General features: G+C 32.8%; 13 protein-coding genes, 1 long non-coding RNA gene and 2 pseudogenes across 16 annotated transcripts; 10 read left to right on the forward strand and 6 right to left on the reverse strand.

Moving 5' to 3' along the window:
• Nucleotides 1–2,020: 2,020 nt before the first annotated feature.
• Nucleotides 2,021–19,484, forward strand: LOC114399678 (probable UDP-N-acetylglucosamine--peptide N-acetylglucosaminyltransferase SPINDLY). Of its 3 annotated transcripts, none has more exons than XM_028361888.1 (18): nt 2,026–2,377; nt 2,479–2,900; nt 3,732–3,893; nt 3,998–4,173; nt 4,300–4,375; nt 5,064–5,192; nt 5,315–5,434; nt 5,520–5,588; nt 5,667–5,748; nt 6,523–6,617; nt 12,987–13,051; nt 13,888–14,086; nt 14,934–15,128; nt 15,772–15,866; nt 15,977–16,112; nt 16,207–16,424; nt 16,960–17,087; nt 18,459–19,484. In XM_028361888.1, the coding sequence occupies exons 1-18, from the start codon at nt 2,254–2,256 to the stop codon at nt 18,881–18,883; spliced, it is 2,916 nt and encodes a 971-aa protein (XP_028217689.1). In that variant the 5' UTR covers nt 2,026–2,253; the 3' UTR covers nt 18,884–19,484. The 3 variants fall into 3 exon arrangements, with proteins under 3 accessions (XP_028217691.1, XP_028217689.1, XP_028217690.1); XM_028361889.1 differs by having other exon boundaries at nt 2,252–2,377; nt 2,517–2,900; XM_028361890.1 differs by lacking the exons at nt 16,960–17,087; nt 18,459–19,484 and adding an exon at nt 16,789–16,951 and having other exon boundaries at nt 2,021–2,377.
• Nucleotides 19,485–20,159: 675 nt separating this feature from the next.
• On the reverse strand, nt 20,160–22,761 carry LOC114399154 (peptidyl-prolyl cis-trans isomerase CYP18-2-like). The gene is made up of 6 exons (XM_028361279.1): nt 22,627–22,761; nt 22,400–22,495; nt 22,251–22,312; nt 22,031–22,164; nt 20,919–21,003; nt 20,160–20,467 (listed from the first exon to the last, which is right to left on the reverse strand). The coding sequence occupies exons 1-6, from the start codon at nt 22,699–22,701 to the stop codon at nt 20,422–20,424; spliced, it is 498 nt and encodes a 165-aa protein (XP_028217080.1). The 5' UTR covers nt 22,702–22,761; the 3' UTR covers nt 20,160–20,421.
• A 135-nt stretch (nt 22,762–22,896) lies between these two features.
• On the forward strand, nt 22,897–26,553 carry LOC114399152 (annotated as a pseudogene).
• A 1,217-nt stretch (nt 26,554–27,770) lies between these two features.
• On the forward strand, nt 27,771–31,558 carry LOC114400605 (mRNA-decapping enzyme-like protein). The gene is made up of 8 exons (XM_028363132.1): nt 27,771–28,151; nt 28,224–28,264; nt 28,442–28,491; nt 28,914–29,055; nt 29,287–29,343; nt 29,715–29,832; nt 29,959–30,414; nt 30,898–31,558. Exons 1-8 carry the CDS (start codon nt 27,993–27,995, stop codon nt 30,952–30,954), a joined length of 1,080 nt encoding a protein of 359 aa, XP_028218933.1. The 5' UTR covers nt 27,771–27,992; the 3' UTR covers nt 30,955–31,558.
• A 5,301-nt stretch (nt 31,559–36,859) lies between these two features.
• On the reverse strand, nt 36,860–39,786 carry LOC114398868 (probable F-box protein At2g36090). The gene is made up of 2 exons (XM_028360980.1): nt 38,964–39,786; nt 36,860–36,960 (listed from the first exon to the last, which is right to left on the reverse strand). The coding sequence occupies exons 1-2, from the start codon at nt 39,784–39,786 to the stop codon at nt 36,860–36,862; spliced, it is 924 nt and encodes a 307-aa protein (XP_028216781.1).
• A 9,521-nt stretch (nt 39,787–49,307) lies between these two features.
• On the forward strand, nt 49,308–51,010 carry LOC114400584. The gene is made up of 3 exons (XM_028363099.1): nt 49,308–49,574; nt 49,819–49,981; nt 50,556–51,010. Exons 1-3 carry the CDS (start codon nt 49,437–49,439, stop codon nt 50,747–50,749), a joined length of 495 nt encoding a protein of 164 aa, XP_028218900.1. The 5' UTR covers nt 49,308–49,436; the 3' UTR covers nt 50,750–51,010.
• A 2,957-nt stretch (nt 51,011–53,967) lies between these two features.
• On the forward strand, nt 53,968–57,634 carry LOC114400587. The gene is made up of 2 exons (XR_003663979.1): nt 53,968–54,854; nt 54,945–57,634. It is a non-coding gene; the product is annotated as an uncharacterized LOC114400587 (long non-coding RNA).
• Nucleotides 57,635–58,684: 1,050 nt separating this feature from the next.
• Nucleotides 58,685–60,588, reverse strand: LOC114400583 (B3 domain-containing protein At2g36080-like). Its single transcript, XM_028363098.1, has 2 exons — nt 59,700–60,588; nt 58,685–59,163 (listed from the first exon to the last, which is right to left on the reverse strand). Exons 1-2 carry the CDS (start codon nt 60,376–60,378, stop codon nt 58,943–58,945), a joined length of 900 nt encoding a protein of 299 aa, XP_028218899.1. The 5' UTR covers nt 60,379–60,588; the 3' UTR covers nt 58,685–58,942.
• An 8,498-nt stretch (nt 60,589–69,086) lies between these two features.
• Nucleotides 69,087–76,261, reverse strand: LOC114397924 (lysosomal Pro-X carboxypeptidase-like). Its single transcript, XM_028359986.1, has 10 exons — nt 75,757–76,261; nt 75,341–75,530; nt 75,076–75,209; nt 74,842–74,954; nt 74,615–74,741; nt 73,821–73,976; nt 69,801–69,956; nt 69,614–69,693; nt 69,478–69,527; nt 69,087–69,370 (listed from the first exon to the last, which is right to left on the reverse strand). Exons 1-10 carry the CDS (start codon nt 76,141–76,143, stop codon nt 69,237–69,239), a joined length of 1,527 nt encoding a protein of 508 aa, XP_028215787.1. The 5' UTR covers nt 76,144–76,261; the 3' UTR covers nt 69,087–69,236.
• Nucleotides 76,262–78,613: 2,352 nt separating this feature from the next.
• LOC114398869 lies at nt 78,614–82,890 on the reverse strand (annotated as a pseudogene).
• A 3,592-nt stretch (nt 82,891–86,482) lies between these two features.
• Nucleotides 86,483–90,214, forward strand: LOC114400198. The gene is made up of 3 exons (XM_028362531.1): nt 86,483–87,135; nt 87,315–87,437; nt 88,402–90,214. The coding sequence occupies exons 1-3, from the start codon at nt 86,710–86,712 to the stop codon at nt 89,818–89,820; spliced, it is 1,968 nt and encodes a 655-aa protein (XP_028218332.1). The 5' UTR covers nt 86,483–86,709; the 3' UTR covers nt 89,821–90,214.
• A 1,696-nt stretch (nt 90,215–91,910) lies between these two features.
• On the forward strand, nt 91,911–93,800 carry LOC114399516 (secoisolariciresinol dehydrogenase-like). Its single transcript, XM_028361713.1, has 3 exons — nt 91,911–92,071; nt 92,204–92,544; nt 93,150–93,800. Exons 1-3 carry the CDS (start codon nt 92,040–92,042, stop codon nt 93,602–93,604), a joined length of 828 nt encoding a protein of 275 aa, XP_028217514.1. The 5' UTR covers nt 91,911–92,039; the 3' UTR covers nt 93,605–93,800.
• A 5,455-nt stretch (nt 93,801–99,255) lies between these two features.
• LOC114399971 (secoisolariciresinol dehydrogenase-like) lies at nt 99,256–100,990 on the forward strand. The gene is made up of 2 exons (XM_028362198.1): nt 99,256–99,343; nt 99,901–100,990. Exons 1-2 carry the CDS (start codon nt 99,306–99,308, stop codon nt 100,703–100,705), a joined length of 843 nt encoding a protein of 280 aa, XP_028217999.1. The 5' UTR covers nt 99,256–99,305; the 3' UTR covers nt 100,706–100,990.
• Nucleotides 100,991–113,288: 12,298 nt separating this feature from the next.
• On the forward strand, nt 113,289–114,853 carry LOC114399254 (secoisolariciresinol dehydrogenase-like). The gene is made up of 2 exons (XM_028361406.1): nt 113,289–113,421; nt 113,830–114,853. The coding sequence occupies exons 1-2, from the start codon at nt 113,387–113,389 to the stop codon at nt 114,629–114,631; spliced, it is 837 nt and encodes a 278-aa protein (XP_028217207.1). The 5' UTR covers nt 113,289–113,386; the 3' UTR covers nt 114,632–114,853.
• Nucleotides 114,854–118,800: 3,947 nt separating this feature from the next.
• LOC114399641 (secoisolariciresinol dehydrogenase-like) lies at nt 118,801–119,995 on the forward strand. Its single transcript, XM_028361849.1, has 2 exons — nt 118,801–118,973; nt 119,073–119,995. Exons 1-2 carry the CDS (start codon nt 118,933–118,935, stop codon nt 119,893–119,895), a joined length of 864 nt encoding a protein of 287 aa, XP_028217650.1. The 5' UTR covers nt 118,801–118,932; the 3' UTR covers nt 119,896–119,995.
• Nucleotides 119,996–124,901: 4,906 nt separating this feature from the next.
• On the reverse strand, nt 124,902–130,101 carry LOC114400667 (TLD domain-containing protein 1-like). The gene is made up of 9 exons (XM_028363233.1): nt 130,086–130,101; nt 129,358–129,511; nt 129,165–129,267; nt 128,946–129,050; nt 128,746–128,831; nt 128,062–128,303; nt 126,563–126,752; nt 125,445–125,628; nt 124,902–125,338 (listed from the first exon to the last, which is right to left on the reverse strand). The coding sequence occupies exons 2-9, from the start codon at nt 129,411–129,413 to the stop codon at nt 125,036–125,038; spliced, it is 1,269 nt and encodes a 422-aa protein (XP_028219034.1). The 5' UTR covers nt 129,414–129,511; nt 130,086–130,101; the 3' UTR covers nt 124,902–125,035.
• Between the last annotated feature and the right edge of the window lie 6,850 nt (nt 130,102–136,951).

The raw sequence follows: 136,951 nt of genomic DNA on the forward strand, positions 1-136,951 counted from the left end.
CCGTTAGAGCTATTAAGCTGGCATAATGTTAGTGGCTAGGAAAAATGTGTTGTCTCTTGTTTGTCTATGAAATATCCAATTTCTATTAGATATTTCGATTTTGTTTTTGTTTTCATTTTTGGCAGCATCCTTGCGTGATGCTTGTATATAGGAACTTATCATATGATGAAGGACAATAGAGAAATAATACAATCATTTTCCTCACCTTCTTCTCTTGTTTTTCATGACCTTTAGGAATTGGGTTTCTTGAAATTATTTTTGTATTTTCTTTTGAAATAGTTTTTCGAAAGGCTCTCACAGAATTAGCTTTGAAAAACTTCTACAAAGTGCTTAATTCAAACCCCTGATGAGTTATGAACCTTTAACATCATGAACAATATTTTGTTAGGCCTGCAAGATTTTGGGAGTTGGCCATTATGCAGTAAAAATCTTATGTGAATTTGAAGCTTAGTAGAAATCAACTGCTACGCTACAGTGTGTCGAGTCTATTATCCATGTCAAGTGGAAACCCTTTCCTCTCGCTTGGGTAACTCTTAATTCGTAGGGGATTGCAAGGTACACCTAGCGGGGTGTGGTGGTCTTATTTGTGATGACACAAGCAAATAACTGCGTGGTTATGCCAGGGCATTGATAAAACCACTGCCTACATCACTATTTTGTGGGGAATTCTCAAAAGGGTTAAAATTAGCTAGGAGTAAAGTTTTTCATGCAATTGAAGTGCAATTTGACTTAGAAGCAGTGATTAATTAGAGATATGGTGATGTTCACGGTAGCATATTACTGGGAGATGAGATTTGTCAAGGAGATTCGTCAAATACTTTCTCTGGATTGGCAAGTTCGTTGTTATCATATTTATAGAGAAGCGAATGGAGGTGTAGGTAGATTTTATGGCCAATCTAGCTTGCAAGATGATGTACCCTCATTTGGCTCTTTACGATCAACTTCTTGCCCTCATTTGTTGGTCGATAATGTTTTATTAGTTTCTACCCCTCGAATAATATCTTTTAAACATCTATATATTACTATCATTATCTTTTAAACATTGCTATCATTATAACTTTGTAAATTATTATTTTTATTAAAAAACATTAATTAACAAAGTTGCCAACAAAATAAATACTAATTAAATTATTATTATATTTTTAATAAAAATTATTTTTTTTCCAATAAAACATTCTAATATTCCTTCTAATAATAATGATACTCCTTGGTCTCATTATAACTATCATATAAGACAAAAATTATCCAAAAATAATTGTTATTTTAACTTTTTTAACATTTTTTTACTTATATATCTTATAATATTAATGATAAACAACAACATATATAAAAGAAATAATAATAATATAAGATTAATTTTATAAAATTATTATTATCTTTCATTTATTTATTATTTTTTTAGTATAGGTAAAATAATCTAATTTAACGATCATCTTGGAACTAAGAAAAGTAATTTTTTTTTATAAACAAGCAATACAATTTTTCAATACTCACATGATTTTTTATTTCCTTTTGCTCAAGAAAAATAGAAAGATAAAAAATCAAATTCGTCCTTAAAATTATGAGACATTGATAAATTAATTTTTGAAAAATAAAAATTTAAATTTAGACCCTAAATGTAAAAAAATATGATAAATTAATCTTATAAATACTTTAATAACAAATTAATCCATAAATTTTTTAATTTAATATCAAGATGACTCTTTAAAAATAATATTTATTGTCAAATTATTTATTAAATATTAAAATTTAATGATAAAATAATTGTGGGTTTGAATTTCTAGTGAACCTTAATTTGCACGCATCCCAAGTTTACCGAACAAACAAACTTGTGAGAAAAAGGATCGAGTTGAACGTGCTGTCCTTGGGAGGGTTTCTAACTAAATCCAAAAACCCTATAATTCGTTACACTTTTTATGTATTCAGGACTAAATTTATATTTTTATATTTTATATATCAAATTATTAATGCAACAGCCTGACCAATTTGGTTATTCACCGTAAAAACACACGCAACAAAAGCATGTGATGATTTAGTGCATCCTTGGTGAGAGAAAAAGCAAGAAAGCTTGAACGTTATAGCGAGGCAAAGGTGGGCCTTTGGGTTTGGCACACATCCAACTTGTCTTGTTGGAGGCCGAGAGAGAGAGAGACAATTGCTGCCAACTCCCATTCAATGCTCCCATCTCTCACAACCGATTACGCGCGCGTTGTTCTTCACGCTTTACTTTTAGTTTAGTTTTACTCTCTCTTTATGCTCTGCTATTCTTATTCATTCACTCTGCTCCCTCACTCCAACTTTCAAAACCCTAATTTCTTCCTCGAAATCTTCTCCTCCCTTCCCCGATTTCATTTCCACTGCTTTTTCCTTCGCTTGGGTAAGTTCTTTCACTTTCCACTGCGATTAATTTCCTGTTGACGAATTCTTACTATTTTGCTCGAGTCTCACACTGGTGATTGTTGAATTTTGTTGCCGTAGTCGCTTCAATTGCGAATTCCGTCACATTCTTTGTGCAGATGGCAGGGGCGGATAATGGTGACGGCAACGGGAGTGAAAGGGAATTAGCGGGAAATAGCGATAACGGTTCTGTGGAAGTTGCAGAGGCTTCTGTTAGTGATAGTGGTTGTGAAGGGAACGACAGCGTTTCTTACGCGAACGTCTTGCGTTCGAGGAACAAGTTTGTTGATGCTCTTGCTATCTACGAGCGCGTGTTGGAGAGTGATGGTGCAAATGTAGAGGCGCTCATTGGAAAAGGAATATGCCTTCAGATGCAGAATAAGGGAAGGCTTGCGTACGAGAGTTTTTCTGAGGCTATCAAGGTGGATCCTCAAAATGCTTGTGCTCTAACGCATTGCGGCATTCTGCATAAGGACGAGGGTCGCCTTGTGGAGGCTGCTGAGGTATGCGTACCACTGTTTCACAGCTCTATGCTGAAATTGTTGCGTAGTTATATTTTTTTTCTTCGATATTATCAACTGTTGGCGGTGTGAATGTGCTGCTTGTTGTAGTAGATTCACTGTGGCGTATAATGCAGCTCTAAGTTTGTAGTTTATGAGAAGAGTCTTATTGTGCCTTGCGTATGTGCTTTTTATGAAGTTCTCATAGTTGTAGTTCGATTGAATGTAAGAGTTATACATTAGCAGGAAGAAATAGTAGTATTTGTTGAACTTGGATATTTATGACAGTTTCTGCTACATAACTGAAAATATTGTTATACGACTTGGCTGTGCTCTTAAATTTCAGTCGCAGTTCAAATTGTTAATAGTAAATTGTATCAAACTGTAATATTCAAAGACATGATGAAAAATAGATTGAACTATATCATATAAATTACGAAATTTCAAATTATCAAACAGAGTGCATAGAATAAGTGAGTGCTGGAGTGAAGCGCTTTTTGCAGAAGAATGAAAGCAGACTAACAGAGAAATTGAATAAGAAAATAGGGAGCATATAGTAGTTTTTATTTAACAATTTGGGCTTATCAGACTTTCAATTTTTAGTGAGAATTGTAATTGGTAAAAGAAAAAAAAAACAGAAAAATTAATGAATTGGTAAATCATTTGATTCACATCAATGACACAGAATTACACTGATTCATCTATGTATCTCATGATTCAAAGTCATCTACTATTCATCATGCGATACATTGATCTTTACCATGCTAGTGTTTTGTAGAAGTTGAAATTTCTGTGGAATTTATCACTGTTAATCAAGTGATTTACTTGGAACAGTCATATCAGAAGGCTTTACAAGTGGATCCTTCATACAAAGCAGCTGCTGAATGCCTTGCCATTGTTTTAACAGATATTGGTACCAACATAAAGCTGGCAGGGAACACTCAGGATGGAATTCAAAAATATTTTGAGGCCCTCAAAGTAGATCCGCACTATGCTGTAATTCTCTTACTCTGAATATTTTGCTTTTATTATTAAACCCATTTAATTTTTTTAGCTTTCTGTTTGCATGATATATGTTTTATTTTATATGGACTCTACAGCCTGCATACTATAATCTTGGTGTGGTCTATTCTGAAATGATGCAATATGACACAGCCCTCAGTTTCTATGAAAAGGCTGCATCAGAGAGGCCAGTCTATGCCGAGGCTTATTGCAATATGGGTGTGATTTTTAAAAATCGCGGTGATTTGGAATCGGCTATTACTTGTTATGAGAGGTACTCTATGTATCTTGAGCTAGGTCTTCTTTTTCTGAACCAAATTTTGCATGTATTTGTTAATTGTTATTTTAATGACTTGACTTCTACTGTTGGGTCTTATGATCAATTGATGTTTTGTGGCAGGTGTTTAACTGTTTCACCTAACTTTGAGATTGCAAAGAATAATATGGCTATAGCATTAACAGATTTGGGAACAAAGGTGACACATCTGAAATTCCACATGATGCTATTTGTTTTTCAAATTGTAATAGCCTTTTTTTTGGATGTCCTCTTTCTTTTTCAACTAAAGGGTAAGATACTTTCATCACCTTGTTTTTGTATAAAACTTGTCTAGGGGCATTTTATTGTTGATATCTCAATGCAGTAGTGATAAACTTCTCATTATGGAGATTGTCAGTTTTTTTAAAAAGATGAATCTGATGCAATGTAAAGTTGTGTGCCTGGTAGGGGTGGAAACAGTGGGTGTGTTGCTTAAAAACTGACACTTTTAACTTGTGTCAGCTTAATTTTAAAGGGGCTTTGAGGAAATGCAAATATTTTCCTTGTTCCTTGGGAATTGAGAAGCAATTTTGGTAAATTTTGAAGTTATGGCTTGAGTTTGAGACCAGTAAGTTACTACCTGCCAATTAATGTTCCTATATTCCCTTGGCACAACAGTAAGTTGCTTCCTTGTAACTTGATCACTGAAACAGCCTCTACACCTGTATACATTGGCCCTTCTAAACCTAACAGTGGTGGGAGTCTTGTGCACTGCATTGCCCTTTTAAGTACACCTATTCATGCTCTGTTTTGTTGTTCTCCTTGTTTCTCATCCTTAATGAGATACCATGACATCTTTGGATCATTTCATTTTCTATCTTATGGAGATAATTATTTTTTGTTCATAGGTTAAATTGGAGGGGGACATCAACCAAGGTGTGACTTTGTATAAGAAAGCTTTGTATTACAACTGGCATTACGCTGATGCTATGTATAATCTTGGGGTTGCTTATGGTGAGATGCTTAAGTTTGATATGGTATGTCTAGGACAAACATGCCTATATTTTACCCACACTTTGCATGCATTTTATTACGATACATCACACGTGCATATTAGTCTGTTCTGATTATATTGGGTGAAATTCAATATACTATTTAGGCCATTGTATTCTATGAACTTGCCTTTCACTTCAATCCCCATTGTGCGGAAGCTTGTAACAATCTCGGAGTTATATATAAAGATCGTGAAAACCTTGATAAAGCTGTAGAGTGCTACCAGGTAACAGTGATGATCATGTCATTTTGTTTCACTATTGCTGGACTGCATAGAGTTATAATCACAATCTATTATTTTGGTTATGCAGCTTGCTTTGTCAATCAAACCTAATTTTTCACAGTCGTTAAATAACCTCGGTGTTGTATACACTGTCCAGGTTAAGTATTGCACAATTCCTGAATTTTGGAGTTGTTAAATATCTTCAGTAAGTGATTATCTTTTCTTCCTTCTCCAGGGTAAAGTGGATGCTGCTGCAAGTATGATTGAGAAAGCTATTATTGCAAATCCAACATATGCAGAGGCATACAATAACCTAGGTCTTTTTATCTCTTCTTTGGTTATTATTTATTTGTTTGTTTGTGGTTTCACTGCACTTAGAAGTTATTGTCTTAGTCAAGGTTGTGCTAGTTTATGAATGGCAACATACCTGCATAATTTTAGACTAGGTTATTCATCTTTGATCAGATGTGGATTGCATGATTAATGTGAGTGTTTTTTTTAGAGAATCAGTTTAATGGTCATTTATCTTCTAATGTAACCTGAAAACATTGTAGCGATATGTTATTATGTTTGGATCCACTTGCAAGGTATGCAACTTTGGTCCCACATTGGAATTATGAGATTCAGTGCCGGATCTACTTGGTGGAGTTTGAGGGCAACTGCCCCCACAAACTTCAAAATTTTCCTCAATATAATATACATGTATAATTACAATGTGCTTATAATTTGAAATCTAGTACAAAAAGTTAATCCATTATATGAATATTGTCCCTCCCCACCCACACCCACAGCATAAAATTTCTGAATCGGTCATTGATGAGATTCTAGTATAGGGTTTATAAGGTCTTGAACTCTCCAACTACAGTGACTAGTTTTGAAAAATGTAACTGTTTATGTTTGTATTCTTTATGTTGATCCATGGAGGATTTTGCAAGTCCTCCTTCCCCAAAAAAAGCTTTCTTTGGTTTTTCTTCATTGTTGTTTCCTTTATATTTAATTACAAAATAATGATTTATTGGTCTGGGATATGGCAGTGAAATTCTGAGCACATCTTTAACCATATGCTTATCATTTCTATTGATGTTATGCAGGAGTTCTTTATAGGGATGCTGGTGATATAGCTCGAGCAATTAATGCTTATGAGCAATGTCTTAAGATTGATCCTGATTCTCGAAATGCTGGCCAGGTGTGGTGCATAATGGATGATTGTTTTGTCATGTTTGTGTTCTGTAAATTGTTTAGATACATGCAATGCGATCATACATTAAATACACAGCACTATAACTTACGGACCTGTCTTCTATTAGGAATTGGTTGATATCTGAACCGGGATTCATGTTAAGCTAGATATATTGTGTTGGTGCCTATTATGTAAGCATATTATGGTCCCTGTGATGTAGAGTGTTTTGGTTATGTTTTCTTGCTTGAGAGTGAGCTTCCAGTTTGGGATCTAAGGTTATAAATTATAGATCTCCATGATCCTTCACCCTTTAGGAATTATTTGCTATGCCTTTGAAGGGCATTGACTATTTCAGGAATCCATGAAAGATGGGTATGGACATCCCTTTAGAATTTAGATTGTAATGATTTTTTGTTTTGCTTAGTAAGTGGCAGCCCTGCGTAGTCTATTAAGATTTATGGCCCATTTGGTTAGGTGGAAACAAAGTAAGGAAGAAAAGTTTGAAATTTGAATTGAAGAGAAGTGGAAGGAAAAATTTTGAATTTTTGTTTCTTATAGAATTCAACTTTTCCTTCCACATTCTTTCCAGCCAAATAGAAGAAAATACACCATGTTTTTTCCCCCTCTCTATTTTCTTTCCTGCCAAGTCCCAACTAAACGCACCAAAATGTCCCATTTTTTTTTTTGATCAGCAAAGATAATATTGTATTTATATAAAATGAAGTACCAGGGGTACTGATATACACATATAAAGTATACCTTACTACTGGTTCCACAGTCAGACAAACATAGTCTAAAGGAGAACCAAAGTAAGTATATAATTGAAATTTACATGTGTTGCTTTGCAAACTGTTCTAGCCTCTACTGATACAAAAACCTTGACTAACACTACTTGACCATTGGTTAAAATGGATTGTGAAATCTTTCTCAAAACCCCTTAGCCAAGTCCAAATGAGGAATGTAGCATCTTCAAACAATTTATTAGCATTGAAAGTTGCATTAGAGAACACTATACTGTTTCAGAGCTTCCTAATAGACCATGTTAAAGCTAACCACCACCAGTGCAATCTCTTGAGCCTTACACCATCAACTTGAACACCTATGTGTTGAAGAAAATGTTGTTGTAGAATTAGAGGAAAAGCTCCTTTTATATGCAGCCATGACATGGTTTCCCACCAAATAGGTTGGATTTTGCTGCAATGGAAGAATAAATGTGATGCACCCTCCTCTGCATTTCTGTAAAAAGGACAAAGCGTATCTGTGAGCTGCACTTGTCTCCTCTGCAGATTTTTTCTGGTAGGCAGTCTGTCTCTAAGTAGCCTCCACGCAAAGACTGCTATTCTGCTCGGAATCTTTAATCTCCACAATTCCACAAAGCACTCCTCTTGATTTCCCGCAGCTGCCTCCTCATCTAACATTTGATATGCGTTACATGTTGAATATTGGCCTGTTGAGTCTGCAGTCCACTCCCGCTCATCAGATCCTTGTTGCTGAATGACCTTACCTTCAACCTCTCTTAGAAAATTGACAGCCAAGTCAATTTCACTGTCAAACAGTGGCCTTCTCCAGGTGAAATTCCACTCCCATCCTATGTTCTTATGACTTCCCATCTGTCGAACAAGCTAATGCTGCTGTGATGATATCAGGTAAAGTCTAGGATATTTTCCTGCCAATGTATCCTCCCCACCTAACCACCTATCCTCCCAGAATTTGATTTTATCTCCACTTCGAACCCTCCATTTCATCCCATTTTGGATAAGCTGCCCCTGGTGTGAATGAAGGAGAACCTTTTTTAGATCTCTCCACCAAATTGATTCATGGGCTACTGAAGTTGCATCTATCAAACCCCTCTATCCACCATATTTGGATTCTAATACCCTTGCCCATAGTTCTCCTTGGTTTTGCATGAGATTCCACTTCCATTTGTCGAGCAATGCAAGGTTAAAATTGCTGATGTCCTTGATGCCCAGGCCTCCCTTTTCTTTTGGTAAGCACACTACGTCCCAACTGATCCATGGAATCTTATTTTGGTCAGCTGCTCCTCCCCACAGGAATCGACGTTGTGTTCTCACCAGCCTATCCACCACTGCTTTAGGTACCCTGAAAAAAGAAAAGAAGTAGATAGGAATCGATGTTAGCACTGATTGCATTAGTATCACTCTCCCCCTGAAGGATATGTGTCTCTGTTTCCACTTTGCTAACTTTTGCTCACATCTTTGAATAATGGAATCCCACGTGTGTCGTCGCCTTGGGTTGACCCCTATAGGTATACCCAGGTAAACAAGAGGAAAAGTCAGCAATCCACAATTCAAATATTTGGCTGCCTGTTGCTTCCATTGATCTGTTTCACCAAAAGCTCCAAAGCAGCTCTTTGCAAAATTTATTTTTAGGCCTAACACAAGTTCAAACGTCCTCAGAATAGTTTTAATTGCTTTAACGTTCTCCATAGTTGCCTCCCCAAAGAAGATTGTGTCATCTGCGTACTGTAGGATACTAATATCCACAGTGTTGGAGCCTACTTGGAAGCCCTTATACAAATTTTCCTCCTTAGCTCTCCTCAACAGCCCATTCAAAGCTTCAGCTACCACATTAAATAGGAAGGGTGCTAGTGGATCCCTTGCCTCAGACCCCTTTTAGGGAAGAATTCAGTTGTGGGGCTGCCATTGACCAAAACCGAAATAGACGCAGATTTGAGACACCCCGCAATCCATTTGACCCATTTGGAGTTGAATCCTGTTCTTTCCAGCATATACAACAAAAAATCCCAAGACACAGAGTCGTAAGCCTTCTCATAGTCTACTTTGAACACAAGACAAGGTTTACTACTTCTTTTGGCCTTTTCAATCACCTCATTTGCAATGAGGGCACTATGTAGTAGATGTCTTCCCTCAATAAATGCAGATTGGGTCTCATCTACAATAAAGGACATCACTTTCTTCATTCTTTTAGCCAGCAACTTAGAGACAATCTTGTACATACAACCTATTAGTGAGATAGGTCTGTAGTCATTCAAGAATTGAGGGTCAGCCACCTTGGGAATTAAAGCTATGAAGGATGCATTGCAGCCCCTTGGGAAGACTCCATTGACATGAAATTCATCTAGAAAACGAAGAACATCAGGTTTAATTAGTTGCCAGAACTGCTTGATAAATTTGAAATTCATTCCTTCAGGGCTTGGACTTTTATCACTCCCACAATCTCATATAGCTTGTTTTACTTCCTCCTCTTGAAAGCGAGCTATCAGCATGTCATTATGTTGCTGACTGATTGACTGAAAGCAGATTCCATCCAGCCTAGGTCGGTGTTCATCTGCTTCTTGAAATCTTTGTGAGAAGAATGATCTAACTTCCTCCTTCACCTTATATGGGTCATCAATCCAAGTTCCATCAATCATGGCTCCCTTTAGAGAGTTGTGCCTTCGATTAGCATTCATCATCAAGTGGAAGTAACGTGAATTGCAATCTCCTTGCTTGACCCATCTTGATCTTGCCTTCTGTCTCAATAGCGGTTCATGAGCTTGTGCAGCCACCCATAGAGCTTCTTGTAATTGTCTCCTTTTCATCTCCTCTTGATTAGATAATTGTCTTTGAATTGAATCCTCCTCCACTTTGTTTAATTCATCTTCAATCTTCTTGACCTTCTTGTAGGTATCTCCATAGCTCTCCTTATTCCAAAATTTCAGCCTTTGTTTGAGTCTCTTTATTTTTTCTTTGAGAACATACCCTCCCCAACCCGATTGCTGATTAGAGGACCAGCAATTGTGCACAGTTTCTTTGAAAGATTTGTCTGATAACCAGCAGTCTAGAATCTTAAAAGGTTTAGGACCCCAGTCTACGGATATAGACCTAAGCAATATTGGACAATGGTCTGAAAAATTCCTGGGTAAATTGATTTGAGTGCTTGCAGGCCATTTGTCCAGCCATTCAGGGGAGAGCAGGAACCTGTCAAGCTTACTCCTGGAGGTCCCATTTAGTCTGACCCAGATGAATTTCCTTCCCAGCCATGGTGCCTCAACAACCTTCAAATCATCTATCCAATCATTGAACTCTTTGATGCTGTTATTCCCTGGGTCCCTTTGACTTGTGCCAAATCTTTCAGCTGGTTCCCTTATGCTGTTAAAGTCACCGCAAATACACCAAAGATCCCCAGATAGTGAGTGTTTCTGCTGCCTTATATGCTCCCACAATGACCTCTTATTTTGAATTTCACTTGGGGAATATATAGTAATTATGTTGACTTGCTGTGCCTCCCTAATCCATTCTCCTGTAAGTAGAATAAAACCATTGCCGATGACTTTCCTTTGTAGCTTGAATGTCCTTTCACTCCACTAACACAAGATGCCTCCTGCTTTGTTGTTAGCAGGTTGCAACTCCCAACAAACCTCAGCTTCCCCCCATATTGATTGACACATAACTTTATCAATCGATGCTTTCTTTGTCTCCTGCAGACATACCATGTCTACATTCTCCTTCTTGATCAATCTTCGAATAGCTGTCCATTTTACTCCCCTCCCTAAACCCCTGACATTGTATGATGTAATATTCATGGGCATCTGCTAGTGTCTCCCAATCTCTCTGCTTCCTTCTTGTCTCTTTTCTCCATTTCCTTTAATTTTTCAATGATTATGTGTTGTGCATCTCCTCCTGTAGCACCCAATTGCTTAGCCATATTCCAGATGTTGATAACCTCCTGCGTCTGCTGTGATTCCAACATTTCTTCTTGGCCTCATTGTGTGGTGCTGGTTCTAGATTCGGGGCAGTGTTAGTGTTGATAGCAGGCCCATGATGAGTCAAATCCTCTATTTGAAGAGGATGCAAGTTGGCCATTCTTGCTTCTGTGTCTTTCTCTGAAGTATACGAAGGATGGCCCATATTTAATTTCTTTTGATACCTCCTTTGTCTCGAGTATACCTGCCAACCACTTTCAGATCCACCGTTGCTATTTTGTGGAGTAAGGCCCAAAAACTGTGTGGCCTGTGTAGGGGTGTAACTAGAAAACCCCACCTTTTTATTGGGCCCACCTTCCTCCACGTGAATGCTATCCCCCTCCTTACTTGAGTCTTTTTTTTGTTCTGCCACCTAGGTCTCCTGCCTATTGCAACTTTCAACTCCAGCATTTTCACTTCCGAGACGCAAGGTCTGTGTGATTGCCACCTCGCATGTTGCTTTCACGTCACAACTTTCTTTTCCCGATGCCGTCCGTGACTCTACCGCCCCAGTGCTTCTCCTATTTCAGTTTTTCCTTTCTCATGTCTTTGGTTTTCCTTGGCTTCACGGTTTGCGATCCTGTCACGCTGATACCCTCCTTGTTTGGATGTTTTGTCAGGAAGGTAGGTGACCGTTGCCTCATGCCCTACCAGCCTCATCTGATCAGCTGACGTGACCTGTGAAGGGCTGCGTAGGATCTGCGGGTTAATAGCGTTACCCAGTGGGTGGTTGCGCTCCCTTGTCCACTGGATAATAGGCTCACTCCAAGGTCGACCTCGCCGGTGGTGCGCGAGTCGGTGGTCCTGCGTGGCTCAGCTGCCTTTGCCGGTGCCGTTGGGTCTTGCGTGTTGCCTACCTTCTCCAGAGAACTTGTCGATCTCGGAGTAAGGTTCCTGAGGTGGCTGTCGTCGGAGTCTATTTCCTCCGACGATCTACTGAAACTGCCGCTACCTCTTCGGTAGTGATTATCGCCGCTGCCACACTCCTCCACTACAAACACTTGAAAACACTCGGACGTCAACTGTGTGCTTTATTGTCGGGCTCCATGGGGTCTTAACGAGCTCCCGAGCTCTGTCCAGCCTGCGTTTGTCCTCCGTGTCGTCATCCATGTCTACCGTTTCCCCCAACCCTACCAATATCTTCTGAATATGTCTCATATTCCATTTTTTATATGCTTTTAATATTTTTTCTACTGGAATTATGCTTCTAATTTTTTAAATTTTGACAGAGGATTTTAGGATTTTAAAGCAGGACATTATATATACTGATACTGCCGAAGCCAATTTTGCCGTCCAATTATTGAACTTAGAAAAGGATGCCTCTTTTGTTTGTTCCATAATTGTCTTTGATCTATTCGTTGATGATGGGAGCCTGCACTCTATAGAGTAGGGAATATCCTTGAACTATATGACAAAGGGTAGTTCAGCAGCTTCAGCTGGTTGTTATTGTTAGTGGTATTGAGAATAAGAGTAGCATTTTTGTTTTTGTTCAAACTTAAATAACTTGCTCATAATTTGAATGTTTATTTGTCATATTCACATCAGTTCTGATACAATGGGTGGTGGATGAATGGATTTTGTCCTTTGCAAAAATTATCTCACTTTTGATCGTTGGAGCTTTTTCTTTCCCTCCGTATTTGATGTCTCATTTAATGCACTGTAATATGCAGAATCGCTTGCTTGCAATGAATTACATAGAGGAAGGACATGATGACACACTTTTTGAGGTTCACAGGTTGCAGCTTTCTCTAATGAACTTCTTTTATACTTAAATTTTGATCATTGGTAGTGTTTAATAAACTTCATCGATTTTTCATAAATGTTTAATGACATATGTAACTTCCTCAGGTGATGAAAAAAATTACCATAAGTCATTATCTGATGTATGCATAGTTTGTACCAATTATTAGCAGTGGTCCAGTACTTATAATTATGATGGAAGCATGAGTGAGTATTGAGTAATGAGTAAAATCCTTTTGTGGATAGATTCTATTAGGAAATAAAAGCAATAATATAGAGTCAGACCTTGATTAAGTTTTGAAGACAAAAAAAATTGTTTTAAATATAGGGATCAATTATATGTCATGCGTTGTTAAGATGGAATATTTTCTGGTTATCAACTTCTAAGCTCAAAAATACTTTGTTAGCATAATTTTGAAGAAAATGTTTTTTTGTGTTTTCTAAAGTTGAATGCAATGTATGGGACATTTCTTGAGATCCCTTGGACTAGTCAATGTGCGGTGAACTGTATCATGTCTATTTACACAGAAGGAAGCTACTAGTATGATAAGAAGAGTAGCAGGATGAGTAAGAGTTCTGAATAGTAGTTTGCTATTTTAAGTAGAATATAAACCTTAGTTAATATTTAATAGTATATGCTGCTTTATGTTGAATTTGGGAGTAACGGTTCCTGTGTGATTGATTTATTTGTGGTATGGATTGAATGAAGGATAATTTCATTTACCAATTCATAATTTGTAACATTTACAGTTCCTGTGTAGAAATTTACTTTATGTGCAAAAATAGGATATGTAACTTGGAAACTATAAACAAACAAATGTTTCCATGCAGGGACTGGGGTAGGCGATTCATGAGACTATATTCACAGTACACATCATGGGACAACTCAAAAGATCCTGAACGGCCCCTAGTGATAGGCTATGTATCTCCTGATTATTTTACTCATTCTGTGTCATATTTCATAGAAGCGCCTCTTGTCTATCATGACTACTCCAATTTCAAAGTGATTGTTTATTCAGCAGTTGTCAAGGTATCAATTGTGGACTCACATGTGCAAATTGCAATATAAACTATATTAATGCATTTGGTCAATTTTCAAAGCTTCTGCCCTGCATGTGATTGTTGCTCTATGCTATTGAGTATTGACAATGTATTTTCTCATGTTTTCTTAAAATTCACACATTAATTCAGCTCTATTCCCAGCTAAAAACTTTAAAAAGTTATAAGTATTCGGTCATAATTGGTTTAAGGTTTCATTCTCTGTTCTGGTTTCTTTTTTCAATCCTAATTGATTTGTAAGGTTATACAGTGTGCTAAAATATTCTGAATTTTAACTAAGCAAAGATTTGTCATGCAACAAGTGTATGATATATTGCCTGCTTGCAAAACAAAATTTAAAATGGAAGCTTGAAACTTAATTTTGGATATTTCACAGAGAAAAAGCCTCCCATTCTGGTTCCTTTTTTTCAATCATAATTGATTTGTTAGTTTATACAGTGTTAAAATATTCAGAATTTAACCGAGCAAATATTTGTTAAGCAACTAAAGTTTCATCATGCTTTGTTGATATTGATTATCCTATCTTTTAAGTATGACTTAGCAGTTTTATTTTGAGGAAACAAGAAAGGATTCTTTTGAATCAGCTGTTTCAACAATTTTACCAAACAGCCAATTATCTAGAAACACTTAAATTAGCTCAGCACTAGTGGCTAGCTGGGTTAACATTCCGACTTTGGTTACATTATCATAATTTACACGTTTATAGATTTTGAATAGCTTACATTTCGTTATTGTTAACATTCTTTATTTCCTCCTCTTTTCTTCATTTATTGAATTCTTGCATATAATTTGGAATTGATTTTCATGTGATATTGCAGGCAGATTCAAAAACCATTAGATTTAGAGAGAAAGTTGTAAATAAGGGTGGTATCTGGAAAGATATTTATGGAATTGATGAAAAGATGGTTGCCAACATGGTTAGAGAAGATCAAGTTGATATTTTGGTAGAACTTACTGGACATACTGCAAACAATAAATTGGGAATGATGGCATGCCGACCTGCACCAATTCAGGTGTGTTACTGTTAAGTTTATACTTCAGCATATTTATATATAGATGTGATCTCTTTGATTTTGAGCTTATAACTCTTATCTTATCCTTAGCTACTTTATTCTTTTATCCATGTTTTCCTTCCAACCTCTGTTTAGTAGGATGTTTGTTTTGTGAAGCTGAAATTTTGGAAGCTGCAGCATGATTGTTAACTTGTCATTTTCTCCCATGTTGTGAATTATTATGAATTTTTTTTCCAAATTGAATGGTTAAGACTTAAGAAGTGTTTTAGTTCATCCTAGCTAGTAGCAACCAGTCAGTTTATTTTCCCTGGACATGTTAATATTTAACTTATCGATGAGCTGGAAGGCGAGAATCCTGAAGATGTTCTTACATACATACATTCTTACGTACACATGCACACATCAAGTAAATTAACTTTGAACCTTTACTAACTACTAAGTATATATGCCTTTCATCTTTGCTTTTTGTTTCAATGCTACATATAGTGATCTCAATGTATGTATGAAGTACGAAAGTTTTAGTTATCAAGCTGGTGATATGAAGTGGTATATGCATCATACCTAACAACATTCATTATCATTTTATGCTTTATGTATTTATTTTATCTTTGAAAAATTGTGACTTGTGTTGCTTGGCAAGCAGGTGACTTGGATTGGTTATCCCAATACAACAGGATTGCCTACAATTGATTATAGAATCACTGATTCACTGGCAGACCCTCCTGAAACAAAGCAGAAGTAGATCTCTTCAAGAACTTCTGTACTTTCTTGTCATTGACCTATACTAGAACACTTTATATAATTCTTATTGTAGGTTATTTTCTTATGGTACCTGTCTTAAATTACAGGCATGTTGAGGAGTTAGTTAGGTTGCCAGAATGCTTCCTTTGTTACACCCCTTCCCTGGAGGCTGGTCCTGTTTGTCCAACTCCTGCTCTTTCCAATGGTTTTGTCACATTTGGTAGTTTCAACAATCTTGCCAAGGTATCAATTATGTCGAACATGTTAAGTGTTTCTTTTGTTTACCAAGAACAAATTAGTCATGTATCCCCTGATGTGTGTACTTCTATTTCTTCAGATTACACCCAAGGTATTGCAGGTTTGGGTGAGGATACTGTGTGCAATTCCGAATTCCCGCCTTGTGGTAAAATGTAAACCTTTTTGCAGTGACAGTGTGCGACAGATATTCCTTTCAACACTAGAGCAGTTAGGTTTAGAACCACTACGTGTTGATCTTCTGCCCCTTATTCTTCTTAACCATGATCATATGCAAGCCTATTCTCTGATGGACATCAGGTAATATCTCTTTATTGTATTCCTTGAATTTTTAATGATCCTTCTTAAACTCGGATTTTCTTTGGTGTGCATATTTTATGTGTTGATTGCATGTCTTGTTTTTTATTAATAGCACTTCCATTTATCTATGTATGTCATGTTATATGGGCTGTGGCTATGCCATACTGGAACTGCATCATATTACAATGTTATCAGTTGGTTACTTGGTCGTTCTTCTAGCCTATTCAAATTGCAATAATATAAGCTGTTTAATATGTTAGAAATATATCTTTTTATTTATTTTGTTGCATATTAAACAGATAATTGAGAAAACTACTTTCATTTTGATTTAGCTTATGCTTCTTTCTTCTTTTTTTTATCATAGGTTTCATGCGTGCAGTGGGTTTAATCTTCATGATCAAGTTTCTAATTTTTGTATTTTTAGAAAAATGGATGCCAATGCTACATATATCTCTGAAATCCAATAAAAGGATGCTATGCACTTTGTGTGGTCTCACAATGCCCAGTGTAAACTCTTATGCCTTGTTTCATGTAGTTTGGATACATTTCCATATGCTGGAACAACAACAACATGTGAATCTTTATATATGGGAGTTCCATGTGTCACTATGGCTGGATCAGTACATGCGCACAATGTTGGTGTTAGTCTTCTTAGCAAAGTTGGTAAGAAACTCTTCATAATATTGTTTATTGTCAATTTATGCATATTCTTCTACGTCTTCAGAATTTTGTACTATAATCATTCTATTTCATCTGTGCAATGCCAATTACTGAATGCAGATTTGTTGGATTATGAGTTTATTTTGATTTCTTTCTGTTTTGATCAACTAGAGAATAGGGACCAGATTGGACAACAAGTCCAAGAGTACTCCTTTTGGCAGGGTACTGTCCTAATAAAATTGAAGTACTACTCCTCTAAGACGGAGAGCTTTGACTCAAATAGCAATTACTTTTTTAATAGGAAATCAATATTATTCAATAGCCAAAAACCAGTCAAGGTATGGGTCTATACGTAGACCAACAAAATCTAAAAAGAAAAAGAAGATCAAATCCAATAAAATCTATCCAAAAAATCTAAAAGATAAAGAAAAGAAAAATCCCCAAGATAAATTTCTTAACTATTGAGGTTGTGTTTAGCCTAACTTTTTCGTAAAACTTAAAAGCTATTTTAAAGTTAAAGCTCAAAATAAGAGCTTTAAAAGTAAAGTAGAAGCTATTTGACAGTTTTCATTTCTTTTAGCTTAAAAGAGTTGACCTGAAAAAGTGCAGGAAGAGAGGGGAGAGTGGAGCAAGGAGAGAGAGAGAGGAGATTAAGAGAAACCAACTTTTTTTCTAAAAGTTCCTTCACTCAGCTTTTCTTAAAAGTCTACTTTTCCCCTTTTTCTTTTATAAAAATTATGTTTTGTAAGTTTTTAAGAAAATGTGTTTGGCCTAAGTTTTCCTTTTAAGGAGAATAGAAACCCCAAAAAAACATTTGATCTAACACTACTTGAAGACAAAACAATCCTAAATAAAAAATTCTAATTTTGAATTCTGAATCCCTAAATAGTGCATTTGGTTTCACGTTGGATTCTTCAAAATCACATTGAAATATCAGTTAATCTGATTTCAGGTAAATTGTCACATGTTTGGTTCCATGTTGAAAATTTTATTTTGGGTTCAAAATTGATTTTGAGTTGAAACAACTTTAGGTAGTTTTATTTTTTTGCTGACTACTTTAGGTAGCTTTTGCATTAGATAAAAAAAATTATACTAAGTTTTACTACTAGTTTTTATAGTAAAAATATCTAAATATAAATCATATTACTTCAAAATCAATTTTGCTAACTCTCAACCAAACACAAAATATTCTTATGTAGATATTTTTTTCTTCTGTTGATCAGCACGTGATTGTTTTTCCTCATGTTTTTATTGGGAGAGTATTGGATATGTAGTCAGTCTGCTAAATACTTTGTACTTTGTAAAGCTTCATTTTCTTTTGCATTTTTTGCTTCACCAGCAAAACTGTTAAATATTTCACTTATTATAATCCAGGACTGGAGCATTTGATTGCCAGAAATGAAGATGAATATGTTGAATTGGCTCAGCAGTTGGCCTCTGACATTTCCGCACTACAAAATTTGAGAATGAGTCTGCGAAATCTCATGTCCAAGTCCCCTCTCTGTGATGGTGCCAAATTTATCCTAGGTCTAGAGTCAACATACAGAAATATGTGGCACAGGTATTGTAGAGGAGATGTTCCATCTTTGAAACGCATGGAATTGTTGCAAGTTGCTACCGGTGACCTGTCAAATAAGAATTCTGAGCCAACAAGGATTGCAAACTCAAGGGAGGACAGTCCTGGATCTGTCAAGGCCAATGGATTTAAAACAAGGCCCGTGTCAAAGCTTAACATACACAGTTGCGAAGAAAACGACGGGTCATCAAATCACAGTAGTAAACAAGGAAAGACGAGTTAAAGTTGGATTCCATCTGAGAATCCTTTTGTAGCGATTCAAGGATGTTGAACTTCATTACAATAGTTGTACTATTAGGTTGCATGGTATATACTGTAGTTGCTGCTGGAAGAAGCTGGAAAGCAACCACAGCACCACACAAAGTTAACATGAATAGAGTAACATTGGGGGCGGGGGGCTATAGGCAGTTAAGTTATAAAGCCCCCTACGGTGCAGTGGATATTCCAAGACCAAGAGGTGAAGCTACCTTGAGCTGCAGTCTGTTACATTTTCTTTTGGTAGCCGTGGCCTGTTGCATATTTCCCCCCTCGATTATAATGATTGTGTATAGCTTGTGCAATTTGTTTGTTCTTACTCCTTTTCAACATTGCATTTTTATCGGCTCAATGTGCTATGTCTCCACATGAAGAGCAGAAATGGATATATATAAGATTGCCGGGTTAAAATGTACCCAAAAACAAGTCTGCGGGGGTTGGTTAAAACAAAACCCTGATAAAGTTCTAATTTTACGAGGTGCAATATGTATGAGATTTTAATCAATGTAAGATTAACTGAAAATAGTACTAGTCAAACCATTAATATGAATAACGTTGTACTTAATGTCTTTGAAATATTAAAAAAATGATATTTTCTTTATTTAGTAAGAGGAAAAAGAATGAAGTTTTAGAATTATATTATGACGTGTTTAGAAATTTGTAATTCAATAACCGGTCCTGTTATATTGACATGGGATTGGCATTTTAAATTTTATGACATGTTTGATGAATTAAATTAAATGTTTGCGATGTTTTGGATGAAGTATTTTAAGGGAAAGTGACTTTGAAGGAGATTTAACAAAATTTGAACTAAATTGTTTGGATAATTTTTTTTGTTGAACTTTTTTGGATATTTTATGAAATAAAATTTAAGAATTTAGAATTAAAAAATAATTAACTAAAACTAATAAAGTCTAATTTCTAAATTCGATCTAAAAAGTCAAGCATTTCAGAATTATTTTTACAATTCCTCTTCTCTCAGATTTTATAAATAAAGAAAATTTAATTGTTTTATTCAAATACAATTTTTTTAGCAATGAAGGAACTTATTTATTTATTAGAACAAAAAAAAAATTAAAATGGAGAAATTTGATTACTTTATCCAAACAGGAACTTGAGATTTCAATTGAAACAATTAAAATTCTTAAAACGTTAAATTTTTTAGATTCTCAAATATTACACAAATAAATTTTCTTATATTGACAAATTAAAAAAGAATAATTTTGTAAGGTCAAAAAGATACATTTAAGTCTAAACTCACATTCGAGAACCACTTCTCTACGTTGTGTTCATGAATAAAATTGCACCAGGGCTATCCACATAAAGTTCAAGTTTCTTGCTCTGTAATAAATAGTCTCAACACTGCAGGTCAAAAAAATAGTCCTGAAAAAAAGTACATTGTCTTCCCCGTATTAGTGATTAGTACATAAAAATACAATTGACAGTTCTGAAGATTCATCAATGAGTCTTAACATTTCCCGTCATGGCAATGTCATGCGATTCATTTCAATCCTTGACTGAAGTACGTAGTATCTTCACGTTATGGATGGGCCTGAATAAATAGAAAATGAAAAAAAAAATGCTTGAATAATTTTCTCTATAAAATTTCATAAAGTAAGATCATAGAAAATCCTTGCTTTAACTTAACATGTTGAACAAAGGATCATAAAATCCGCGTTTCATGGAAGCCCCAATATAACAAAACATACTACATTAGACACTCATTGGCCATAAAATTCCCAGTAATCAAGTATTGACTATGCATGAGGACAAAGCTATACCCCAGGAAAATAAAAATTGTCAATCGTATCAATCTCCAGGATATCTAGCAAAATACCTAACCCAATATCAGCATGTTTAAGATACCAATGTGCTAACTTGTTTATTGATTTGGTGCTAACTTCAGTCTGTCATCATTTGTCTATGAAATTGCAGGCAGGATTGTTGGTTTATGTATAATATATATATATAAAATGGTTTATCTTGAAAGATATTTAACATACCTATCGTTGTTATCTGTTTGGATGCTGCCAAGTCTTTTCATAATTTCCATCCCCCTACACACTCTTCCAAATATCGTGTGTTTTCCTGGTCGAAAAAGAAACAGGAATTGAGTATATTGGACATTCCAGACAATTCATGAAATAAATTAGAATAATTAACCATAAGCTAAACAACCTAACTAAATCAGTTAACCATTCTGACGCCAAGGTTATGGCTAAAAATTTACTTGAGTCAACTCTAGTAATGAATAAAAATATTAATCAGTAGAACTTTAGGCTTATATTTATCTTAAATGCAGAGATTATATTAGAGAATTCACAAACAACTTTTAAAAGAGAAAATAAGAGTCCCATATGTTTTATGTCTTCTTATCGATTTAGTCAAGGAAACTAATGCAAGAGAGAATAGAAGATGCGGTTGGATGAGGAAATGAGCTAGCTATATGCTTGCAAGCTTGCAGCTGTATTCTCCCAGAAAAGTATAAATAGAAGAAACATAAACAAGAAGCTTTCTTGTTTTGGCTGGCCATTTTGACATATCCGTGCATAGTTACATAGCAGAAAAACCAGGGAGACTAGTATTGCTAATAGTCTATATTGAGACGGGTCCATGTGGTTTTATATAACTGTGTTAATTGCAAATAGCCAATGCCTATCAGTATCATCACATCCTCCAGTGCCCTCAGACTTCATTGTATAATAGTAAAGCAGCCATACTGACAGAATAATTTGCATAATATGGTTGTGATTATGGGGATCAATCTCTGAGACGAAAGTCAAAAGGAGGAGGGGGGGACACTGGGATAGATGCAATTTAGAATCCAATTTTCTTTTTATATCTTTCCAATGAGAAAGAGATGATATTTCATCACTCTGAGTATCAATGTATGACAGTTTGTGAACAATGTGGACGCAACTATGTTCACAAATTGTCCTTTAACAAAGAGCTATTCATGGCACAGTTCATGCTTAATTTTCAATTTACTAGATTGAAAAAAAGAATAGCCTTTGAAGCTCAAAATCCTCCAAATTATAAACATCCACAAGCACAAGTAATTAAATTTAGACGCTTATTATCTCCAAATTCTAAACAGAAAGAAGGAGAATATTACCATCGAGAGAGGGGCATGGAGCCAGAGTAATAAAGAACTGACTACCATTGGTGTTTGGGCCAGCATTTGCCATGGATAAGATTCCAGCTCCAGTGTGCTTCAACTCTCGTTTAATCTCATCTTCAAACTTTGCACTGCCATAAAAGTAAACAAATAAGCATGAACAATAGCAAAGCTAAAAATCATCATTCATCACTAATCAAAAGGTTAAGCAGGATACCCATATATGGATTCTCCTCCTCTTCCTGTTCCAGTGGGATCCCCACCTTGTACTATGAAGTCCTACTCAACAAACCACATAAACCCATGTAAGAATAATCATCCAAACAGAAGGTTGGCACCCATATAGACATCATGGAGAAATCAAACCTTAATGATCCTATGGAATTTAACGTTGTCGTAGTAACCTCGGCGAGACAGTTCAATGAAGTTCCTACAAGTCCTCGGCGCATGCTTGTAGTACAGCTAAACCCAAAATATTACATTACATTACAATAACACCCTTTAATTGTGTTTTTTTTTTTTAAAAAAAAAAAACTTAAAACCCTAGACTAAGAACTTTGATAGAGTGAGAAAATTGGAAAAAGCAAAAGCACCTCAAAGGTGAAAGAACCCATGGAAGTTTCCAGAGTCACCTCCGGAGCACCACCTTCTGCGGCGCTTGCCCACATTTTGATTTTGCTCACACACCAGACACTCCTTCCCTGTCTCTCGTATCGTATATATGAACAAAACAATAAACCGTTCAATTGGGCCTGGCCGGGCCGGGCCTTACACATGGGCTTGGACATATAAAATTGAAAATCCTCTACATTACAAGTTTTCCTTTTCCCTCTCATTTGAATTTTGGGAATGTAAAATATGCCGGAAATTCTAGACGGTGCAATTAGGCGAGCCGTTGTGTTCGGAAACAGCTTCGCCGGCGCTGAGAATGCAGAATCTCTTTATCCGTAGGGATGGTCCAATGTTAGTGGTTGCATCTGGACGAGACATTTCTGTTGCCAGCTCCATTAAACGGTTAGCTCCAGAAAATGTTTTTCTTGTTCAGGTTAAACTTTTCACTTTTTTCTTTATTGTTCATTGCAACATATATGACTTCCATGTGAATGTGATAATTGAGTGTTATTGAAGTACTTTATACATAACTTCTTAATAAGAACACTTTTTAACCTTTAGGTGAAATGATTTCTCTTAGGATTTGGTCTTTAATTGAGTCTAATGACGATTGGTAATTCATGTAGCTGACCTCACTTGTTATGTGTTTGGTTGCATGGTGAGCAACCAAAAATCACAGTATCGCTGAAAAACAGGATGCAACCCAATGTTGTTTTACTTTCACCATGAAAAAAACTATTTTTTTTTTTATCATAGTGCTGCAGCTCCAAACATTGCTATTAGTAGGATAAGGCTTTTGTTGTTGTAATCATGTAGCCAACCTCACTTTGCTTGTTGTTGCAATCCAATTCGTCTTCATTTCTCCCCCCCCCCCCACCGTTTTCTCTGAAAACGGTAATAGCAAAAGATATTGGATGTTGCTTGCTTTTGAGAAATTGTGATACCCGTTGCCGGGACAAATTTATAATGACTCACCTGTAGGCTGTAGGTTATTTTGTTTCTTTTGAGGTTTGATGTGAATGTGAATTGCCTATTTCTCTTTATTGCGTGTTTTAATGCTATGCCCTTTTCTATTACCCATGAGAATCGATTATCTTTATATGTAATTGATGAAGGTATACGTCATGTATGTTGCTGATGCCTAATACAGATACAACATCCAAGATTTCAACTGAATAGGTTTGATCTTGTGATTACTCCGCGCCATGATTATTATCTTCTGACTCCTCATGCTTAGCGACAAATATCTTGGTTTCTTCAAAGGTGGGTGACTCCATGGGAACCTCCTGGCTGCAATGTGGTAGGTACAGTTGTTGCTTGGCGGCTATTGATGTCTCTGCCTAAGAAAAACATTTTATGGTTGAAATACTATATTTTTTTATCCTTTCTTGAAGGTCACTGATTTTACATTATTACAGGTTCTCACTGTGGGAGCGCTTCATCAAGCTGATTCTGCTGCTCTTAGGGTTGCTGCTTCTGCCTGGCATGACGAGTTAGCAACTCTGCCAAAGCCCTTGCTTGTGGTTAATGTTGGGGGACCTACTGGTATTTTATTTTGCATTAAGAAACTTAGAAGTTATAATGCTTTTCCCATTATATTTAAAATTTTATTGTGTTAATTAAGATTTTCTGCTATTTGATATATGTAGAAAAATGGTGGTTATATAAAGTATAAACTTCATCTTGAAAGGTTGAAAATGTGCCTTTGTCTGGGCCCAAAATTCTCATACTGTCAGTTGGTCTTTATTTCTATGAAGTTTTGTCAATTTCTGTGGGAGAAAATAGAAATCTGGTCAATCATATTTATTTTATGTATTATTGGAAACTCCTTTCTTCCATCTGATTTATGTATCATTGCAAATTGAAGACACCTTGAAATGACTCTAACCTAATACTTAATAGCAGGAAAGAAATTGCATGCCCTACATCCAATGTTGGGCTTGTTTTAAACTTTCAAATGTTTGTATACTTCATGGATGAAAAATTAACAAAGTGTAGTAGGTCAATTTTGATTTTTGCATATATCAATACTGACTCATTTGAACCCTTGAAGGAGTTGAAAATTTAAACTTTCAAATGTTTGAATGCCTTGCACCGAATATTTTTTCCTTAAACATTTTATTCCACACATTACCTTCGGTTATATATGCAAAGTTTCTTTTTCAAGCCTTTTGTCTCACACAGCTATATACCTTCTTGATCATAAGTCTTTTTTTTATTATTTTTTGGCTGGGGGTCAGGTAATTGTCCCTGTGGTGTGGATCTTGTAAAGAAGTTAGTGGTTATGCTTCAGAATGTTCTATGGAGTTGTGGGAGTATCAGGATATCTTTCTCCAGAAGAACTCCTGAGAAGGTATGAAAGATTATGCAATTAGTAAGAATCTTTTTGCCTAAGTCATGTTTTGTTATAATCAGTTTTGGCTTCTAATCATGAGCATGCTCCTGTTTGGTCATTTGACTGCTTTGGTGTTGGCAAGTATAAATGATGTTTCCTGGGGGAATGGTGGCCTCAGTTTAGTTGTCCTCTATAACTTTCTTTTTCTGTTTTAATAAATCCATAATATCCATTTGTATTGCAGATCTCCAAAATTTTGGTTGAAGAATTTGCCTCAAATCCAAAGGTCCAAATATGGGATGGTGAAGGTACTTAGTTTCCATATTCTTAAGAGAAGAAATATACTTATCAGTCCCAGTTCCAGAGGCAGAGATTACCTAGCATTTTTTTTTTGTTACATTTAGGTTCAAATCCACATATGGGACATCTGGCCTGGGCTGATGCCTTTGTTATCACTGCTGATTCAGTTAGCATGTTGAGTGAGGCCTGCAGTACTGGGTATGTACCAAATTATCAATGGTGACAAGCGTCCATCTCACAATAATAAATAAAAAAGTTCTTGTTTCGTGTTTTCAAAGGAAATGCATAGTTTCATGACTCTCTCTCTTTTACCACAGGAAGCCTGTGTATATAATTGGAGCAGAACGGTGTACTTGGAAGTTTGCTGACTTCCAAAATTCTTTGCAGGAGCAAGGGATTGCTCGACCATTCACTGGGAATGAGAATATGAGTTGCTAACTGTGCTGTAATGTTATGTGTTGGGTTTTTTTGGGTGTGTCTAGCTTTGTGCTTCTCTTTCCCCTCTTAACTGAATGATATGGAAGTATAAATCTATTGATTATATTGCAAAGCTGATTATGTAAATTGGTTTCTTATTCCATGATACAATCCCTCAAATATACGTAGTTAACGTTAGAAGAACTTTACAAATGACCCTGTGACTTAGTGGAAATATTTGGTGACCTGCTTTTAGATTTTGGAGCAGCCTCTTCTTTGCTACCAGACCATGTGTGCCTGCCGGGCCTGTAGTTTGTTGCTGGTAGATGTTTTGTTGAACAAATATTACTTTTTGCTTACTTTTGTTTCAAAAATACAGATAACTGAAAGCTGGAGTTATCCTCCACTGAATGACACTGCAGAAGCTGCCAGTCAAGTGGTTGCTGCTCTTGCTCAGCGAGGATGGACTATCCACGCATAAAATGGTTTCCTACACCTCCCAAGATTCCCTTGGAAATGGTAAATGATACCTAATTGAATAGGAAATATTGTCCAAGGTCCACTGGCTTGTGCTTAGTTTCCGAGTGCTTGCTTCGTTCTATTGAAAAAGTCACTACTGATAGCTCTAACAAGGTTGTTGTATAGGTGGTGTGGACAATGGGCGGGTTTCACCAATTTTTGCTTGTAAGAGAATTTTGTTGTTCAGGTCTCCCCAATAATTTTTGGATCTCTCCTTTTTCTACTCACTGTTGTTGTGAGCTTTAGAATAATGTGAGCTGCATAACACTTAGGCATGCAGAACTGAGCACACATCTCAAAGCATTTATTTTTTAATTTTTTTTGTCAGCCGAGGAACTGTATCATAATGAAAAATTAATTATATAAAATGAGATAGATTTGTTCCACTTTCCGCATTATGGTAGGATAATCTATTTGTTTGTGTTGTGTAACAAAAGTAAGTTATAACTTACAGCTTACTTTTGGTACATTAACAAAAGCAAATAGATTGATTATCAATCATAGCATAGATATAATTACTTATTAGATCCCAAAAAATGAAAGTTAAACGAATATGCTTTAAAGAAAAGGAAAGCAGGCAAAATAATTAGTCTACAAATATAAATTTTTTGACTTGAAAATGTCTACTTCAATACTATCTTGGTATGCATTGGGCAGGTTTCCTAATTCCCTATGTTACGTGTATCAAACTTTACAGTTAATTTGTTCATCCCAAACCTTTTTTTCCCAATATTTCATCATTAGAACTTGATTGGTTTAATATTAATTTAACATACAATAATTTTTTTTAGATGAAATTTTTATAATGACTATCTTGTGTATCATTTTTCCCAATATATATGACTAGAATAGAATGTTTCTAGCGTGAATCGCTTGGTCACGTGGTTCACTGCACACCACTTTTTTTTTACCATTGGATGAATCTACATGATACAGGCTTAATATACACTTATCTCATCATATTACTACTCCATAGTCCTAGGGTGTGCAGAAAACTTTTTGGGTGTTATGGGTCGAATCGGTTTGTAACCGAAACAGAAACTGAATATGAACAGCACTATTGTTTATAGTTTTCATCCAAATCATTTTTTAATTAAAAAAAAAGCAATTTGAAAACTTGTCTATAATCAGTTCAGAATTATTTTTTTAAAACTGAATTTTGTAAAACAGTTCGGTTAATTAAATTTAAAATCAAATCAATTAAAATGAAATTATCTAGCTCAAATTGAATAACATTGATATGTTTTTTAGTACATGAATAACATTGGGCTATTTGAATCCAAGTATTTTTAAACCCGAACCAACTTGATGGGAGCCCACCCCTATATATATAAAAGAAATTAGTTGCCAAAATTTCTTGCAAATCCAACCATAGATTATATGTATTTATAATTGAGAAAAAAATTATGCACTAACAATCTTATATTATTTTTTATATAGAGGAAACAATCTTTTAAGTTTATTAAATTTTATAGTAATTACCTAAAGAATCATATAATTTTATAATTTGATGGTACTATAAAAACTTTCTTGCATTGGCATAGCTATTAAACTCTTTGTAATTTGAGAGTCATTGTTCATAATTTTATTTAACGAGTACTCGATTTGGGTGGGTTCGAAGTTTGAGTATAGATAGGTTCTTTGCTTGGAGTGAGTGCGAGTCAATTTTTGGTTTCTTGCGTTAGTCTTGGAAGAAACAAACACACCAGTCAAAAATCAAAATCTCGAGTTCTTGGAGGGTTTGAGCGAGCTAGTTAGTGTGAGAAAATAATTGAAATGTCTCAGACGAAGAAATTGACGCCGAATCTGGATCAGCAGAGCACGAAGGTGCTGAATCTCACGGTGCTCCAGCGAATCGATCCGTTCATCGAAGAGATTCTCTTCACCGCCGCGCATGTCTCCTTCTACGACTTCAACATCGAAAGCAACCAGTGGGTTCGTTCTTTTCTTTCTTTCTCTTCGCTTCTTCCCACTTTCTTCTCTCATCTTCTGTTTTACTCGTTCTAGAGTCGCAAGGATGTTGAAGGATCTCTCTTCGTTGTCAAGAGGTGAGGTGATCGACAACACTCTCTCTTCTTCTGCTTCTTCTTCTTCTCTCTCTCTCTCTCTCTCTCTCTCTCTCTCTCTCTCTCTCTCTCTTTATATATATATATATATATCCGTTGTATGCATTGATGCATTCATATGCACTTGGATCGTTCATCGATTTTACTGTTCTTGTTCAGGAATTCACAACCACGGTTTCAGTTCATCGTCATGAATCGACGGAATACAGGTTCAGATTTGTACTTTTTTATTAAATTATTATTATTATTGCGAAAATTAGTCTTACTAGATGAAAATGAAAAAAAGGTTTAGGGGCTAATTATTACTAATTATTTGTGGTTGTGGTAAGTAACGTGCACTTTTTGGCAATGCTAAATTTATTCATAGTTTAATTTCTCTGTAAAATTTTCTACACTTTCAATTAATCAGATATAGGTTATGGTTGGTGTGACTTTTAATGTAATAGAAGTCAATAAACATACATATGTAGCAATTTGTGATTGAATGATAACCCAAAATTCCCTTACATTGTCCTTACACCTTAAGTGCATAGACTATTTAGTATTTACTCATTTATTATTGCCACATTTCTGAATCTGTGCTATCTATTCACTACTTTAACAGCTATCTTTCTGATCTTTGTCCTGACAGATAACCTAGTGGAGAATCTATTGGATTTTGAGTATGAACTTAAAAAGCCGTACCTGTTGTATCGGAATGCTGCTCAAGAAGTTAACGGAATATGGTTTTACAATCCAGATGAATGTGAAGAAGTTGCAAATCTCTTTAACAGGTATGGTAATTTATTAATTTTCTCCACTCAAGTTATTCATAGTGTTTTTCTTTGCTTGTTTATGCTGAAACTTTTAGTTACAACTTACAAGATGCTAATTTATTATCAATCTGGTCTAAACTGTGAGGACCTCTTTTTTTCTGGTTAGTAATATACTCCGTGAAATTGAGATGCAGGATGCTTATCTGCTAGTTGTATAAATCTTCATAATTTTCCAAATTCAATTTACAGGATACTTAATGCATACCCAAAGACTGCTCCAACTACAGTACTGCCTGTTAACATAAGGTAAGGATTTTTGTAAATTTTATATAATATGAAGTTGTCTCTATTTATATCTCTTTGAATCCTAGTTATCATTATCAATCACATTTGTATCACAGTAGAGTGTCACAATCTTTGGCAACTATGAATTTCAGATTGTGGACCATTTTTTTGCATTTGCGGCAGCTTAATGCCCCCCCCCCCCCCCCCCCCAAAATGGTATATGGTATATATTATTTAACTTGAGTGGCCATCCTCCTATATTGATTTTGGGGTTGGCCGCTCTGCATACTATGGTGTGCTTCCTATATGTTAATTACTTCCACTTAATGATCACTCCTAGTTAGATTTATGAAAGTTGAATATCTAATGCCTGATGTTTTTATATATTATAGTGAGTCTGAGGAACTTCAGCCAGTGTCAATTATCCCGGAAAGCCCTCTAGAGTCGTCTTCAGCTACTGCTTCTGCAATTGATGCTGTTGAAGATCCTGCAAATACAAACTTCTTAAGCGTACGTAATGTTGTTGCATGTCAATTTTATCTGCTTTTTGGTGAATACTTCTGCAATGTGACGTTGTTGCACTCTTTATTATATGATGTATGTGGCTTTAGAATTTTTTTAATTCAATTGTTGCAGACATTGAAGGTTACTGGAAATTATGCTTCCAATATGGAAAATTTTAGACAGCATTCTGCAACTGTCACTTCTGCTCCTAGTGGTTTATTCTCTACTGCACCTGCTGTGCAAATTCCATCTGCCTCTCATTCAACTTCATCGATATCAGGCTTCCCTCTTGACTCTCTTGAAACAGCCAAGAGTGGCAATCAAATCATTAATCTTGTTAAGCCTTCCACGTTTTTTGCATCGACGTCTTCATCTTCACTGTTAGTTCCACCTATTTCTTCATCTGTGCAACCTAGTGCAGCTGTTCAACATTCCCTGAATCTGCCACGCCAATATGGCACTCCAGTACTTCAACCCTTCCCTCCCCCTAACCCTCCTCTTTCTCTTACCCCTATTTCAAGCTCCACTCCAAATAGACCTGTATTCAGCAGGGATAATGTCCGTGATGCACTTTTATCATTGGTTCAGGTATTTCATGATTTTGCCATCTTTGTTTTAGTTCCCTTATGTGTGTTGACCATTATTAATTTAATTGTATTTTTAAGTTGTCATTCAATTACTTTTAGTTTGGGGGTTGGGTGGGTTAAAATAAAGGGAGATCTTCCCCACGGAAGAAAGTCTAGTTTGACCCATAGCTATTATATAGTTAATGAATATTTAGCTATTACACTGGAAGTATGCCACCTAATTATCTATCCAAATTATTAATATTGAGGTTTTGAAAAAGATTGTGAATAATTGGAAAAGGGAGAAACTTTAACATAAGTTTTTCAGTATGCTACTTTAGAATTTTCATGTTTAGGATTTCAATATAAATTGAATCTCTAGTCTACAAGAAAACTGAAGTAACAAAATATGATTTGCTTTATCTTTTTTATCCAATGCTTGCTTTATTTAAATGCCTCTCTTCTTGTTAAATTGTTGTCTTCTAATGGAATTTTCCTGTGCCAGGAGGATCAATTCATTGACATGATGTTCCAGGCATTACTGAAGGTGAGTCATTCATGAGTAATCAAACACTGAAGGTTGGATGGAAACTGCATATAAAGTTAGTTCTGTATATTGTAGTTACACACCGTCACATCTAACAGGAGGTGTAACCTAGTATAGACATCCGTCCGTCTTTAGCTTTAGCCACAACTTTGCACGATACATCTGTAATGGCCAATTCCACAATATACTAACAAATCATATGGTGCATTAATACACTATGATCTTCACCACTGACTTTATGTGTGTATACGTGAACTAGTTATAAGAGAAAACAATGGCAAAAAGAATGATCTTAATCACTATGTTGATATAACGATTGCTCCACGTTTACGCACAAAAAACTAATGGTGAAGCTTCTGTGTATTCTTACACTGCAACTCTGTTGTGTATTGTAGAAATAGCCGTCTGTATCTTCACAATGATAAAAGTGTTTCGATGTCAGTGTCGCCTTATTACCCTTTGTTGTCTGTACTTTGTGGTTTTAAATACAATCATGGTTCTGTCGATTGTGTCTTTGCATTAAGTTGGACAAGTCCTCTATCGACCAATGAAGATGCATACAATCTCATGCTTAGCATGCAGTTAGATATAAATAAATAAATAATTCAATTTCAATTTAGTCCTTAAATTTGCCTATTTTGAAATTTTTAAGTGCGAGAAAGTTTGTTTCTCTGGAGTGCCAGACACATTGTTTTATAGTGTGTTTGAAAACCTTTAATGGACGTTCATTCAAAAGCTTGCTCTCACATACTTCTCCGTTTTAATGATCTTGGAATTTGTGTTGCCAATAAATCAAACACACACCTCCATTTGTTATGAGCTGGAGCAGGAACTTTTGTTTATTTGTGAGCAAGGGCATAGGATTCAGCTTGAAAAGCAAATTAATGAACAAAAATAATCATTAATGCTTTGTTTTGATGTGAGGAGAGAATAAATAGAAAAAAAAATTGTTATTGCTTAGAATAAGAAAAAGGGAGGTACATAAAAACATTAAAATGATTAGTTTTCTTTCTTTTTGTTCATTTGAAAAGAAGGTAGGAGGGAAAATAAAAAAAGTAGACATTTTGAATAATTTTTATATCCTTTTTATGATGGCTTAAAATGCAATCAATCAATTTAGCATGTAACAGAAGTCAAGTAGCAGTGAGGCTGAGACCAAAACCAAACAAATACTAAAATGATAGTCTTTTGTATGTGTATAATTTATTTTAAACTACATATCATGGAACATCTCTTCAATTATATTTTTTATATATTATTTGTATGAGTATTAAAATAATCCAATCTTAAATCATTTTTTCAATAAGGTTATATTTTGAATTTAATTAAAAAAATGTTCAATCAATAAATTTAGTTTATCAATAAATTTCAAGCCAAAGTCGTTAAAATGAACTTTTTTAAAAAACTTATTTCAATAAATTTTAAAATTACATTTATAAATAAATCTATAATTTTTATTATAAAATATTATAAATCCCTATGTAATTTTTTTATTAATAAATAATGAAGTTTCTTTTTTACAGCAAATACTTAATTAAGTTATTCGTCGAAATATGAGTAATGCAAGGTAGTGTGCTAGGTATGGCAGAAAAGGCCACTTTTGGTTTGGGCTTTGGGTGTATGTTGATCCCGTTTAATTGAATTCCATGGCTGCCGTCAGAAAAATAATCGAGGCCAATAGAAATAAAATCTTGTCTCTTTTCGACGGGGAATTGCTTACATATGCACTCTCTCTTTCTGTTTTTATTTTCCATTGAAGAAACCACTGTATGTTTTGTTCCTCCACAAAGCAAAATTAAGGAAATCAATTTCCTCACCTGTGTAATTAATTTTTGTTGTTTAATGTCCTTTTTGTTCTTGTTAACGAAATTATATAACTTTGTTGTTTCCTGCTCTGAATGATAAGCTTCTTGACACTGTGTGAACAATAGGGTAAACTTAAAACTTGTACAAAAATAAAATAACAAGAAGTTAAAATAATTAATTTTTTATGCATAAGCTTATTTGTGGAAGCTGAAGCTCTCTTGTCTACCCTCTTTGAAAGTTGATTTTAACTTATGTCTATGCTAATTTTAACTCACTGCAGAAACTCATTTTACCTTCTTATTTTCTTCTCTTATAACTGTTTATTGAAAAGTTATCCAAATAGAAAATCTCTTTGTTTATGATTATCGCCTTTATCGGACATAACTGCTTACACTCTGGAAAACATAATTTTGAACCTGAAAATAGAAAAATGGTAGAGGTTTTTATTTTTTATTTTTTCATCAACTGAGCTTGCCCTAAGGTTAAGTGTTGTGTCTTGCATAATCTTTTATGCCCATCAATGGGAAAATCACATTTCTCCTTTCATTATCAAAATTATTAACCTTTGAAAAGCATTTCTGTTATAATTTCATTATCAAAATTATTCACCTTTGCTTCTCAAACTTGGGACTCACCTGTTCTTTGTTGAGTTAGAACTGAGGACTAATAACAGAAATTTTTTGCAGACATTAAATGGACGTGTTATCTTTGTTGATTATCCAAAGCCCAATATCAACACTCGTGGTGAAATTCCAATTGCCATAGGACCTCCTGAACCAACACCAACACCAGATACTCGATTTTCCCTCTGACTATAATGATATATAATGTTTATTAAAATGTACTTGAGCAAGAGATATGTTGGAAAATAACATCAATCTTTCTTTCATCAGCTCTTGCTCGTCGCATATGTAAAATTGAGTTTTTTTATTAGGATTATAGATGCATTATGCACACAACAATTAGAAGCATTGCTCAGCACAAGTGGAGAATTTTGTGGTTGTTTGTTAGCAGAAGGATAAACTGTCATAGTATAGGGTGTTTGTGCCAAGAGCCTAAGAGTAAGAAGTTACACAAGCCCGAATTATGACAACTAAATGCTGGTTGTTCAGGCCACATCTTTGTGGCAAAAATTCTGACTCAACTATTTTTTTTCCATAAATTGTCCGTGTAAATAAAAAGTATTATACCAATAAAAAAACATAAATAATCGGTGTAGTAAAAGGTATTTTAAAGTAGGATTAAATAAGTTTCAAGTCTTTGATGAATTTTAAATTGAGTTATAGTCCCTTTAAAAATTGTCATTTTTAGTCTCCGATTATTTTTATTGCTAAATAATTAGTCCCTGAGAGTCACTAAAAATGGGCAACAATTTAATCTCACAAGGACTAAATGATATTCAATCACATTTCTTATTTCTTAGAGACTGAAAACTAATATATATATATATATATATATATATATATATATATATATATATATATATATATATATATATTTTTTTTTTTTATTATTTTTTTTTTTTATTTATTTATTTTTTTTTGTTAAGGAAGAGATTGAAAATACGAAATGAGTTTTTTGTCCTTCAATATATATTAATAATTACTAGTTTACTACAAGGTATTAATCACTGAAAAACTGTAATGTAAACATTAAACTATTTCTTCAGTGAACGAAGAAAATGAAAATACTAAATGTATTAAGTATTTTAATTTTTTTTTCTTTCTTTCAATGCATATTAATATTTTAGTTTGTAAAGTACAGACTAAATGTTTTTTATATTATTAAAATTAATAATATATAAATTACTTATATATAAATTATATTTTAAATTTAATTATAATAAACCATTTAAATTGTGATATAAAGTTATTTTAAACTATTGATAATTTCTATTAATGAAAAAATAGACAGACCAAGAGTGTCATTTTTCTGTGCATTCTAATTTATTATATAGATATAAATATGAATATTTTAAGAGTTTGATTTCGATTGAATGTAGCAATAATATTTTTTACATTGTTAATTAATTCAATATCAACTTAGATATTTCATTTAAAATATATATTATAAAAAATAATCATACCGTAGATGACAATCCATTATTGGAGGACTCTATAAAACTTTTATATTATTGATATATTCTAACTAAATTCATAATTTTATTTTAATCATATGTGAAAATTAATTTTCATCTACTCAATGTATTAATTTAGCATGTTTTCTATACACTGCTCAAGTATTTTTGAATTTGAATACAATTTTTATATAAAAATTAAAGAAGCATTGTATAGTTATTTTGAAATTAAAATAAAATGTATAAAATAAAAGTTAACTAGAATAATAAATATTGTATTATTAATAATATATATTAAATTTATTAATAAAAGCTTAAAGAGATAAAATTCAATAGGTGAGATGGTTATGAAAATAAATTATTAAAGTGAAAACACATCACTTTTATCGATATAATATGTTAAAATTTAAATACTTAAATTTAAATTAAAAATTTTATTTGAAAGGAATAATAAATAAAAAAAATGCTGAGTGTATAGAATAAGTTCTTATGACTCTTAAAAATATTTTTATTCAAGAAAAATGCGAGTAGAGTAATAGAACTAAAGCTAAATGATTCAGATCTATATTTCCAATTGAAAAAAAGTCACGCGCTCTCAACCACTGAGCTAAGACGGCTACTTGTAATTTATGCAAATTGTTTATAAATTTGACTTAATACTTTTCTACCCTTTTTTGCTACATCAAAACTATCATAGAATCAATTACCTCACCATCATCGAAAATGACAGAGTATTTAATTTGGTCATATAATAAAATAATCTATATTAAAAAAATAAGGTAACATTTTATTTTTTTAATGTTTTACGTTTTTTAAATCATTACCATTTGTTAAAATTCATTAATCTATTTTTGATACATTTAAATATAACTAATCCAATGATTTTGTACTTTATTTTCCTCTATGGATACATGAATCTTCTTAGAGAAATAATGTTATTCTAATTAAACATGTGCAATATAATAAGATTAATTCTTCTAGTGAGAATTTGTTGCCTAACACGTACTTTGACTAAATAAAAGTAATAATGTCAAATGTAAGATTAAAAGCATCAAAAGTGAATTCTAAGGTACACCATCATTCTCTCTGCCTCCTGGATAAGTATTCGTATATCATTTTATTATACAAAAGGAATAATGTAAACGTAAACAGTGATTATATATTAACACTTTATTACTCTAAACATTTTATTAATACTCATAATTTTTGTCTATCTTTATCTCCCTATTATATCTTATATACATTTATCTTTCTCTTCTCTCTTTATTTGTCTACTAGAATTATTTGATCAGTGTGTACCTTTTTTTTATATATAAAAAAAGGCAAACTATATTAATAAACAAATAGAGTACAAGATGTATCCTACTAAGAAAATACAGCATTCTCTGTCCAAAAAAAAAATAAAAAAATACAGCATTCAACAAAAACACCCTGAATCAACTTCTATACTATTACTACCCAACAAGCGGCACTGCTGCTTAGAGATTAGAGAAACCGCATGCCAATTAATAGCACCTAAATTCACCTAAATTTGAGTATGTGCCTAACATTTTGGAAAATCAAAAGTGAGTTTTTAAGGTACATTACGTACAAGTACAACTCTAATGTAAGAAACTTGATAATTAAATACAAGTAAACTTGACAGCGTGAATGACATGTAAAAATGTCCATATATTATCATTCTTTCAGAATATATAAAATGAATTAAAAAGATAGATAAAAAATGAAAAATATAATTAAAAAAAGATACATAAATGTTTCGGTCACATATAACTTCAGAAAATCGATCTAAAAATTGTTTATCGCTGGACCATTTGAATGTGTGTTTTTCATTTTTGCTTAGTATTGGACGTTAAACCCTTGTGTTAGGAGACAATTACTCACTTTGTGGGAGAATCCCAAACATAATTTTGTCCTTTATTACTGTTCTCAACTATCAAATTTGTCACCTTGGTATTAGGTTGATAACCAAATATAATGAATTAATGATATATAGTCGAGAAACTCGGTACCAAGTTGACAAATACCCGATCGACCTCAAGCATTCTGATTATGGTGCTCAGCCATAACCAGGGAAGGAAGCATGCATGGCTTGAAAAAAGTTGAACTGGATGGAAACTGGACCTCCTCCTCCTTCACTGGTGCATGGCAAATTGAGAAATTCAAGAGGGCTTAAAGCTTTCAACTTCCAATCCATTTGAGAATTTATAGATCTGCAAATGTACCTCGTTATTCTTATGTTTTTTTTGGAGTATTGCAAAAGGTTTATGAACACGGAGGACGTGTTGCCACTGAGTTGAATAGCCAAAACATTTTTCATGAAGGTAGTCAGATTTACTTTCTCAATAGTTTTAGGCAACGCATTAAATCTAACGTAACTTGTCTATAAATTTATAAATGATGAAAATAAAAAGGTGAAATAAATTATATATTTTGTGTAAATTAAAATGAACTAAAGTTGATCTTAAAATTTTAATTTTTTACTAAAAGAAAATAAAATAAATGTTTTTTTATAAATAAAAACCAATTATGTTGATTTTAAAATTTTAATTGATTTTATCTCTTTATTTTTTCTATAAATATTGATAAAGAAATTTATCTAAGCAACCTAAATCATTCAATATAATATTAAATATAACGTGGGTTGCATGCACCCCAAGTAAAGTCACCGTCTACCCAAGTTTCAAATTTATTACTTATTTACTATTCAATGACAAATAAAGTGTCGCGTTGGCGTTGGGACATCTAGGCCTCTGTTTGTTTCCTTTAACAAACTTGAGTTGTACAATTCATTAAATCTCGAAACAAAGTTTGAACCCCGAAACCCAAGAATGGAGTGCACTTGATTCTTATACTTTCCAGCGTTTAAAAATACTCGTCCTAGCTTCTAAATTGTACTGTACAGATCCACAGGGACGACCACCACGATCACACATTGTTCTTAGTAGATAACATGGACAGTTACCAATTCGATTGTTATTCTCAATTATTAATGGAAAAAGAGCAACAGAAGTAGAAGTAAGTGACATTCATCCATTACACACATCCTTTACATACATTCACTTAAGCATCGAGATTCCTTTTCTGATTGTTAAAAGTAGTGTAATTCAAATGTAATTGTCCAATTTTGTTAGTTTGTGAAATGCATTAGAGGTTAGCCATAATAATTGAGTTGTTAATTAACTATGGTTAAACTTTACTTAGTATATAAAAACAACGTGTAAACCCTTGTCATGTGTGTGTGATTTTTTTGGCACTTAATTCCTGTTTTCCAGAAGTTGCTATTTTTTTATTATTCACTCTATTTCTCCCTTGTTCAATCTTTTCCAAAATACTACCAAGAAATCTTGATCCTTTCCAACAATTGACACCAAAGCTATACGATCCATGGCGGCGTACGACAGTGAACAATGGCGATGTTGAAGAACAACAACCAAATCCTAGCGAAACTACCAATCTTTGATGGAACCAACTATGAGGGGTGGACGGTGCAAATGAAGGTGGTATTCAGATATCAAAGACGTGCTTGATCCTTTTCAATAGTGATAGTACACCCAGTCATTGGAGAAGGAACTTGGCTAAGGAAGAAGATCACTTAAAAACATCTAACATAATTCATATTTTTTATATCAGTAACAAACCCACTTGAAAAATGTTATCGTGCACAAAATTCACGACAGCCATGTTCATGTTTCGTGATGGAAGATTAGCAAAAGAAAAACAAAACAATAATAGTATTTTTTTTTATCACTATCACTATATAAAACAAAAGATTCAGTGATGATGCCAAAATATTTGCAGCTGGTAGAAGAACCCATTCACTATTCATTACTGTTTTAAATAAATAAACTAGTATGCGACATTACAGCATCGACTGACACTTAGTTTGTTAAATTAATTTTGTACAATTTTTCCGTGTTGTGTTTATTGAATTTGAAGTGATAGTGTATATTGATTCAGAAGAGAAAGAGTGTAGAAAAAGCCGCAAAGGACAAAAGCGCGAGAGGCACGCAGAGCATATCCAACCTCCTCTCATCTCTTTCTTTTTTATCTTTTCTCTCCATCTTTCTCTTTATGAATTCCAAGTATCTATTCCTCCCTTCTTCCTCCTTTCCGTCCTTCAGTAATGTTCCCCTTATACCCTCCAATGCCCGCTGCAAAATCCCCAAACTGTCCCTACCATTCAGGAACATTCCATCCATGTCCTCCATCTGCAGACACGCTTCCCTCACCTGCATCTCACCCCCGAAAGTCACAGTCACGCTGCACAGCGCCACCTCCACCGCCGTCCCCCTCTCCCCTCCGCCCACCACCGTCGCGAACCGCGCCTTCACCTCCCCGCTCAGCCAGTGCCGCTCCACCGACACCACTCTCCCACTCGACACATTCACCGCACGCTTTCCATTCGGATCCACCACTATCCAACTCAACCTCAAATCCTCGCCCAGAATCTCACACGCTTCCTCGCTCCGTGGATACTCCATCGCCGTCGCCACTGCCTCCTTCTGATCAAGAACATCGATTCGAAACGGCGAGCACCGGAACCAGTCGGACTCCGTCTCCGTCTCCACCACTCTCGACAGCACCGCCCGCCGCCGGTGGAAGATGTCCACAGCGGAAATCAGCTCCGGTGCGCGCGAAGAAGAACCTTCGCGCGCCGCGGCGAACGAAGGGAACGAGTCGGAGAAAAAGGACAGAGACGCGCGTGGGAACGTGGACATGACGTGGCGGACGCGTGGCGAGCTCGTGGAGGGCCACGTGGAGTGGCAAATGTTCTCCCAGAGAGGCTCGCGCGCTGAGAGAGCGTGGAGTTGGGAGCACGTGCTGGCGACGGAGGCGAGCGACGGGCCGTCCAGGCACGTGAGGATGTGGGTTTGAATTATGTCGGGATGCACGGCGGTGATGGTGGTGGCTCCGCCTGCTTCGTCAGTAGAGGTGGTGGCCGTGTTATCGATGCAAGCCATAGTGTGCTTAGCTTGAAGCCTTGAAGTGGCAGATTTTGGTTGCCACTTCTTATATATAGAGAAGGACAATCGGTAATAAGAAGGACGATTGAGGAGTCAAAATCAGATTTCAAATGCCCCTTCCATTCCATTTTGAGTTATTTACAATACTACCCTACTACCACCGTTGACTGCACTAGCCATCAACACGGTGAGACTGACTTTACTTATGGCCCATTCGGTATTTTTCTATTTGCTCTGCTGAGCTCACACGCTTGCTAAAATCATATAAAAAAAACAAAACATGAACAGTGATTCATATAAAAAATAAATAAACATGAACCATGCTCATGTTGTGATATAATGTAAAGTGGACAGTGGTCCCGATTAGAGTACCAAATTCCTTCGTATTTTAATTTTTGTTTTGTTGGTGGATTTGTATTTTTTATTGACAATGATTAGAGATTTAATGCGTATTTAGATTATTGATTTATTTTATGAAAATGAATCTTTTTTTAAAAAAAAAAAAATTGAACAGACTATCGATCAAGTATTTAATTTGAGGTGACTTATAGGATTATGCATATCCTGAAAATAGAGAGACGACATATTTTCATGGGAATGCGATATGCGTTGCCGTTGTCTAATGCATATAAAAAGCTTTAAAAACTGAAAGATGGGGATAGGTTACGCTACGCATTTCCATCCCCATGTTAATGTCATTGTCACATCCCATTACCTGCCTGCGCAAGCGTCAAGCTTAAAAATTAAAATGTTTGCCTAAAACGTAAATAGAGTTGGTGATTAAAATATGTTTAACTAACTGATTCGACGATTCTTCCTTTTGGTTTAATGGAATTTATATACTAAGAAGTCTTGTTAGATAGAATTTTTTTCCAACCAATTTTTTATTGTTAATACGATAAATAAGTATTACTACTACAAAGAGTATTACATACTTAATTATGAAATACAAAGAGTATTACATACTTATGAAATATTGTTTATTGTTTGTTGAATTTTGTGAATTGCTTAAAAGTAAGAAACTTTAAATTTGAGAGTCTAAAAGTTTTATAAAACTCTTTTGATGAAAAAAAATATGAATGAAAAATCTTAATGAATTGAATTGGGTTCATGAATCTAAAAAATAAGAAGAATTCTTAATTTCTCTCAATATCTTTTTCAATGTTTAATATGTTTTAATTAAGATTGAATAGTTGGATATTATCCAAATTTAATTTTTAGTGGAAATAATTTTTTGTCAAACTTTAGTTACACTCAGGATTAATCAAGGTCTCTTTCCTAATGAATAAAATTTACTCAACACATCTTGAATATGAAATAAATTATGTTGAAAGAAAAATAACCACTTTGAGTGTGTTTATCTTATCTTACTTTTTGTAATTAAAAAAATTTAAATATATCATTGATCTTTAATAAATATTTGATTTTTATGTTTGTTATCTAATAAATTTTTTATTTGCGTTGAATCTTTAATAAAATTAATAAGATTTTTATTTTTGATCCTTGATATTTTTTTTAATTTTTGATAAATTAGTAAATTTTGTGTTTGTTTTATAATAAATTAACAAATTTTATTTCAGTTCAGACTAATAACAAATGGAAAAAAATTATTTATAAGAGACTAAAAATAAGTGTAAAAACAAAAAAAAACAAAAATTCATTAAGGAAAAAAATCAAATATTTATTAAAAATAAGAATTATGTACAGGTGTCGGTGAGCCACATGGTGAGGTGCATCCTCGATCCAACAATGATCTAAAACAGAATAAGCTAAACTATAATGTTCATGCGCTACCCTATCGTGTTAGAAAATTTGTGCACGAGGCTCACGATTTTTATGATGCTATACACGCAAACAATAAAATAAGAGAAAAAATAATGTGAATAGAAACTTCCATCTGAGTTCTGACTTGCTGCTCAAATTCGTTCAGCTAATCAAATTACAATACATTAATTATATATAGCTGTGAGTCTAATGCTTATGTAATTTTACTTCTTATTTAGCTTAATGCATTTTGGTTGTTTTTTTTTTATATATATTTGTATAATTTTAATTCTCATATATTTTAATTGAATGGTTTTTATTCCGAAAGTTTATTATATGTTAAAACTGAGTCTCGATCTACATTAGTCTCGCATCTAAATAATAACAGAATTTTCTAACACGAGTCGTCTTTTACTTAATTAACAACTTGATGTGTAAGTAATTTTTTTTTTGCTGATTGTGATGTGTAAGTAATTAATGATAATGAAACAATATTTGACATATCAGAAACTAAAAAAAATAGAAACTAAATTAGTGAGTTAATTCACCTTTTTGCACACGGTCTGTTAATTAAGAAGCAGTTTATATCTGTAAAATGTTTTCATATTAATATTTAATTATAAAATGACATATATATTAAATTTATTACTACACATATTCTGTAGGTAATAGATAAAAAAATATTTTAATTTATTTCATCTTAAACAAATATTAAAATAAGTATTTATTAAAAATTAAATACATAACCTTAAAAAAATTTTAATAATAATTTATTGAAACAAAATAAATATTAATAATATATGTGCAAAATATAAAGATAAATAAGTTTTCTTTGAGTGGAATGGCTTCACTCATACTGTTTTTATTTCTTATCATGTGAGCGTTTATTGATTTAAAAACAATTAATATATTTTAATTATTTAAAAAAATGAATAATAAACCATTTAGAAAGAGATGTAAATCTCACATGTCTAAAGATGCTGCCTCACATCATATACCACCGATAAAACTTTGAGTCATCATTTAAAAATTCACATGTACATTTTCACATTTCTCATATTACCCTTCACAATGAGAAAGACTTGTTAACTCCGTTATGTTTTCTGGAAGACAGCCGCCAAGTTTCATGGACGCGTCAACGGTGCCATCAGATCTATGAAGGGTAACATGTGGATTTTTAAATGACGTGCTCATGTTTTGTTCGTGGGACAAAAGAAATGAGATAGGATATTGGGAAATGTGATCACCATCCTTTAGAAAGTATAACTAATAAAATGTGCATTTGATTTCACATTTCAAATGTCATATTCAGAAGTTAAATACGATCCTTCCATTATCAACGATTCTTTTTATAATATTTTTTTTCTGTTGGAAACTGAAAACTATTATAAAACAAATGTATTTTTGGGTACATAAACAAATATTGTAGTTATTTTATTTTCAAAAATAAAAATAATTTTTAAAATTAGTTATTAAATTGTTGGTAGGAGGCTGGAGGAGGGTGGGTATAAAATTGACTATTCTACTATTTTTTTTTAACTATTGTGTGATTTTCAAAAAACAATACCAGAACAGCTAAAAAATGAACACCAGATAAGGGTGAGAAATGAACAACAGAGAAAGGTGGGTATCTGCTGTGTCTGTGCCACTTGTTTGTGTTTTCCATGTTACTATTTATACGGATAAGGCCAACGACTAACTATAACTATACGTCACAGTGACCTTTCGTTTCTTTCTTTCTTCCAATCTTTCCTTTCTTTTTTTTTCTCTTGCGGCTTGTCTCCAATTTTCAAACTGCTCTTTACATGGCGCTCAGATTGCACGCACCACCACAGCTTTGTCTCGTTTAGGTGATCAAATTCAATTCTCTATTTTTCTTTCCATTTCCGATCGAATCTTCGCCTTCTATATTGTACCTATTAATTTCTCTTTCATCTTGTTCGTTCAAGAAGCTCTGGTTCCGACCGAGTGTGGATAGATATTATCTTGACTTTAATTAGAATGTAAACTTTGTTGCTTTGTTTCTGATGAATAATTGGAACTGAAGAAGCATTTCAAGCATTTTATTCGTTAGGTTGCGTTCACCTAAACTGGTTGACTATATGGATATGAACTTATCAAGATTAAGGGGCCAACTAAAGTTGCCTACACTACCAGCCTCATCCTGAGATTTTTTGTGCTGTGGGCGAACTGAAAAATTATACCTGCGTGATTATTTGAATTTTATTTTATTTTTTTCATTTTTTATGACAAAATCATTGATAATTTATTCATAATCAAGATTTTTAAATAATCATATTCAATAGAAATCAAAGCAAGTTTATTTAATTTATCTTGTCTCTTAGTTTCAAATAGAACTTTAACAAATAAATTAGCTTATTTTAGTACATGCAATAGTAGCAATAATAATTAATATTATTTTATTAGTTGTACACGCATTAAAAAATAATTAAATATTTTAAATAACTAAAATAATAAAGTTTAATTTTTATTTATTGTTGAAGTTTGAATCATAACTATTTTAATTTTTTATTCAAAAACTTTGGTTACATAACTTTATTAATACTAATAAAAATGGAAGACAATAATAAACATATACACTTTTTTTTTATGTTCAACATTGAATTGTCAGTTAAGTTCTCCGAATTATAGAAATTTTGTTGATAAGTAAAAATATCCCTATTAATGGACTAATTACTGGTTTTCCTATAAGAAATATATTGAAAACTATTTTATTTTTTATATGATTTTAATTTTTTTAATATTTATATAAATTATATAAAATAAAATTGGTACCCCTCTAAAAATAAACCCTTGGGCGGTTGCTCACATTGACCGTCCTAAGGGCTACCATTGCTACGGGCATTACACAAAAATTAAGAAAATATTAATTATTCTAAATGCAAGGGAAAAAAAGTCTGAATAGGATTAAATTGCCATTTTCTTGAGTTGAGAGTATATGTTATTAATAAATGCATTCTCGAAGATAGAAGGATAAAACGAAAAAAGATAATAGATGCTTTTGAGAAATAGTTTCTTTGAACTAGTTTTCTTTCCTTTTGAATTTATTTCATTCCTTTTGAGCTGAATTCTTGCATAGTATTCTTTATCTATGTATATAGTGTTTCTAATTACAGTTCTTTGGGCAGCTCTTCGAATTGTTTGCTTTCAAAAGATCAACGCGGTTCTGCTAATGGAGGCATAAAAGTATCGAACTTGCATTGACAGCTAGTAAGTGAATGGGGTAGTTCAAGAAAGAGATGCCTCATGGATCATGCTTTGTTATGCAACAATGTGATAAAAAACATGTCAGTCAAGACCACCAATAAAAATAGAACGCAAAATATAAATGAAAAAAAAAAAATATGAGACACAATGTAAAAAATTCCTAAATGTAACGGTAAAAATTATGGGTTATCCAGGTTAAACAAATAATTTCATTATAATCATAAAGATACATGAGAGTTTTCAACAAATGTATTGAAACCTTCTATAAAGCCAAATCAAACCAGACCTCATACTTACAACATATATAAGAAAATGAAATTCCAAAATATAAAATAGAGAATACAAAATACTTATCTCTCTCCAGATATTTTTTTGACGATCCAACCAAACAATTTGAAGTATCATGTGTTTAGAACCTGTTGTCCAAAAATTAATTCGATCCAACGGTATACTAGCGCAGTTGGAATTTTCCCTCTTCTTTTTCTCTCAATGTTTTGGAACTATTTTTCTCTCTCATCCTAATGTGACTCCTCTCCACTTTTCATTTGAAGCCAAAAAACCCAACCCAGTGATCATGGTTTGGTGGCTTAAAGAAAAGATTACTTGAAATTCTCGAAGCCTGGAAGGAGGGTAAACAACCTGCTATTTGCATCTGCTTCTGATGATGGTGGGGCTGCCAATGAGAGCCCCCAAGCTAGCACTAGTACAGAAATTGAAACAATGAGGGCGAAGCTGAATAGCTCACTGGTAGATGTAGACTTCTATGATGGACTACTCCAATCTTTATATGATGCTGCCAGGGTTTCTGAGCTGGCAACTAAGGAGCATAACTCCTCATTAAGATTATATTGGTTTTCAAAAGCTTGGCTTGGGGTAGACTAAAATGCATGGGTGAAGGAACTGTCATATCAGGTAATGTCAAGATTGATGGTAGATATTTATTATTTGGGCCATAACATGTGAAATTTTGATGGACAGCAGGGCAGAATTTCCTGTAGCATGTCAATCTGTATTCTTACTCGTGAGAGTTAAGGACGATCGAAGAGCTGTTGTTATATGTATTATTTTGCTAGCCTGTATTGGTATTCTGAGAAACACATGCATTAACATATATTGCAAGGTTCAAGCATATTTATTATTATGTTGAGAGGCTTTCCATAGTGTGGCATGTACATGAGGCCTTAAACATTAGAGTCAACAAACCATATTATCCTTTCTTGATGCAAGTCATAATCTTTGAGCCATATCTAGTGCCAGTGTAATAGGACCCAGGACTGAAGAATCTTGTGGGTTCATATTACAGCATGTGTTATGGAGAGTGCATCTGCAATGCTAGCTCATTTTTTTAATAACTTGAAATTAGCTGCTTCATTTATAATATGATATGATCAAGATGGAGAGTGTATCAATATGACAAGAAATTAATTATCATTCTTTCCTAAATCCTAATGACTTTAACTTTTAAAAGCATAGAATAAATACTGTGCACCCCTACTCAGGGCAATATTCTAAGCAAACTGCTTTAGACTCAGTTGTGACTGATGGGGGATATGACAGAATGGTACGAGCATGACTCTTCAAAATCATCATTACTATAACATAATTGGATTGGTAGTTCTCCATTGACTTATCTCTTTATGATTTTGTATATAACTGCAATATTTTATTTCTAACAAATTTAATCTCTTCGCTTCCTTTACCAAACTTAAAGGATCATGTTTATAATTATTAGGCAAGAAATTTTTCCAAGGATCTCGAGACCCTTTATTATTGACATTCAGGTTGAGTCAGATTGTCAGAGCTTTGGGTAACTTCGCATATTGTCCGTGTTTTTACATTTTAGGACTTAGGATGATTTGTCACCACCTTCTTCCCTACATATAATCCAATTAACATCATTTGTATTGGTGCTGCCAAATCGTATATTGCTAATGCATAGATGCTTCATCATTCATGAATGAATATCTTCGTAATGTTTCTACTGTTACCAACTTGTCATTGCTACAAGAACTGATACTCTCTTTTTCCAGTTTTCTCATTAGTAATAATTCACTTGGACCCATTGTTTCCTTATTTTCCAATAATTTATGAAAAACTAAGAAATAAGTTGGATCAATTCTCTCAGGCTGCTGTATACTCCTTATTGCAAGTTGCGAATGAAATTTCATCCCAAAGTGGTGATAGAGACAGGAATGTCAATGTATCTGTTCAAAGGAGGTGGCATGTTGCTTTGTGTTTTAGTTGAGCTCTTATCTGTTTCCTTAAGATTAATCTTATCTAAAACATGTCACAGTTGTTATCAGAAGGAAATAGAGATTCCATGCTTGAACTTGTTATTGACTGTCCAAAACACTTCTGCATTTTATAGGTTTATTAAATGCTACCTTATTATGTGAAGAACATTTTTTTTTTGTTAGCTTCACGAAACCACTCTCCTAAAAGCTTCAGCCATTAGGTGAAGACACTTTAATAAAATATTATATTCTCTATCACACTCCTTCATGCAAGAGTCCTCTGGGTTTGACATACATGGACAATGCATAGGCCTGCCTACCTTGTTCTGAAATTCAACTTTTTATTAGAAGAGTAAGGGAGGCAAGGATCAAATTCTAGATCTCTTTGTCACAGACTTTGGTACCATGAGATGAACTAACTCTCCCAATAGCTTAAGTTGTTAAATGGAGGAACATGAGTGGCTTTATTGTATTGCATCTCTAACAGAATTTTTTATTACTTGATGATCGTAATGTTTTATATAATTGAAGTGTCTGCTATACAGTTTTTGTGCATCTGATCTGAATGTTAAAATTCTGAAGATTGAAGTATGTATCCTCTCCTCCCCCCCCAATAAATCTGCAAATTCTTGATTATTATGACTATGAGAACCATATAGTTTGAATTTATGGTCTAGTGTTAAGGTAGAAACTTGTGTTGTAGCTTAAGTAAGAAAATTATGTCATAAAATGATTGCATACTTGAAAAGTACTTTGACTGTCTGGTGATCTTTGATGTACTTTTGTTGTTATATTATTTCAATCCTTTATTTGTGTAGTTTTGATATTTTATTCTACTCCCAAGTTGATTTGGGCGTTAAACTTGTTAAATATTGATCTAGTTTACTTCGGCTATCTGCTCCTTTGGAAAGTTTAATTAGCGAAAAACTATCAACTAACCAGCTGGAAGCATATGAATGGTTTTGGTCCAAGCAAGTTCCAGATGTAGTGACATCCTTTGTTAATAAGTTTGGATAATGTTGATTTCCTACAGGTTACTGCAGTTGGGCATGCAGCCATGTTGGCTGCTATTAAGAGATATGTACCAGCTCTTGTATGTACAACTTTTATCTGCTTCTTTTGTATAGTCTCCTCAGATATTAATCTTCTTATTATCAGTTTGTAAGAATATAACATATCTTCTTTTTGGCAGATTCCATCAACTTATACACCGGAAGGTTGAATCTCTTGAGAAAATGAAGCAAATGACTATCGATGATGTGTAGTCGGATGAGGAAGTGGAAGTGGCGGGACAAAGGTGATCAAGAAGCAATGCAGTTATAGCAAAGTTATCATTCTTTGTACTCGTAGAAAAGAATGTAGTATCTAGCAAAATCATCATTACAAATAGTGTATGGCACTCATAAAAGCACCATTTGGTTACAACTTACAATCCTCGCAAGGAGCATTGGGTGGGGTGCCTGATTCCCCAAAGATGTGATGTTCATGGAATTTTCAGGTTCATGCTTCATTTGTTTGACAATCGTATGGTACTACATGGTTGATGAACACAAACACAATGACAAGTTTTGTAATTACTTCTCCGCTCGCGTCTTTGTTTCCCCCTTCATCTCACTGTCAGCTTGAAACCTACATGAACACAAACACAGTGTTGTTGGTTGTTGTTGTAGATTATCTCTGGAAAGTGCTAAGGAGGTTAGAAAATAATAAGAATAGGATAAATAGGATGAAAAAAGTGCATATATTCATGTAAGAGGAAATTTTAAATAGTAAGTAAACTCTGATAGGAGTAAGAAGATTTGGATAGTTTGAATAAAGTCTTAAATTTAAATTTTATTGTTGTGATTGTACTTAACAAAACAGTAAGAATAAATAATATATACATTAATAGTAAATAGTTTTTACATTATTAATTAATGATCAGTTTGTTATATTTGTTAATGTTTATAATAATTAATTTAAAAAACGCGTAGTGCAATTAACAGTGTATTCTGTGAAAAGAAAAAAAGATTAATAGTATCAGAATTTTATTCACCGCAAAAGGAAATTGGAGCTCCACTCCTTTGTGAGTTCGGAAAATTACAAATTTAGTTTAAAATAGTTTAATAATTTTAAATTGGTAAAACTATTATGTCAATTTGATTGTTTAAAATTTGATAAATTCAAAATTAATAGAACTATGAAAGCATCCTTTTTGTTGTTGTTGTTGTTGTTATACTCAGTAATATAAATTAATAAATTTGAATATATATTTAAAATTTTCACTTTGGGATAATTTTATTTTAAATTTGAAGTTGATTTACTGGGTCTCCCGAGCAGTGAAGGAATAGGAACTCAATTAATTGAGTGGCGTCGTCTGGTTTTGCTCTGTCATAGTTACAATCTGGGTGCTAGTTGATAGTTGCATTTTGTAGGTTGGAAATGAAAGTGAGGGTTGTTTGCAGGAAAATTTACGACTATATACGCTATGATCTCAAAGAAATCGCTTTCCCCTCTTCTTTGCCAGACCCTCCTCACATCAAAAAGCGTCGCAAATTGACCTGGGACCAGCGTATCTGGGTATGCCCCTTCTCACTGTTTACTTTTACCTTCACTTTAGGTCTGGGCATTTGTTACTTTTCTTTCAATTTGATTCTGACTATCACAAAAAACTTATTGTGATTCACATGCTTTTATAGTTTATTATCGATGTTGTTTGTGGATTACTACGTTGCAGTTTGGAGATACTGAATTGTACTTAATTGAAGGGATGACACTTGGCTATTGGTATTTTTGATTGTGCTGAGAAACATTCAATTTTCAGGTTTTGAAGAGAGCTGCCCGGCTTTATGCTGCAAGCTGGGTTCGTGACATTGGTCCTGACCTTCGGCCTGATGATTATAAGAAGGATGGTGACATGACTGATGAAACAAATGGTGAAAAGAAAACAACTATAGGAAAAGAACCCTCAACACTGGAGGACCTTGGTACCATCTTGTTCTCTAGTTTGATATCATTATGCTGTTTTGGAATTAATGGCTGTTGTTTTGTCAAAGTTACGATTGTTATGATCAAAGTACAATGGTGCTTGTTGCCGTGTTTTTATCCAAGAGTACTTATGATATACCTGTACTCTTCGGTGTGCTCATGTGGTTGTGTGAATTGCTTAATCAAACTATAGTGAATTAATGACTTGCACCTAGAGAAAGCAATTAAGGATGCTGCCGAACATCAAATCAAAAGTGCTTTGGATAGGAAAACGAAACTTATGATGAACATGAACAATTAGTCAACGATTTTTTCACCAACTAGAGTGCCGCTGCTGCCCCTTGCTTATTCAGCATTGAGTAGAATTCTCTGTTCTTGCTTTTTTTTTTGCAACTCCAAACTCTTTAGTGATTTATAACCTTCCTCTACTTTCCTTTTATTTTTAGTTTCCCTCCCATTATTTTTCTGGTTACGATTTGCTACTACTGCTTTGAGTAAATGAGTTTGTGAAGGTGATTTTGACTTTTGACCAAGCATATGACCGTATCTATTTTTTTACTGGGAAATTTACAGCTGTAGCTGCAAGAGGGGGAATGGAGACTCTCAGACCAGCTTTGCAGCGTGTGTACATGACCAGAGCATCTGCATACAGAGATGCTCTTAAAAGTTTCATAGAAGGGTACCAAGAGGGTGTTCAGCAAGTAATGGAGAAGAAGGAAGATTCCAAACCTCAAGAAGATGCTGATTTACCCAAAAAATCAACTTGAACTTGCTTGTAGGAGGCAGGGTGTAATTTTTTCTCTTGCAGACCTTTAGTTTTTTTTTTTTTTTAAAAATATAGACAGTCCTCTTGATTAAAGGGTTTTAATGTACATTGCACCGAACAGATATAATCAAATATTCCAAAATGGGTGTATTTTGGATACTAAACTTCCAGTGGTAGTCATGAATTTTGTTTTTGCAAATTCGTTTTCAAGTTTTCAATTTTGTGTGCTTATTTGTGATATTAAAGATCTGTTTGTTCTGCAAATGGTAGCAATAGCATATGTTGATGCCATGTTTCTTTAACTGCTATACCTAATGATGTATTATCTATTATTATTTATATTTGTCCCCTAAAATACAGAATTGGAATAATTGTTGACGATACAGGACTCTGAAAATTTGTATATATTAATTTCAAGACATTGGCTTATGACAGTTAGTCTGACACATGTCTTATTTGCAAGTAATCACATTAAGTTATGGTTTCAATCTTCTTATAACTTGTGGTTGCCAAGCTTAGTCATATATTCTGTGAAAGACTTTGGTAGAGAGGGGGTGGTGGTGGAGTTCTTTTATTTGATCCTCCCCATTTCTTCTCACGGATGCATAGTAAACTAATCACTGTATGTATTTCATTCATTTAAAGGTCACTGTTGCATCTTTGTCTTGTTCACTTAGAGATATGTGAATTTGCCTGCTAAAAGATTATATAAGGCGAGTTTCCTATATGATTGATTCTGGGTTGGGTTGTCTGGTATCCTGGCTAATTCTATTTAGTGGAGATAATGTTATCATTTCTTCTAGGTAGAATTAATTTGGCATTCTAGAAGATTTTCTGGCTATGCAGGTGGGCTGAATTATCAGCTGAGGCTGTGAGGTAGCACTTCTACCACGGGGTGTTATATTTTTTATTTATTATAACATGTATGTGGCAGACAAATTGGGTCATGAGATGCCAGGTTGAATAGTTTTGGCTTCATTGTGGAGATTGAGATGACTGAAAAGACTTGCATAATGTGAGAAATAAGACATAAAATTAAGGTCCCACAAAATATTATTGATTCCGTCTTTCGAGTGATAAGCCTGCTATATTGGTCCATTTCCATATGAAGATTGCATCTATAGTCTTGGTCTGAATTATGGAGGAATAGTTCTTACTATTTCAGGTAAGAGTCATATGCTTATCTTTATTGTAACATTATAGGTAGGGATTATATTTCCAGTCTTGCCTCATGGCCAAATTTGTAGGGAATCTTTTAATTCACAAGTTTTGGATCAGTAGTACTATAAGATTGAGGGGCATAATCGACACGATTGACATACATTTTACTATTCTGCAGTGAGAATCAATTTGACAGAATGAACTTGATGAGCTTTCCATTTGAATGAATGCAGGAAAGAACATTGCTCTGTGATTAATCTGTTTAATTTTGTTTTTGGTAGTTCATATGCTGAGGCTCAGGTTACTGAGATGCAAAGGGAGATTTTGTTGGTGTTGATGCTGATTTGAATACAGTGATTTATTCTTCAAGAAGAAATCAAATTCCCATTTGTGTTCTTTATTCTACAGCATCTCCTAAAGGAGGCGCAAGGTGAGATTCATCATGAACTTTGAAAGTAATGCCAAGTGAAGTGGCATCAAAGATACACACCCATAGTGTTTCTCTCCTATTTTTCCCTTCATTGTCATTTGTACTGTATTATTACTATAGGCAAAATTGTATTTTTGGTCTCCCTAGTTGTCTCCAATTTCGATTTTAATCCCCCTTTAAATTTACTTACGAATTTAGTCTCCCAATTACATCCAATCCTGTAGATGTGGTTCCCAAGTCCAGATTTGGACGTTGACTGTTACAAAGAAACATTAACTGTCACATGTCACGTTCTAATTGAATGATGAAAAGGTGTGTCATTTTAATCGAGTGTGGTTAATTTTTTTTTACCCTAACCCTAAATTTAGGGTAACCAACGCACCACAACTCTTTCTCTCTCTATCTATCACCATTTTCTCCCTCCTCATGAAGAAACTCTACCATAAAGGGACAGTTCACCCATCACCACCACTCATCTCCGACCAATTCTCCTTCCTCTCGGCAGCCATCCTCACCCTTGTGGAGGCACTCTCACCGGAGGACAGAGAAGTCCTCTCCTACCTCATCTCCCACTCCTCCTCCACCTTCTCTGGCAAGGAAAACCGCTGCCGAAATCGACCATTCCCCTTCGTTCAGCTGCAGCTGCTTCTGCTGCTACATGGGTTATTGGGTTAGGTGGGACGAATCTCTACTGTGTTTCGGTGTATATTGCTTTTGGTACAGGAGAAGATTTATAAAAGGTAATTTCATGCTATTGCACATGCCATAATTTGTATGATAGCTTAAAATTATCAACTCAGAGGCTTCACTTTGTAGAAGGGCTTCGTCTATCTTCATTTCATAAATTTCAACCTATGATGCCATTAATCACAATTCTACAGAGTACCGATAACTTTTCAGAAGCATCTAAATTAGGGGAACGTGGATTTGGCCCCGTTTACAAGGTTTTAATGATTTGGAATTTTTTATATAGGTTCTTTAATTTTGTTTTTACTATCTTTCTATGTGCTTTTATTTATTGAAGACTTTTATTAGGGAATTCTACCAGATCGAAGGCAAATTGCAGTCAAAAGGCTCTCAAAAGTTTTTGGTCAAGGCTCAGCGGAGTTCAATAATGAAGTAACGTTTATAGCTAAACTGCAACATCGCAACCTTGTAAGGCTTTTGGCATGTTGCTTGGAGGAAAATGAAAAGATACTTGTGTATGAGTATTTGACAGACATGAGTCTTGACTTTCACCTGCTTCATAGGTTAAAATACACACATTTTGATTGTTCAATCATAACGTGACACTCAACATTCCTTTGTAATAGTCTAACATCTAAACCTGGATTTGAGGACCATATTTACGAGATTGAACATAATTGTAAGACTAAATTTATGAATAAATTTAAAGGGAGACTAAAATAGAAATTAGAGACCACGAAGGGAATAAAAAATGTAAGTTTGTCTTATTACTATTAAGAAGGATTCTACTGTACCAAAGTGAAAGATTTTCCACACGGTACCTAAGTAAATTTGAATCGCTAGATGTGCTGATTTTGAAATCAATGGTTAATATTTCTCTTTCTTTTATTTTTTCTTTTTCTCCTTTTTTTTTTTCTCTTTTCCAATGTGTCCTTGAATACTCCGTTTCTCCGATAGCCTAATCTCCCTATCCTCCCTCATCCCTTCTCTCTCCATCACAAATGTCACTTTGCCACTGATAGAACCATTGCTTCTCCATGACCATCAATGAGTTTCAAGAAAATAACAAACAACAAGAACCCAACATAGAACAAAAAATCCAACACAGATCAAATTATAATATTCAATTTTTTTTTTCAGATTTGAGAAATAGATACAAAAGCCAACAACAAAATTAAAAATACCAAACTCAAGAAACAAATCTAAATCAAATTCTTTTAAAAGAAAGGCAACCGGGAGCATCGCGAAATTCATTCCCAAAGGATAATGACGAACCACTGCGAAAGCTTCCCTTGCATGTGAACGCGGACCATCATGTGCCACTGCTGCCGGCCACCCCCTTCAACTCATCCCGACGCCTCATTCCAACCAAATCCAAGGCGAACAAAACCATATCACCATTGCGAACAACAAAAACTCATCGCAAACCCAGTAAATCCCACTATGAACCGTGAAGGAGACCGCAAACCATCGCAAATCGCATCACAAAAATGGTGAAACTTCCGCCGACTGCCCTATGCCTCTGCAGCCACCGAAGCCAAAAGTGAAGGTGTGCAAGATTGACCGTCAGAACAGGGGAGTCTGCTCATATCTGTTTCAATCGAAGTCCAACATTGGGAAAAGAAATCTGTGTTAAGGCTTCTTCAGATCTACAAGATGATGGCCAGAGGAGATGTGTGGGAGGGTGGTGTGAAGAAAGATGCTAGCTGGTTTGGCGCCAGAGAAGGTGGAGATGGAAGTGGCTGGGTCTCTGAGGGGAAGAGATGGAAGGGGTTCTCCAAAGGACAAAATTAGGAAAAGGAAGAAAAAAGAAAATTTTGAGCCATAGGTTTCACGTTAAAAAAATTTAACGACGTAAAATAACTTTCCTATGGTAGAATCTGTCTCCTATTAATGCATAACTGTATCACTCCTGCAGGTCAAAGCCTTTGATTGGCCATTATGTGTAGGCCAATGATAAACACCACAATCTGAGGACCCTCCCACTTGCAGAGCCAGTGTGAGCCACTGAGAGAGATTGGACGCCTTCTCAAGCAGGTCTTGTGTGAATCTTTATGGGCCCCTAATAATCACATGACACACTATTTGATTACTCATAAAGGTATTCTGCACTCCTGTCGTTCTTTTGCACAATTATTTTGCATTAGCTTGTATGAAACTGGTATCGATCATGTTGATTAAAAGCTAAAAAGCTTTGTTGAAGCCACTGTTTAAACACAGTGATCAGTTCAAGCTCTTCTCTCCTCCCCTAGGTCCTTAATAAAAAAGTTGGATTATTCTGTTTTTCTTCCTCTGTCAGAGACAATGGCAATGACTTGTACTCGACTTTTGGTAATTCAGTGTGATGAATCATATATTGATCAAAAGCACTTCACTGACGGGTCACATCTTCATTTCCTCAACCCCTGCTTGTGCTCTATACAAGCAGTTAATTGTACGACAGCTAAAACTTCGGTCAGTGAAACTGTCTTTCTTCACCTGATAATACCTCTGTTGTACCCGAAGTTTGGAATTTTTTTTAACCTTGGATTCATGTCACCTCTATGGAATAAAAAACACACTAGAAAATAGCACGTATAGCGTGTACGTGGGGAGTTATAGACTTAAAGAGAGAGGTTCAGTGGTGAAAATCAATCAAAAGTGAACCAAAACTATTTCACTCATTGTGCCCTCCCCGTTAATCAGTTAATATGCCAACAAAGAAAAACTCAGGTTGCCTCAGTGGCATTGATAACTAGAACTAGGTGTTATGAGAGAACTTAGAAGTTGTGAATTACGTAATTTAGAATTTATAGCAGATTTAAACAACATTCATTGTGAGCCATACTGCATTGCCTTTGAGTGATATACTGTTTTACTTGCCTGCTCTTTAAGGATATCCTTGTCTCCTTTTTAGTTTATGGTCTTTATTTTACATTTTCCCTTCTTTGTTTAAACATTTTACCCTAGTCAGTTATGCTGTGAACGTTTTCTCTCTTCCCTTTTTATTTCTTTGCGTGTAGTTTATAGCTTGCAAAATCTTACAACTGCACACAACAGACCATATAAAACAGGTCTGGCCACAACCGGGGCTGGGGGGGACCCTGGTCTATTGACGTGCCCAAAATTTAATTCTGTCTTCAGCTTCCCCATTTTTACTTGATTTTTCATCCACATGAGCTTGTCATTACGCAAATAAATGCATCATCAGATATTATTACCTGAAAATTTGCATGAAAACAAAATTTGAAATATTATGTCTTGGGAAGCAAAACCCAAAATATCCCCCTTGGAATGGTGCTGTAGGCTGTAGCAGCAAATCTATATCTGTATATATAATATGAATTTGGCTTCTCTAAAATAAGTAATATAGTTGTTGACGATACTTTCATAATTTGATATGCATATGTATGTATTATTGACTATTAATTTTCTTATTAGGGTTCGAAATTACTTACCTAGTAAGATAAGAGCATGTTTGGATTCCCATTTGTAGTGTTTCCAACTCAAATTGGATAATAAACTCAGTTTTGTGTCATGTTTGATTATTTTCAAACGTACGTTCGTACACTTGTATATATTTTGTCTAAAATCAAGTTTTCATAAAAGCAAGATCAAAGCTTTTTTTGCGAATCCAGTTTGCAAAATAAAAACTACTCCAAAATTAAGTTTGTTAACTTTAACCTAAACATGCACTAATGCACTGTGACTTTTGTTGTTGTTTGTTTGAGATTACTTATTTTACGTACATGCTTACTTTAAAATAGCAGGATCCATATTAACATATATTGATTTAGATGTGAGTGCTGCCACTACCAAGAGGTGGAAGCTGTGTTGCTTAACTAGAGGAGTGGGCTTAGTAGTATGTCTTTAGTTGTGTTATCTATCAAGTCAAGTCAAGTCCACCCACCCACCAAAGCCAAATAGCAGCACACCATCAGTGGCATCATACCTTACTTCCCACGTATATTATCATGAGCCCTAGTGAAAAATCTTAAGGCAGAATCCCAACAGTGGCAAATTGATTCCTCATTTCTGATTTCCAATGACCTAAAATTCTCCACTCTTGGGATGACGTCACCCAGCTATCTTAGTGGGGCCCATCAAACCCTCTCCATACCTTACCCTCTGAATCTGCCCTCTGGCTGCAGTCTCTTTTCTTTTCCCATCACTACTCTCCACCTTCGGGTTTACTCATTATCACTCTTCTGGTGTGAAAGTTTGGTAAGAAAATCAGGGATTTCGTTTCTTTTTTTCTCCCTTCTAGTTTTTCTATTATTTCTCTTTCTTTCATTTCCCTTTCCCTTTCCCTTTTAGGCAGGGTTTGAGGGGGGCAACCTGACAAGTGGGTTAATTGGATCAATTATGAGATGTCGCATCCACCTATCCTTGTCTTTGGTGATTTCTCTTCTGGTTGACATCCTGTTGCAATCACGCATCGACACATTATGTTAAATTCCTACTTTGTTTTTCACTACAGTTGAAAACATTTAAATGGTTATGACACATACATACCCCATAAAGAGTAAGATGTGCCATTGATTTTAATAAAGAAAAAAGAGAGGAATGTAAGATTAAAAAGTGTTGATCAGTTTATGTGAAAAAAGAGTAAATGATATTTTCAAAACATTTTTCCTGTGGACTCGCACGTTAGCAACTTAATGCATTTCTTACGGTTAATTTAGTGCCATTAAGGAAAAAAAAAGATGTATAAATGTTTAGATGGAAACTTTTTGTACGTGGAAAATTATGTAAAAAATTGTTTAGAGAATCAATTGAACCTTTTCCCGGATACCAAAATATATGTGAAGCAAGTAATCCCATAAATTCAGGATTCTGAGGTGGGATAAGCTACTTGAGTGTGACTTGAAGAGACACTAATTATATTAGTTTTATCACAATGGAAAGGCTAACATTGTTAGTTGACTTCCATGTCTAGAAGATTTATCGAGTTTGCTTTAGGAAAGTTTTGGATCGACTTCTCAACCATACATATTTATGTTGGAAAGGTGATCCACGGCATCGATATGTTTAATAATGAAACTTAATCACAAGGCATTTAAGGCCCACAAACAAGTTCGTTCGGAAAAAGAGATTAATTATAATTTGATCTTGTCATCCTTCAAACTTTCAATATTGTGTCTATTGGTTGGTAGGCCACACTGGCAACATGCAAAGTGGGCCAAAAAAGATATGAGGTTTACCCAATAAATCCTGTTCCGTGGTCCATTGTTAATCTATTTTCACGCTTTGGCTGTCACCTTTGATCACTCAATAGTAGAGAGAGAACGGTGTTTCCAATTAAAAAGAGAATGCAGCTTAACTCTGTCGGGGTAAAAGGAAACCACCAGTTTTCCATCCATATTTTAATCAAAGATGCAGAATCAATTAAATGAATTGAAGACAATCGTGACGGATCAAACCTCATTACAAGACTCAAATTAAGCGGTGATGCTCAAAGTTTCAATACAAAACGGATTATAACCTCCATGAAGTTTGCTCAATTTTTATGTTCTATTTAGATTTTGTATATATGTATCGCTTTTCCCCTTGTGCCTTTTTAATATATTATATAATAAGAACCGAAGTTGATAAAAAAAAAAAAAAGGTCCCATTATCTGACATGCATTCACAGCTTAGTCGATAATTAATATGCTCGAGTGACAGGGAACAAGAAGATCCGATAAAACGAATAAACAAGGCATTTCCATTTGCATGCATCTCCCTAATTCAAGACAAGAAAGATCCTCTATAATCTTCAACGTCAACCTAAATATACTAATAATAAAAGAAGGGTTCCTTTCACGGGTTCATGTTAACGACACGGTCATTGACTAAAATTAATTTAAGGGCATACTTCAACCCTGAAGCTGGAAATGAAAAAAAAAAAACGGGGGAGAATCTAATAAAGAGGGGGGCATATATATCTAATTTCTATTATGGTTGTTGAGGTAGCATGTGATGGTGAGGGTTTGAAGAAGGATAAGAAGAGGTTTGATGGTGGTATAAGTGGGTGTAGGAGCATTCATGTGTGGAGTTTTGGGAATCATTATCATTATCAGGTTGGCATTCCATGTTCACCCCAAACAGCCTCAGCACCCTGCCACTTGAACTGTTCCCTCCTGGTGTCGTTTCGTTCTGTCCTTGGGACCCTCCACCTGTAAGTAACAAACATTAACAACACGTGCAAATGCCCACGCCTTCAATCATACCACATTTCATGTTCCAATCAAAACATATCTTCCACTACCAAATATACACTATAGTATGTACTATACCACATTCAAACACAACAAAACCATTTAATTTATACCAGCTGCAATATTTAACAAGATTATAGTAGTAATTAATATGCAAAAAAATGTGAATCCTATATATTTTTACCACCACGTTTAGTTCAACGAAAACCGGCGCGTGTCCCTCACGCGACTTCTCTGAATTCTGACCACATTTGTTCCAATGAATATTATTTTGGACGTATTGTTGTCCAGGTAGATAGAAATAGAGTTTCATACGTTAATTAGCATAATAAAATGTCTGCATTAAATATCAGATTAATGAAATAAAACTCCAATTATAGTGCTAAAAATACTTAAAGCTTGAATTGAAAGCGCGTTTTAATTAAGTTTTGTCCCGAAACAAGAAATAACAGAGAATATTATTACTATAATTAGTGATGATATGGATAAGCTACCTGGTGCGTGAAGAGAGTGAGGTTGGTATGGGAAGGGGAGGTGATGATGATGGTGCGTAGGATAAGCTGGGAGCGCAGAGTAGGAGGAGGATCTGATGCTAACGTGCGCGGGAGGGTTGGGGTTGGGTTGGTGGCGGGTGCAGGAGATGAAGAAGCGTTGAGGGTGGGCGCGGTGTCTGTGGAACAAAACGACGTCGCCTGCGTGGAGGCGTTTGTCTTTGACGTAACGGCTCCAGCCTTTGGTCAAAACGTAACTCTGGCTACTGTTCCAATAAGAGTAACGGAAGCGCCAGCACTTCCCCGACTCGTCCTCGAAACTCAGCAAGAGCCCTTTCGCCGCCGCCGAGTCACCGCCGGACGAGTCAAGAGGGAAGTACTTCTCCGCGTGCTGTTTCGGGATCACGAGCCGGTTCAGCTTCCCGACGTCGCTCGGCGTCAACGGCTTCTCGAACATCGCTTCTTTCTCCTGTTCTTGCGCCAAATTATTAGTAGCCTTGTCCGAAACGACAACGTCGTCTTCCTCGTCGTCGTCTTCGTTCAGGTTGAAACGGGGAGTGTGGGAATTACTAAGCCACGTGGCAGCTTGTTGTTGTTGTTGTTGTTGTTGTTGTTGTTGTTGCTGGTGGTCGCTGGTCCAGTATAGTGTTGTTTCCGGTGAGTAGTGGTGTATCGATGACATTGTGAATGGTAGGGAGAAAGAGAAAGAAGAGGCGTGGTGATGATGATGATGATTATGGCTTCATTTGATGTGGAAGCTGGGGGAATCACTGCTTCTTTGATGGATCTAGCAAAGTTATGACAATGAGAGAAAGAGAGAGAGTCAGTGTTATAGAGAGAGAAATGCAAAGTCAGTACGAGAGTACTTTTAAGGTTATTTGCCAAGTGCGTTTGCGTTACTATATGAAGAAGAACAAAAAATAAATAAATTAAAAATGATCCACAAGTCTTTTTTTGGTGGTTTCCAATTTCGATGCTCTTTTTTCAGTTTCTTTTCAAATTACTACCGTCGATTTTTAAATTGTTCAAATAATTTAATGATGTGTTTAATTGTTTTTTTTTTCGTGTGAACTTGGTCGAATATATTATGTGGACCTTTTCTGTTTATTAATTTATGATGATGAAAGTTTGATGAGTTTTGGCAAAAGGTGTTGAACACTTGTAAGTGAAACATGGTGAGATTTTAAAATTGAAAAAATTACTGAATTGGACCGAACATGTGTGTTTATGAGCATTGAGGTTGTACAGGTGAATAATTTGGTGTAATTAGGGACATCCCATGTTAGTAAATTGGCTAACAAATCAAGTGATGGGGCCCTTGCTCACCAGTCCTCAGAGCCTCAAACTAAGGACTCATCATAATTTGCTTCATTCATTCTCAATCCTATCCAATGCCATTGGCCGGCCTACCTATCATCCCACTTTATTTCCACACCCAATTTCTCCTTATTTCATCACAAAACGGTGCCTTTTTTTATTATTATTTCTTGATTTGACCTAATAATCAAACTTATAATTCGTACCTCCTTTGTTTCTTTAAATATAATGCAAAGTTCCAAGGATTATATATCTGACATTCCCCCTTTTTTTTCCTGTGTTTACTAATTTCAAAAAATTACCATTTAGTAATGGACAAAAAAAATGCCAATTTGTATAATGGTTTTTGGTATGATTGTTTGCTCTGTGCCTATAAATTCTGGTATGGATCGAGGAAAAAACTAACGTAGAGTGGTCCACGTCCTCCGCTACAAGTTGTTTTGAATCTGTATGATGGACATGTATATGAATGTAAGTGTATATAGGTCTGATTCATTTCAAGTCTTGTGAAAATGTATCTGTCTTTAGGATAATGAAAGAATAGTATTTGTGTCACGTGCATGACTTCATTATTGGTGTTCGGCCATTCCTGATTCCTGCTTTTCAAATTAAGGAAGCTACATGCGTCATAGCTAGGCAGGGAAGAGAAGAAAACATCAATTAACACAAACAAACAAAGGCATGGGAGGAGTAAAAAATTTCCACAGATATGCCTTCCCTTTTCTTTCCAATAAATAAGCAGAGAGTAATGAGATTTGATTTGTCCAATTAGAGAACACACACAAAACTCTGCGCAGTCGTGTTTGAATCCCCACCTCCCACATCTCGTACACATAATCACTCTCTCTCTCCCTCTCACTTTACTTATTATCTGGTCCTATAGTTGTCTACTCATCTTTATATTTTATATTATATAATTATATTCCATATATATTTATTTCTTTACTTAGATTATGTCTTATCTATGAGTTGGAGACAAAGCCCACCTCAGTTTCCAGGTAGATTCAGACACCCTTTTCAGCCCTACAAAAGGTTGAACTCATTTGTTAAGTTTAAGTATATAAATGTTGGGGACACACCAATAATAATAAAAGTTGTTGAGTTTTTTTTTTATTTTCTAATATAAATAATTCTCCTGGTGTCATCAGGGATCGATATATCTAGGGTGCGTGTGTTTTAGTTCTTCATTATTAGAAATATTGCACACGTTAAGAGAGAGAAACCAGAAAACGCTAAAGTTTTATTTTTTTACGTTAACCTAGCTAAATGTCAATTAGGCTTTATTCTATCGGAAAATCAAATGTACAGTTGTAATGCTCACTGTCATGTCACGAAACCTTAGATGAGACGGTCCCCATAAACCAGAAATTCTTGGCGGTGCAATTAATTCCCGGAAGAGAACATGAAATTTGCGGGTCCTGTAAATGGTGATACTTGCTTATATATGTAAATATCAAAATTTCAAAAAATTTAGAGAAATATTCTATGTACAGTGTAATTTGTATAATAAATTTTAAAAAAAAAAGACAAAGATATACAATAATTTGCATGGTTAATGGAGAAAGATGACAATAAATGAAATAAAAAAAAAATGTTTTTATATACATTGTGTTATATATAAATAATAACACTGGTCCAACCGAAGGTGTTGCTAGGCTACGTGCTGGAATCCTTGACCATGAAGAAATACAGAAAAGTGGTCTAGGTGAGACTCTGCCATGCTAATTCGTTGCCTGGGTTGTGTGTATATATGACTATGGAAAATCTCAAATAGTTTATTTCAGGGGAAACTGGGACACAAGACAACCCCACGAGATATTTAAGGAAAGTGGGGTAGGGACAGCCAGATGGAAGAGAAAAGAGAAATTTAAGTATTTAACTAATAATAACATACATTGATGCGGTTAAAAAAAAACAGTCACTTATCAATAAAAGAAAATTGTCAAGCATTAAATTTGTCTCTGATAATATAATTTTTGTTTAATTAAAGTTAACATTTTAATTGATATATATTACAAATTTTCTATTCCAATAAAATTGTATGTTAATTAATATTACTAAAAATTAATACAATACTGATAAGTTTAATAATAATTAATATAAAAAAATTTACGGGCAACATTTTCCTATTGAGTATCTTCCAATTAATTCTGGTTACTCCTTTTTTTATGTTATGTTTGGTAGAGAGAAATAATTAAGAGGAGAGGAGAGACGCAAATTATTTGGCTTTTTTTATTGAGAAGAATGAGTGAAAATAAATTTAAAATTTATGGGACCGTTATACTATTTCTTACACTTTTTTTTTATCCTTTTCTTTATTTCATCTCTATTTTTCTTAACTAAATATTTTTATTTTTATTTATTTTTTATTCATTTTGTTTTCATTATCCTATTTCTTTCATTTCTACCAAATAGAACATTCGACTATTTTCTAGTTGATTTAGAATTAGAAATTAATCTCTTAAAATATTGAATTTCATTGAAAGAACTGATATTATTTTTTAATAAATTAATATTATTTTATGATATAATTATTTATGAATCATATCACACCGTAATAAAATTGATAATATTTCTGCAATACCTATATTATAAATGGCGAGAATTCAAATGGTGACTAATTAAAGTCTTTGTCTTTCTTTTGGCAATAGATTACAAGGGGACATTCGTTCAGAACTTGGCTTTGCTAGCTACCCAGAATTTTTATATATACAGACTGGTATTTGTGTCTCTTGTTTTAATTTGTTAGTTTCGCTCAACAAAAGCAAGAGAGCATGGTTTCGTGAGATGCTATGATTGGTTTAAAGAAATATTTTGACTTATGCACGAGATCAGAGAGACTGTTCCAGATTGTAATACCAGTTCATTGTAGCAGTAATAAATTCCAAAAGCAACTTGTTAACCAAAGACCAAGAACAATGTACGCAATCTATTATCTTGATACGCATCCTACACTTGAGTTTATCGTACAAAGAGATTAATAAACAATTAATATATAAACACACCTTGTGCTTGATTATAGCTGAATAATTAGCACACTTGTCAACAACTTAATTAGCATTCAATTTATTCTTTATTAATTACTTTGAATTGACACTAATTTTGCTAACACACATGCATATCCGTTGGTCAAGTTCAGATTATAATTGATCAAATTTCTGTCTAGAGACTCCCCTAGAATATGCTAAAGCGCCAGCGGGTAAAGGGTTAATTAATTGGGCAAATTGGAGTGCACCTCACTTAGAAATTGTCATGTTAATCATTATAAATATGGTAATATGTTTGCATGTGGCTATATTAAAGTTGAAAATAGTACAAGGATCTCAAATGCATCAATTATATATTGTGTGTGACCCTATGTCTCCAACAAAAGCATTAAATATAATATGGAAAAGCAGGTTGTTGAAAGGTATATATATATATATATATATATATATATATATATATATATATATATATATATATATATATATATATATATAATCAAGTCAAACACCAATAAGTCCATGCCAAAATTCAATAACTTCCCCTCATGTTCAAATTTTCTGTATTTGTTCCTTCAAGATATCTAATTTAGTGGGGACTCGTTAAGTCTATGCTTGACTTGTCTTTTATATATACCATTTCTTTTAATAACAACTACAATGAGATTTAAATCTAGAATTTTATACAAATTACTCGAACCTCTTGTTGTTAGACTGAACCTAGTGAATTTATATACTTCAGGTTTGATAATGGAAAAATATTGCACCAATATTGCAAAGTGGCCGATATGGTAGACTTCCATTACATAGATTGGGACCGAAGTGGGACTAACCTTTTCATTGTCTTTGACATTAATAGCTAATCTTATCCTTTTGAATAGTTCCTGGTAAGTTGAGTTTAACCAGCAATATATGTAAAATTTGATCCGTTGGTGACTCTGGAGGAAACATGACCAATATAGCAATAAACCAAATATAGTCCTTGTGAACATGTAATGTGCCAATGCCCGTGAGAAAAAAGCAAAGTAGAAAACATATGGTTAGAGTGCAGTTTAGCACGCCAAATGGCAGGCCTAAAACATGTGCATACTTAGGAAAGAGATGATTCATGGGATTGATAATTACCCATAATTAAGAACATTGAACCGAGGAATATACCATACGTTGTTTTCAGAATGCGTTTCATCATGCAACATTTGGTCTCTATATCTATTTGTGGTAATGAGTGGCTCAAATTTCTCTTTTAATAATCCCTTGTGATGTTTGATTATGATATATACCAATGATTTGGCTTAATTATCGAAAAGATCACTAATCATAGGTTAACAGCATTCAATTGTAGGCATGCAAGTCTAATCTTGTAGTGCATAATGTCATATTTATGCCGGCATAACCCCACACTGCACCGACTCCTTTACACACGCACTCTCTCTCTCTCTCTCTCTCTCTAAACTTGTAATAACTCCTTTGGATACACGAAGGATCAGTATAGGACATACAGAAATTTTTGAAGTCCACTATATATTTATCACTCTATATTCTGTTTTATATTTTACTTTTGAATCTCACCAAAATATGTTACGATTCAACAAGAATTCTTCCGATTTGCTTTTTAATTTACCTCTCATTTTTGAAGTAAAAAAGAGAAAGGAAAATACGATAACATAAATAACGCATAAGCAAATTATATATTGAATATTTATTTTATAAACGTATTTTTAAGTGCACTAGTTTCCTGAATTTATTTATTAAAATATTTTTTTTCAGGTATTCATGCAAAAGGTTAATTATATTACATTGGACGTCAATTTATGAACTTTCCGCGAAAGAAAGCTATACATGCTAGGGAAGGCGGGAAAAACATTACGTATGAGGAAAATATGAAAGTTTAATGGAGTTGCATCAACATTCAACATGAACTAATTAAATAATCACTACACACACCGGCCAAAATATCAAATTTATATAATAGATCGAGTACAGAAAAGCAATTTCTCCCGAGAGAATATTAATTTTGTATCAGCCCTGAGAATTTTAAATATCGATCAGGAACCAAACAGCAGCAGATGGGGTCCCCATTTTTCTCCATAATAAGGTAGGCAAAGGCAAGTGTATTATTATGTCATGAATCCAAACAACAGATGAATATCTGGCAAGATGGAATCACTGGGCTATAAACTCTAATGCAAAACACTGGCTATACCTAGCAACAGCAAGAAATCAACTTACATAAATATGTACAATAACCTAGCTGTTGAATGAATTAAATAATTAAACAACCTAGTCACAATTTCCCAAGCAATAAGTGTATCAGAAGCAGAAGCAGATGCAACCTCTCAAAACATTAAAAAGGCTCATAACTCTCTTTCACACACACATTATATACAGAGAAAAGTAACTTATTTAATTTACTTATTTTCATTTTTTGATTCTTATATAAGCCATCGAATACTCCCTGCATGAGATTTAATTTAGTCTAGTCACTTAACATGTTGCACTTTGAGTAAGTTTGAATGAGAAATTAGCATTACACTCCAGAAATGAAAAAAAAAACACTCTAGAATTTTATTTTTAACAATTAATTATTAGAATTGAAAATGAACTTGAATCATAAATTTTATGTTCGATTTCATACGTACTAATAAACGGTGATGTCTATGAGAGGAATGATAAATAAGAGTTCAATTAATATTAGGAATAGCTTGAATTTATTTGGTTTATAGTCATTTTTAACTTACAATGCAATGGAAATTGGAAATATAAAACAAGGAAAGAAGAAAAAAGAACTAGTTTTTTTATCCCGAGAAATCATGTTTAGTCAAAAATAGTAAAACAGAAAAGTAAAGGCTCCACGTATGAACAAACACACAGAATGAAACGCAAATAGTGTGGGTTCCTAAACAGCACAGAAGATGCCACGTCACCTCTTTTTTTTTTTTTTTCTGGCTTGTCTGAATTTATTTCCTCACCCGTCAGGGTAGGCATGCGGGTTGGGCTGTGGCCCACAATGTTAATGTGTAAATGAGTGGGCCCACCACACTTCCCCACATTTGTCAAACCGTCTTTATTCTTTTTTACTTTTTATATGGCATGGCAAAGAAGGAGCATTTCTTTATCTGCTTGTGAGGTGTGAAAACTGCAACAACAAAAGGGTTGCACAGAAACGGTGATCGAATCGGGTAATCGGCACGTGCCACGTGATTGGTGTATGTAATGTGTGTAGGTCTGTGGTATAGTGGGGGGGTGGATCTAGACTTGGGACCATTCCACCATTTTGACTTACGTAGGAGGCCCAATAGAATGGTCCACTAGGCCCTAATTAACTAACCCTTCAACTCCATGCTTTTTCACTTTTCATTTTACTCTCCTGCGAGAGGGATAGAAAATGATGCACACCACCTCTTGGTTGTTACTTGTGACCAAAAGAACATCAACTTTCAACTTTGACTTGCCTTTTAAAGAGAATGGTAAATTATAAGGTAAATTTCTAATGCACGCGTTATGGCCTTGCAGCTCATCAATAAATGAAAATGTACCATGTATACGAAAAACAAATAATACATCGATGTCATCTACAAGCACTCCACCAAAAGAATTGAGAGAGAGAGAGAGAGACTCTGTCAAGTAAATTAGCCGGCCACTTAATTAGTTTCCTTTTGAAGTGAAATGGTATAGGTCTTATTAATTAGATGGATGCGTGCAAAGATTATTGGAACAAAATGATTATGAATGTGACAAAATTAATTAAGCCATGGCGAACTTCACTCTGCTGATAAGCTTTCAAGCTAAGATAAGATTATAAGTGGTTTGATTAAGACATATGTAAAGACTTGTACACGTAATCTTGATTACCTAATATAACAAATTACAAAGAAGACGACGCACGGTTTGGACTATGATGATGCCTTATCCATATAAGAATATATGTAGCATTTTCATTTTTTCATGTACATTGAATCATACCCCTAAATTTATTATGATATAGTCAATGTCAATTAATTAGATGGATGCATGAAGGTAACCCACATATTTCTCAATCCATCAATGTATTTACTTCTTTGTTTTCAGCTTTAAAATATCTTAATAGACAATTGATGTCTTACAAACAACAAACCAAACACACACATCTGAACCTTTATCATTTAGGATTGAGTTTCCAAACAAGATTTTCGACATTGTAGAGAGATTGCGGTCAAGATAGACAGGCTGGAACTGTACACTAGCACTGAATTGATCAAGCCTCTTTGACCAGTTTGGTCTTTAGCGTTATTCCATTTTATTGCATGCAAAATTTATGGCTGCCTTGGGGATCTATGACATTATCGATGTGGTTGTTCAACATTTTATTTGGTCAGTTTGAACATCATTACTCAACCTAAATGGAGATGGGGGTCTTGGTATTAATCAAGCTAAGACTAGGAAGCTCAGCATCCCCCTACTTGGGAAATTAATTTGGACCTTCATTAATTCTGCTCATAAACTTTAGGTCTAGCTAGGAAATTTCATTAATACATTTGTCTGTTCTATAGCATTAAGAGTCTATTGGGTGCAGATTGGACCATTAAACTGGAGCATACTTTATGAGATGTGCAACAATTGCGAAGACCAATTAGCCAAGGACGATTTTCAATTCCTTGCAAGGTTTGGGACCACCCATCTTAATTCCACTCTCTTGACCGACAAGATGGGTGTCGTTTTCGTCAGGGGCTAGTGTTGCTTTTTGTTTTTCACTTGTATAAAAAAAATTGTTACTTTTATAAATTAACTAGATTCTGCTGTATCCCAGTGGTAAAATAAAGTTATTGTAGCTAAAAGAGTACAGAGATTATGACTTTTAGCTTTCCAGTAAGATTCCTAGGTGACCGAAGCTTGTAGTCTAGACAGATTTAAATATAATACAGGACATTGATTTTTTTCTTCTAACTTTATTGTTATCTTTTAAATTGATTAAATGAATATTGTAATCAGATAGGCTTATAATGTTTTCGCAATATTGAGAATATTTAGCAACCTTCATTTTAAAACTGAAACAGTATTTTATCAAATTATCTTTTAAGAGCGAAGCTATGAAGTCTAGGCAAAAATCAAGTATTGTGAAAATGATTAAGATTGTTATGACTAACCAGCACTCATATGTTATTGTAATTTTCGGTATCCATTATATAATTTATATTTGTTTCATTTGACAATAACAACGATTGCAGTGCCTCCAAAGATGCCCAAAAAATAAGAACAACCCTTAGCTATTGGATTGTAGGTCTTGATGGTATTGTGAGATCCAACTTGCTATGATATTTACCTCTTGTTTCCTTACATCTTTAAGCCACTGTGGATCTTCCTTACTCGAGTACCTTAGGTCTACATGATGAGCTCCTGCTCACAAAAATGTCCAAATAAATAGAGCAAATAGAAAAATGGAAAGAAGAGAAAAAAGGATTTGAAATTGAAACATAAATTATACATTAGTTTGGTCCACTAACCTTTTTTTGCAACAATAGCAACTATTGTTTTTGATATAGTCTTTAACACCCTGCAACCAAACTCATAATTAGCAAGATTGTGTAATTGCTTTTAGCATTGGTGAAATTATGCTAATAATAATGGGAGATGCTATACCCTCCGGCACTCCAAGGATCTCTTAAACCATTAAAGAATATAATGTTGCTGGCAGACCTTTTCAGAACTCTCTCAATAGCCTGCAGAAAAACATGAATAAGTGATAACAATTATATGAATATGGTTGGCAATGTATGCAAATTAAAAGTGAGATTGAATTGAATAGTGAATAGTAATATATACACACATGGCCACCAAACTCAGTAGTAATCCAGTGTGGTCTTGGCTGTACGTTGTAGAAAAAGTCGCACCAAGAGGCTCTTGCTTCGTATGACCACTCATATTCTGGGAATATGCTCTCCTTATTGCTTCCACCTACGGGCATTATCATCTCCGTACAAGCCTGCACCATGCACAAAACTACATCTCCTCATTAATAACAAATTAATAAACTACATTTTATAATTTATATACTATATGGTCCTATATTATTGGAGTCTCCAACATAGGTTACGTCTCTATTAAACCAAAATAAGAAAAGCTCTGTTGTCTTTGACTATAGAAAGTGGTAGAAATTAAAAAAAAATAAAAAAAATCAGCAGATGGACAAGTTTGATGCCTGAATCAGTGAATGTGACAGTACTGAAGCAATTAAAAAGAGTCCAAAAACTAGAAAATATAATGACCGGGGTTGTCGACAAGAATGCAATATCAATGTTGCCTTAATTTTGAAATGAAACACGCCTAAAACATATGATAGAAAAACGATACGAAGTCATTTTCTATGTAGTATTCAGGCTACCATAATAGTAAGACTACTGAAATTGTTGTTAATATATAGATAATGCAACTATACAAGTTGATTCAAGAGATTTTGTCAAACAAGTGATGTTGCAAATAATTATAATATTGAAGTTGTTGAAGATTGTAAACGTTTTAAAAGCGCTGAGGAACATGGTCAATTTGAAAGATATGCATAGCAGCATTACTAAAATTGTGGACAAGGTTGACGGATTTTAAATTAATTTGGTCCATAACTGACATAAGCAGGTGCAAGGTTTTGCAGAGGAATAACTAAATTCTGTTCATGCTCTAATAACTCTGTATAAAGACAGAAATAGTCCACTCTTATATTATAAATTAAGATAGAACTCTAAGAATGAGTTTTTTATCTTCTCAAATGGATGTTCTCAAAACCTTCTCTCTTTTCTCTTTTTAATGTGCCTTTCACACATTACTCATACAATTAGAAGAAAAAAAAATTACTTTTCTCAACCATTTCAAACTACTCTCATTTTGTCTTCATGCATATACTTGGTCTTTTTAATCATTTATTTCTTTCAATTTATTTTGTTTTATGTCTATCTTCAAGTTGAATTTCCTTAATTTTTTAAAATAAATTAATAACAATTAAAAATAATTTTAGATTTTAATTTAAATCATTTATTATAAAATAAAATTTAATTTATATATTGACATATATTTAGTATGAATTTTAATTATAGTACAATTTATATACTAAAAAAATATTTATTTATTATCAATTTTAATTATATCAAAATAAATATTTTACTTATAAAATATAGAAAGTAATTATATCATAGTATGTTGTATTAGATATTAAAAAAATATTTATTTATGATGAATTTTAATTATATACTCGTAAGTGTTGAAATTCCAAAGTACTTGGATATCTATATACTATTTAAGTTCGGCCTGCTAACCTTGTAAGCAAATGGGTCTAATTATTTTTGGTCTTGCGTCTACGAGGTGAGCTTGCATATTGGACTATAGGTTTAACCTGCAGTTTTATTTTCCAAACCTATTGGATAGAGTTCCTTAACTGGCTAAAAATTAAAAGATATTTTTCTACTTTAAAAACTTTGATGAGCGTTCATTTTTATTTTTTATATAAAAATGACCGCTTCATTACATCATCCGTCACTATGGACACAATTTCCTTAGTAAGACTAGCAAGAGAATCAGCTGCTCTAGGAACAAATATCAAAGATTGTGACGTGTAATTTCTAACCAGACATTTACAATCAAAAACTAAACCAGCAAAATAGCTATTCCTAGCAGCGTTCATACTTCTTCTCTCCCATGCAAATCCCCCAGATCTAATAGGAGCCTCTTAGTGAAGTTGAGGCTACTGAAACTAGTAAGGGTGTAAATTTGAACCCAAGAGAAAAGAGACAAGAAAAAATGTTGGTGTGTAAAACTTGACCAAAGAGGCTGGTATTCATAGGACTGGATGAGATTACATGACCGTGTGAATTAAAATAATTGATATGGGAATTCAAATATGATTGAAAAAATGATCAAAAAGCTCATGTGTGTGAGACTTTCATCTCTTGTTACTCACTTTGTAATCTCATATCACAAAATAATATATAGACACATGAGTCAAGGATATAATTTAAGACTTAACCTTTTGTGATATTCTTTAAACTACAACAATTTTATATGGTAGTTAGCTAGAGAATAGGAACTGGCATTCCTGGCCTTTGCGGTTGGATTAAAAGTCATGTCCTTGTAGGTTCAGGTTCTAAGGCCACGGAGAGAAAAAGAGACAACAAAAAAAAAGCTAGAGAATAGGAATATATATATATATATATATATATATATATATATATATGTAAATATAATTTTTTTTATAGAAAATATGATGACGTTTCTTATTATGCAAACAATTAAAAACAAAAAAAAAAGGAACTATGGCTGCAAATAATTTGAGATACAAATCCTTATTTTTCACTTAAATAATTAGAGGTTTACGATAAATTTGAGGTGTATAATGATTTAAAAGGTTAATAATTAGATGAAATTTAAAAGATTTTACAGGTAGTGAAGTTAAGACTTGAAGAGCAGAAAATTTAGGATTGTTTAATTAGTTTAAAATATGATGTTTTGAGTGGTGGGCAATAAGTGAAAGAGGGTTTAAAGTTATTTAATAAATGTAAGAGTTTGATGGTGTTTTTTTTTTTTTTTGTCATTGTAACATTGTCAATATTTTTTTGTTCGTGGTTTTTAATAAAAAAAAATAAACTTGCATTTTCTAAATAATTAAATTATAAGATTAAAAACTATAAGATTAAACCCGAAAAGAAATATTAAACGCATTCGTTGATCATAACAGTAAGAACAAAATGAGTGTCTTTGTTTCATGGATTTAAGTTAAATTTCCGAAAATATAAACATGAGAATGTGATTCCTAAAAGTATAAATAAACGTACCCAAAATTATAATTAAGCTGAAAATATTTTATCTCAACGATACCGTCATGCAATGCAAGGGGGGCTTTTCTCCTACCGATAGTTTCTGGTCAATGGAAAGGGTTTTTTTTTCTTAATGCAAGACCAAGACCAAGACCAAGACCCTTGAAGCTCTAAGTTAACGTCTGGTTGAGTAATGGAAAGTAGAAACTAGCATGACAATGAAATCTGTATTTATGGGTATCCATCTAAATTCGTTTTATTTTGACGAAAAATATTAGAATTGACCGGATATGGATTTGGGTTTGAGGATTATCTAGCTTTTTTAATCGGGGTTGGGTAGAATGTCACTATCCATCATCCTATATTCATTCCTATACTCGTCCTGATGATGAAATTATTAAAATTTTATTAATTACTTGTTAATTTTTTTATAATTTTTACATAATTTAAGATTTTTTTTTGATGATTTTTGTAGACAAATGCGTTGCAAATAAAATAATTAAAAATAAATATGTAAAAATCAAATTTTTTTAAATCAAATTTTCAATATAATTTTTTTACAATTTTTTTTTAAATCTAAACCAAGAACGAGATACTCAATATCTTATGGACGGGAATGTAGTATCAGAAACGGATACATAGATATATTAAGGGATCGAAATCAAAAATCAAGGAGACAATACTTGTTCCCGTCCTATCCATTATCATGTCTAGTGGAACACAATATGAGGCACTAACGTTGGGATAATTATTAACAACTTGACTTCTCCGTTTGAAGCTGTCACGTGCACAAGTTTTTCTTAGATTCTAGCATTAGCATATGCTGGAAAGTCGGAAAGATAATAGGCGTTTTCTATTGCAAGTTGGCTACTCCTTCAAATGTTTCTCCTATTCTAAAAGATTTAAGCAAAAGATTGGACAAAATTTAATAGTATATTTCAATGTGGTAATTAGTTACAACGCATGTAAGTTTTAATTAAATTAAAGTTGAAAACACAAGAAATGGAAATTGAGAAAATTATGTTTGACCATGAATGGGATAGGTTTACCTGCCATTGCCATCCTCCAAGATCGTGAGGATCAGAATTGTCATCCAAATCGAAACACGTTGCTTTGCCTGTATAGTTGTAGTAGACATTGGCTGCTGCATACAACTTGGCTAATCTATTATTTCCCGTTACTGAGCTGTCAATCGCCTCGCACATCTAAATTTCCACAATTCTAAGTCTAGTCAAATTATTCTTTGAATCTTTCCACAACAAATCATTTAAATATTCCTCTAGTCTCCCTTCCCCCTTTTCACCTTCAATCTCCAATAAAAAATAATAATTTAAGACTACAACATTTGTATAAACTTTATTTATCTGAAAATATATAAACTTATTAAAAATGAAAATATAAAATTATTTATGTAATACTATTTAAATCCAAATGATAATATCATTTTTTTTGTTTTTATCATTAAAAAATTTGACATTCCATTTCTTTGTCATTATCATCAAAAGTTGAAATAGACTCCACCACATGTTGAAAAAAGTTCTTTTAGCTAACAGTATATATAATTTTAAAATTGATCGATATTATGCATTAAATAATTATTCTTCGTAATAAAACAATTAGAACTGTTTTATCACATGACGGCCCTTTAGTCAAAACAAGTAAAATAAAGTATTTACAACAATTACTTTACTATGAATAACGATTTAAAAATGAATTTAAAGTTCATTCTTTCAAGGATAAAAAATTATAACAATTAACTTTTAAAAATCACATCAGAAACATATAATCAAACGACGCCAGAAAACAATCCTTTATAAAAAAAGAACATATTTTAAGATTGTACCTTTTTCACCGGATATGCAGGCAGGGGATTCAGGAAATTGGATGGTGTCGGATAATCTGTCATGGCGGTATAAATCCACGCCGCCCGAAGCCAACCTTCCAAAGAATCAGGCCCAAAATCATCGCTCCTGAAAAACATTAATAATAACTAAACTATAGACATAGACACCTTAATTAATTGATCATTCAATTAAATCATTTTGCATTAGTAATTAATCATGCTCTCACTTGCATATTCTGAATGTTTTCCGCAGCAGTTCCATTCCTCCGGGTTTATTGGCCGTATCGTCTATCAGATCCCAAGACCCTTTTATCACTTTGTAACAATTCTCACTCTCGCTCTGCGGTAGTACATCAAACAAAATTTTTACTTCAATAGTAGTACTTAGCATTCTTCACTAACCATGGCCGGGGCCACATATGCATGTGCATATTAATTACAAATTATTGAGAGAATCAAACCCTGAAGTCTTGTGTGATGATGCTGATGAAGATGTCTGGCGAAACCATACCCATGAAATGGAGAATTGGAGCAGAGGATGCTAGAGCTCCAATTGCAACGTGTGGATACTTCATCCTGAACCAAGCAGCCAACACTGCAAAACAAAGCCCATTTGGATTTTATACTCATCTCAATTAGAGGGATTGAACTATTGAAATCAATGAGGGTAAAAACTTAAAATACTAGTATTAAATTAAAAATATAAAACAAGTGATAGGTTTATACTTCCTCCATAGGATCCTCCAAAAACCACAACAGGAGAATCAGTGGCTGACAAATTCTTCTTCAGATCAATGATGAGAGCGGCATAATCAGCTAATGCCTGTGTTGAGCTGAGATACCCAAGTGTGCTAGTATTTGCATATGCAACCGTCTTGTTTCCCCCAAATGGTATTGATTTTCCATAAAATCTATGCTGCAGTTCAGTTTGAGATACATGAAATACAGTAAGTTAATAACTTAATTGTTGGTAACAGTTAAAAATCCTAGTTAGAGATCTCAACAACCTAGATATTGGACAAGTTGCATTTCAACTTCTAATTAAGACAGTAAAGTGTGGCTTTTGAGTGATCAAGCAAAAAGTTTACTTTATCAAATTACAGACAGAGATCTACTACCCTTTACAAAAGAAGAAAGATTACCTCGATGAAAACCAAAAGGGCTTGAAAAGAAGGAGCATTTTCGAACATAAAGCCCGTGTTTTGTGTGAACCATTCTATGTTCCCTTCATTGCCAGTGTAGACAAAGATTGGAGCATTGTTCTTGGCACCACCCCAAAAGGTATCGTTGATGAGATACCTTTGTTGAAAAGTGTGATTGCTTTGGGGATTGAAATTGAAGTGATCCAGTATCTGGGTGAAGAATTTTGTTCTGTAAAGCCCATTTTGGGAAGAATGTGAGCGTTGCTTCAGCTCTGCACTAACTGCTGAAGAAGGAAATCTGGGAAGGATAGGGGCAAAAGCAAAAGTGAGTGAGGGAACCGAAAATAGAGAGAAGAGTGTGAGTATGAACTGAAAGCCAATTGCCATTATTTTTTCTCTAATGAACTGTGGCTACAAATGAGATGTGCATTTAAAAGAGGAAAAAAAATGATAAGAGAATCTCAGGAATTCAGAGCTTCCGCAGAATAAAGCCTCGTTGGTTGGGCTACACACCAACAATCAGTGGACCATTGCAATTATTATTATGTGTTTATCCACATTCTTCAATGACAAGTTTAGACTTGGATTAAGATAGATTAGATTTTAAATATCACAATTATAGACTTATTAATTCTTATCAGCGAAATAAATTAATGTGATTGGTATTTATAATCTTTAAAATATAAATTTATAGCTTTCATACATAATAGTAGTTTTTAACTTTTTATTAACACAAAATTGTTCATTTCTGCTTTTGCATATTAATTAATGTTTTTATTTATTTATTGTTAATTTTGATATATAATTTTTAAATTTAATTATGTAGCAAAAGAATAGATTGTGTGCCGAAAAAAACTCATTCAATTCTCTGTCTATCACTAAATCCATGTATGTATAAAATTTTGGTGGATGAAGGTAAACATAATATCTTGTTATGTACAACTAAAGTAATATATATATATATATATATATATATATTGAATTTAATCCGCATCAATATATTAAAAGAGTGTCTTTACTTTCTATGCTGTCCCAATAATTTAAGAGATTTTGATAGGGTTAATTTTTTAACCAATTAAATTACAAGTTATTTTATTATTTTTTTTAAATTAGTCATTGATTATTATTTTAAAAAAATTTAAAATTACAGTTTTTTAAATTAGAAACTATAATTAAAGATAATTTTAAAAATCTGAATTCTAAAATATTTGTAGTTCCTTTCAACATTTTTTTTTATAAAACCTATGCTTAAAGAAACAATAATAAGAAATATTTAGACCATAAATTCCAAAAGTTTTTTTTATAAAAAGTGTTGAAAGCAACCAAAAAAGTTTTAGGATTCAAATTTTTAAAGTTATCTTTAATCATATTTTCTAATTTAAAAAATTTATAATTTTTAAATTTTAAAAAACAATAATCAATGACTACTTTTACTCATTTCCATATTTGCCACACAAATTTTCTTGTAAAATGTTAATTATTTTTTTTAGTTTTTTGTGATAATTTTTTATTATGCTTGTTTTTAAAAATATATTAAATAATGTTTTTATCCATTATTTTTCAAAAATTATAAACCAATATAATTTGGTGTTAAAATTTATACGTTAATGCATCCCTTTCATGTTATTTGTTTTTTTTAATAATTTCATAGAATAAAACATAAATTATTTGTTCAAATTTGTGGTTGCGTGAAGGATAAATAAAGGCATATCAAACTGAAAAATGCGGGCACGGTAATGGAGGAGAAAGAGAAACATTATTTTCCTGAATAATAGTAGTAAATCACCAAATTGTTATTCTTTGATAGGAAATATTTAAGCTAAAAATTAACATGTGCAAAGCATAAGTTTCTCTCCCCTGTTCAGTTGTTCAGTTAAAAAAAGAGAAGAAAAAAGTGATATTTGGTACTAGAAGATTTTTCGTATAAAACACAAAATTACCTATGAATTTATTAGCTAGTATACATTGCCACTTGGTCAGTTTCCATATTTACTCAAAGCTTGTTAGATATAATCTGCATTCCATAACCATAACACTTTTGAAAGCGTTTTCCATACCAAATTTTTAAACGAGAGAATCAAAGATCAAACAAACAACTTCTTTTTCACTTGATAACTCTACAACTTTGTTGAGCCAAATCAATCTGTCTACCAAGCTATCGTGCTTCACTATAACTGTTGCTGCCTTGTGCCATTTCATACCGAATGCTTGAAATAATTTATACATGTCATGTAAGACATTATTAGCTCAGGTGTTTGGAGAGTAATTTTAAAATAATTTTGTTTTAAATTCACAAAATATTTATTTTTTTCAAGAAGCATATGCAAATATCCATGGATGCCAAAACACCTATAAGTAATTTCTAAATGGGTACTCGTGGATAACTGGTGTGGATTTTTTCTAATGGGATAAATAGCCAGTAACAACTATCTGTAGCCGTTCTACTTCGTTGTGATTCCTAATGTCACATCAATAATACATTATTTTAATTTAAATATATCTCTTTTAATTTTATTTGTTTTATTTTTATCCCCTTGATCAAAGAGAGCATAGAGTGCACAATCATAATTATCCCAATCACGTTACCTACTACTGATATAGACATACAAATTTTAGTCAAATATATTTTTAGTCCAATACTTTTTTATTGTCGTCAGATTCAAATTTGGTTCCTATACTTAAAAAAAAAAGTGGATTTGATTCTTATTTGATCCCTTAATTTTCAGTTGTAGAAATTAAATTCACTTTTTTAAAAAAAAAACATAAAGACCAAATTCATCTATCTGAAATATATAAGAATTAAAATTAAATTTTACCGAAAATATAAATACATATTTAAAAAAGAATGTCATTGTTTTCAAAGAGAAAGCCATCCAGCTTTTGAAACTGAAGTTATATAAGAAATGGATAACCAAAATGCCAAATCCGATTGAGATTCACTTCCGTGTCCCCTATGCTTCGTCCAAAATTTACCTTCGCATAACGATGGCTATGAAAGCTAAGTGATCAATGAAAGAGACGTTGATATTTATACTCGAAATAAATTTTATTTACTTTCTTTTATCACATTGTGATCACTAATTAGTTTTTTGTTTTTTGTTTTTTATTTTTTTATTTTATTCTTTTTACTTCTCTCAAGAGTATCCGTAGTATTATCCAAACCAAAACATATGGCAGTCCCACTATAGTTGTAGAAGATACTAGCTGCTGCATACAACTTAGTGAACGCTTCATTTCCAACGGATAAGTTATCAATCAAGGCCATGACGTCAAGGTCTGCATTTTTTGTTACATCTATATATAATTAACTTGTGTTTCAGTATGTTTCCATGATTTTGTTTCATCTTTTAAAAAGTTATAATTACATTATTGGATGTCAAACATCAAGGTTCTGGGGTCTTTACAAGGACTAATTAGTAAAAGGTCAACGGTTAAAATCAAACTTAAAAATCAATCACGTTCCGCTAAAAAAATCTAATCTCAGTATCATTCAGAAGAAAAATAAAAATTGGATTTTTATTATGGTCTTACAGAATCACAATTGGTTGATAACCTATCACTTACATAATCTTAAAAGACAAATTTTAAGATAAAGTCTCGAGAGATATTTGAAAGGAGAAATTTTTTTAACTTCTTAGGAATGTTAAATAATTGGAATCGTTTCTCTTGTTTGGTATTTATTTTAAAAAATAATCTTTTTAGGAAATAATAATTTTCGAAAATGTTTCTAACGAAGGTATTCTATGGAGGTGAGAGTATAACTTTTCTCAGAATTTACAAAAGGTATTAAAAATTTAATTTAATCCTCTCTTTATCTTATTTAATGTTCAAAATATAATCATTATCATTGTAGAAGTGTGTTATTGTTAACAAAGAAAATGAAACTGAGTGATGTGATACAAAATGATGTTAATTAGGTTCAGATTGATTTTTCAACTTTTAAAATAGATTCAAATCTTTCAACAATTTAAATGTTCAGATATCAGTTAGACATTTATGAAAGAAAGTATTTAGATAATTGCATTTAACCAATTCTGTTATAGTACAGAATTGTTGAGTTGACTTTGTAGCATTGGCTAGCTTAGAATATGTTTGTCTGCCACTTGCTTGCAATTTTCCTTTTCTATTATTTTGTTATCTTTTGGATATTTTCCTTTGTATCACGGCATTTTATGTTGCGTATATAAGCAGTTATATACTGAGTAAAAGGGCATTGTAGAAATAATACAAGTCTTTCCTAAGCGCCAACCACCTGTTTTTGCACCATGGACTAAACCAAGTGAGTTTCGCCAAGACACACCTTGGAATCTTGGAGGATTTGGACGGACTCGTAACACCTTGAATGTTATAAAGGAGAACATTTAGATAATTGCATTTAACCAATTCTGTTATAGGATTGTTGAGTTGACTTTGTAGCATTGATTAGCTTAGGATATATTGTCTGCAACTTGTTTGCAAGTTTCCTTTTGTTATTTTGTTATCTTTTGGATATTTTTCTCTGTATCACAATATTTTGTGTTGTGTATATAAGCAGTTATGTACTGAGTAAATGGGCATTGAAGAAATAATACAAGTCTTTTCATCCCTCATCTTTCTCTTCACCTTTCTCTTAGGAGGTTCCTAGGCCTCGAATGCTAGGAAACTACTGAGCTATTTTACAGTTCATAACATAGACCTTTGAGCATCATGTGTAGAAGTTGAATATTGGAAGGAGCACCTTTAAAAAAAATAGTTTGAGACTATTAGCACCTTTCTCACTGGAGAAGCAGGCAAATGAGCTAGGAAATTGGAAGGTGCTGGATAATCTATCATGGCCGCAATACCCAAAGCCATTTGAAGCCAAGATACCAGAGCACCTGCGCTTATATAATTCCTTCAGGAAAACAAGAACAAATAATCTATCATCCGTTATATATGGGGAATAATCTGAATAAAGAATGTTTTTTTTTAAAGGATTAATTAGTAAGTCATACTCTCACTTGCATATTCTGAACGATTTCCATAGTTGTTCTAGTCCTCCAGGTTTTCGAGCTGTGTCTTCTATTTGTTTCCAAGACCCTTTAATCACTTTGTAACAATTCTCACTCTCGCTCTAAGGATCATATTTTATGCAACAAAAAAAAAATATATCAGCGCATAATTCTTGACTAATCAAGAGCTAGGACTACTAGTGCATGGAGTTGGTTAGAACATCTTTAATTAAATTTTAAAGTTAAATTTTTTAGCTCAAAAATCACCCTTTACTGATCTACCATAATAAATGCATGTTCTGAAAAATCTTTGGCATGAAGGTTGGATTCTCTTCAAAAACTCTCAAGAAATGTTCCCATTTTCAAAAAAAGTATTTTTTAATATCTCTCTCCCTAACTGAATGATAACATATATTTAAGTATAATTTATTGTGGAACTTACAAAAGTAAAATTTTGAACTCAAAAATCACTTTTCACCGATCTTCCACTATACATGCTTAGATGTTGAAAATCTTGGGCATGAAGGTTGGATCCTCTTTAAGAAAAGTGTTCCCATTTAAAAAAATATTTTTTAATGTCTTTCTCTCTAAGTGATTGATAATATATATTTAAGTGTAGTTCGTTATAAGACTTGCAAAAATAGTTCAAGAATTCAAAGTGAAATCTATTAAAAAAATAATCTTATATCATCATGTGTAATACTATGAGAATCCAAAATGTAAAATCACATCTTATATGTATATGTATAGTAAGAGTTTTTCTTAAAAAGAAAAAACAAACGAATTTTATTAACGAGGAATAACTTAATTATCACCAGATAAGTTATTACAGAAAGCAAAACATAGAGAACTACATAACCTCCCCACCACAACCCGTATAACAAAGTACATGAGAGCACCATTTAACCGTTGCATAATATAATATCCCCCCAAACTACAGAGGTACCGTCCATATGTATAGTAAGACGTGAATGAATTAAATTAATAATAAAGATGAACGAAAAGTAATTCAGGAGTCTATCTTTATTTTTTGTCACACAAATAGTTATATAAATATTTCAAAACATTTATTTTATTCCATGAAAATAAAAAATTAACTATCATAATATATAATCCAAAATTAAATGAATTTAGGAAATTATCACTTTTAAACAATATCACCAATCTCCATATTGGTGAGGACTAGTACGTATTGGGTTAAATTTCAGCCATAATGATATGATGGAGATTGGAGAGTGGCTAGGCGACCTTATAGTCTTGAGTGATGATATCAGTATAGGTATTGGGTGAAACCAAATCCAGAAATTGAAGGATTGGAGCAGAGGATGCCAAGGCTCCAATGGCAACATGTGGATACTTCATTCTAAACCATGCAGTCAGTACTGCAAAACATCCATTCAGACTAATTATCTAAAAGAGGAAAACATTATTGTCACATAAAATATAGACATTAATTTTTGATAAAATATGATGTATAGTATAATTCCTCCATAGGATCCTCCAAACACTACAACAGGGGAATATGTTGCTGATAAATTCTTCTTGAGATCAATGATGAGTAGTGTGGAGCTCAAGTATCCAAGTGTGCTGCTATTTGCATTTGCATCCTCCTCGTTTCCCCCAAATGGAAATGATTTTCCATAGTATCTATGCTGCATGGAGTTTTATTTTGAAAACATTTTGAGAGTAATGTTAAGATCTCAACTGCTTAGAGTAGCTAAGTTGCATTTAAAGGTTTCCCTTTGGGTTATCACTTATCAAGCACATAGACATAGCATCCCTCATCAAATTAAACAAGAGAACGAAATTTAAGCAGTCATACTCATTCCTCTATAAAAACCAAAAGGGCTTTGAAATAAGGTGCTGTTTCGAACATGAAGCCAGGGTTCTGTGCGAACCATTCTATGTCCCCTTCATTTCCAGTGTAGAAAAAGATTGGAGCATTGCTCTTGTCACCACCCCAGTAGGTATCATTGATGAGATATCTTTGTTGAAAAGTCTGATAGCTCTGGGGATTATAATTGAAGTGATCCAGTATTTGTGTGAAGAACTTTTTTGTGTATACCCCATTTTGGGCAGAACGAGAGGTTACATCTATCGCAGGATGGACGACTGAAGAAGGAAATCTTGGTAAGATATGTGCAAAAGTGATGGTGAAGCACATCAGAGAAAATAAACAAAATCATATAATTGTAAAGTGAAAGCTCGTTGCCATTTTTCCTGTTACTTGGAGTTTGAGTTTAATGAAATCAACATGAGTTATATCTCCGTGTTGGGAACAAATATTTTGTTTGAAGGGGAAAAGGATATAAAGATAAGAAAAAAGTTAAGAATTAATTACGTTTTTTTGTCTCTAAAAAGTTAATAATTTAACTATGACCACTCCATTAATACACTAGAGACCCTGATCTTGAACATCTGCAGTTAACGGACATCACAATGTTGCCACTTTTTAGGCTTTTCAAATTATCCAAGCATCTCTTGTAGTAGGATACAAAGAGCCGGCTGTTGCTTTTTTATTTTAAGCTTGAATGTTCCATGTCTTGGATGTGATTTTTAAAAATTAGTTATAACTATTGCATTCCAAACACCATTTCTCCATTTTCAACTAGTTTTAAACACATTACTTATCTTTTAATTTCTCTATCGTAAGTGTTTATTATGAGAATACAACTGTATTAAAAATTAAGAGAAATAGTTTCACGTCCATAATAATTTTACCAATCTTGACCTGAATAAGTCGGATTCTCAGTGTGGTATTTGGATACCAGTAATTTTAAAAAAGAATAGCCTAAAAGAATTTAACATATATGTTGCGGGGAATTTTTTTGTGAAGCTAGTTATTAATTTCTATATCTGATTCATTTATGTAAAATCATCATTTTTTTTATTGAATTTATGTAAAATATTCATCATTAAATTTATATAATGAATATATCTTTATTTTAATTCTGAAATTATAAGACGTAGTCATCTTAATATTTTTTTTGACAGAAAGTCATTTTAATATTTAATTTCATAAAATATCATTAAATTTAATGTGTAACCTCTCGTTCTCATCAAGTCATTTTAATATTCCACTACATTATTCAGTTACAATACATTTAATTTGTTCTAAATTGAACAATGTAGTGTAACGACTGAACTCATTTTAAAATTTTATTAAAAAAAAAAGTCATTTTAAATGGACTTTTTTATACGTGTAAGAATGTAGGTTGTGATTTTTTTGAATGGTGTGAAAAAAATATTAAAAATGAGTATAAAAATTTTAAGATGTACAAGAATGAAATGAAGACAGAAATTTGTAAACTAAAGGAAAACATCAAAATCGTTAAAAGTCAAGTTCTCTATTCTCATTAAAACAAATTGCAAGTGCTTTTTTTTATAATAAAATCCAATTTTTTTTATCAAATGAATAAAAAATGTAATAACCAAACAAAAATAAAACTAATTTGTTTTTTTTTTATAAAAAAAACTTACGAGTATTTTTTATCTTAAATAAAACGTGAAACTTGTTATTTTGTTAACTTTCACATGATGGTGAACAACCCCATGTTAATTCATGGACATTAAAAGAAAGGCCTCAAATAGATATTAATTCTTCCTTTATTTTCAATCTAATTCAATTCTTCATCTCACATTGCCAAATGCCGAATATATAAAGCCGTGTATCATCTGATTGGGAGGGATATAGTGGGCTTCATAAGTTGTTGCCCAAACTGTTGGATCCATATGAATTTGCAATGTTAGTGGGAACTGTGCCAGTGGAAATAAAGCATATAGAAATAGTAAAAGGGCAGATTCTAAAATCAAAAACAAAAAGAAACAAAATAAGCGAAAGGAAATATACAAAAAGAAGGGCGAGGTATCCAAAAAGGATAAACATGATGCATGTGACATTAACTGGAGAAGTATGAACAACTTGCTTTAAATCAAATTTGCCTTTTTCTCTCCTTGAATTTCTCCTTGTTTAAAGTTATAATAACTGAATATGGATTCAATCATTACGAAAAAGTGATATAGGACTGAAAAAAATTGTATACGTGTAAGTCCAAATTAGTGTGCACTCCTTTCATGATAGCCGAGTGTGGCAACTGGCAAGTACTGAGTATATCGGGAGGAACACAAACCAGCAGAATTTGATGTATTTTTAAATCCATATGATATAATGCTTAAATACATAAATTAGGTCAACATCTGAATCTAAATTTGATGTAAAATAGTATTTTAACCTCTGCAATATATAGAACAAATATTTATTTTATATAAATAAAATTTATATAAAATAAATGTTTGTAAACATATAAATTATATTATAATTAAATTTTAGTAAATCATTTGTGGCCGGAACTCCCAGGTCGACATATTATTGTTGTCTGTTAGTTTGTTTTTTCGTTACTGAACACACACACAAAAAAAAAGGTTATTTGTTACCATAACATAGTAGATTCATGATCTTGTCAGAAGTGTCTTTTCCATCTTATTTTATTTTAAAAAAAAAAATATTTACACTACGATCTAATCCTAAGGCCTCAGCTTCAATTGAGAATATGTATAATCAAATCAATATCTTCATTCAAGTATTACGGTGACACGAAGGGATGATCATACATAACCAAAATTAAAGTCATGACCCCTTTAAATGAAGGGCAACATCATAAATGCTGTCTTTACTAGTTTGTGAGATTGATACACTCAAATTAGGGGATTGTCTTTACTAGTTTCGTTTTCCATGTAATTTTTTTTTTTTTGGGTCTAATTCTGTAATTGCCTCTTTTAGTCAGTGTACTTTCGAGTTGGAGTGGGGGTGGGGAAGACGAGGGTCGAGGGTTGAGGAGGAGGACTTTCGTGAGGTTGTATTTGTGACATGAGTTGATCACGTGATCTGATATATATTTTCTTCTTTTGTAATCGATCGTTTTAAGATTATTACATTCATATTCAAAATTTATTTTATTTTCTATGTTTAAATTATTTATATTCTTAATATGTTCATTATTTATTTTATTTGTTCTTTTGATATTTTGTATACTATTTGGACTTGACAAGTCGTTACCAAGAAAATTTCTTCGCACGACTGATAGAAAACATTTTATATACTATTATATTTTTTTTTCTTTTCTGATGTGGGTATAATTAACAAAATAAGTACATAAATAAAAACAAAAACATTTATTTAAAAATGAACAATAAAAAGAAAAGAAAATAATAACCATTTGGAAAAGATTTTTTAAAATTATCCATAACTCATTTTGACAAGTATGAGTAGTACATAAAATATCAAAAATCACTTTGATAAGATTTTTTAAAATTGTTCATAACTCAATTTGGTGAAAATGGGTGAGTGAGAGAGACTAGAGCTATCAAATAGGTTGGCTCGCCTAGCTTGAATTTCTGATATGTCATATTTTTTTTTATTTGATCTGGCATGTTAACTTATTGGGTCGAGCTAAATTGATCTATTTAATTTTTTTAAAAAAAAAATACAAAAAAATACTAATTTTAAAAGGAGCTGAGTCAATTTTGATTGCTCCATTCTTTTTGGGGTATATGTATTTTCGAAAAAAAAAACTTTTTTCTTCTATATTTGATCAATTTGTATGTAATTATATATTAAAATTGAATTAAAAAAATAAATTGAACATAAATGGAATTTTCATTCGAAATTGAATGAATAAAATACTATAGTATTTTGTTTTGATGCAATCAAGATTAATAGAGAATGGAATGGTACAAAGATAGATGTCAAAGTCAAATATATTGTGGTGATGATGATTGAGATGTGAGTGGCAAAAGCGGCGTACATGGTGTCGCTATAATAGCACGCCTGACTCTTCGCTAATACGTTCCTTCCAACCCCAATCACTCAATCACCGTCCTTAGTCGTTGCTTCTTCCACCCCCACCACTCATAACCCGACACGTGTTCCACCACACTTTCCTCCTCTTCTTGCTATGTCTCTGCACCAAAACTCAGTGTTCTGATGCTGAGCCAAAACCGAAGCACCATGGACATGATTCCTGGGAAGATCCGAAAACGAGGCTGTTCCTCCTCCGCCTCCTCCTCTTCCTCCGTGCTCCACAACTACCGCTTCAAGAGGACTATTCTCGTCGGAAAGCGGGGCGGATCTAGTACGCCCGTGCCCACGTGGAAGCTCATGAGCTCGAGATCTCCGCTCCGGGCATTGGCCTCCCCCAAATACCCGCCGTCGCAGACGGCTAACAAGTCCCTCCAAGCTCCGGTCTCCGCCAGGAAGCTCGCCGCCACGCTCTGGGAGATGAACGAGATTCCTTCGCCCAGCGTCAGGTCCAAGAAGGAACTCAGAACCAGAGAAAGAGTTCCCAGGTCCATGCGTTCTGGTTCTTTGCCTCCCCATTTGTCCGATCCATCACACAGTCCTGTGTCCGAGGTACTCTCGCCAAAATTCATGTTTTTTGTTTTATTAACTAACTTGGGTCTTTTGGAAGAGATGTTCATATATAGTGTCTCTCGATCAACATGATTGTCTTGTGAGAAATTAAAAAATAAAAAAAACCAACTAACTACAAATTATATATGTGTTCTCAATGTTTAATTAATTTTTTTTAGAGAATGGATCGATCTGGAACCGGAAGTCGCCAAAAAAGAACTCCGTCTATTTCTCACAGGGCTAGGATCACTGAACACCATGTTGGTCCTTTGGATTCTCTTAGCAATGCCAGTCTCATGGAGGTATCTAAGCTAATTAATTCCAATACTAATATACAGACTTTATTTATACTTTGAGGACGATTTTCTCTATTGGAATGGACAAATTACATATCAATTAAGGTTAGGTGAGAATTGTGTCTATCTCTCTTTATCAGCATTAAATGGGTGGGCTCCTATCAACCTTTGCTAGTCTTTATGAACAAGAGGGGGATGGACCCTCTCGTTCAGATTTTTATATGAAATGTCAATGTGAATATTGTGTCTTTCTGTCTGTCTGTCTCATCGTAGATGATGAATGGGTCCTGCAATCTATTGTCTGTAAAGAAAGAGATAGACACAAATGTGAGGATTCATTCCCACAAATTTTGCATGACCTTGTCATTCGAAAATATCAACAGAGAGGATCCATCCCTCTACCATGAAATGCCCCGTCGTGTATAGCAATATTTTTTTACAACTCTGTTGCTTTCATGTTTTAACTATATTTTGGACAAATTAGGAACTTCTTTCAATGAAAAATCTGTGTAGGTGTCAGCTGCAAAGGATTTGCATGCACTGCACAATTGCACATGGTCCCTTGTTTCTGCTCTTACTAGTAATTATATTATATTATTAATACATTGATGGTTGCTGACAGATTAATATATTTCTTCTTGATACATGAAGAAAAGACTTAGACCGAAAAAGATTATAAGTATAGCATGCCAATGTTCTCTATTCACATCAGAATGGCCAAACTACATGCTAAAGTTAATTACACATTTTTCTGTTACTTTGAATGGAGGTTCAGACGTTTAGTTTTGTTATTTATTTTGGTATGGTTTGAAATGTATCATGATCAAACACAAAACACCTTGTCATGCACTTGCCTATTTTAGCATACAATTGCGTTTTGTTTTTCATTCAGCCTTTTTAATTTTTAAATTCTCAAGAAAAATACTTGATGTGTATGCCTCCTGATAGTTACATCTTGGTTTTCTTGCAGATTGAAACTAGATCCCGAGCACAGACCCCTGCTTCATCTGCTGTTGGAGTTAAAGGACGTTTAAAAGATGTTAGTAATGCTTTAACGACATCCAAAGAGCTACTTAAAATTATAAACCGGATGTGGGGTCATGAAGATCGTCCTTCATCTAGTATGTCTCTTATCTCAGCTCTGCATACTGAGCTGGAGAGGGCTCGCCTACAGGTCAATCAACTTATCCAGGAACAACGCTCAGATCAGAATGAGATAAATTATTTGATGAAGTGTTTTGCTGAAGAAAAGGCTGCTTGGAAAAACAAGGAGCAAGAAATTGTTGAGGTTGCAATTGAATCTATTGCTGGGGAACTCGATGTAGAGAGGAAACTCAGGAGACAATTAGAAAGCTTGAACAAGAAGCTTGGGAGAGAACTGGCTGACACTAAAGCTTCCCTTCTTAAGGTGGTGAAAGAGCTTGAAAGTGAGAAGAGAGCAAGAGAAATTATTGAGCAAGTATGTGATGAGTTAGCAAGAGATGCTGATGAAGATAAGTCTGAGATTGAGAAACAAAAGAGAGTGTCTACAAAAGTTTGTGAAGAGGTAGAGAAAGAAAAGGAAATAATGCAGTTGACCGATAGGTTACGTGAGGAGAGAGCTCAAAAGAAACTCTCTGATGCAAAATATCAGCTTGAGGAAAAGAATGCAGCTGTTGATAAGCTAAGGAATCAACTTGAAGTTTTTCTTGGAGGCAAACAAGTTAGAGAAAAGAGTCGCAGTTCCACTCACTTGAATGATGAAGAAATTGCTGCCTATCTCAGCAGAAGCCGATTAGGTTCCCATCTCGTTGAAGATAAAGAAGATGATGGAGGAGAGGTTGACAATGGAGTAGAATGCGAGGAGGAATCTGCTGAAAGTGATCTGCATTCTATAGAGTTAAATATGGACAACAACAAGAGTTATAAGTGGACCTACCCTCCTGAAAGCAGATTTGATACAAGAAGATATCCAATTGAGGAAGAAGTGAAAGGTAGTAGGAGGTCTACCTCTGGGAAAACTTCAAGGAAAAGCACATCTCTGCAAAGGAGTATATCAGATGGAATGGAATGGGGAGTCCAAGCTGATAAGCTTCAAAATTCAGGAGATGGGATAGATTGGGAAAGCTTTTATGAACTGGAAAAGCAAGCTCAAGGAAAAGGTTACGGGGATGAAATGCAAGGCTATAAATCAGTGAAAGGTCTTAGGGATCAGATATTGGCTGGTTCTAGGCTTGCATCTTATAGAGGTTATGCCAGTCCAACTAGACAATTTTCCCAGCCTTGGTCATCACGAGATCTCACAAATAACTTCCAGGAAAGACCTGCTACAGCACAGGGCAATGGTCTAAAATCAAGGTTAGGGGAAGCCAGGGGTGAGGGCCAGAATCTAAGGAAGTCAAAAAGGTGAGTTAAAGCTCATAACTTTTGCCACAATGCTTTGGTTGTGAAGGCCATACCCGTTTGCTTCTGCTACCATGATGGCTGGTAAAAATGCAGGACAGAGATTCTCATAGATCCGCTTACCATTAGGTGAAAGCTGAAGGAAGCTTTCCTCCTTTCAAGTTTTTATCTTTTTGATAGCCCATGGCTGCTGAAGTTGCAGCAATCGCTGCTTAAATTGTCGTTTGACTTTATGTGTAGGTATGATCGTGTTTGTAGAGTTCAGAACATGTTATATAAGTATAGCGAGTTTTTGTTTTCTCCTCTAACATATGCTCAAGGTGATGAAAGAACATTTTGTATTTTCTCCTTTCTGTATCTAAGGATACTATCACTTTGTCTCCCACAAGGTGTTTTAAAGAGTCAGGAAAATCCAATTTATAGTTATGTTTTTCTATTAACAATTATAAATTTTAATTAAATTTTATATAAAGCTGAAAATATCAACATATTACAATATTTTTAGAAAAATAATATTACAGTTAAAATAAAATAAAACTAAAATACAAAAAAGCAAGAGTAGAAAGTTCTGTGGCACTAATCAAACACGTAAAATTTAACACATTATCAATCCAAAAGGGCGTATAAATACTGAAAACTTAAATCAAGCTACGGGGGAGGAAAAATCAGAACCCAATTCGGGCGAAAAGTTGAAATTGAAAGAAACATAAATTTTGAAATTCAGAAGTCGAGGGACACATCAAACATCGTGCGAGGGATAACATGTGAGCAAAAAATAAGGATCATAAACTGAAATTAAACAGGACCATCCATAAGCCTGCACCCTCATACACACGTAGCGGTTAGGGCTAGAATGGCCTTGTGCGCCAAGGTTAACGTTTTTTGTTTTTATGTTATTTTATCTTCATTTTCCCATGTTTTTACTTAGAGTGATGATACATATGCACATGTCTATTTTAAACATCCCACTAACATTTCTTATTTCTCTTTATCTCTTTCTTCCTATTATATTATTAGGTCTATCATACTTATAATTTTTTTCCTTTTTCTATTGTCTCTCTTAATTGTAAGATAACATCATAGGCGTAGTACAAACATTTTTCTTTTACTTCTTTTCATTTGAAAGATCAATGTGGGCTTGACCCAATTCAATTGTCTTTTGATATATTTTTTCCCATTTTTGGTGAACATGATGGACTCGTAGTTTTGATTATTAATTAATCCAGTCTAGACATTTTAGCTCCACTGTCTACTTCGTCTTCTTTAGTAAATAATAAAATTAACTCTATAAAAAAAACACTTTGACTCCATTATCATGTACTACACACTCTATAACAACACACTCTTCAACACATTTTTTAAGCATAATTACTAATTAGACTTCCGAAGCCAAAAAATTTCAAAGACCAACTTTAACAGCAACTCTTCGACATATTTTTTAAGCATCATGTACTACACACTCTGCAAATTTTCAGTTAAAATTAATTATATTGTTTTAATTTTTTTTCAAATCTGTATACTTCAGCAATTTCAAATTAAGCAAGCAGTGTTCGTCTTAAAATCCAAGATGAAAAATAAAGTTTCCAGGATAAGATTCCAAGTTGATTATTCCTAGTAAGCAGCGAGAGCTCAACTTGTCGTATTACCTTAAGATTCTGAAGTGGAATTATATATAACCGATGTAACCAGGATTGTTTGTATTAACTTTTATATACTTAAAATTATGTAGTTGTTATAAATTTCTTTTATTTAAATAAGTTAACCCACCCCTTTAAAAAACTTGACTAGATAGTAAGCGCGGGAGCTAACCTTGTCGTATTAATTACCTTCTGATCGAAGTGGAATTATATATAACGAATGCAAGGATTGTAATTTGTATAAACTTTTATGTACTTACATTATGTAGTTGTTATGATTTTTTTATTTAAATAAACTAATCCCTTTATACTAATAATTCATTGTTTTCAATTATTGCTTGATACCCTAATCAATAAAAACAAAACGGTAAATAACTCCTTAACCCAATCATGGGTTTGTTTATATATAGAACCCGCATGCAGCGTAACTTCCAATAAAATTAATAATAAAATATGAGGGACGACTTTGGCATTGGCCTACCTCACCGTTGCTATTTAATGGTAGCATTAAGCTAAAGCTTGTCTGTAATTTCATATCGTAACAGGTTGTTCCTTCTATCCCTTTCTTTTGGTCTTAGGTCATATATCAATGGCAACTTCAACCTCTGCACTCAATAAAAGGTATGTAAAATGCTTCAGTTTTGAGAAGTTGATGATGTAGTGCACAATACAGATATGAAATAGACTCTTGTAAAAATCTAAGAACAAAGTGTTGGAAGGCTTAATTATTGTGAATCCTTTTCTTTTGTGCAGGCTGGAAGGAAAAGTTGCACTGATCACAGGAGGAGCTAGTGGCATCGGCAAACGCACTGCAGAAGTGTTCGCTCAGCAAGGAGCCAAAGTAGTGATCGCTGACATCCAAGACGAACTGGGACATTCCGTTGCTCAGTCCATAGGGCCATCAACATGTTGTTATGTCCATTGCGATGTCACCGATGAGAACCAAATAAAAAATGCCGTCCAAAAAGCCGTAGATGCTTATGGGAAGCTAGACATCATGTTCAACAACGCCGGCATTGTTGATCCCAACAAGAACCGAATCATTGACAACGATAAGGCAGATTTCGAACGTGTCCTAAGCGTCAATGTCACGGGTAAGGCATTCTTACCTAATCCTTTCATATTTTTTAATTTATACAATGTATTACAATATATATATATATATATATATATATATATATATATATATATATAATAATTTTAATTTAAAATATGTCATATACTTGTATGCATACCGTATTGTACCAATCAATATAATTCACAAATAATTTTGTTTCTTACATTAGTTAGAAATTCAATTTGGGTTTATAAGAAATATTTGTTAAAAGAAGTTACCTTTATATCTTGTTATTTCAAGAGATTAATTCTTGATTTTAAAAATGGGATACACTTCGTTCACGTAACGAAAAAAGATTATATTGTATTCCTTCGGTTCTAGAATATCAATGTTTAAGGTTTTTATATACAGATTAAAAAAGAAATATTCTAAGAAAATTTGTATTATCAAATCATGAAGACAACTATATTTATTAGAGAAACAAGATTGAAATAAAGGTTTCAATATTTCATTTACAAGTGAGAACATGAGTTAATTTAAATTATTTAAAAGGTTAAAACTATAAAGGCATGATTTTGGGACGGAGGAAGGTATTGTATTGTATGGTTGTGTGGAATCTTATATGTGGTTCCAAGGTGACAGGTGTTTTCCTTGGGATGAAGCATGCGGCGCAGGCGATGATCCCAGCACGCAGTGGTAGCATCATCTCTACGGCCAGCATAAGCTCCTACGTTGGTGGTGCAGCCTCGCATGCTTACTGTTGTGCTAAGCATGCTGTGGTTGGTCTAACTAAAAATGCAGCAGTTGAGCTTGGACAGTTCGGAATAAGGGTGAATTGTTTGTCACCTTACGCTCTTGCTACACCTTTGGCCACCAAGTTTGTTGGAGCTAATGATGAGGAGCTTGAGACTATCATGAACTCACTGGCTAATCTCAAGGGTGTCACTCTTAAAGCTGAGGATGTGGCTAATGCCGCACTTTATTTTGCTAGTGATGATTCCAGGTACGTCAGTGGGCAAAATTTGCTCATAGATGGAGGCTTCAGCATTGTTAATCCTTCCTTTCACATGTTTCAGTACCCGGACTCGGAGTCTTGATTTTTGTCTACTATGAAGAAGCAAGAGTAATTAATAAGGGCTCATATAGATTGAGCTATAGTGCTTGTGGGATTGGGCTTTGATTGTAAAACATACGGGTGTTTAAAAATGTTGAACTGAACCAAATTGTGTGAAATCATCCTATTTAATTTGTTTCAATTCAAGTTTACTATAACATTTTATTGTTTCGTGCTTATGCTTCTTCTTTTAAGCTTTTTTATTTGTATTATAGAAATGATCCTATTTGTGTCAATTCAAGAATAAATCAACAAAGGAAAACAAATATTTGTCAGGTTATATTACGAAATATTTCTAATGCACGTACATGTGCAGGACAGAAGACCTACTAGAGCCATATTGTTAAATCCCCCCGTTGCCAAATCCAACCTGCACTTCTGAACCAGAAAAAATTGACCAATATATTATTTTATCCTGTCAACTTTAGATCTGAAAGCCACATGACAGTTTGATAGCACACACAATATTTTCCTTTTCTCTACATGTGAATCTTACCGCAATTAACCACATTAAATTACCTTAGCACACCACCAAAATGAACCCAGTACCATAACGTACGTTCCAATATTTGTCCTATGAAATTGTCACCGTATCTCATCTAATATGAGACCAACATCCTATCGCGCCATTTCTTAATTAAACTAAAAAAAACTAAATTATCATTTGATTGTCTATGATTATAAACTCTTGAGTTAACTTATTAATTTTTATGAGTTTATAAATCCACTTATCTTATGTAAATTCTTTCATGTATAAACTCTAAGTGAATGATAGACTTTCGAATTTATCATCAAATCAATAAGTCAGTGAGTTAAAAATATTGATATTAAAACTTAAATCATTTTAAATTAATTTTTTATCTTTTTAGTATTTAACATACTTTCATTTAATATTATTTTCAAATTAACAAATTTTCATCTCTAATCATATCAAATTCTTATTATCTAGTAACATCAAACCTCTCATAGAAATATTTTATTACTATTATAACACATACAAATTTATTATTATTTATTATTTTATTTTATTATATTATTAAAATGTTTAATTATTATATTATTTATAAATATTTTATTATTATTTTTATATAAAATAAACTCTTATAAATTTATAAAACTCGTAGAATTTGATATCGTTGGTCTTATCATATCAAAATGTATCATATGGCAGACTTATAGCAGAACCAAAGTGATCCTATCAACAAATCTACACAGTGTACTGTGATATTGTCAGCTCCTCAAAAACGAGATAGCTGCAAATAAAATAGTTTGCTGTATTTTTTAACATGGATTACTATGACACATGTGTGTACTTCTGCAATTATCAAGATAGATCAGGTTCCTAGCTACTCTTGTGATCCATTATTCCTCCCCTACCCCGTGTTCTGAATACATTGAATTCTTCCGTTACTCACTCTCGCACAACCAACCAACTTCACTTTTATATATATAATAATTTTATTAATCTAATCATTAAATTATATTTATATATTATTTGTTAAATTTTATTTTAAAATATTTATATTAGATCGATTTTAATTTATATGAACAAAATAATGAATAATAATTTTGAATTAATATGAAATTTTACATATATAATTAATGTGAAAGAAATTTTTAATTTAATAATAAATTTTTAAAAAATACTATTCAATTAAAAATTATAAAATAATATAATAATTATTAAAATTACACTGATATAATTTAATTCTTGTTCTTTATATATATAATATACTAATTTCACTTATAGCTATTAATAGGGTGCCAGGGTTGATAAACCAAAAGAATAAGAGAATAATTAAAAATTCGATTTATTTGCCTTCAATCAAGATGAAGCCCTTAATTTTACGAATTGCATATGCTCGTCCATATCATTGCTCTATAAGAAGAACAACAATTCATTAATAACTACCCAAATTGTCCAAATGATTTGCGAATCATATCACCTACCACTGATTCCTTGTTTCTTCTTTGCATGTTGGAAAGCCTTTAACTAAAGTCTAAACTGAGGAGGAAAAACTGTCCAAACTCCGAAGAGTTATTTATCAACAATGTGGATATATATACCAGGTATCTACAACATACTCTCCAAAGACCATTATAGCAACTGCATTCTAAAGCACAAGTGGGTCGAAATTTCCTAGATCTCTCCGAATATAGGACAGCTGGCCTTAACCTGTTGTTTGATACTTTTTTTTTGCCCAATAGCTTTTTGAAGAGATTCTGTCCTGTAGAACTTTCCAACCCATAAGATTGATCTTCAAAGGAACCAAAATGTTACAAAATATTTTGTAGAAATGGCCATCCTGCTGCCGTCTTGGATTGATGATCAACTTGTATGCAGATCTGTCCATCACCACGTCACTTTTGTTTTTTATGCATGTATTTTTCGGTTTAAATCCGAGTTATAATCTGACTCTAGTTCTGACACTTATTTTTTCGATTCACAAAACTTTGAACCTGTAAAAACGTGTAGTATTAGCTACAGCCCTTCATTAGGGGAATATACCCAACTTTTCAATTTAAGAAAAAATCTACAGCCAACCATCTTTCATCCATATTACACCCCCACAATTAGCTTTTTAAAAAATCACATTTAGACCAGAAGCTAACTCAAACAACTTTGAATGCCTTGATTTTATTTTTGTTTTTTTTACATTCATATCCCGCATAAATGTGTCTTCTCACTAATCTGCTAATTATTATAAATATGTTATCCTAACCACATTGGAACTGCATTGAATCCAGTACATAGTTCCATATGGGCTTGATTCATCATTTTGCTTCAACTTCAACCCTTGGCAGTTAGTTATCAAGAATAGAAATGGTGATAAGGGATTGCCCTGTCTCGATCTCTTAATTTCTAGAACTTAATTTTTCCGTGGGACTCTTATCCACCAATATTGAAATATGCGCCTAACCAAAGCATTACAATCTCCGTTTAATTACAAATCCGATCCTCTCCATCATAGAATCCATAAATTTCAATCTAATTAAGAAATCACAATCCTTTTCGAAAGCTATCTTGCAAAGGAAATCATTTGTTTCCCTCCTTTTACCTCCTCTAACGACATGTGCAATTATGATGCTATCCATTATATTCTTTCACTTGCAAAAGTAGATTGAGAATTTCATAATTCATACCACTGAATCCAACACCTTTTACAACCAATTAGCTTTCATGCATTTTTTTATTATATCTAGAGTATCTCTCATCCAAGAGTTAAAGATTTAGTCCCTTGAAATATGAAAAAATATTCGAAGGATTGACTTTTTCAAACAAAAAATCTTCCATACATAAAATCTAAAGATCAAACGACCTTCAATTACATACTTAATTATCTGGGAACTATATCATCCATGTTTATGTCTTTTACACATCCAAGAAAAATGATCTATAATCTTTTTTCTTGTTTAGAATCTTCCTATTAGTGAACAAGACTATGAAGGAACTATTAGAACTTATAACCAATTTAGAATTGGCCTTGATTGTTTCCAAGAATATTTTGATAAGATAAAAGTTTACTTCCCCCTGATCAACAAGAACCTTACCCCAGTAAAAGCAATAATCAGAACTCATTCAAAATGAACTTACACACCTCGAAGACAACAGTACTAGTACTCAAGCTAATGAGACACTGGCAAGGGAGACATGTTTTTTTAGGAGGAAAGGGAAACTTAAAAGAAAAACATTTATTAGTGCACATTTTCCTTTTTTATATTATTCAAAAATCATTCCACCGACAATTTATTCTTAAAGGTGTTTGTTTCATTACAGTTGTGTAGTTAGAAAATGAACTATTCTTTCATAATGCGAGTATTCTTTCCCATAAAAACTTTCTTATGACTCAAATTTTCAACAATGAAAACTCCATAGTGATTAAAGTCAAATTTACTCACCGATTTAGTCCCCATGCAGTTGGGCATTTAGATTCTATATTAAGTTATTTACAACCAGGTTGTTCGGTTTAAAGCAAATGCTGTCAATTAGGTGACAGAGTTCGCATTGAAAGGACACGTACAGGAGTAAGAGACCGGCCGTGTCCAATTTTCACATGATAAAGACAAAAATACCGAGTTATTACAAAAATCAACTGAGAAACAAAAATACCGAATTATCCAAAAATTTTAATGTTATATGTGTCCACAGTTCTTATTGTTACTAACACGAATATATAATGAGATCCATTATACATAATAGTTTTTTTTTTTTAACATGGATAGGAAATTCATTAATTTTTATTGATTATAAATCTTTTAAAAAAAAATTAACCGATCACTTCTAACAAATTTAGTTTCACTCAAACTAACTAGATAATAAAATTATATATCTTAGATTTAATAATATATAAAATAAAAAGAAACCTTGTACTTAATATTAAAAAAAATTGTATTCAATAGAGTACTTTAACACACGGACGCACCCATCCACCTTCACCCCCACCCCACGCGTACCCACTCTTTAATATATAGATTTCATTACTCACTTTTTAATGTTTGTTAGGATTTAAGTTTAATGATCAAGAAACGTTATTCAATAACAAATTATTATTAGTATAATTTTTAAGGTATCATTGTATTTCATTTTTATATCTTTTAATGGTTTAGGTTATTGCATATAAATTAATTAAGAAATATTTAATGTCAAAATTGATCTATATATTTAGACTAAAATATTCTTATTTAATATTATCTTGGATTTCAACTATAAGTAACAAAAAATTCTTATTTTTTTCTTAAATATAAGTAAATATCAATTACTTAGAATTTATTTAATGAGATTCTCTAAAATATTTTTCATATAATATGACAAAGATTTTTTTATATTTGATATCAAGTTTAAATAAATGATAATTTAAGAAAATTTTTATTTTTTAATTGAAAAATGATGTAATTTATTGAAGTTAATTAATTTTCTTAATAAATGTAAAGTATATTTTTCTTCTTCTTATAATCAAGACCTAAGAGAGTCCCTTAATCTTTGGTCCTAAACAATGAATATTAAATAAAGGTATATTTAAGCAAAACTACATTATTTAGACTTTAAAGTTTAAAAACATCTATTATTTTGAGAAAAAAAAATAGAAAATTAAAACATCAAAAGATATAAGATATTTGAAGGAGATAATAATTATTATAAAAAATAATAAATTTATCATACAGGGTTTGTGATTGAATGAAAGTTGGTAAAATTTCTTTACACTTTAAATGAATCATCTATTTTCTCTAGGATTTATTCAAATGTTGTTTAATGAATCTCTCTCAAAATTAAAAAGTTATAATAAAATAAAATTAATAATAAAATATAAGAGTTTAATTTACATAAATTGTTATTATTAAAAAATTATATTATCAATTAATTAGAAATCATTTTAAATATAATTTTTATATTAAAATAATTAATAATTTTACTATACATAATATAATTCATAAAATATAAAATTATTTACCCTCTAAATGTTTCTAGCTTATGCTGTAGTATGGGCACCTAGTCACTTGACAGCATTCAATGGGAGTAGTTGTTTGATCATTCTGGTCGGTGGCGTTCATTTATCTAACTGGTCTGACATATGGTCACTAAACCCTTATAAAGTGTCCATACGTTAGGAATATTACCATTCATTGAATTCAACCTTTCATTTCGTCACTCTTGCCTGCATATAGTTTTCCTCCTAGCTAGATACATGATCAAGTCCTCCTCCATGGCTTCAATTGCCAAAATGTAATTACTCACATTAAGTCTTGTTTCCTTGTTTATTATTTTTAGGAACTACTTTCTCATTTTTTAAATTTGTTTCTATCTCGAACTCATTCAAAATTGTTTATTAATTTTTAGCATTTTTTTATATTTTAAAAGTCTGTTGATCTCGTAATTACTTGAACAAAGTATTTACAGAAAATATTTTTAACTAAGTTGTTTTCGTTTTTTTTAATTTTAAAATTACATATTTTGGAAATAATTTTTAAATAAAAAATGAAAAGAGAACAAACAGGTCCTAAGTTCTTTTTTTCCCCACTTATATCCTTCTTTGAATGCAATTAATTCCATTCAACATCAAAGTCTAATTATTTTAAATATCTTTTATGGATGGAAAACTCAATAACTGAAATAAGATAATTTATTTCAAAAAAAATATATTTGAAATAATTGGAGCTTAAAAATGAAGGGAGATTCAAGCCATTCCATTAATTAACTTTGTTGATCTAACTTATTTCTTCTTCTTTTGGTACGAGTTAAAATCTGAAACAGTTAACAAGAAATCTTAGATGACCTTGCAGGCTTGAAGGCAAAGTGGCGATAATCACAGGAGGAGCAAGTGGCATTGGTGCCGCCACCGCCAAGCTATTCGTCCAACACGGCGCCAAAGTAATCATTGCCGACGTGCAAGACGAGTTAGGCCAGTTCCACTGCAAAACCCTCGGCACAACAAACATTCACTACGTCCACTGCGACGTAACCAGCGACTCCGACGTCAAAAACGTGGTCGAATTTGCCGTGTCCAAGTATGGCAAGCTCGACATAATGTACAACAACGCCGGCATCTCCGGAGACTCAAATCGCTCCATAACGACATCCGACAACGAAGGCTTTAAGAATGTTTTCGGGGTTAACGTGTACGGAGCTTTCTTGGGCGCCAAGCATGCCGCTAGGGTCATGATCCCCGCAAAGAGAGGGGTTATTCTCTTCACCTCAAGCGTTGCTTCGCTTCTCGGCGGCGAAACAACGCACGCTTACGCTGTTTCGAAGCACGCGGTGGTGGGGCTAATGAAGAACCTGTGCGTGGAACTTGGGGAACATGGGATCAGAGTGAATTGCGTTTGTCCAGGTGGAATTCCCACTCCGATGCTCAACAATGCGTTGAAGATGAACAAGAAAGAGACGCAGGAAGTGCTGTGTAAGGTTGCGGTGTTGAAAGGAACGGTTCTTGAAGCCGAGGACATAGCCAAAGCTGCAGTTTATTTGTGCAGCGACGAGGCCAAGTTTGTGAGTGGAGTTAACTTTGTCTTGGACGGAGGTTATAGCATCACCAATAATTCTTTCACTTCTGCGCTCAACGCTCTCATCAACAACAACCATGCTTAGTAATGGCTAGCTATATATCCATTCCCGCATTTTCTGCCCAGTTCCATGTGCTGAAATAATTAAGCTACACTATCTACTTTCTCTGTATTTTTGTGGTCTTTCTGCAAGATCGATCAGGATGGAACACTTAATTACCACAGTTTCCCCCTCTCATGCAACAATGTAGTACCAACTAGCTAGTTCTTTTTCCTAAGTGAAAATGTGTGTTATGTGATGTATAATGATCTATGTTGATGTTGTATTCACAAAAATAAAATAACAATAATCAATCCGATCGAGTGAAAATGTGTGTTATGTGATGTATAATAACATTAATTATTTGTGAATATGATATATCATATTTTCAACATAAATATGTAACTTTTATATTATTAAGTTTAATTTTGGTTAGAGATAGACTGTACTAATACAGATAAACTCAAAAGCCTAACCATGCCATTAGCAGGTAACACTTTTTTAGTGATGCATATACGTGGATTTCACATTTAAATTTCCATTTTATAGCGATACGCAACTAAATGTAGTTCTTCCACATATATAAGTGTTATCCGGGATAAATCTAAATTACATATATGCTCTAGCTTCATTCAAAATTTTATATCCATAATTTTAACATGTCAATATTTATTTTTACTTTTTGACATATCCATACTCCCCTAGTTGGACAAATTGTCCTAATGGAACTCCTTTTAGAAAGTATTTTTCACAATGATCTGTTTTAAAATAATTTACAACATGAATTTGTTATTTTACGTAAAATATATGCAAATCGTCAGTGTTATTGGCGAGAAGCCCTGCGTGCAACACATGACGAAAACACCACTGCCATTGGCGAAATAGCTAGTGGTCTCGCTGTTTGTGCTGACGATATAGCCATGCACAGGATGTAATCAGCTTGACTGGCGATTTTCATGCAGGTACAGGCCTAGCTTGCAGAGAAACAGCGTTACACGACAAGCTTTTTTTCAGAGTACAGAGTTGTCGCCATTACGACCGGCAAGAAACGTGATGCATAGGGTCTCGCCATTACAACTGGCGAGAAGCTTTTCAAAAATGCAAAAATCATTTCCTACGAGTATTTCCCTATAAAAGCCATTGGAATCCATCACTTATCCTCTCCAGTTTACATACGAGACTCAAATAATATTGAGAGTACAAGCCTAAGCAGCGAGACCACTGGTTATTTCGCGCAATGAAATTTTCGTCACGTATTACACGCATGGACTTCTCGCCAGTCACACTGACAATTTGTATGTATTTTACGTAAAATATCAGATTCATGTTATAAATTATTTTGAAATAGATCCATTGTAAGAGATATTTATAAAAGGAGTGTCATTAGAGCAATTTATCCCCTAGTTGTTGTTTGTAGGAAAGAGGACATTTCTGGTGCGATAAAATTAAATTCTGAATAGGGAAGGTACTGTTGTACTATACCGTAGCTATTACGGGATCGAAAAGTTAACAGGTTCAGTTGATATGATGATGTTCTTTGATAATTTGTCGTCAAATCATTCCTTTATTGTATTACTCCTGCAATAAAGAAGCCGCATCACCTGGTGTGGAAAAGGAAATAGAAGGTTAAATGCAAACTGCGAAATAAATATTACGTACAAAAATTAATTCGGTCCAACTTGTTTTGCTAAAAACGTCTCTTCCAAAAGCTTAAAAAAAATTCCACCGATAAGATTGCTCTTTCGGCTGGGTGCCCACAATAGAGTGGAGGCTTGTGATGAAAAATTATTTCTTAGAGTTGAAAATCAATAAACCGTCGCTATCTCTAAATTGGAGGAAGATATTAGTGTCATGCCTAGTGATTGAAAGTCCAAGATTGCAATTAGAGATTGGAAAAAAAAAATACTATCATCCTTATTATAATTATAAAACCCTTTTTAAAAATTTGTTTATCCATTTTTATAAATAAAGAAATTTATCTAATTTTTAGATGTATTAATTATTTTTTCTCTATATATCATTACTTAATTATTTTTTCTTCAAACATTAATGAGAAATAATAAATAGATATACAGATAAAAAAATATAATTTTAAAATAATAGTATAATTAATTGATAAATTTAATGTGATTAGCTAATTAAATTAATTATTTTTCTTAAGGGACGTCAACACTGTGGGATGCACCTTATACGTTGTGGAGACAATTGCTCTAACCAGATTTTTTTTATTTGTTAATGTGTGTGTCTATATATATAAATGCCCCCATAAAAAATTTATATGTTGTCCCCATTGGATTTTTTTAACCCAAAATCCAAACAAATATAAGACAGTGAATACAAAAACTACATGCTCAAGCCTAAACGATTCAGCTCAATTATCATTATTGTTACCATAACAAAAAAGACACACGCACCACATACTACATAGAGCAAACCTTTCATGTAATATCTCAAAAATAATTCAATAATTATTTAGATTAAGACTATCTAAATATATCTTTTGATAAAAAAAAAGACATATTAAATTGTTTTAATATATTATATTGTTATATTTTTTTAAAAGATATTAGTATAATAATGTATAAGATTGGATAAAAATAAAAATAAAAAGATAAAAAAAATTGGTTAAACAAATCTTAAAAGATATAATTTCAAATTATGTGTAACACTTATGTAAGACTAGACATTTCTTTTTCCTAGAATCACACAAATAAATAGTCTCTCTTGGTATTAATGGGTTGCACAAGAATGTCGAAAAAGAAAAAAATGAAGAAATTTTGTTAAGACAAAGATAACGAAAAACTCGAATTACTTGTTTCAAGAGGTGAGTAAAACACATACATTTTTAAAACTTTCATGGTATAATTCTTCTAGGAGTGTTTTTCTTATGTTGTGTTCTTGATATAAAGAAATTATGATTAATGGTGTTTTAGTGTTGGTTATTTTAATGAAAGATATTACATTTAACCCACTAAATTATTAACTTATCACACACGTTTGATTATAATATGAATTGTTCCTCACTCCATCTAAACCTCCCAATTCTCAAAACAGGAAAACATCACTATCTCTCATCTTAAATCACTTTGTCACTCACTTATATTTTTTTTATCCATTTTCCTTGAATTTAATTAGATTTAAATCCTAAACTTATTCATTTATTCACGTTCATGGAATCACGGTGGTCTCACTCACGAACATGCGTGTTGTGTGCATTGGTAGTATTATTGTCTTTGTGAAGTTGAGGTAAGAATTTTATCACAAAAAAATAGTATTTTACTCTTTTTCAAATTTCTAATATAAATTATTGATGAGGCTTAACAAAGTATAGGGGGGTTTTGTTCGTAAGCAATAGGGAGATTAGCTTTATTCTATTCTTTTTTTAACCTTAATTAGCTTTATTTTTTTTGTAAGGTGCTAAAAATGAAGAAATTTTTAAAAAGGGATTCCACAACACCATTAGAATCATTTGTGAAAAAAAGGTTCTTAGAAGTTGACTTGGAAAATCTTCATGCTAATTCGAGTAAGAGGAAACAAATATCATGTTATCATTCTAATGATTGGGATAACATCCAAGGAGCTTATTTTGCAAAAAAGACCTTGTCAACCAAGAGAGCATGATTTTCCAAAACGACAATTTGGGTCTCTATTTTGAAAGTTTAATCCTGGTTGGTTTTCAGAATTTAGCAATTGGTTGGAATATAGTGTATTAAAAGATGCTACATTTTGTTTGCATTATTATCTTATGAGACCTGACATTGGAGAACAAAAAAATGTTAATGCATTTTCGGTCGACAATTTTTCAAATTGGAAAAAAAAAAGGATAGGTTGAAAACCCATGTTGGAGAATTTGATAGTGTTCACAATCAAGCTTTGAGAAGTTGTCAAGCATTAATGAATAGAAAACAACATATTGAAGTTGTTATTAACAGACAATCAAACTTAGTGAAAAGAGAATATAGGATTCATTTGATGGCAACAATTGACTATATTCAATTTCTATTGAGGCAAGGATTGGCATTTCCTAGTCATGATGAATTAGTTTATTCACCAAATCAAGGTAATTTCCTCGAGCTTCGACATTTTATGTCCAATCATAATGAAGAGATTGATAAGGTTCTAAAAAATGCTTGTGGAAATCTCAAATTAGTGGCACCTAATATTCAAAAGGGCATTGTGACAGCCGTAGCTTGTGAGACCACAAAAATTATTGTTAATGATGTTAGAGATATTTTTTTGCTATTTTAATTGATGAATCTCGAGATATATCAATTAATGAGTAAATGTTTGTTGTTTTAAGTTATGCAGATAAAAATGGAAGTGTCATTGAGAGGTTTCTTAGTCATGTTCATGTTTGAGATATAAGTATCATATCTTTAAAATTGGTATTGGAGTCATTGTTTGCAAAACATGGTTTAAGCCTATCAAGAGTGCGTGGACAAGGATATGATGGGGATATAGTCTCAAAAGTTTGATTTTGAAAGAAAATAATTGTGCATTCTATGTTCATTGCTTTGTTCACCAACCTCAATTGGCACTTGTGACAATTGCAAAAAAACAAGTTGAGATTGGTTGTTTTTTTAGTTTGGTTAACAATTTATCTAATGTTATTGGAGTTTCATGTAAACGACGAGAGAGATTCTCAAAGAAAGTCAAATTCTTAAAGTTGTCGAAGCATTAAAGAATGGAGAAATTTCTAGTGGTTTTGGCTTTAATCAAGAAACAACATTGAAACAAGCTGGAGATACAAGATAAGGCTTACATTATGGTACACTAGGGCTTACATTATGGTACACTACTTAACTTGATATCTTTGTCTATTACTTCAGTGATTGATGTCCTTGAATTTGTTGAGAAAAATGGCATAAGCTCATATTAACGCACCAAAGCATGTCATTTATTGAAATCTATGTAGTCTTTTGAATTTATTTTTAACTTGCACTTGATGAGGCATATATTGGGGATCACTAATGAGTTGTCTCAAGCATTACAAAGAAGTGATCAAGATATTGTAAATGCTATGACATTAGGTTAAATGTGCAATGAGAGATTACAAAGCATGAGAAATGATGGTTTGCATACTTTATTGAATGAAGTATCATTATTTTGTGAAAAAGCAAGATATTAACATTCCAAATATGGATAATGCATTCATTACACAAAAAGATCAAAGAGTAAAGTTTAAAAAGTTTCAAATCTTTATCGCTTTCAAGTTAAGTTATTTTATCAAGTGATTGATAGACAACTTCAAGAGTTAAACAATAGATTTACTAAGGTGAACATTGAGTTGCTTCTTTGTGTAGCAAGCTTAAATCCAAGAGATTCATTTTTTCCATTTGATAAGGAAAAGTTAATTTTTTTGACTAAGTTTTATCCATCAGAATTTTCTTGTATGAAACTTGAAAGTCAATTTAAAACTTTTATCAAAGATATTTGATCTGATGATCAGTTTTTAAAGTTAAAAGGGATTGTTGATCTTTCTCAAATATTGGTGAAAAATAAAAAGCATATTGTGTATTAAATGATATACTTGCTTGTGAAGTTAGCTTTGATTTTACCTATGACAACTGCAACAATTGAAAGATGTTCCTCTGCAATGAATTTCGTGAAGAATAAAAGGCAAAATTACATGGGAGATGAATGGTTGAATGATTGTTTAGTTACATACATAAAGACAAATATTTTTTATATTATTGACAATGAAAAATAATAGAATATTTTCAAAGTATGAAAATGCGTAGAGGACAATTATAATTTGTAGAAACTTAAGTACTTTAGATTTTTTTTATCATGATATTATATATTTTGTAATACCTTGTGATATATATTTCACTTTTGTAAAAATATTATAAATTATTTCTTGCTCCCACTAAAAAAAAATGGATCCATCATTGAACATGAATGAATTGGAATGTTCTTATAATTAGGGATGGAGGTAGTAAATAAGATATAATAGGAAAAAATAATTAGTACTTATTTATTATTATAAATGACAATCAAAATAAGATTTTTCTTTTCTTTTCTAAAACGTCTAACAAAAATATAACAAAAGGAGTAGCAAGTACAAAGATTAATAAAAGAATATTTTAAAATAAATAGAATCATTCATGGTATTTATGATGCTAAATTTAATATGGGATATAACAAAAGGAACAGTTAGTACAAAAATTAATAAAAATAAAATTTAAAATAATTAGAATCATTAATGGTATTTATGATGCTAAATTTAATATGGGAGCGATGGACAAATATGGTTATAGGCACTGTCGTGGAATTTTATTTAATGGAGTTTAGTGGTTGTTGAATGATGATAATGAGGCCATTAGTATTTGGTAATTAATAAGTGATAGATAAAATTAATGTGAGAATGATATTATTAGCGGAGTATTTAATGTGTACATAAAACATTAATAACGCACATAGTACCAATTAACTCTGTCCACTACAAGAAATGCTATAACAGCACAGGTGATTACTCAGTGAAAGAAGCATATGTCTTCTTACATGATCAGGAGGCACCTACAGATAAATCTATTTTTAGATGTTTTTGGGGAGTTCATGTTCCATCAAATGTTTCAGCTTTCGCATGGAGGATGTTAATGGATAGAATACAAGCAAAAGAAAATCTGAGGAAGATAAATATTGAGGATGAAACCACACTAATCACCTTGTGTTTTCATGCATTTCTCCTCATCCATTTGGAAACAGTGCTATATATAGGTGGCTTCTTGAAATTTTGATTAATGATTTTTCAAACTAAATGTTGATCACTAGCTACATACATCCAAAGGAGATTAATACATACGGCCAACAGCTACTTAAATATGACTCACTGCCTTTTCTTTATAATAAAGGAAATATCATATGAAAAATAAGGAAATATTATAAGAAATTTTTTCCTAAATTTTGATGGTTGCATGATTAAATTAATTATTAACGTCAACTGCAGCATTATGTAGGCCCAAAATAATTATGGATATCACGTGGTTGTGTTCGGCCTTTTTAAGAGCCCAGTTATTAGGTGAGTATAACTGAATAAGGTATTCAACAAAGTAAAATAATGACTTAATTATTCAATTCATTCTAAACGAATGAATCATATATATTCCAGATCCAGCAAAGGCACGTACGGCTGTTGTTCCCTCTCTTCAGATGCAAATGCCACTTTTATTAATAAAATAATTGACATGTATATTTTTTTAATTTTTAAAAATTAAATAACACAGTTATAAAAGCAATAATTATATTTTTTGCATTTACTTTATTTTTTATCTCCCTTTTCATCTCATTTTTTATAATATATCTCTTTTTTTTTATTACATCACTTAATATCATATTTTTCTTTCTTTCTCTTTCTCAAACTTCAACTCATACATTCTACTTTGGGAAGTACATTTCTCAGATTTTAAGAGTGTCCAATTTTTTAATTTTTAATTTTTTAATTTTTTAATTTTTTGTGGTGAGGGAGGGGTGGCGGCGGTTGTAAAACAGAGATATTCCAATACTACCAGACACGATACTAATAATATGCTGAGAAAGTCAGTAGAGAATCACCTATATAAAAATTACTGCACATAGTAGAATTACAAACAATATTCCACACAGTTGAATCCAATAATACCAGAGACTTCTGCAATGACATCAATGTGCATTGGAATGTGCTAACGAGAAGACAAACACACACAAGATGTTGATAACTTATGTTTGACAAAGGGATGCCTTCATGCACATTTAACTTTCTGTTTGACTATTCTTATCACTGGAATTGAATAAACAACTTAATATTAGCTAAATAACCACCTGATTAACTAGAATTAAAATAATTTATGTGTACATGTTAATGTTATTATACCTTTTTTAACAAAAAAGAAACTTTTGAACTTAAATATGGATGATAAATCAATTATAATAGAAGAGTGATTAAATTACTCTAAAAGCTGACTCTTTGACCCTCACTCTCTTATTTTAATAGGATCAGCAATATGTACATGAAATTATAACATACTCCTTTTTTATCCTTTACAAAAGAATATAGCAAATAAAGATGGTATTTTTTTTCCAATAATGAGAAACATGTACTCACCTTCTTCAAATGTACATTATTAATTTTTAATCCTTCATTGATTATAAAAGTTATTAATGAAACACCCACTCCTTAGAGTTTTTGACCCATAAAATATAAATCAAATAAATAATTAACTGAATGATACAAGCCTCAAATTATTTACCTGTTGATATATATTACTGTACAAGGTGAGAAATCGTGTAGCAAGCAGCCGATTTTTCTGTCTCAGTTTCTCCATTATGTCATTTGCGGCATTCAAAAATCGACTTCTTCCTAACCAACTCCTTAACGAGTTTTTTTGTTTCTTAATTTATTTGACAGTTTTTGTTTCTTTATTTTGTTTGCTTTAAAAAATCATTTTAATTAGTTTGTTGTAAAAAAATCACCCCGTGTTAGTAGAAATATAAAAGACGTCATTAAGTCAAGTTTCATATTTAAGGAAACAAAATAAATGTTTTAAATTATTTTTAAATTTATTTTATTTAAAGTTATGGGATAAAAATAGATTTATTAACAATAAGTAAATTGAAAAAAGATTTTAAGAAAAACAAAACCACGTTGAGAAATCGATTGGTCAACGCAGCAAATGACCAAATGAAAAAATGGGGTAGAGAAATCGATTGCATGCTACATAATTACTCACCTTGCACAAGAACATGTATCAAATAGGCATATAATTTGAGGCTTGTATCATTCAGGAAATTATTTATTTAATTTGTATTTCAAAAAGTCCCACTCCTTATTATGTAAGTGAATATATTTATTGATCCAATATTGTAATAATATAACACACACGCATTGGTGAGAAAAAATATATTTTGAATTACATATAGTGTGATTAATATTTTTAGAATAAAATTTAAATTTATGAGATTTTTAATGAAAAATAATTAACTTAACTATTTTTGTTGATCTTCATAAAATTAGTTATCTATTTTTTATACAAAGAACTGAAGAGAATATTATTTACAAAAGAGCTAATTGCACTGCAATGTCGCAGAAAATAGCTTGTGACAATTAAGGGGACCCAATTTAGTTGTTGAACTGTGTTTTGTGAAGGTTGTAAACTTTTTAAAAGTTTGTTTTTTGTAGCAAAATTACATCAGAATTCAGAGGTTAACTATCATATTTTTTAGGTTAACTATCATTAAAGAGGTTATATTGTCAATATTTTCGGTCGCACAGCGTTTTGTATTTCGAACCATTTAACATTTCCGCGTCTTTTCAACAAAGAACATTTACCAAAATCTTTCATTAAATTTTTTTAGTAAATTAATATGGTTTTTTTGATAAATTAGAAGGAAGGACTGTACTTTTTTAAAAAAAAGGTAAAATGGAGGAAATTAAATGGTAAGACCCATATTAAAAATCCATCTGCTCAGAAGTGAGAAGAAAAAAAAAAGAAAGAAATGGATTCTTTTTAGCATTGATCTTTTTGCTTTTTCAGAAAGAAAATAGTTGTTTTTTTCTTTAAAATACTAAATTTTTCTTATTTTCGGAACTTTTATTCTTTCTTATGGATATTTATATAATTTTTTATGAATATGTTTTATTTTTATTTTTATACAACTTAAAAACGGAACAAAATTAACTTTATTTTCTTCTATTTTTTCTATCAAACAACTTTAAAAATAATCTTATTTTTTTTCACTTTTTCCTTTTTTTCCTTATTTTTTTTCTTTTACTTTTTTATTAGTTTTTTTCCTCTAAATCAAACATACCCGTCGATTGCGCTCCTTTTGTAGGTGGACATAATTATAATGATTGTAAATAGCAAATACAAATGGGCTGGACCAATATAACAGTGCAGTTTGATATCTGGTCTACGGTTATGTGAAATATTACTGATGCCTTAATATAAAAATGCAATGGCCAAGCTTTCTTTTGATGTTGCATCTAACTTTCCGGCTTCTGTTAACTGTCAATGAAAAATGTTTTTTCTACAATAAAAGTGAGATAAATTTTGATGTGTTTGTGATTTTAGAGGACTTTTTTATATGTTAATATATGAAAATAACAAATAAATAGTTATATATAATATTAAAGAAGATATCAATTGTATGGTGTTTAAAAAACGAAATTCAAGTCCAATATACAAGAATGAAAATGGGGTGAGACAGCCTTACGAGTTAGAATATATATGCCCTTGTCTACCTTTTGAATTGATCAGCGGTTCTGTTTTGATAAATTATTAGTTAAAAATTAAAAAATCAGTTAGTAATTAAAAGTTATTAGTCAAAAGCTTGTTGCAATTAGGATCACGGCGGGACAATGAAAATAAATAAATTAAATAACAGAGGAATTGCCATTAATATTATTAAGAAAAATACGGAAAAAAAATATTTTTAAAAAGAAAGCGGCCTTCGAAACTAATACTTAGAGTAACTAAAATATTAGTTTTTAAAAAAAACTTAAGCACTTAAAATGTAGGTATATATATATATATTAGTTAAAGAAATGTGAATTCGAGAATTCAGATGAAACTGAAGAATGTGGAAACTTGGGAATTCGACGTCACTGTTGAAAGTCTTGGAAAAGGGTTGCATGGGTGACTATGTTCATATAAGTATCTATTATCTAACATATCTCCTTGGGTACGGTGCCGACAAATAAAATACCATGGGTACGCGCAGTGAGTCTAGAACCACCCGTCAAACCGTAACTCATGATACACGGGCTTTGATATTTTAAGTCCGTTTAACTCCCTCAAAAAAATAAAGTGTAATCTGTTTAACTTGCCAGTTAAACGGGTTACCTGTGAGCTTACAGACTTCTTATAATTTAATATCAATAAATAAGAGAAATAAATTGGATATAAATAAAATTCAAAATTAAAAAATTTAAGTATTTTCATATGTTTCAATGATTGGCTAATGATAATGTAAGATTTTAGTTTAGTATAGATTACAAAATTATAAATTACTATACATGATGTTAAAAAATAGTTTTTAGTGATTTAACATGCAAATTATGTTACTATTTGCGGTAAGTAATTTTCTATTATACAATTCATAATTAATTTTTTAAATGGTTTAAAATAGATTAATTTTACATTTTAAAACTTAATTTTCTATATAAAAAATTAAATACTTATATTTTTATTAATTATAATATTTTTATGCATTTTTATATTTTAAAAATATTATATAGTTTTTTCATTATTAATACTGTAAAAGTTATCAAAGTAAGGTGGTAAATTTAATACCAAAGTAATCTCTTCTTTATCTTTTATAATTTCTTACATTCATCTGAAAAAATAGTTTCATGGGAGTAATACTATTTTTCTGTGGGAACAAAAATATAAATCATGAAATATATTCAAAATAATAATAAATAAAAAAACTTGTGGGGACAATTGCCTCACCCCCACCTCGTAAGGTGGATCCGCCACCAGGTACGGGTAAATTTTTCCGATTAGACAGTTGAAACTTGAACGAACAATGCGCCAAGATGCTATTGCTATTCTTATTTTACATGAGAAAAAATTACTTCTTTTTTATGTTTACATAACAAAATTACACATAATAATTTTCATTTTTATTATTTTTCATCTTTATTAATATACGCACACAAAAAGTACTCTTTAAAATAAAAAGCAACAAATGTTATTTCACTTTTTATTGTTCAAAAAATATTTTCTTAATAATTAAACCTATATACCGTACGTCTCTATCTTATACCTCTTTTCATTACTATTTTCCTTTTTCGAGACATATTATTTTAATTTTTTTAATATCTCTTCTTGAGGTCACAAAACTTATTAAAAGTGCTAAAATGAACATATTTATAAATGATTAGTAACTTTTTAAGAGATAATTTTCATATTTTTATTGGCTTAACTATTTTTTTTCCTTATAAATTTCTTAATCCGTTTTAGACTCTACTGCTACCACTTTAGCTCCTATAAAATTGTAATTTTTTAATTCAAATTCGTCTTATATAAGAAGATTTTCATTTTAGCCGAATTATTTAAGAAAAATCACACTTTTTTTTTTCAATTTATGTTATTCATATGATCACTTATCAATGAGAAGGAGCCCTAAATTGGAACAACTTTTTATAGGAATTGTTCTGGACATGGCCATGTCCAATATTACGGCCTGACTTTGGACTTCTGTCCACCAACCACGTTAACTATATTAGAAAAAGAAATTTTAGGAATATATTAATCTCTGACGTACACTTTTTTTCTTTTAAATATACTGTCTCTTATTGATTAATTTTCTCTTTTAATTTTAAATTTTTAATAAGTTTTAACTAATAAAAAAATTTCCTTTAAAGAGGTGTGTTAGAGTATGATTCAAACACTCATCTTGCTTAAAAAGACAAAAATATTTAAGTTTTTTTATGAATTTTTTATATTTACCATTTACCTACGGCCTTAGTTTTTATTTAATTATCCGTGATACTATACATATGTATTTAATTATACGTAAATGAGGAAGAGTGAGAACTATTTGTCGTATACATGATGGAATAATTGATTGAATCTCACGTTATATACTCTCCAAATTAAAATAAGTTCAATTCAAATACTACTGTTATCACAATTGACATTCTACACGTCTCTAACAGTAAAACCATATAAAAACTAGCTACTACTACATAAGTTGAAGTAATGGCCTTTTCTTCTCACTAGGGCTTAAGAGTTAAGAAGAAAGATGCAAGGGTGCTCAGACGCTCCACTCTCCAAGAGGTAATCTAAACTCTAAACCACTGCTCAAACTTCAAATTAATTATTCGTTTTCGTCATATTATAATCGTTCATGTAACAAAAAAAATATTTATTCTAATATAATTGTTATTTTGATTTTTTAATATAAGATTAATTATTTTTTATATATTAATGATAAATTATAAAATTTGAAGATAAATTGATGATAATGTGAAGATAATTTTATAATTATTATCTTTTATTTTTTTGTTATTATTTTTTTTAATCTGTGCAGAACAATCTAATCTAAGATCATTATTAGGGAGAACAATCTAATCTAAGATAATTATTAGGGAGTATTGTTTTTTACCTCTTAATATATGCTCCCGAAACAAGGCTATCTTTGTCTCGTCTTGGAGAACTTACCCAGTTACCCATCCAAACATGCAGGTTAGAAGACAAAGTAGCACTAATCACCGGGGGAGCAAGTGGCATCGGCGAAGCCACTGCAAGGCTTTTCCTTCGCCACGGTGCCAAGGTCGTCATCGCCGACATCCAAGACAACCTCGGACACTCCCTTTGCCAAAACCTCAACTCCGGCAACAACATTTCCTATGTTCACTGTGATGTCACTAACGATAACGACGTTCAAATAGCCGTCAAAGCTGCCGTTTCACGCCACGGCAAGCTCGACATCCTCTTCAGTAACGCCGGAATCGGTGGCAATTCGGACTCCTCCATCATCGCCCTTGATCCTGCTGACTTGAAGAGGGTTTTTGAAGTCAACGTCTTCGGCGCTTTCTACGCCGCCAAACACGCCGCTGAAATAATGATTCCTAGAAAGATAGGGAGCATTGTGTTCACGTCTAGCGCTGTTTCGGTGACTCATCCGGGTTCGCCGCACCCATACACGGCGTCGAAGTACGCAGTGGTGGGTCTGATGAAGAACTTGTGCGTGGAACTGGGGAAGCATGGAATCAGAGTTAACTGCATTTCACCCTATGCTGTGGCCACTCCTCTGCTGACACGTGGAATGGGAATGGAGAAGGAGATGGTAGAGGAACTGTTTGCGGAGGCAGGGAACTTGAAGGGTGTGGTTCTCAAGGAAGAGGATTTGGCAGAAGCAGCTTTGTTTCTTGCTAGTGATGAGTCAAAGTACGTGAGTGGGGTCAACCTAGTTGTGGACGGAGGTTACAGTGTTAACAATACTGCTTCGGCTGAAGTAGCTTTAGGAAAGTTTTCTGCTGATTAAGCCCAAATTGTAAGCTTTCATATTTGAGTTCCTTCGACCAAAAGCCAAAAGGTGTGTTTTCTAGTTTGAATTAAAATAAAATAAAAAAGTGAAAGTGTGTGTAAGACAATAATACAATATTTCTGTTATTTAGCAAAAAGTGCAGTTACTTTTAGCTGGAAAAAAAATCCAAATTTGTATTTCTGTATGTGAATTAAAATATAATATAAAATAGTATGTAAGTTAAACTTGTTGAATAATATAATGGATGGCTTAGTGGCATGTATTAATTGAGTGCCGAATAGAATATTTACAATAAGAGAGAAATACAAATACAGAAGTCAAATGCTAAAAAAAACCCACACTCATATTTGTGTGTATCTTTCGTGTGAAATGTCCTGCACTACTGAAGTGGACGACTGTTTTTACTATTTTGAATTTTTTTTTCAAATACATAAAATACCAAAATGAATGGTCCAACAGATTATTGATCTGTCATAAATTGTTTTCGTCAGTAAAATGCATGAAATATCATTATGTGTGATACAATAATTTTTTACATCAATTATTTTTACAACAAATATAAAAATATTTTTTTACATCAAATATAAAAACAAACTAATGTAAGAGGTATTCTTTTACATCAGATAAATAAAAAAGAGTCGAAGAGGGACACACACGAATGAATTATAAGGAAGATGTTTACGTGTACTGCATGTAATGTCTTAATTTAATTATTTGTATGAGATATTGGTGCAGCTAGGCACTGAAGAGAATGGGACGAAACTAGGGAGTAGGGCATTGGATGCGAGGGAGGTTGGGCTAGCTTGTTCCGGATTAGTTTGCATGTCAGAGTAAGTTTCTTTCTCTTTCTCGATTGGAATCACTAGGGTTTTTAGAAACTATTGTTTCAATAAGAGTTTTTAATTTAATAAGAGTGTTTTTAGGATATCACAATATAAATTATTTATTATAATTTTAAAATTAATTTATATATTAAAAATATTTCTTTATTATAAATTTTAATTTATATAAAATGGATATTTATCCTATGTATTACACATTTTAAAAATACTAATTCAGCAATTTTTTAAAAAAAATACTGATTGCAAAAGTCAGAAAAGAAAGAAGAGAGAATAAGAAAAGTTAGGAGAATAGGAGGGGTAGAGAAGGAGTGCAATCAGGGAGAAGGCCAACAGATTAAAATTCACATTTTTCTGATGGTGGGGAATAATGATTTTTTTAAAAAAAAACTGTTGAATAAATAATAAAAAAAAAAAACGACATATGTTCTAGTGGGCGTATGGTTTTGCTGTTATTTGGTGCACATGGTTATAAAGAACCTAGGGCTAAACAACGTCAATGGTGTACCTAGGAGTCGCAACACGTGGTTGCCAAAGTCCACACTGATGACCAATGGGTCGTTAATCGGCAATCGCCACTTGGCAGGAACTGAGAAATCATACCCACACTATTTTCACAAGTACACTACAGTTCATAAATGCATCCTCTCCGTTTCCTTTTAGATTAAATACAATATCAATTTTCGGAATGAGGATATGATGAAATATAAATTTGCTGGTCTGAACTTTTTAAAAAATTCAAAGCTCAAACCTTATCTATTACTAGTTCAAGTTATAAGGCCACAAGTTTTAAAACTGAAGTGGTATAAAGATTTATTATTTTTGTTTATAAAATTGTAATTATTTTTACAAGTTATTTTTAAATGAAAATTAATTCAAAAAGCATTTCTATTTAATAAGTTTGAAAAAAAATTATACCCAGATGATAAAAAAAAACCCACATACTCCAATGCTTACCATTATTTTCTCCCCCTCCCCTGCTCCTCGTCACACTGTCATGGGTGAGGTTTTGACTTGTGTTTTAGTTTGGAATTAACTATTATGACTTGTAGCTAAAACGTGCAAACATGGTGTTTAATTTTGCTTTACTGAATTTTGGGAGTTTAAAATCACAAAACATTTTAATATGACACATTAACCTAAATTTTCGGAGTTTGAAAATGCCTTAAATTATATTTCTAAAATTATTAGAAAACACACTATCAATCACATCTCGAAATTTTTTAATGTTAATTTTGAGGACCCAATTAATTAAGTTATTTTCAAATTAGAGGCTTAAACTTTTTAAATTGGAATCAACTAAAAAAATTCCAACCAAAAATAGACTTAACTGAAATTTGATGGACCTAGATATTTAAATCAATCAAATTTATAAAAAATTTCACAACTTATAATTAATTACACATGTGTATTATTGACATGGATATCCTTAGCCACGCGAGTAATAAGTCTAACACCAATAGGGATAAGGGAACAATAATAACATTTCTAATAATTTAGGGATTAAAAATATAAATTTTGAATTAAAAACCCTAAATAAAAAATTACTCAAATATAAAAAATTAAAAATATATTTAAGTCTTAAAGTAATTTGATTTTTTTTAAAATAAGGTTAAATAGTTATAAAATAACTATAAAGTAATTTGGTTTAAAAAGGTAATAACTACATTAACAAAAAAAATGTTGGAATCGAGATGCAATGGTACCTGCAAGTGGCAGTATTGTTCAACCTTTGTCAAGGTAAGAGATTCCCGATGTCCGAAAAGCATCTCCCTCCATGTGAACATGATATGATCCAAGATGAAGACCTTCACGTACAGCGAATGCTTCCAATAGGAAAAAAAATCCCTGGAAATTTCTTGGATATTGACAGTAGACTCTCTTAGATATATAAACAAAAAAAGAAAGAAAAATAAATTGGTATTTTTTATCAGAAAAAAATATTAATAACAAGTTGTACCCAATTCACTCATCAAGCTGTACACTGGATACAGAAATGACACTATAACAGTATAGCCCCACACTTTCCCCGTGTTCACAATTAACCAGTGAAACACTCCCCAGCTCATACAATTTACGCCCCTCCCCACAATAAAATAGCATGCCTCTGGATATTCTCCAACATTGTAATTTTAATTAAGTCACCAACTAATTAACATACTTCACTGTAAGTCATGAATGAGAAACACATTTGATTATTGAATGTAAGTCATAAATAAACAATTGAAAAAAAAGATTAAAAAAATAAAGACGTCAACAAAGTATTTAAAGTGTTCAAAAATTAGGATTCCATTCGAGACTGCGATATCTAACTTTTTTATTTTCGTATTCAGTAACTTATTTTAATGAAGAATATTTAATGTTAAAAAATTAATGTTTTATTATTTGATTTGAAAACATAATAACATAAATATAAATATTTTGCTTTAAGTTTTATTCATTAGAAAGAAAAAAAATTATGTGTTTAGAGGAGATCGACTCTTGTAGCTAGAGAAATATCTTACACTTCAGATGCTCCGAAACAATTCCGCTTGCAATCGTTTGGTAATGTGATTATGTGCTTATGTGTGTGTATATATATATAAAGACTGTCATCAGAACTTAGAAGTTACCATTTTTTTTCTAAAAGTCATATGTTTTGTTTAGTTACTTCCTTACTTTAATTAAATTTGAGTTTATGTATGCTTTTAAATAAATGCAATGTTTTAGATCTAAGGTAGTTGGAGCAAAAAAAAAAAACCTCATAGTTACCCTATTATTTGAAGAAAAAAAGACAGATCTTCAGTCCATCACCACACATTGTTCCCACTTCTTGAAATTAATTTGACTGTTGTTAATTTGTTTCATAGATGCTGGTGTTTAATTTTTACGACATACTGACCAACATTGTTTCTTTTGCTACATATTCTTCAGAAACATACCCTAATTTCATATAATGCATTCACAAATTTTGCTTCATCTAGCTATACCAACAGCCGTAATTATTATTGGAGTTATGTCGTCCAGTATCAATATTGCTTTAAGCCCAATTTATTCATCTCCAAATAATGAGTTTACAACTAATCAAGGGATCGAGCTATACTGAAGTTGAAGTTAAACTCAAATTATTTAGATAATATTTAATTTTAATCTTTAACAAAAATAATTTTTAATCAAATTTTATTTATGTTATGACTTGAATTTTAAATTAATTAATTTTTTTTCCCATGATAAATCCAAACAGTTAAGAAAAAAAAAAGAAAAAGTTGGGGCACAATCTGTCAAGTGTCAGTGCATGTCAGCAATTCAGAAACAGGTCTTGCTTTATCGATAAGCTGGGGTAATATTGCGCATCCGTGAGATTCATGAAAGGATGCTAATAGAATAGGTTTCACACCACACTAAAGCCAATTAGTCCCTCTCTTCTCCCTTTCCTTTTCTCTATCCAATAATAGAGCTTTAGAAGAAAGAAAGAAAGCCATGCAAGCATGTTCCTCCTCAGACGCTCCACTCTCCAAGAGGTAATCAAAACCACTACGTACTCAAATTCATGTATTACTCCATGATTTTGTTTACTACTCTGTTCTGAAGTACTTACCCTTCCAAGCATGCACATGCAGGTTAGATGGCAAAGTAGCACTCATAACCGGCGGAGCCAGTGGCATCGGTGAAGCCACCGCCAAGCTTTTCCTTCGCCACGGTGCCAAGGTCGTCATCGCCGACATCCAAGACAACCTCGGACACTCCCTATGCCAAAGTCTCAATTCCTCCGACAAAAACAACAACGACGACATTTCCTATGTTCACTGCGACGTCACCAACGACAAAGACGTCGAAACCGCCGTCAACGCTGCCGTCTCGCGACACGGCAAGCTCGACATCCTCTTCAGCAACGCCGGCATCACGGGCCGTTCCGACTGTTCTAACTCCATCACGGCCATCGACAGCGGTGACCTGAAGAGGGTCTTCGAGGTGAACGTCTTCGGTGCCTTCTACGCCGCCAAACACGCCGCTAAGGTCATGATTCCCAGAAAGAAAGGGAGCATTGTTTTCACTGCTAGCATCGCTTCTGTGTCGAATGCGGGTTGGGCGCACCCGTACGCGGCGTCGAAGAACGCAGTGGTGGGTTTGATGAAGAACCTGTGCGTGGAATTGGGGAAACATGGAATCAGAGTTAACTGTGTTTCGCCCTATGCGGTGGGGACTCCAATGCTGACACGTGCGATGAGGATGGAGAAGGAGAAAGCAGAGGAGATATATTTGGAGGCGGCGAACTTGAAGGGAGTGGTTTTAAAGGAAAAGGATGTGGCAGAAGCAACTTTGTTTTTGGCTAGTGATGAGTCAAAATACGTGAGTGGAGTGAATCTAGTTGTGGACGGAGGTTATACTACCACCAATTCTTCTTCCAAACAAGCTTTCACAAAGTTTTCTTTTAATGTTTAAGCCCAAATTGTAAGTTTCAATTTCAGGGTTACTTCGACCAAAAGTTGTTCTGTTTTTAATTTAAAAAATAATTAAGTGAATGGTTTTTTGAGAAAGTAAATGTTACTTAATTTATTTATTTTAAAGCTTAAAGAAATGGAAGAAACGGAGGAAATCGGAAATGGGGAGTATCTATTTCCGTTCTCCGAAGCATGACTTATAGGCAAGAATACCAGGGGAAATATATCAGATATTCATATTTGTTAATTGTGGCATTGGAGATAAGGATACCAAATCCTTTCCTAAACAAGGGTCCACAATGATATGATCTTATTAGAAATGAAGGACAAAATTTAAATTAAATTGCTTTTTACGAAAGAAGCTCTTTATATTCAAACTCCATACTCATTAATTAGGATTGGCCATTGAACAAAAACAACTCAATATTTTAATGTTAATAAAAATTAATTTTAATTAAAAATGTTGAATGCAACAAAGAAAGAGAGAGAACATACAAGATGGGAAAATGGTCAACAAATAATGACACGTGTCCATTGTCTGGACAGATGGTCCATACTCCATAGTCATTTATTACACGTGTTCCGTAGGTTTTTTTATTCTAGCACTCGAAGAGAAAAGGCACAATTGAAACGTCCTTTTAAGCTATCCTATCCTTTTGCTTATTAATTTTCTATCACGACTTAGGAGTTTCATTTTACTTCCTCTTCGTTTCAACCCAATCATCAAACTCAACAAGTTAAGTCATTAAATATGTCTAAAAAATAAAATAAATTTTTAATTATATTTCAACATAATTACATATCTAACTAATTTCACTAATAATTAATTAAATATTTAGCTTAAATTATCATCTCATATTCTCTTTCTTTCACGTCATTATGAATATTCATTCATTATTCTACTATCTCCATCAATGAATATGAATCAATAATAATCTTCAATCTCAATATTTCTCTTCGAGTGATCAGTCAACTATCTCCATCAATGAATACTAGTCCAAGTAGAAGGAAAGAACATGTTCAGACGCTAACGAGTCTTCCACAACCATCCCAAACAAATCTTCATAATATTGAGACTCTTATCGGATGTTCCAATATTGAGAAAGAAAACAAAAGACATAGATAATATGAGAGTAAAGATAATACGAGAAAGAGAATGAAGTATTTGAAGAGGTACTCATATTTTCATTAATTGCATGGAGTGAAAAGAGTAGGTGGACTATACATAAAAAATAAACTTCCCTAATAATAAAATATTAAAAATAGTATAAATGACAGAATTAAAAAATCATTATTAATAAATTAGTTAATGACTTATAAATAAGATCAAATATTTTTTTTTGAATGTGACTAATACATAAGACCGAAAGGAATATTAAACGTGAATTTTCTATAGTGTATTTTTTTTATCAAATAATAATAATAGTTATCAATACTAATGATGTATATGATATTATTTTTTAGATTCATTTAAAAATTATTAAATTAAAAAAATACTAATATAAAAAAGGACGTATAATAATAATATATTATTATAGCAAAAAAAATATTGGAATCGAAATGCTCTTGAAACATCTCAATAATTGTACCCGTAGGCATGTGGCACTGTGTCTGTGGCAGTATTGTTCAAGCTTAGTCAAGGCAAGAGATAACCCGGTGTCCGAAAAGTATCTCCCTCCATGTGAACCAAATCCAATTATACAGAAAGTGAAGAACTTTGGATTAAACAGGCATACAATTTTGATTATAATCATATCAAGATTTGCCGTATTTATTAATTTATCCGTAACTTTTATGTACACTACATTCACATGTGGCGCCTTGTATAGCAATTTCACTGTTATTCAATTACCAAACTCTATGCGTACATATTAGATTCCACTTTTTTTTTTCTTTTTCCTTCCTTTCATATTTATATATCAAATAAAGCATTAAGTCATCAGAATAATCAATTTTGACATTTAATTTGGAGTGTTGATATTTTGGAACTCATAGAAATTAGGGACGGAACTGAGTACAATTTGAGTAGATAATAATAATTTGTGCCTATATAACATTTAAGGGGAAAAATATTGAAATTCCAATCCGTGAAAGACATTATTTAAAAGATTTACAAAACTTACACATTTTGTTTAATCACTTGAACTAAAATCTCTTAGTACAACTTTAACATTTATATAATATATTCAGTAAAAATTCATATTTTAAACTTAAATTTATCACCTACATAGTTTAATGAAATGTTTTAATGTAACTATTAATTTTTTATAAACTGATAGAAGAAAATTTAATGAAAAATATGATCAAACATATTGTTAGTCCGAGTGAAATGTGTTCAATTCTCAGCAAATGAGATTTAGAATTTAAGATCTGCAAATGAAAAAAAAAATGATAAAAAAATACATTAAAAATTATCATATAGGTTCTTCGGGGAAAAAAACTTAAGGTGATTATCCAATTTCTTGTTTTGACTTTTGTTGGATTTTCTTTATTTGTAATATTTAGATGAACTCATTAGCGATATAGTTATATTTGAATTATTTATGTTTTTATTTATTATTTGGTAGATTAATTTATCAAACGTCCTTTTATGACATTTTTGTTTAAACTATGACGGATTAATCCAACATAACTTACAGCCCATCTACAATTTAATTGGATAAGATTTTCAACCCACTCTTAAAACTCAATCTACTCATTTTTTGACCAGTTAAAGTTGCATTAGATTGAGTTGAACTATATTAAACCACCCTTATCTCCTACTACTGTGATATTTTCACCTGACCCTACATGTGAGGTGACGTGCTTAGTTGTTCAATGCCAAGCATTATGCTTCTTGATAATGTCGGGAAAGCTGTTGGGTTTCGAATCTTAGCTAAAAATCAACTTTCTCCCTATCCTTGACCATAATCTTTCACTATTACGCAGCTCATGTGCAATACTTTCTTCTTTATCAATTATTAAAGTCAAGTCCAAATGGTATGTATATTCTACTTTTAAGATGTAAACACGAGTGGTGAAAAGAAGAAGGGAAAAAAAAAGGAAAACGTAAAGAAAATGAAAAAATATGACAGATGAAATAAAGGGACAAATATAAAACAAAATGAGGTAGAACAAGATTAAAAAAAAAATAGATATCATTGTTGATTAGTAAAATGGTCATTGGTGCGTATGTTCAAAAGAAAAAGAAATATTTGAAATGAACATCACCAAATAGGCCTGTTTTGGGTCAGAACACCGGACCATAAAAATGCAGCCCATAAAAATTTCGGGTTGGACTAGATTGTCCATTTTGACACCTCTACGCATTCCTAAGTCGAATCCTTTTATATTTTACATGGACAGGATTCATGTTACTGGGTAACTTGGATATCGACTTTGCAGTGAGAAATATTATTAACAATCACTTTGTCACTTTCTAACACACTTTTATTCATTAATTAAAATTTATTAAAAATCACAGTTTTGTAAATGCTACTTTTTATGAGTCTCCCTTGGATTTTGTAGATCTCAATAAAAATTTAACTAATAATAGAGTGCATTAAAATTTTGATAAATGACTAATTTAGTCCCTGCAATTTATATTCACTTTTAATTTAGTCCCTATACTATGAAAATACATAATTTAGTTCACAATTATACAAATCTACTTACAATTTAATCCTACCATCAAGTCTCCTTCATTCTAGTTAACTTTTAAGATGACATGACATGTTAAAGACGACATGGCAAATCCAAGTGGTGGAAGTGGAAGTCACATGCTGGGTCAGACATACAAGGTACATTCCACATCAACCAATAGTATTTTGGACTAAAATCATAGTAATTTTTACTTTTAAAATTTTTAATTTAAAATTTACAAAAAAAGCAACGACTATGTTGAGAAGAAGACTTTTCTTCCTAATTTCATGATAATATTTTCATCCGTAGTGACAAAATTGTCTAGACAATTATGTACCATTAAATTGCAAATATTATTAAATGACAATTATATTTTTTTTTGTTAAACCATCATCTCCAATACAATCATCTACATCGGCATCCTCACCATCAATCACTTTTTTGTTTTTGCTGCCAACTATTACCTCATCAACAACATCAAATGCACCATCAATGAGAATCTCTGATGTGGCATCTATCACATGGTCAAAATATATGTATACATCCTTGTTTGGATCAAGGAGAGATGTGTTACACAACGCTAATACATCCTCATCATTCAAAATAAAGTTAAATCATCCTCAAACTCTCTTCCTGATACCAAATAAAACACATTTCGAAACTCACTATATCCACCACAAGCCTTACACAAGTCATGGACAATCCACACATTCATTAGGTCATTCTCCAATAACTTGAGTAACTTTGTTTACCCTCCACATACACCAAAACCTTACATTAGGAAGTTGTCTTTCGTCGTCTTCAACACACACGAAGATATCAAAAGTACATGACAACCCCAAATCAAATGCCACTGTGTGCCGCTACATCATCATGGCCACCGACAAAGCAAAGGTGAGAATGAGCAGAACAACCCATGGATCGATCTCTCTCTCACAAAATATAAAAAGGAAGAGTACTAAAGGTCAATTTGTGATAACTTAATAAAAGGTAAAAAAAAAAAACTAACATAATCCAACTAACAATTTTGTCCCCACATGCGTGACCTAACATGGGGCTTCCACTTCCACCACCTACATTTGTCACGTCGTCATCATAAACATTAACTGAAATGGAAGAGACTTGATTGCAGGATTAAATTGTCAATGCATTTACATAATTGTGGACTAAATTATGTATTCCCATAATATGGAGATTAAATTGACAGCGAGTGTAAAGTCGAGGGACCAAATTGATCATTTACCCATTTAAATTTTGTAGATTTTTGTAGTATACTGTTAGCATTATCAAGCTCGGATGCTTAAGAAATCTTCGCATGTATCTATCATGCAAGTACAGTACAGCCCCACTTTATGTTAATTATTATTCTCAAGGTACCAAAAAGAATTATAAAAGAAAGGCTTCACAATATGTTATTTAACAAAGATTACCGCTACATAAAGTTGTATTTCTCATGGCATATGAACAATGATATTAAAAGTCCAATGGGTGGATTATATCAAACGCATGCAAGCAACACTTTACTCGCTGGAATTTGCTAGGCCTACCATTTTGAGCATGTTGCGATCTTCCTTGAACCTCTCCAGAATAGTGCCCTTGACAGCATCATTCTTGTCTTGTGTCGCATCTTGTGTGACTCCCCAGCATTCTATTACTTCAGGCAATATACGGTTAGTCTTGGAGAGACAAGGGCTACCAAACGTGGTACACGAAAATGTATGTCCTTGATCAAAGTTTGCTGATATAAACAAACCCAAGTGATTCACTCGTCCCCCAAAGCCAATGCCATTTGGAATGTCCTCTGAACTGAAGTTGATAGCGCACTACACAATACATGGACATTCAAGAGTTAAACAAGAATAATAAATCTATAACAAATAGGATAGAGTGTGATGATCACACAGGCAGAAACAAGTAGATAGTAGTTACCCATTGCAGATTATTGTTTGCTCCAGTTGGCCTGAATATAGATGCCACTGGATTTAGTTGAAAAAGGAAACATTTCAGGTCTCCGTAAAAATCAGCATGCCGCTCCCATGGTTGAGAAGCATACCCTCCATATATATAACCCTCTTTATCCTTAATAATTAACACAGTTGGGCCTGCATGATTTCTGCAGTTGAAATTAAGAGTCAAATATGTATTCCAAATTTCCAATCCTACATAGGGCTTTGTTAGAGCAGTGCAGAAACAGACATAAATGTTTTGTAGATAAAAAGAAAATGAAATGAATTTAACTGTCATTTTTAGCATTTTAAACCCCATAAAACAATAGATGCCAATAAACTGACAAACTATGCTTCTTTTTAATCAATCTTATCATAATCATAATAGTAATAAAAATTAGTTACACGTTGCTTCCAATTTTTACATGTATGGTAGAACTAAGTCTAAGATAAGTCTTTAACTATGCATTGTAATAACAAGGCTCCTAACATATAGTTAAACCTATTCATAGCTATTGGCTTGTAAAACTAACAAACAATAAACCCAATTGTAGTCCATGTGTAGTACCAAATCAAGTTTTAGTATCTCAAACTAACACAATCTGTTTTTTTTTTTTTTTTAATATACCATGCATTAAAAACACTAAACAGAAACTGCAACAGCAATCAGCCCATGAAGAAGTGTAGTTAAATGGAAGCGCCATGCCGCCATGGCATCGTGGATTTTTGGCCAACTGTCATAGGCAATATGTGAAGGGAGACCTGCTATGGCTGTGCCAAAGGTTGCAATGGCATGTTTATATGGCAGAATTTGGGCCATCCGTCATTGATAACACAGCCATGAAGCTTGCAACACCTCAGAGGGTACTCAATATTTAAATATACTGGAGATATCATTATAGTAAAAAGAATGTGTCCGTCCTGCAAGTCATCTTGTGTTCTGTTTCTTCTAGATTTAACCCCATTGATTAAATGAAAGGCCTAGCCATTCACAATCTCCTCTAGGGTTAATTTCTGCAATTTTGATTTTATGTGTGAAGTCGACAGAAATCTACTAATTTAGAGCAGTAGGATGCTTCAAAGGCAAAAAAATGTACTTACGAAATGTTGCCCAAGAATGTATTAAAACTAAGACCATTGAGAGAACTATGATACAAAAGGTTCCAATCTTCCAGGTCTTGGTGAGAGAGTGCTCCTCCAATATGCCAAGCATATTCCTTTCTCAAAAGTATAATGTTAGAATCAATAGCCTTCGAAGTCAATAGTTTAGGAATCTGATAACCAGGTCGTCCTAGGAAAAAGTAAAAACATGGGAATAAGAAAATATACTAATCATTTACCCTGGACCTTACTCAAAGCTAATTCCACAGCATTTTGTAACAGTAATGAAATGAATACAGTCAAAATGTAAAGCATATTGTTTAATGAAATTGCACGTGTCTGTGCAACAGTCTAACAGACATATATCAAGTTCAACGCAAACACAGAAGAAAAGAAAAATTGCAGTTTACGCAAATGTTTATGGTAACTAGCAGAATATTTTACAAGATTCAATATTGTGCAAAGAATTGCTCTTAGGTCACTAGTATTCATTTAGTCAAGCTGCTAGCATGTGTTTAGCAGATCATCACCATCAATTGCTATTTAAAGTTAATATTGTTCAATAATTATTCTATTAGAAGAAAAATCATTACTTGGGTCAAAATATTTTCATTTTAAGTAGGTCAAATAAATTGCAGTAAAATTATTTTTGGTTGCTAATAAGAAGCCTACAATGACACCAACCTATTGATCAATGAGTACAAACACAACTACTACAATAACAATAAAAGCAACATCAACCAAGCATTATACCACTAAATGGGGTTGGCCACATGCAACAATAAATGCCATTGGGCTCTCTCAGTATCAAGCACCAAAATTTCAGTGAACGGTAAGAACCTTTCTAATGGTTTCCCCTCCTAACATTGACCACGTGATTCAGTCAGATCTTAATCAACAATAATACCCACCCAATTTCTTCTTCTAACTTTACCTGTGCACCAGAGTTGAAATCCTAAAGTGCCTAACTCTGTAGCATTTTTGTCATCCCACATGAGTTTTTGAAGGCACATAAAGTTAATCCTCCTAATAATGGTGTCAACTACTTCACCTATAGGTGTTTCAATATTTCAAGTTCTAAAACAAATTATACTATTTAACACTACATCTAGATGATAATATAGTAGCTATAGACTATTTAACACTAAACTTGAGCTTGAGCTATACAACACATACTTAATTGTAACAGCCTAACACTAAACTTGAGCGTAGTAGTATTGTTGACCCATGCCACGAAAGGTTAAGCTAAGTTTATTGGTTGTTGACTTCCCAACACAGCTTCCTATTGAATCCCACTTCGGGACCAACTATGTAAAATTTGGGGGAGGAAAAATCATAATCAAAGGCAAAGTTTGATAAGCATGAAACTTCAAATCGGACCATTCCGGGGATCATCTGCTCATAACTCCATGATCATGATCTTGTTATGTCATATTTCAGATAAATTTGTAACAAATTCAGTCAACAACAAAAATGTTGGAAATTAAGTGAAGCAATACCTGAATCAGGTGACAAAAGCAGGCTTCCAAGAAGCTTCCTCACAGAGGGAAGATGAGTACACCAGCTTCTGAAATCTTCAAAAGACATAGTCTCCTCAGTGCCCCCTTCATCATGCTTGGAGAAATTTGCAGCATTCAGAAATATGTTGAAAATATCTTGATGTGAACATGATCTATCCTCAGAACCTTTTATGCATAATATATCGTTAAAAATAGCAATCATAACAGTTTCCAAATCAGACCTGCATATCCAATGTAAGATATATTAACAAGAATACAAAAGGGGGAAAGTAAAGCAAAATAAACCTATGTGGCTATATTCATAAACTAAAAATTCTAACATATTATAATCCGTTGCCCTTTGTTAGAAACATAAACAGAACATCGACCAGGCCAACAACACTACTTCTAAAGAAGTATCACTTGTAGAACTGAATCACAAAGTTCAGCCAATCAAACTAATAAAAAAAAATGTTCAAATCCAAGAAATGAAACTCCAGTACCCGAAAAAGTATCTATAGAATAATTCCATGGATCGTGAGATATCTAGATATAAAGTGACTAAATTTCACTTTGCCATGAAGAACGATAATGAATTCAAACTAGCAGATTGGTAAACTAGCTCCAGTGCTTAATAATTTTGCACAAAATGGAGGCTTGTATATGATCAGACCCGCATCCTACCTCCCTACAAAATTATCTCCAGATACATCCAATAAGCGAAAGATGAATTCTTCAATTTCATCTTTTGTCCCTTTCTCATAAGTAGCCTGTAACATGGAAAATCAAACCAATATATATAGTGGATACATGACTCCGTGTTAAATATGTCATAATTTTGGGACAATACCAACAAAAAACGATGATGAAAACCAAGAACTCACTTTAGCATCCACGAGGTCTTCAAAGGTTAGCCTCTGATCCTTGCGCTCCTGAGTAACTAAATCAAACATCCTCTCCCCAAGAGGGCCATGAAGTCCAAAATATGACTACAACACGAAAGCAAAAACCAAAAAATAAAAAACATGGGTTTTAGAGGATAATAACAAATGGGTTATGAATTGAAGTTAATAAATTAATCATTGGATTGTAAAAAAAAAAACCTGAAAAACGGAGGGAGAGATGTATTTCCCGTTGCTCTGGGATTGATTTGCCAGATTGATGAACAGAGACCTCAAGTCTTCAAGTTCCTTTTGAGTAAAAGCTCTACAATGATTCTAGAGATTAGTCTATGGAAATTGATTTTCTGTCACAAAGTGTGGGAAGAAGAAGAAGAAGAAGAAGAAGAAGAGGGACCTGGTTGCTGAAACATATCGAGGATCATTGTTGGGAGGTGACTGAACGTTGCCCATTGCTTGCTTCGACTGAGATTTCAGTTCCGTATAGTTTCGTGGCACGTCTTTCCTTTTCACGCTATACCCATCCCCGTCATCATCAAGTTTCTAGATTTCTGAAAATACACTGTTCCGTGGGTAATTTTCCACGATGATTGGTATTGGTATATCTATGTATCTGTAATTCTGTGAGTCTCTCGCCTTATGGCACCAAAATTTAAGATAGTAATTTGAATATCTTAAAGTACATTAATTTATTTTTTAAAAACTTTGAAGATAAGTTATTTATATAAGATATTTAGGTTAAAACTTAAGAAATATATAATATCAATAGAATTTACTTCAAAAAAAAGAAAAAAAACTATTCTAAAAAAACTCATCAAATATTTTTTATTGGAGATGAACTTTTACCAATTTTATTTAGGTTTAATTATATTTTTTATTCTTAATTTTTTTTATGTATTTTATCTTCAATAAATTACATAAAGACATTTTTCTTTTAACTTTTAAGAAATTTGAGCCCAGGTCTATCTTAATCCAATCCTGATAAGTCCCGTATCAAACTCAGATTAACTTTCTCATAGCAAAAAAATAAAAAATAAAATAGAATAAATGTACATTTATTTTGGAAATTTGGATCAGGAAATGAAAAGTATCACAGAGGAAAATCAGTAGAGACAGAAACATGACCTGAAACTGCGATGGAAAGTGTCCTAACAGCAAGTGGGCTATCCTCATTTTGCTGCGCTTCGCCTCCCTGCCCAAGGTCATGCTCTACTTCACTATGCTAAAAGGGGAATGTGTTGCAGTTTCCTTTCTCTTTTTTTTTTTTTATTTAGACAGTTTTCTCTCTTTAAATCCTCTTTTTTTTTTTAGCTATTGATATAATTTAGAGAAAGGAAACCGTAATGTACTCAATACATGACACACACACAAAAATTGGTTATTGCTAGAGGCACCCAACAATTTTTCATAAACCCCAAAATACCCCTCAACGTATATTTTTACAAAAAGTTGGTTTATTTGTTTTTTGGTTACATTGTTGCTTTCTTTGTTTCTTTGTGGTTGTGCTGTGCAGTATTTGGAGCTTTGAGAGAGTTTGGGGTGTGGTGAAGTTAGAGATCTCTGCTTTGGTGTGTTATTTATCGACCAAGGTACATATTTTATAGCTTTTGTGCGTTTGGTTGTTTATTCTGAGTACGGGAATGGTGGAAGTTTCTATTTGAAAGCCATGGAAGTACTTCTTCCATGTGAAATCCACAGAAGAAACTTCTTTCACAGTTGAAAATTTCAATTGCGGAAGAAGGTTCTTTAGTGAATTCCTGCGGAAGAACTTCTTTCGCGAGATTGCACGGAAGAAGGTTCTTCCACAATTGAAAATAACAATTGCGGAACAAGATTCTTCCATGCCATCATGCAGAAGAAGTTCTTCCACCGGTTCCAGCGGCAGAACCATCTTCCGCGCGAAGGGCACGAAGCAACTTTCACCCGCGGAAGAAGCACACGTTCACGCGGAAGAAGGTTTGTCTTCTCCCTTGCGCAACAAGCAACCCACGAATGTCGTCTAACCTAAGCCAGCATGCACACCACAAATGTCGTCGAACCTAAAGCCTTTATACACAATTAAAAGATAAAGGAGGTTAGAACACTAACCTACACAGCGGAAGGCGACGAGAACGCAACTAAAATCCTTCGTAGCTTCGACAATGGCGGAGGAAGCACGAAGAAAAGAGAAGAAATGGACGCCGGAGGAAAGGAAGGAAGCGCGCGGAAGAAGAAATTTGAACAGCTGCTGGGTGCACTTCAGAAAGCTTTTTTATTGATTTTTAATAAAGGGCAAATTTGGAAGTTCAGGTAATTGCTGGGTGTACCAGCAATATTTCTGGGTGCACCTAGCAATTACCAAAAAAATTCTAGTGTAGGAGACGAGATTTTCAAAGAATTAAAGTCTTTTAATTGAGATCAATCCACTTGTTCATGGCAAAACTTGGCCCAGTTACGAACAAACCCTTTTGGGCCTATCTTGACTTGGTGGATCGGGACATTTTGATTTTATTTTTTATATCTCTATTTGAAAAATAATGTCAATAAAAAAATTCTTTTTAAAAAAAAACTTTTAATTGTTTTTTGTTTTTGTTGAATTAGAGGGGTATGAAAGGAAAAACAAAACGGGGAAAGTGACTAGACTCTTGACACCTCTTGAAAGGATGATTGTGAATGCCATTGAAAAACTAGATGAGGTTAAAAAAGATGAAATTGAGGAGTGCTTATTGTATCCAGGGGCTCAAAAATTGAAAGCAATTGTGAATGAGAAAATGGAAGAATGGAAAGGAGATACCACTTAAGATAAAACAAAGCTAGAGCTGAAGCTCCTTCCCACACACTTAAAGCATATTTTCTTAGAGAAAGATATACTCAGTCAATTATAATAAGCAACAAGTGGAGAAAAGCTAATCTATTTCAAAATGATTAAAATGTGTTTTAATTGTTTAAAAATGTGATAGGCAATTACTAGCTTGCGATGCTTTTAAATAGGATAGCTTCATATGTGTCTTACGTGAAGACTAGTGCATTACTAATCATAATTATTGTTTATTATATAATACCTTTATGACCAATATTTTTAAATTAATTGATTAAACTGAATGTAGCCTAAACCCAAGCATATTGTTGTTGGTTTATTATAAATGGGACTTCTCAAAAGAGTTTTTGTTAAATTAAAGATATGGCAAAAGCTTTGTTATAATCGTATGTGCGTTGCATTGAATATTGATTAATTGATGATAGTGAAAGAGTACATTAGGCTTTGATGGTGTGAAATCCTCCCATATAGGGCATATAAAGAAAATTTTGATGTAGAAAATAGTATTTGGTAAAGAAATTAGTGATATTGTTAACAATTATCCTTATTTACTTTTGTTTAGCCCTTTATCATGCTCACCTTGGTATAAAGAAGCAAGCAAACAAAATAAACATGTTGGGTCAATTAATGTTTGTTAAGCTCAATTATCTACTATTTGACCACTCAATATCCCTTGCCACTTGAGAACCTACCTAGCAGTGCACAAAGATTATACTCGAGGCAATAGATCATAACCATAAATTATTAATAATAGGTACTTATAAACACACAGATTCGATTCAAGGGTGCTCATACATCATCATACACAGAAAGCAATTAATATTTACTGATAAAAAGAATACCCATAATGAAAATTGTTTAATAGGTTATTTATAAAAAAATATTATTTCCGTATATCACATGTGAATTTGAGTAAACTTAATAATGTTGATTCTCATGATATTTTCTTTGGTTGTTAAAGGTCCCTCCAAAAATCAAATGTTTTTTTGTGGAGACTCTATAGAAATCAGTTACAAAGTGGTGATAATCTAAGAAAGAAAAAGGAATGTAGACAACAATGGGGTGAGTGGCTATGCCCTTTTTGTAGGGAGGAAGAGGCATCTTTGGTTCACTCTTTGTTTTGGTGCAAACTGACTTTGGAAATGTGGCATATCTGTTACAAATGGTGTGGTGTGCAAGGAGTATTTCCTAGTTCAATTAAAGAGCACTACTTGCAACATGTACTTGTTAAGGAGAGGAAAAAAGCAAGTGATAAATGGGTATGTGTTTGGATTGGAGTTTTGTGATCTCTATGGAAAGCTAGGAACAAAATTATCTTTAGGGGAATTTTTTTTATAAGAACTCGATCATACAGGAAGCACTTTTTCATATATGGACTTGATTAAAAAACTCAGATGCATCATTCGGCTATTCTTTTGATCAATGGTGTGTTTGTCCTGGAGATTGTATAACGAAATAATGAAATGGATTACAAGGCATATATGGTTGGAAAGCTTGTGGCTTGGACCCGTAAAAAATAGAAGAAAGGGGAAGGGGATACGTGAAGTTTGCATGGAAGACCATCTTCATGGCTTGACATTGTGGCAATACATGTATTGGTAGCTGTCTCAGGGGATGTATTTCGGAGGGTGGTTGACATTTATTAAACCAATTGTTTTTGGTAGGAGTTGGATCATTGGTTAATAAATATTAATATTAATCAATCATTGGATACTAATATTAATTAACCTTTCATGGCCTTTGGTTGTAAGCAAATTCCGGTACCATTGGTGCCTTTTAATAAATCAAATTGTTTGGCAATTTAAAAAAAAAATTATGAATTTGAGTTGTTTAAAATTAGAAAGTAACTTGTATAAGAGAGAGAAAATAAATACTTGTAAATTAACCAATTTGTTAATAAAAACTTTCATTTTAGAGAAATTTAATTGAGTTGTTTAAGATTGAGGTGTCATAAATTGGATTTAGGTGAAAATAATTAGAGATGCTTTAAGTAAACTTGAAAGTAAAAATCTACAAACATTCTTTTAAAGTGTTATTTTTTTTTAAGAAAAAAATGTTTCTTTTATATATAAAAATAGTTGTAGCTAACGAACTATAAACTAAGTTATGTTTCTTAGGTCTATCACATGACCTAAAGTAGTCATTTAACTAACTTTTTCTCTATCTTATACTACTATACAAGACATTTCATGCTAACAAGTATATATCTTAACTCCATTACTTACCACCTACGCCCTCTGACTTTGGGCACCAAGAGTGTATGTGAAGGTGAATACAGGTCTCGTTGCTCAACGAAAATTGTCGATGCCGGAGTTACCTATTTTGTGCACCATGTTTGGATCATCGGGAACAGGTTACTTAATGACTACCTTAATTTTTGTTTGAAAATGTTTAAAAGACAAATAAAATAAAATAGAGTGCATAATATAATTTTTTTCTTAAAAAAAAAAAGCCAGACCCAATTGCATAATAAAAAAAAGCCATACCTATTTCCGACCTTGGTATAGCAAAGAGCGGATATGAATTTTGTATGAATGATGTGCGTATGAACATACATAAATACATTGACATGTTATACAGGAGCAACATTAATTCAATGTACTAAAAAACTTGGTGCAACCTAAAATCGCAGTTAATTTTTTAGGCGTAGGCTAAGTTGTCTATAATAATATCTGCAAGGTGGAGAATCTAATGTCACGTGAAAGGATGGATCTTGGAATCTGTCAAAAAAATTGATGCATACTGTGTTTAATGTGAGCATTGAAGGTTCTCATTGAAAACTGCAACTTCAATTAAAGTCCAATGTTATGTAGCTTCGTCCTACAACAAAAATTATAATTATAGTAAGAAGAAATTGGAGGGAGATTTAAAACTGGGTATCTTAATTCTACATAGCAGAGGCATTTGATTTTGCTGAGAAGTTTCTGGTGAGTTTGGTTGGCACATGAAATGGATCCGTTAATGGCGTTTGAATGCTGCACTCTGCTCCGTAAGAGTAATCAAAGAAAAGTAACAGAAACCCTCTCTCTCTCTGTGGCTCCATATTTAGAGGCTAATCTGTAGGTATGCAACTAAATGCTTCGCATGCATTTCAATGAGGGGGGGTTGAGAATTCAATTCAAAGTTTCATCAATAGGGTATTAAAATTTATGGCTTGGATCTGCATCGATTGTACTATATAATATCTGTGTAAATGCAGCAATTTGATTCCCTACGTTCCATTTGACTCTTAATGAAATTAATTTCGCTTTTGACAAATTTGTATCATAATACTATAAGCTCTGTGCAAATAAAGTCAGCTTCCTTCCGGCAGTAACTCAAAATTCTTCTTTCAAAGTTCCATTCACCAAATTGTTCACTTTCATTATTACTATTTACTATGACCAATTTGGGTACATAATTTTCCTATTTCTTACAAAAACAAAACTGCGTGGTATGCAAAAATTTGAATTATTCATCAACCAGCAATAGAGAAACGAAAGTGAAAAATTAAATGGCTTATCGAGTTTACAAGAATATTAAGAAAATCAATTTCAGATCATCGACGTAAAATCACGTTTAACTTTCGTCAATGTAACTTGAAGGTTTTAATCCAGTGGACGTCCTAGAATTTTATAAGAATGATGGTATATGAATATCTGTGTTTTTTAAACACCTAATAAACATTTCTTAATTCTTTTTATCTCTTTTCATGTCAAATCATATTGCCTATAAAATTTATATTTGTCTGGTGTTTTATCTCTCACTCATTAGGTGTCTATTGACATATGGGATGTTCATGAATAATTTTTCATTTTATAATGTGTGCTGAAGAAAAGTATTCAAGGAAATCTTTATCAAAATATATTTGAGAATCCATTATGGATTGAAAAATGTGAATCTCTAACATAATTAATAGTTGTTTTTTATTAACTTGACATGATTTTGCTGCATACATGGATCCTAGACGTAGAACTCAATACACACTACTTCTATTATACTATAACCATTGTGCTTTATTTAAATGAAAAAAGAATATGAAAAATGAGGAAAAGGCTTGAATCTTAAATTGAAGATAATTTTTGTTTCTAATTTTTTTTCAATCAAACAATATTTTCAAATTCCAAAAGTATTTTTCTCTCTCTAGTGTTTTTTAAAAAATTGAACTTAATTACAGAAATAAATAAATAAGGAATAATAAAATATTGATAATGTATTAAATTTTCTTGTGAAGTTTGTTAATGAATACTTCCTTCATTACTAGTAACTATTAGATGATTAATGATGGCGGTTGAAAAATGATACGTACAATACTAAAAACATAAAAACATAGTTAATATGATTTTTAATCGTTAAATTGATGTAATTGATTTGGGATTAATTTAAAATATGTTTCATTGAAAACTAAAAACATGGCTAATATGATTTTTTTTAAAAAATATTAAAACATTAGTCATTTTAGTTTTTTAATTGAAAATACTATAAGGTTGATTTTAAGAATTTAAAAATAATATTTTTTAATTAGGAAAATAAATATTTGTAATAATAAATACTTTTATTTTCAAATAAAAAATGTCCGTTTAAAATACTTGAAATTAGTCTTAAAAATCAATGTTAACACTATTTCTTACGTGATGTCTTTCTTAAGTTCAGGATCAAAATGATAAATGATGAAGTACAAGAACTAAAATAAAAAAAATTACAATAAAAATATATTTTTCTAATTCTTTTTGGAATATCATTTAAACAAAAAAAAGGTGCATGAACCGGAAAGAGTCAGTTCAATCTCTCGAATAAATGAGTTGTAAATTTTTGTAACCATAATTTGACTAAGTATCGAAACAAACATGGCGCTAGTGATAAATAATAATAAAAAAAAAGAACATGGCTTGAGAGCCTAAGACAAATAAACAAACGTGGTTAGCATACTAATTAATTACTACCAAGTTAAAAGCCGGTAGGCCATGCCTGTTTTGACATTGATTTAAAGGACACATTTTCTCACAAAAATTTGATAGATTCATATCTAAAATCTCCATATTTCTCCCGTAAGATTGACTTAAAAAAGATCACTATCAAACATGTAAACGTGAGGAGTTATGACTAGTGGTAGGAAAAGGGTATAAGGATATATGCATTTATTTTAATGTCGAATAAAATTGATTGTAATAAATTATAATTTATTTATTTTGCACCAAAAAGTAATCTACATATT

The sequence above is a fragment of the Glycine soja genome, chromosome 19 (genome assembly GCF_004193775.1).
Source record: "Glycine soja cultivar W05 chromosome 19, ASM419377v2, whole genome shotgun sequence".
NCBI classification, from domain to species: Eukaryota; Viridiplantae; Streptophyta; class Magnoliopsida; order Fabales; family Fabaceae; genus Glycine; species Glycine soja.

What these genes read in the sequence shown, in the direction of transcription:
- LOC114400583 (XM_028363098.1), bottom strand. Translation starts at nt 60,378, where the DNA reads ATGTCATCGATACACCACTACTCACCGGAAACAACACTATACTGGACC. An exon ending in TCACTCTCTTCACGCACCAG is followed by an intron (nt 59,164 to 59,699) that starts GTAGCTTATCCA and finishes TGTTACTTACAG; the next exon opens with GTGGAGGGTCCCAAGGACAG.
- LOC114400198 (XM_028362531.1), top strand. Translation starts at nt 86,710, where the DNA reads ATGCTGAGCCAAAACCGAAGCACCATGGACATGATTCCTGGGAAGATC. An exon ending in CACACAGTCCTGTGTCCGAG is followed by an intron (nt 87,136 to 87,314) that starts GTACTCTCGCCA and finishes AATTTTTTTTAG; the next exon opens with AGAATGGATCGATCTGGAAC. An exon ending in GCAATGCCAGTCTCATGGAG is followed by an intron (nt 87,438 to 88,401) that starts GTATCTAAGCTA and finishes GTTTTCTTGCAG; the next exon opens with ATTGAAACTAGATCCCGAGC.
- LOC114400667 (XM_028363233.1), bottom strand. Translation starts at nt 129,413, where the DNA reads ATGGGCAACGTTCAGTCACCTCCCAACAATGATCCTCGATATGTTTCA. An exon ending in TCTCTCCCTCCGTTTTTCAG is followed by an intron (nt 129,051 to 129,164) that starts GTTTTTTTTTTT and finishes TTCGTGTTGTAG; the next exon opens with TCATATTTTGGACTTCATGG. An exon ending in GCTTTTGTCACCTGATTCAG is followed by an intron (nt 126,753 to 128,061) that starts GTATTGCTTCAC and finishes ACTTTTTCCTAG; the next exon opens with GACGACCTGGTTATCAGATT.
- LOC114399154 (XM_028361279.1), bottom strand. Translation starts at nt 22,701, where the DNA reads ATGTGGGCAAGCGCCGCAGAAGGTGGTGCTCCGGAGGTGACTCTGGAA. An exon ending in TGGGTTCTTTCACCTTTGAG is followed by an intron (nt 22,496 to 22,626) that starts GTGCTTTTGCTT and finishes TTTTGGGTTTAG; the next exon opens with CTGTACTACAAGCATGCGCC. An exon ending in CAAACAGATAACAACGATAG is followed by an intron (nt 20,468 to 20,918) that starts GTATGTTAAATA and finishes CTATTTATTCAG; the next exon opens with GCCCATCCATAACGTGAAGA.
- LOC114399641 (XM_028361849.1), top strand. Translation starts at nt 118,933, where the DNA reads ATGCAAGCATGTTCCTCCTCAGACGCTCCACTCTCCAAGAG. An exon ending in GACGCTCCACTCTCCAAGAG is followed by an intron (nt 118,974 to 119,072) that starts GTAATCAAAACC and finishes ATGCACATGCAG; the next exon opens with GTTAGATGGCAAAGTAGCAC.
- LOC114399971 (XM_028362198.1), top strand. Translation starts at nt 99,306, where the DNA reads ATGATCAAGTCCTCCTCCATGGCTTCAATTGCCAAAAT. An exon ending in ATGGCTTCAATTGCCAAAAT is followed by an intron (nt 99,344 to 99,900) that starts GTAATTACTCAC and finishes ATGACCTTGCAG; the next exon opens with GCTTGAAGGCAAAGTGGCGA.
- LOC114399254 (XM_028361406.1), top strand. Translation starts at nt 113,387, where the DNA reads ATGCAAGGGTGCTCAGACGCTCCACTCTCCAAGAG. An exon ending in GACGCTCCACTCTCCAAGAG is followed by an intron (nt 113,422 to 113,829) that starts GTAATCTAAACT and finishes CCAAACATGCAG; the next exon opens with GTTAGAAGACAAAGTAGCAC.
- LOC114400584 (XM_028363099.1), top strand. Translation starts at nt 49,437, where the DNA reads ATGAAAGTGAGGGTTGTTTGCAGGAAAATTTACGACTATATACGCTAT. An exon ending in CCTGGGACCAGCGTATCTGG is followed by an intron (nt 49,575 to 49,818) that starts GTATGCCCCTTC and finishes TTCAATTTTCAG; the next exon opens with GTTTTGAAGAGAGCTGCCCG. An exon ending in CTCAACACTGGAGGACCTTG is followed by an intron (nt 49,982 to 50,555) that starts GTACCATCTTGT and finishes GGAAATTTACAG; the next exon opens with CTGTAGCTGCAAGAGGGGGA.
- LOC114397924 (XM_028359986.1), bottom strand. Translation starts at nt 76,143, where the DNA reads ATGGCAATTGGCTTTCAGTTCATACTCACACTCTTCTCTCTATTTTCG. An exon ending in TGGAGGATCCTATGGAGGAA is followed by an intron (nt 75,210 to 75,340) that starts GTATAAACCTAT and finishes TTTGTTTTGCAG; the next exon opens with TGTTGGCTGCTTGGTTCAGG. An exon ending in CTGCATATCCGGTGAAAAAG is followed by an intron (nt 73,977 to 74,614) that starts GTACAATCTTAA and finishes GTGGAAATTTAG; the next exon opens with ATGTGCGAGGCGATTGACAG.
- LOC114400605 (XM_028363132.1), top strand. Translation starts at nt 27,993, where the DNA reads ATGTCTCAGACGAAGAAATTGACGCCGAATCTGGATCAGCAGAGCACG. An exon ending in ACATCGAAAGCAACCAGTGG is followed by an intron (nt 28,152 to 28,223) that starts GTTCGTTCTTTT and finishes TACTCGTTCTAG; the next exon opens with AGTCGCAAGGATGTTGAAGG. An exon ending in CATGAATCGACGGAATACAG is followed by an intron (nt 28,492 to 28,913) that starts GTTCAGATTTGT and finishes TTGTCCTGACAG; the next exon opens with ATAACCTAGTGGAGAATCTA.
- LOC114399516 (XM_028361713.1), top strand. Translation starts at nt 92,040, where the DNA reads ATGGCAACTTCAACCTCTGCACTCAATAAAAG. An exon ending in ACCTCTGCACTCAATAAAAG is followed by an intron (nt 92,072 to 92,203) that starts GTATGTAAAATG and finishes TCTTTTGTGCAG; the next exon opens with GCTGGAAGGAAAAGTTGCAC. An exon ending in CCTAAGCGTCAATGTCACGG is followed by an intron (nt 92,545 to 93,149) that starts GTAAGGCATTCT and finishes CCAAGGTGACAG; the next exon opens with GTGTTTTCCTTGGGATGAAG.
- LOC114399678 (XM_028361888.1), top strand. Translation starts at nt 2,254, where the DNA reads ATGCTCTGCTATTCTTATTCATTCACTCTGCTCCCTCACTCCAACTTT. An exon ending in GCTATTACTTGTTATGAGAG is followed by an intron (nt 4,174 to 4,299) that starts GTACTCTATGTA and finishes GTTTTGTGGCAG; the next exon opens with GTGTTTAACTGTTTCACCTA. An exon ending in ACACTTTTTGAGGTTCACAG is followed by an intron (nt 13,052 to 13,887) that starts GTTGCAGCTTTC and finishes GTTTCCATGCAG; the next exon opens with GGACTGGGGTAGGCGATTCA.
- LOC114398868 (XM_028360980.1), bottom strand. Translation starts at nt 39,786, where the DNA reads ATGGCTTGCATCGATAACACGGCCACCACCTCTACTGACGAAGCAGGC. An exon ending in TTTGCAGCGGGCATTGGAGG is followed by an intron (nt 36,961 to 38,963) that starts GTATAAGGGGAA and finishes GCCATGCACCAG; the next exon opens with TGAAGGAGGAGGAGGTCCAG.